The sequence below is a fragment of the Ictalurus punctatus genome, chromosome 13 (assembly GCF_001660625.3).
Source record: "Ictalurus punctatus breed USDA103 chromosome 13, Coco_2.0, whole genome shotgun sequence".
NCBI classification, from domain to species: Eukaryota; Metazoa; Chordata; class Actinopteri; order Siluriformes; family Ictaluridae; genus Ictalurus; species Ictalurus punctatus.
This window is the reverse complement of record NC_030428.2, coordinates 29,727,501-29,867,500: the sequence shown is the minus strand read 5'-3', so window position 1 is coordinate 29,867,500 and position 140,000 is coordinate 29,727,501. Positions and strand designations below refer to the sequence as shown.

Sequence of the window (140,000 nt, the reverse complement as noted above, 5' to 3'; positions counted from 1 at the left end):
TAACCCTAACCCTAACCCCCTAACCCTAACCCTAACCCCCTAACCCTAACCCTAACCGCTAACCCTAACCCCAACCCTAACCCCCTAACCCTAACCCTAAAACCCTAACCCTAACCTTAACCCTAACCCTAACCCCCTAACCCTAACCCTAACCCCCTAACCCTAACCGCTAACCCTAACCCCAACCCTAATCAGCCCGTGCCTCATGTTCGCAATTCGCTCTACTGTTCTTTTCCCTTCTGGTCGGCCTGTTCATAAGAATCATCATTTGATTAATCACAACTCCCAATAAGGACAAACACGGGCAAAGGCATACCTATGCCACCCCAGAATGCCTTGAAAGAAAAAGAAAAAAGAATTAAAAAAGAGATTAAAACAATTCAAACCTAAATGGAGAAATAAATAAATACATAAATAATGGAAAACCCACAGTACACAAGTGGGAAACAGTAATTTAATAAATAAATAATACCATTAGTTTAAAATCAAAATAAAACAATGAAAAAAGCCCCACTACAGATGATTAAAACAACCACAAAAACATGGGAGAGCCTCCTATTGGCCCATTCAAACAGAGAGCCTCCTATTGGCCCATTCAAACAGAGTCCCGCCCCCTATACTATAAAAAGGGACAGTTGAGGAGGCAAAAGCTCACTCACTGCTTCCAGCTCTTTGAGAGAAAGCCTTTAAACACTAATCATACCCTTCTGATGCTTAATCTATTTTAGTAAATCTGCTTCCAGCTCTTTGAGAGAAAGCCTTTAAACACTACTCGTACTCTATTGATACTTAATCTATTTTAGTAAATCTGCTTACAGCTCTTTGAGAGAAAGCCTTTAAACACTAATCATATTCTTTTGATGCTTAATCCATTTTAGTAAATCTGCTTCCAGCTCTTTGAGAGAAAGCCTTTAAACACTAATCATATTCTTTTGATGCTTAATCTATTTTAGTAGCTTCCAGCTCTTTGAGAGAAAGCCTTTAAACAATACTCATATTTTTTTTGGATCCTCAAACTTATTCAACTAATTTCAAATCATAACAAGCCTGCCTGAAGAAGGTTCCAGGAGAACCGAAACGTTGCAACGGCTTGTTAATTTATCCTCACTCCAGAATTCAAGGAAAGTGATTCCACTGATTCAGAATAAAAATTCCTCTAAATACAATCGATAACAAAGCATATAATACAAATTAAGCCCTATTAACCGGGAGAATAACAGAGATCTAATACAAATTAAGCCCTACTTCTCTGAAAATTAAAAAGCAAATAATACAAATTAATCCCTATTGACCTGAAATAAAAATTCCTCAAAATACACTTGATAATATAGCATATAATACATAATTCCACAATTACTTAAAAAGCACCTAACACAAATCGAGCCCCATTTTCCTGAAAATAAAAAAGTACATGATACTAATTAAGATCCTACTTACCTGAGAACACAAAAAAAACATAAAAAAATAATAAATAAGCCTACTTACCTGGTTCCAATCTCCCCAAGAGTCCTCTCACACCTAAAAAACATAGAAAAAAGGTCCAATTCGATCAATTCAGATCCACAACAAATCTACTAACACACGTACACATATATATTAAAAAGGAGAAGACACTTAAACCATGGTTTGGCCAGAGAGAGACGGTTGGACTATGGTCACACGCGGACGCAAACGTGCCGTCCAGAGCATGGCTCGGCCTACGCCCCGTTACCACCGCGACATAGAGCGCCGCGCACAGGCGGAAAGAGTGCTCTCCTACGCGGAGATGGTCAAATACGGAGGCCGTAGGAGCACGGCCCCTACTCACTATCGTGACTTTGATCGTCGGCCCGACAGGCCGCAATCTTTTGAACCCCGGGCCCGTTCGAGGCCCTGTACCTCGGGGCCTCAGTATATGGTGCGCTCGCACCCCAAGAACAAAAAATCACATCACCGGCAGAACCAAAAGCCGAAACGGTCTACGGACCCTCACATCGACTCGGTCCGCACGTCGTTCAAGATCATAAAATTGAAACATCACATGAACAATATATGCCAAGGGCAGCCTCCTGCGATCGGCGAGATTGTAAAATACCTATCGGAGGTAATCAAACCGGCTTTGCCAAACGCCGCCACGCAAGCCCTCATTGAGGACAATGCAAAAAAGTGGGCTCAGAACACCATCGATATTCTGAATAGCCACTACACGAAAGCGTTGTCCGAAGAGGGGAACAAGCTCGAACGCATCGGATGCGAAGGGTTTGACCGTTCCTTCGACAAAGCCGCCCAGTGGGCCGAACGTACCTTCGGTACAAAACTCAAGCGCCAGACGGTCGACGAGGCCAAAGAGTACGCGGAGATGACGGTAGCTCCGCTGAACCTCGAGACTCTGTTCGAAAGCTCAGAGGCCGAACAGGAGTTTGAAACATCCGCCCCGCAGAGAAAACAAATGAGGTCCACGATGACTGACCCGCAGAGCGATGTGTCCTCCGTCGACCACGAGGACGCGGGCAGCCTTCCGGACATTTCTCTTAACTGCCCGGCCTCCCCGCGAGTACGACACGCTCCCAGCGTCCGCCCAAACTCCTGTACCAGACAGGAAAATCATCCTATCCCTATCAGGGACCGCGAACGGGCCAGTTCCGACGCACGAAGGGGAATCCGGGTCACTCCACTACAGCCCGACAGGCTCAACAAAGACTCAATCCCACCGGGAGGCACAAGAAAAAAGACACACGGCATGCTCACACGACATGACCCCAAAAATATACTCACTGAGTCCGAGGGAACTGGAGAAAAAAACAAAAGAGAAAAAGAATGGTGGGAATGGACCGGCTGACATGGGGGTGAAACCCAGTGGAGTGAGCGACATTAGATGGACAGTGCATACAGGTTAGCGCCTACCCTGGCCCCTAACCCTAACCCTAAAACCCTAACCCTAACCTTAACCCTAACCCTAACCTTAACCCTAACCCTAACCCCCTAACCCTAAAACCCTAACCCTAACCCTAACCCCCTAACCCTAACCCTAACCCCCTAACCCTAACCCTAACCCCCTAACCCTAACCCTAACCGCTAACCCTAACCCCAACCCTAACCCCCTAACCCTAACCCTAAAACCCTAACCCTAACCTTAACCCTAACCCTAACCCCCTAACCCTAACCCTAACCCCCTAACCCTAACCGCTAACCCTAACCCCAACCCTAATCAGCCCGTGCCTCATGTTCGCAATTCGCTCTACTGTTCTTTTCCCTTCTGGTCGGCCTGTTCATAAGAATCATCATTTGATTAATCACAACTCCCAATAAGGACAAACACGGGCAAAGGCATACCTATGCCACCCCAGAATGCCTTGAAAGAAAAAGAAAAAAGAATTAAAAAAGAGATTAAAACAATTCAAACCTAAATGGAGAAATAAATAAATACATAAATAATGGAAAACCCACAGTACACAAGTGGGAAACAGTAATTTAATAAATAAATAATACCATTAGTTTAAAATCAAAATAAAACAATGAAAAAAGCCCCACTACAGATGATTAAAACAACCACAAAAACATGGGAGAGCCTCCTATTGGCCCATTCAAACAGAGAGCCTCCTATTGGCCCATTCAAACAGAGTCCCGCCCCCTATACTATAAAAAGGGACAGTTGAGGAGGCAAAAGCTCACTCACTGCTTCCAGCTCTTTGAGAGAAAGCCTTTAAACACTAATCATACCCTTCTGATGCTTAATCTATTTTAGTAAATCTGCTTCCAGCTCTTTGAGAGAAAGCCTTTAAACACTACTCGTACTCTATTGATACTTAATCTATTTTAGTAAATCTGCTTACAGCTCTTTGAGAGAAAGCCTTTAAACACTAATCATATTCTTTTGATGCTTAATCCATTTTAGTAAATCTGCTTCCAGCTCTTTGAGAGAAAGCCTTTAAACACTAATCATATTCTTTTGATGCTTAATCTATTTTAGTAGCTTCCAGCTCTTTGAGAGAAAGCCTTTAAACAATACTCATATTTTTTTTGGATCCTCAAACTTATTCAACTAATTTCAAATCATAACAAGCCTGCCTGAAGAAGGTTCCAGGAGAACCGAAACGTTGCAACGGCTTGTTAATTTATCCTCACTCCAGAATTCAAGGAAAGTGATTCCACTGATTCAGAATAAAAATTCCTCTAAATACAATCGATAACAAAGCATATAATACAAATTAAGCCCTATTAACCGGGAGAATAACAGAGATCTAATACAAATTAAGCCCTACTTCTCTGAAAATTAAAAAGCAAATAATACAAATTAATCCCTATTGACCTGAAATAAAAATTCCTCAAAATACACTTGATAATATAGCATATAATACATAATTCCACAATTACTTAAAAAGCACCTAACACAAATCGAGCCCCATTTTCCTGAAAATAAAAAAGTACATGATACTAATTAAGATCCTACTTACCTGAGAACACAAAAAAAACATAAAAAAATAATAAATAAGCCTACTTACCTGGTTCCAATCTCCCCAAGAGTCCTCTCACACCTAAAAAACATAGAAAAAAGGTCCAATTCGATCAATTCAGATCCACAACAAATCTACTAACACACGTACACATATATATTAAAAAGGAGAAGACACTTAAACCATGGTTTGGCCAGAGAGAGACGGTTGGACTATGGTCACACGCGGACGCAAACGTGCCGTCCAGAGCATGGCTCGGCCTACGCCCCGTTACCACCGCGACATAGAGCGCCGCGCACAGGCGGAAAGAGTGCTCTCCTACGCGGAGATGGTCAAATACGGAGGCCGTAGGAGCACGGCCCCTACTCACTATCGTGACTTTGATCGTCGGCCCGACAGGCCGCAATCTTTTGAACCCCGGGCCCGTTCGAGGCCCTGTACCTCGGGGCCTCAGTATATGGTGCGCTCGCACCCCAAGAACAAAAAATCACATCACCGGCAGAACCAAAAGCCGAAACGGTCTACGGACCCTCACATCGACTCGGTCCGCACGTCGTTCAAGATCATAAAATTGAAACATCACATGAACAATATATGCCAAGGGCAGCCTCCTGCGATCGGCGAGATTGTAAAATACCTATCGGAGGTAATCAAACCGGCTTTGCCAAACGCCGCCACGCAAGCCCTCATTGAGGACAATGCAAAAAAGTGGGCTCAGAACACCATCGATATTCTGAATAGCCACTACACGAAAGCGTTGTCCGAAGAGGGGAACAAGCTCGAACGCATCGGATGCGAAGGGTTTGACCGTTCCTTCGACAAAGCCGCCCAGTGGGCCGAACGTACCTTCGGTACAAAACTCAAGCGCCAGACGGTCGACGAGGCCAAAGAGTACGCGGAGATGACGGTAGCTCCGCTGAACCTCGAGACTCTGTTCGAAAGCTCAGAGGCCGAACAGGAGTTTGAAACATCCGCCCCGCAGAGAAAACAAATGAGGTCCACGATGACTGACCCGCAGAGCGATGTGTCCTCCGTCGACCACGAGGACGCGGGCAGCCTTCCGGACATTTCTCTTAACTGCCCGGCCTCCCCGCGAGTACGACACGCTCCCAGCGTCCGCCCAAACTCCTGTACCAGACAGGAAAATCATCCTATCCCTATCAGGGACCGCGAACGGGCCAGTTCCGACGCACGAAGGGGAATCCGGGTCACTCCACTACAGCCCGACAGGCTCAACAAAGACTCAATCCCACCGGGAGGCACAAGAAAAAAGACACACGGCATGCTCACACGACATGACCCCAAAAATATACTCACTGAGTCCGAGGGAACTGGAGAAAAAAACAAAAGAGAAAAAGAATGGTGGGAATGGACCGGCTGACATGGGGGTGAAACCCAGTGGAGTGAGCGACATTAGATGGACAGTGCATACAGGTTAGCGCCTACCCTGGCCCCTAACCCTAACCCTAAAACCCTAACCCTAACCTTAACCCTAACCCTAACCTTAACCCTAACCCTAACCCCCTAACCCTAAAACCCTAACCCTAACCCTAACCCCCTAACCCTAACCCTAACCCCCTAACCCTAACCCTAACCCCCTAACCCTAACCCTAACCGCTAACCCTAACCCCAACCCTAACCCCCTAACCCTAACCCTAAAACCCTAACCCTAACCTTAACCCTAACCCTAACCCCCTAACCCTAACCCTAACCCCCTAACCCTAACCGCTAACCCTAACCCCAACCCTAATCAGCCCGTGCCTCATGTTCGCAATTCGCTCTACTGTTCTTTTCCCTTCTGGTCGGCCTGTTCATAAGAATCATCATTTGATTAATCACAACTCCCAATAAGGACAAACACGGGCAAAGGCATACCTATGCCACCCCAGAATGCCTTGAAAGAAAAAGAAAAAAGAATTAAAAAAGAGATTAAAACAATTCAAACCTAAATGGAGAAATAAATAAATACATAAATAATGGAAAACCCACAGTACACAAGTGGGAAACAGTAATTTAATAAATAAATAATACCATTAGTTTAAAATCAAAATAAAACAATGAAAAAAGCCCCACTACAGATGATTAAAACAACCACAAAAACATGGGAGAGCCTCCTATTGGCCCATTCAAACAGAGAGCCTCCTATTGGCCCATTCAAACAGAGTCCCGCCCCCTATACTATAAAAAGGGACAGTTGAGGAGGCAAAAGCTCACTCACTGCTTCCAGCTCTTTGAGAGAAAGCCTTTAAACACTAATCATACCCTTCTGATGCTTAATCTATTTTAGTAAATCTGCTTCCAGCTCTTTGAGAGAAAGCCTTTAAACACTACTCGTACTCTATTGATACTTAATCTATTTTAGTAAATCTGCTTACAGCTCTTTGAGAGAAAGCCTTTAAACACTAATCATATTCTTTTGATGCTTAATCCATTTTAGTAAATCTGCTTCCAGCTCTTTGAGAGAAAGCCTTTAAACACTAATCATATTCTTTTGATGCTTAATCTATTTTAGTAGCTTCCAGCTCTTTGAGAGAAAGCCTTTAAACAATACTCATATTTTTTTTGGATCCTCAAACTTATTCAACTAATTTCAAATCATAACAAGCCTGCCTGAAGAAGGTTCCAGGAGAACCGAAACGTTGCAACGGCTTGTTAATTTATCCTCACTCCAGAATTCAAGGAAAGTGATTCCACTGATTCAGAATAAAAATTCCTCTAAATACAATCGATAACAAAGCATATAATACAAATTAAGCCCTATTAACCGGGAGAATAACAGAGATCTAATACAAATTAAGCCCTACTTCTCTGAAAATTAAAAAGCAAATAATACAAATTAATCCCTATTGACCTGAAATAAAAATTCCTCAAAATACACTTGATAATATAGCATATAATACATAATTCCACAATTACTTAAAAAGCACCTAACACAAATCGAGCCCCATTTTCCTGAAAATAAAAAAGTACATGATACTAATTAAGATCCTACTTACCTGAGAACACAAAAAAAACATAAAAAAATAATAAATAAGCCTACTTACCTGGTTCCAATCTCCCCAAGAGTCCTCTCACACCTAAAAAACATAGAAAAAAGGTCCAATTCGATCAATTCAGATCCACAACAAATCTACTAACACACGTACACATATATATTAAAAAGGAGAAGACACTTAAACCATGGTTTGGCCAGAGAGAGACGGTTGGACTATGGTCACACGCGGACGCAAACGTGCCGTCCAGAGCATGGCTCGGCCTACGCCCCGTTACCACCGCGACATAGAGCGCCGCGCACAGGCGGAAAGAGTGCTCTCCTACGCGGAGATGGTCAAATACGGAGGCCGTAGGAGCACGGCCCCTACTCACTATCGTGACTTTGATCGTCGGCCCGACAGGCCGCAATCTTTTGAACCCCGGGCCCGTTCGAGGCCCTGTACCTCGGGGCCTCAGTATATGGTGCGCTCGCACCCCAAGAACAAAAAATCACATCACCGGCAGAACCAAAAGCCGAAACGGTCTACGGACCCTCACATCGACTCGGTCCGCACGTCGTTCAAGATCATAAAATTGAAACATCACATGAACAATATATGCCAAGGGCAGCCTCCTGCGATCGGCGAGATTGTAAAATACCTATCGGAGGTAATCAAACCGGCTTTGCCAAACGCCGCCACGCAAGCCCTCATTGAGGACAATGCAAAAAAGTGGGCTCAGAACACCATCGATATTCTGAATAGCCACTACACGAAAGCGTTGTCCGAAGAGGGGAACAAGCTCGAACGCATCGGATGCGAAGGGTTTGACCGTTCCTTCGACAAAGCCGCCCAGTGGGCCGAACGTACCTTCGGTACAAAACTCAAGCGCCAGACGGTCGACGAGGCCAAAGAGTACGCGGAGATGACGGTAGCTCCGCTGAACCTCGAGACTCTGTTCGAAAGCTCAGAGGCCGAACAGGAGTTTGAAACATCCGCCCCGCAGAGAAAACAAATGAGGTCCACGATGACTGACCCGCAGAGCGATGTGTCCTCCGTCGACCACGAGGACGCGGGCAGCCTTCCGGACATTTCTCTTAACTGCCCGGCCTCCCCGCGAGTACGACACGCTCCCAGCGTCCGCCCAAACTCCTGTACCAGACAGGAAAATCATCCTATCCCTATCAGGGACCGCGAACGGGCCAGTTCCGACGCACGAAGGGGAATCCGGGTCACTCCACTACAGCCCGACAGGCTCAACAAAGACTCAATCCCACCGGGAGGCACAAGAAAAAAGACACACGGCATGCTCACACGACATGACCCCAAAAATATACTCACTGAGTCCGAGGGAACTGGAGAAAAAAACAAAAGAGAAAAAGAATGGTGGGAATGGACCGGCTGACATGGGGGTGAAACCCAGTGGAGTGAGCGACATTAGATGGACAGTGCATACAGGTTAGCGCCTACCCTGGCCCCTAACCCTAACCCTAAAACCCTAACCCTAACCTTAACCCTAACCCTAACCTTAACCCTAACCCTAACCCCCTAACCCTAAAACCCTAACCCTAACCCTAACCCCCTAACCCTAACCCTAACCCCCTAACCCTAACCCTAACCCCCTAACCCTAACCCTAACCGCTAACCCTAACCCCAACCCTAACCCCCTAACCCTAACCCTAAAACCCTAACCCTAACCTTAACCCTAACCCTAACCCCCTAACCCTAACCCTAACCCCCTAACCCTAACCGCTAACCCTAACCCCAACCCTAATCAGCCCGTGCCTCATGTTCGCAATTCGCTCTACTGTTCTTTTCCCTTCTGGTCGGCCTGTTCATAAGAATCATCATTTGATTAATCACAACTCCCAATAAGGACAAACACGGGCAAAGGCATACCTATGCCACCCCAGAATGCCTTGAAAGAAAAAGAAAAAAGAATTAAAAAAGAGATTAAAACAATTCAAACCTAAATGGAGAAATAAATAAATACATAAATAATGGAAAACCCACAGTACACAAGTGGGAAACAGTAATTTAATAAATAAATAATACCATTAGTTTAAAATCAAAATAAAACAATGAAAAAAGCCCCACTACAGATGATTAAAACAACCACAAAAACATGGGAGAGCCTCCTATTGGCCCATTCAAACAGAGAGCCTCCTATTGGCCCATTCAAACAGAGTCCCGCCCCCTATACTATAAAAAGGGACAGTTGAGGAGGCAAAAGCTCACTCACTGCTTCCAGCTCTTTGAGAGAAAGCCTTTAAACACTAATCATACCCTTCTGATGCTTAATCTATTTTAGTAAATCTGCTTCCAGCTCTTTGAGAGAAAGCCTTTAAACACTACTCGTACTCTATTGATACTTAATCTATTTTAGTAAATCTGCTTACAGCTCTTTGAGAGAAAGCCTTTAAACACTAATCATATTCTTTTGATGCTTAATCCATTTTAGTAAATCTGCTTCCAGCTCTTTGAGAGAAAGCCTTTAAACACTAATCATATTCTTTTGATGCTTAATCTATTTTAGTAGCTTCCAGCTCTTTGAGAGAAAGCCTTTAAACAATACTCATATTTTTTTTGGATCCTCAAACTTATTCAACTAATTTCAAATCATAACAAGCCTGCCTGAAGAAGGTTCCAGGAGAACCGAAACGTTGCAACGGCTTGTTAATTTATCCTCACTCCAGAATTCAAGGAAAGTGATTCCACTGATTCAGAATAAAAATTCCTCTAAATACAATCGATAACAAAGCATATAATACAAATTAAGCCCTATTAACCGGGAGAATAACAGAGATCTAATACAAATTAAGCCCTACTTCTCTGAAAATTAAAAAGCAAATAATACAAATTAATCCCTATTGACCTGAAATAAAAATTCCTCAAAATACACTTGATAATATAGCATATAATACATAATTCCACAATTACTTAAAAAGCACCTAACACAAATCGAGCCCCATTTTCCTGAAAATAAAAAAGTACATGATACTAATTAAGATCCTACTTACCTGAGAACACAAAAAAAACATAAAAAAATAATAAATAAGCCTACTTACCTGGTTCCAATCTCCCCAAGAGTCCTCTCACACCTAAAAAACATAGAAAAAAGGTCCAATTCGATCAATTCAGATCCACAACAAATCTACTAACACACGTACACATATATATTAAAAAGGAGAAGACACTTAAACCATGGTTTGGCCAGAGAGAGACGGTTGGACTATGGTCACACGCGGACGCAAACGTGCCGTCCAGAGCATGGCTCGGCCTACGCCCCGTTACCACCGCGACATAGAGCGCCGCGCACAGGCGGAAAGAGTGCTCTCCTACGCGGAGATGGTCAAATACGGAGGCCGTAGGAGCACGGCCCCTACTCACTATCGTGACTTTGATCGTCGGCCCGACAGGCCGCAATCTTTTGAACCCCGGGCCCGTTCGAGGCCCTGTACCTCGGGGCCTCAGTATATGGTGCGCTCGCACCCCAAGAACAAAAAATCACATCACCGGCAGAACCAAAAGCCGAAACGGTCTACGGACCCTCACATCGACTCGGTCCGCACGTCGTTCAAGATCATAAAATTGAAACATCACATGAACAATATATGCCAAGGGCAGCCTCCTGCGATCGGCGAGATTGTAAAATACCTATCGGAGGTAATCAAACCGGCTTTGCCAAACGCCGCCACGCAAGCCCTCATTGAGGACAATGCAAAAAAGTGGGCTCAGAACACCATCGATATTCTGAATAGCCACTACACGAAAGCGTTGTCCGAAGAGGGGAACAAGCTCGAACGCATCGGATGCGAAGGGTTTGACCGTTCCTTCGACAAAGCCGCCCAGTGGGCCGAACGTACCTTCGGTACAAAACTCAAGCGCCAGACGGTCGACGAGGCCAAAGAGTACGCGGAGATGACGGTAGCTCCGCTGAACCTCGAGACTCTGTTCGAAAGCTCAGAGGCCGAACAGGAGTTTGAAACATCCGCCCCGCAGAGAAAACAAATGAGGTCCACGATGACTGACCCGCAGAGCGATGTGTCCTCCGTCGACCACGAGGACGCGGGCAGCCTTCCGGACATTTCTCTTAACTGCCCGGCCTCCCCGCGAGTACGACACGCTCCCAGCGTCCGCCCAAACTCCTGTACCAGACAGGAAAATCATCCTATCCCTATCAGGGACCGCGAACGGGCCAGTTCCGACGCACGAAGGGGAATCCGGGTCACTCCACTACAGCCCGACAGGCTCAACAAAGACTCAATCCCACCGGGAGGCACAAGAAAAAAGACACACGGCATGCTCACACGACATGACCCCAAAAATATACTCACTGAGTCCGAGGGAACTCTTTCCGGGTCGCCGTTCCGTAGGCCGACCCGTGCCAGTATAGTTCCTGTAGAAAAAAACAAAAGAGAAAAAGAATGGTGGGAATGGACCGACTGACATGGGGGTGAAACCCAGTGGAGTGAGCGACATTAGATGGACAGTGCATACAGGTTAGCGCCTACCCTGACCCCTAACCCTAAAACCCTAACCCTAACCCTAACCTTAACCCTAACCCCAACCCTAAAACCCTAACCCTAACCCTAACCTTAACCCTAACCCTAACCCCCAAACCCTAACCCTAACCCCCTAACCCTAACCCTAACCGCTAACCCTAACCCCCACCCCTAACCCTAACCCTAAAACCCTAACCCTAACCTTAACCCTAACCCTAACCCTAACCCCCTAACCCTAACCCCCTAACCCTAACCCTAACCCCCTAACCCTAACCCTAACCGCTAACCCTAACCCCAACCCTAATCAGCCCGTGCCTCATGTTTGCAATTCGCTCTACTGTTCGTTTCCCTTCTGGTCGGCCTGTTCATAAGAATCATCATTTGATTAATCACAACTCCCAATAAGGACAAACACGGGCAAAGGCATACCTATGCCACCCCAGCATGCCTTGAAAGAAAAAGAAAAAAGAATTAAAAAAGAGATTAAAACAATTCAAACCTAAATGGAGAAATAAATAAATAAATAAATAAATAAATAAATAAATAAATAAATAATTTTAAACCCACAGTACACAAGTGGGAAACAGTAATTTAATAAATAAATAATACCATTAGTTTAAAATCAAAATAAAACAATGAAAAAAGCCCCACTACAGATGATTAAAACAACCACAAAAACATGGGAGAGCCTCCTATTGGCCCATTCAAACAGAGAGCCTCCTATTGGCCCATTCAAACAGAGTCCCGCCCCCTATACTATAAAAAGGGACAGTTGAGGAGGCAAAAGCTCACTCACTGCTTCCAGCTCTTTGAGAGAAAGCCTTTAAACACTAATCATACTCTTCTGATGCTTAATCTATTTTAGTAAATCTGCTTACAGCTCTTTGAGAGAAAGCCTTTAAACACTAATCATATTCTTTTGATGCTTAATCCATTTTAGTAAATCTGCTTCCAGCTCTTTGAGAGAAAGCCTTTAAACACTAATTATATTCTTTTGATGCTTAATCTATTTTAGTAAATCTGCTTCCAGCTCTTTGAGAGAAAGCCTTTAAACAATACTCATATATTTTTTTTGGATCCTCAAACTTATTCAACTAATTTCAAATCATAACAAGCCTGCCTGAAGAAGGTTCCAGGAGAACCGAAACGTTGCAACGGCTTGTTAATTTATCCTCACTCCAGAATTCAAGGAAAGTGATTCCACTGATTCAGAATAAAAATTCCTCTAAATACAATCTATAACAAAGCATATAATACAAATTAAGCCCTATTAATCGGGAGAATAACAGAGATCTAATACAAATTAAGCCCTACTTCTCTGAAAATTAAAAAGCACATAATACAAATTAATCCCTATTGACCTGAAATAAAAATTCCTCAAAATACACTTGATAATATAGCATATAATACATAATTCCACAATTACTTAAAAAGCACCTAACACAAATCGAGCCCCATTTTCCTGAAAATAAAAAAGTACATGATACTGATTAAGATCCTACTTACCTGAGAACACAAAAAAACATAAAAAAATAATAAATAAGCCTACTTACCTGGTATCAATCTCCCCAAGAGTCCTCTCACACCTAAAAAACATAGAAAAAAGGTCCAATTCGATCAATTCAGATCCACAACAAATCTACTAACACACGTACACATATATATATTAAAAAGGAGAAGACACTTAAACCATGGTTTGGCCAGAGAGAGACGGTTGGACTATGGTCACACGCGGACGCAAACGTGCCGTCCAGAGCATGGCTCGGCCTACGCCCCGTTACCACCGCGACATAGAGCGCCGCGCACAGGCGGAAAGAGTGCTCTCCTACGCGGAGATGGTCAAATACGGAGGCCGTAGGAGCACGGCCCCTACTCACTATCGTGACTTTGATCGTCGGCCCGACAGGCCGCAATCTTTTGAACCCCGGGCCCGTTCGAGGCCCTGTACCTCGGGGCCTCAGTATATGGTGCGCTCGCACCCCAAAAACAAAAAATCACATCACCGGCAGAACCAAAAGCCGAAACAGTCTACGGACCCTCATATCGACTCGGTCCGCACGTCGTTCAAGATCATAAAATTGAAACATCACATGAACAATATATGCCAAGGGCAGCCTCCTGCGATCGGCGAGATTGTAAAATACCTATCGGAGGTAATCAAACCGGCTTTGCCAAACGCCGCCACGCAAGCCCTCATTGAGGACAATGCAAAAAAGTGGGCTCAGAACACCATCGATATTCTGAATAGCCACTACACGAAAGCGTTGTCCGAAGAGGGGAACAAGCTCGAACGCATCGGATGCGAAGGGTTTGACCGCTCCTTCGACAAAGCCGCCCAGTGGGCCGAACGTACCTTCGGTACAAAACTCAAGCGCCAGACGGTCGACGAGGCCAAAGAGTACGCGGAGATGACGGTAGCGCCGCTGAACCTCGAGACTCTGTTCGAAAGCTCAGAGGCCGAACAGGAGTCTGAAACATCCGCCCCGCGGAGAAAACAAACGAGGTCCACGATGACTGACCCGCAGAGCGATGTGTCCTCCGTCGACCACGAGGACGCGGGCAGCCTTCCGGACATTTCTCTTAACTGCCCGGCCTCCCCGCGAGTACGACACGCTCCCAGCGTCCGCCCAAACTCCTGTACCAGACAGGAAAATCATCCTATCCCTATCAGGGACCGCGAACGGGCCAGTTCCGACGCACGAAGGGGAATCCGGGTCACTCCACTACAGCCCGACAGGCTCAACAAAGACTCAATCCCACCGGGAGGCACAAGAAAAAAGACACACGGCATGCTCACACGACATGACCCCAAAAATATACTCACTGAGTCCGAGGGAACTCTTTCCGGGTCGCCGTTCCGTAGGCCGACCCGTGCCAGTATAGTTCCTGTAGAAAAAAACAAAAGAGAAAAAGAATGGTGGGAATGGACCGACTGACATGGGGGTGAAACCCAGTGGAGTGAGCGACATTAGATGGACAGTGCATACAGGTTAGCGCCTACCCTGACCCCTAACCCTAAAACCCTAACCCTAACCCTAACCTTAACCCTAACCCCAACCCTAAAACCCTAACCCTAACCCTAACCTTAACCCTAACCCTAACCCCCAAACCCTAACCCTAACCCCCTAACCCTAACCCTAACCGCTAACCCTAACCCCCACCCCTAACCCTAACCCTAAAACCCTAACCCTAACCTTAACCCTAACCCTAACCCTAACCCCCTAACCCTAACCCCCTAACCCTAACCCTAACCCCCTAACCCTAACCCTAACCGCTAACCCTAACCCCAACCCTAATCAGCCCGTGCCTCATGTTTGCAATTCGCTCTACTGTTCGTTTCCCTTCTGGTCGGCCTGTTCATAAGAATCATCATTTGATTAATCACAACTCCCAATAAGGACAAACACGGGCAAAGGCATACCTATGCCACCCCAGCATGCCTTGAAAGAAAAAGAAAAAAGAATTAAAAAAGAGATTAAAACAATTCAAACCTAAATGGAGAAATAAATAAATAAATAAATAAATAAATAAATAAATAAATAAATAATTTTAAACCCACAGTACACAAGTGGGAAACAGTAATTTAATAAATAAATAATACCATTAGTTTAAAATCAAAATAAAACAATGAAAAAAGCCCCACTACAGATGATTAAAACAACCACAAAAACATGGGAGAGCCTCCTATTGGCCCATTCAAACAGAGAGCCTCCTATTGGCCCATTCAAACAGAGTCCCGCCCCCTATACTATAAAAAGGGACAGTTGAGGAGGCAAAAGCTCACTCACTGCTTCCAGCTCTTTGAGAGAAAGCCTTTAAACACTAATCATACTCTTCTGATGCTTAATCTATTTTAGTAAATCTGCTTACAGCTCTTTGAGAGAAAGCCTTTAAACACTAATCATATTCTTTTGATGCTTAATCCATTTTAGTAAATCTGCTTCCAGCTCTTTGAGAGAAAGCCTTTAAACACTAATTATATTCTTTTGATGCTTAATCTATTTTAGTAAATCTGCTTCCAGCTCTTTGAGAGAAAGCCTTTAAACAATACTCATATATTTTTTTTGGATCCTCAAACTTATTCAACTAATTTCAAATCATAACAAGCCTGCCTGAAGAAGGTTCCAGGAGAACCGAAACGTTGCAACGGCTTGTTAATTTATCCTCACTCCAGAATTCAAGGAAAGTGATTCCACTGATTCAGAATAAAAATTCCTCTAAATACAATCTATAACAAAGCATATAATACAAATTAAGCCCTATTAATCGGGAGAATAACAGAGATCTAATACAAATTAAGCCCTACTTCTCTGAAAATTAAAAAGCACATAATACAAATTAATCCCTATTGACCTGAAATAAAAATTCCTCAAAATACACTTGATAATATAGCATATAATACATAATTCCACAATTACTTAAAAAGCACCTAACACAAATCGAGCCCCATTTTCCTGAAAATAAAAAAGTACATGATACTGATTAAGATCCTACTTACCTGAGAACACAAAAAAACATAAAAAAATAATAAATAAGCCTACTTACCTGGTATCAATCTCCCCAAGAGTCCTCTCACACCTAAAAAACATAGAAAAAAGGTCCAATTCGATCAATTCAGATCCACAACAAATCTACTAACACACGTACACATATATATATTAAAAAGGAGAAGACACTTAAACCATGGTTTGGCCAGAGAGAGACGGTTGGACTATGGTCACACGCGGACGCAAACGTGCCGTCCAGAGCATGGCTCGGCCTACGCCCCGTTACCACCGCGACATAGAGCGCCGCGCACAGGCGGAAAGAGTGCTCTCCTACGCGGAGATGGTCAAATACGGAGGCCGTAGGAGCACGGCCCCTACTCACTATCGTGACTTTGATCGTCGGCCCGACAGGCCGCAATCTTTTGAACCCCGGGCCCGTTCGAGGCCCTGTACCTCGGGGCCTCAGTATATGGTGCGCTCGCACCCCAAAAACAAAAAATCACATCACCGGCAGAACCAAAAGCCGAAACAGTCTACGGACCCTCATATCGACTCGGTCCGCACGTCGTTCAAGATCATAAAATTGAAACATCACATGAACAATATATGCCAAGGGCAGCCTCCTGCGATCGGCGAGATTGTAAAATACCTATCGGAGGTAATCAAACCGGCTTTGCCAAACGCCGCCACGCAAGCCCTCATTGAGGACAATGCAAAAAAGTGGGCTCAGAACACCATCGATATTCTGAATAGCCACTACACGAAAGCGTTGTCCGAAGAGGGGAACAAGCTCGAACGCATCGGATGCGAAGGGTTTGACCGCTCCTTCGACAAAGCCGCCCAGTGGGCCGAACGTACCTTCGGTACAAAACTCAAGCGCCAGACGGTCGACGAGGCCAAAGAGTACGCGGAGATGACGGTAGCGCCGCTGAACCTCGAGACTCTGTTCGAAAGCTCAGAGGCCGAACAGGAGTCTGAAACATCCGCCCCGCGGAGAAAACAAACGAGGTCCACGATGACTGACCCGCAGAGCGATGTGTCCTCCGTCGACCACGAGGACGCGGGCAGCCTTCCGGACATTTCTCTTAACTGCCCGGCCTCCCCGCGAGTACGACACGCTCCCAGCGTCCGCCCAAACTCCTGTACCAGACAGGAAAATCATCCTATCCCTATCAGGGACCGCGAACGGGCCAGTTCCGACGCACGAAGGGGAATCCGGGTCACTCCACTACAGCCCGACAGGCTCAACAAAGACTCAATCCCACCGGGAGGCACAAGAAAAAAGACACACGGCATGCTCACACGACATGACCCCAAAAATATACTCACTGAGTCCGAGGGAACTCTTTCCGGGTCGCCGTTCCGTAGGCCGACCCGTGCCAGTATAGTTCCTGTAGAAAAAAACAAAAGAGAAAAAGAATGGTGGGAATGGACCGACTGACATGGGGGTGAAACCCAGTGGAGTGAGCGACATTAGATGGACAGTGCATACAGGTTAGCGCCTACCCTGACCCCTAACCCTAAAACCCTAACCCTAACCCTAACCTTAACCCTAACCCCAACCCTAAAACCCTAACCCTAACCCTAACCTTAACCCTAACCCTAACCCCCAAACCCTAACCCTAACCCCCTAACCCTAACCCTAACCGCTAACCCTAACCCCCACCCCTAACCCTAACCCTAAAACCCTAACCCTAACCTTAACCCTAACCCTAACCCTAACCCCCTAACCCTAACCCCCTAACCCTAACCCTAACCCCCTAACCCTAACCCTAACCGCTAACCCTAACCCCAACCCTAATCAGCCCGTGCCTCATGTTTGCAATTCGCTCTACTGTTCGTTTCCCTTCTGGTCGGCCTGTTCATAAGAATCATCATTTGATTAATCACAACTCCCAATAAGGACAAACACGGGCAAAGGCATACCTATGCCACCCCAGCATGCCTTGAAAGAAAAAGAAAAAAGAATTAAAAAAGAGATTAAAACAATTCAAACCTAAATGGAGAAATAAATAAATAAATAAATAAATAAATAAATAAATAAATAAATAATTTTAAACCCACAGTACACAAGTGGGAAACAGTAATTTAATAAATAAATAATACCATTAGTTTAAAATCAAAATAAAACAATGAAAAAAGCCCCACTACAGATGATTAAAACAACCACAAAAACATGGGAGAGCCTCCTATTGGCCCATTCAAACAGAGAGCCTCCTATTGGCCCATTCAAACAGAGTCCCGCCCCCTATACTATAAAAAGGGACAGTTGAGGAGGCAAAAGCTCACTCACTGCTTCCAGCTCTTTGAGAGAAAGCCTTTAAACACTAATCATACTCTTCTGATGCTTAATCTATTTTAGTAAATCTGCTTACAGCTCTTTGAGAGAAAGCCTTTAAACACTAATCATATTCTTTTGATGCTTAATCCATTTTAGTAAATCTGCTTCCAGCTCTTTGAGAGAAAGCCTTTAAACACTAATTATATTCTTTTGATGCTTAATCTATTTTAGTAAATCTGCTTCCAGCTCTTTGAGAGAAAGCCTTTAAACAATACTCATATATTTTTTTTGGATCCTCAAACTTATTCAACTAATTTCAAATCATAACAAGCCTGCCTGAAGAAGGTTCCAGGAGAACCGAAACGTTGCAACGGCTTGTTAATTTATCCTCACTCCAGAATTCAAGGAAAGTGATTCCACTGATTCAGAATAAAAATTCCTCTAAATACAATCTATAACAAAGCATATAATACAAATTAAGCCCTATTAATCGGGAGAATAACAGAGATCTAATACAAATTAAGCCCTACTTCTCTGAAAATTAAAAAGCACATAATACAAATTAATCCCTATTGACCTGAAATAAAAATTCCTCAAAATACACTTGATAATATAGCATATAATACATAATTCCACAATTACTTAAAAAGCACCTAACACAAATCGAGCCCCATTTTCCTGAAAATAAAAAAGTACATGATACTGATTAAGATCCTACTTACCTGAGAACACAAAAAAACATAAAAAAATAATAAATAAGCCTACTTACCTGGTATCAATCTCCCCAAGAGTCCTCTCACACCTAAAAAACATAGAAAAAAGGTCCAATTCGATCAATTCAGATCCACAACAAATCTACTAACACACGTACACATATATATATTAAAAAGGAGAAGACACTTAAACCATGGTTTGGCCAGAGAGAGACGGTTGGACTATGGTCACACGCGGACGCAAACGTGCCGTCCAGAGCATGGCTCGGCCTACGCCCCGTTACCACCGCGACATAGAGCGCCGCGCACAGGCGGAAAGAGTGCTCTCCTACGCGGAGATGGTCAAATACGGAGGCCGTAGGAGCACGGCCCCTACTCACTATCGTGACTTTGATCGTCGGCCCGACAGGCCGCAATCTTTTGAACCCCGGGCCCGTTCGAGGCCCTGTACCTCGGGGCCTCAGTATATGGTGCGCTCGCACCCCAAAAACAAAAAATCACATCACCGGCAGAACCAAAAGCCGAAACAGTCTACGGACCCTCATATCGACTCGGTCCGCACGTCGTTCAAGATCATAAAATTGAAACATCACATGAACAATATATGCCAAGGGCAGCCTCCTGCGATCGGCGAGATTGTAAAATACCTATCGGAGGTAATCAAACCGGCTTTGCCAAACGCCGCCACGCAAGCCCTCATTGAGGACAATGCAAAAAAGTGGGCTCAGAACACCATCGATATTCTGAATAGCCACTACACGAAAGCGTTGTCCGAAGAGGGGAACAAGCTCGAACGCATCGGATGCGAAGGGTTTGACCGCTCCTTCGACAAAGCCGCCCAGTGGGCCGAACGTACCTTCGGTACAAAACTCAAGCGCCAGACGGTCGACGAGGCCAAAGAGTACGCGGAGATGACGGTAGCGCCGCTGAACCTCGAGACTCTGTTCGAAAGCTCAGAGGCCGAACAGGAGTCTGAAACATCCGCCCCGCGGAGAAAACAAACGAGGTCCACGATGACTGACCCGCAGAGCGATGTGTCCTCCGTCGACCACGAGGACGCGGGCAGCCTTCCGGACATTTCTCTTAACTGCCCGGCCTCCCCGCGAGTACGACACGCTCCCAGCGTCCGCCCAAACTCCTGTACCAGACAGGAAAATCATCCTATCCCTATCAGGGACCGCGAACGGGCCAGTTCCGACGCACGAAGGGGAATCCGGGTCACTCCACTACAGCCCGACAGGCTCAACAAAGACTCAATCCCACCGGGAGGCACAAGAAAAAAGACACACGGCATGCTCACACGACATGACCCCAAAAATATACTCACTGAGTCCGAGGGAACTCTTTCCGGGTCGCCGTTCCGTAGGCCGACCCGTGCCAGTATAGTTCCTGTAGAAAAAAACAAAAGAGAAAAAGAATGGTGGGAATGGACCGACTGACATGGGGGTGAAACCCAGTGGAGTGAGCGACATTAGATGGACAGTGCATACAGGTTAGCGCCTACCCTGACCCCTAACCCTAAAACCCTAACCCTAACCCTAACCTTAACCCTAACCCCAACCCTAAAACCCTAACCCTAACCCTAACCTTAACCCTAACCCTAACCCCCAAACCCTAACCCTAACCCCCTAACCCTAACCCTAACCGCTAACCCTAACCCCCACCCCTAACCCTAACCCTAAAACCCTAACCCTAACCTTAACCCTAACCCTAACCCTAACCCCCTAACCCTAACCCCCTAACCCTAACCCTAACCCCCTAACCCTAACCCTAACCGCTAACCCTAACCCCAACCCTAACCCCTAACCCTAACCCTTGCCCTAACCCTAACCCCCCTAACCCTAACCCTAACCCCCTAACCCTAACCCCAACCCTAACCCCTAACCCTAACCCCCTAACCCTAACCCTGACCCTGACCCTAACCCTAACCCTAACCCCCTAACCCTAACCCTAACCCTAACCCCCTAACCCTAACCCTAACCCCTAACCCTAACCCTTGCCCTAACCCTAACCCTAACCCCCTAACCCTAACCCCCTAACCCTAACCCCCTAACCCTAACCCTAACCCCTAACCCTAACCCCTAACCCCCTAACCCTAACCCTAACCCCTAACCCTAACCCCCTAACCCTAACCCTAACCCCCCTAACCCTAACCCTAACCCCCTAACCCTAACCCTAACCTTAACCCTAACCCCCTAACCCTAACCCTAACCCCTAACCCCTAACCCTAACCCCTAACCCCTAACCCTAACCCCCACACCTAACCCCCTAACCCTAAGCCCCTAACCCTAACCCCCTAACCCTAACCCCTAACCCCCCTAACACTAACCCTAACCCACCCTAACCCTAACCCTCCTAACCCTAACCCCCCCTAACCCTAACCCTAACCCCTAACCCTAACCCTAACCCCCAACCCTAACCCTAACCCCTAACCCTAACCCCCATAACCCTAACCCTAACCCTAACCCTAAAACCTAACCCTAACCTTGACCCTAAAACCTAACCCTAACCTTAACCCTAAAACCTAACCCTAACCCCTAACCCTAACCGCTAACCCCAACCCTAACCCCCCTAACCCTAACCCTAACACCCTAACCCTAACCTTAACCCTAAACCCTAACCGCTAACCATAACCCCAACCCTAACCTTTAGACCCCAACCCTCACCCTAATCCAAACCCCATCCATTAACTCTATCCCTTATCCTAAACCTTGTCCTAACCCTAACCTAAATCCCCATCCCGATCTGTGGCACAGACTTTAACTCTTATTTCATATCCTGTACCACAACCCAACATGAACCTCAATTAATACCTAACCATCGAATCCCTATCTCTCAATTCAACTTGGGGTCTCAAATCCCAAATTCCCGGCTTACACTAAGTAGTCCAATTTTTAACCAGAAAATGATGGACACACAGTTCATTCTAAAACTCCTAAAATGATCTCTCTACACATAAATACAGGATAAAATCCTGAAAGTATAAAACTTGAAAAAAAGAGAAGGAAGTTTTAGATGTGCCAGTGCACAATTAACCCGAATTTGGTATTTTATTTAAGAAACAAGCAGTTCAAAAACCTAAACCTAACCCTAACCCTAACCTGCTTGTAACATAAGCCTAACCTAAATCCCTAAACCTAACCATAACCTTTGATCCCAAGGTCTGGCCCTAAACCATAACCTATCCCAAACCATAACCTGACCGGCATAAAATAAATAAATAGTAAAATCACGGCCAACATCATCATCAAAGCCTGAATCAGGAGTAACAACTTAGGCCCAAATGACTTCTACACTCAACGCTCAACTGTGGATGAAGCAGAAAGCCCAACCTCGGGTAGAATTACAGCCACATATCATCAGCGAAGCCTCAATCATGGGGAATGTCTTAGCCACAGACAACTAAATACCACCTCCAACTGAATACCATCTCCACCGCCCATTGAGAACTAGCTCGTGACCCACCAACTGAAAAATCTAATCAAGTTACGCTCGATTAGACTTGTTAAATAAGCAGACCCGAAGCCGGGGCCTGCTGCATGAACAATAGCTGTGCAATAACAAGCGCCGGCCCGCACACTTCCTTGGTCCCCTATTCAACCATGCAATGGATTATTGTGATGGAGGATCATTGTATTCTTACTACAACCTAACTCTAACCCCCTAACCCTAATCCTAAACCCTAATCCTAACCTAATGGTGACTAAAGTAATTACAAAGTACTAGCAATAAAAATTAAGAACAGGATCGCAACTTAACTTCAAACAAACTGTCACAACCAACAGGATATTAGCTACATTCCGTTATCTCGACATGAAACAGGAGTAGCAACTTAAAACCCACCAAACAATCCCCAAAGAACGGATATAACTATGATCAAAATACGATCCACAATTGAATGAATAAATAAATGTAACAACTCCTGACCCACCAACTAAAAACACTAACGGAGTTAGAATCTATTAGATTTGTTAAAACCAGCAGACGCCAAGCCGGGGTTTGCTATAGGAACAATAGTTGTGCTAAACAAGCGCCGGCCCGCACACCTTCCTTGGTTCCTCACTCAACCACGTGATGGATTATTGTGATGGGGGGGAACTATTGTATCCTTACAAAACCTAACTCCTAACCCTAACCTAAACTTTGAGCAATTAAGTAGTGCCAATTAAATTGTTACAGCGATGTGTAATGTCCAAAAAGCTCAAAAAGAATCGGATTCCTCGCACACTATATTCGTACTTGGCCAATCAAAGATAATTATGAACTGGAATTCTGATAATTGTGCACCTTTAACTCACTGTGTAGGAAAATGAGGTCAACTATATAGACAACACCTTTCATGATGTATTTAATTACTACGATTGAGGTCATTATTAGCATTAGTAGTAGTAGTAGTAAAATACCTAGAACCCATCTTCTGTTTTAGGCAGCATTGTGTGTTGTGCTGGATGGAACATGACTGCCCTCGTCTGGCAAAACACGGGAACGGCAATTTCCCAGAAGCAGTATTCTGTTATTAAGCTTTTAAGGGCGGTGTTTAGAAGTCTATATTTGTAATAGTTATCCAAAAGTGGGGTATGCTGTATTAGATGCTATGAAAATTCATGTCTCTCTCTCTCTCACACATCTCTCACCCCATATAGACTTATACATATTTTAATTCTAAAAACAGCTACTAAACTAAAAATAATGTGCAGATGTAAAGTCTGCAAAAAATCTTAAATACATTCTCTATTTGTTTGTGTGTGTGTATGTGTGTGTTTTTTGTACTGTATATGTATTTCATCAGAGTTGCTATGAGCTTATTTCTCGTAGCAGTATCTGAACTTCAAATTCTATATTTCCTTCTCTAATGTAGTGGGTTCATAATGAAACTGCCAGATTTGTTCATGAGCACCAACGTTCATGGTCATTCTCATCACTGCTCCTATGCAACTTCATGTGTTCCCTAGGTGGCCTCATCTATTACAAAGATCTAGATTACAAAGATGAAGGTAACGTATACAATTATTACATGACAACAATAATTATCATGAGCGGGACAAAAAGGGAGAGAGAGATTAATAGTAATATCATATCATAGTTCTTACCACACTCTTGGCTAACTACTACAAATGTAAACTTGGAACAGAATACTGCTTCTGGGAAATTGCCGTTCCAGAGTTTGGACACATGAGGGCAGTCAAGCTCCATCCTGCACAACGCCGCCTGAAACAGAAGGTGGGTTTGGGCTATTTTACACAGACACAGCTCATCAGCGTTATTACTGTGCATTGCATAGTTTTCACATATCAAGGACAATACATGGACAATAGACTGTTTAACAGCATTATTATTATTATTATTATTATTATTATTATTACTACTATCTTTTTAAAGAACATATCCTTGTGTCTTGACATGGAAATGGTTTTTATTTTTTATTTTAAAAAGTTTACATTGAAATAATATATCCAGATATCTGTACAGCTGCTTTGTGACAATGTCTATTCTTAAATATGGTGGATAAACAAACAAAATGAAAAGGTTAGATAGACCAGTGATTAAATTGAACCCCGTTCAAATGAATACAGAGGCATGCTCAGACACCACAACGTTTAAAAACTAGAAATTTGCGGCGTCATAAAGGGAACAACCGTCAAGCATACCATCAAGATAGGTCTACAACTCTGAATGTGACGTCATAACAGATCTTATGGCTCACTGCTCCGATTTCACTATATATGTCTGTGTGTGCGCCGGGGAGACCGACAGAAAGAGAAATGGTATACATCTTTCATTCCATTAACATTCTACCTTGTACATAGCAGTATATTTATCAGCATAATAATAAAGTACACACATTCTTTTCTAATATAATATTAACACTGAAATCTTCACTATTTCTGGATATTCTCAAGTGAAATAGATGAGGCCACCTACGGAACGCATTAAGTTACATAGGAGCAGCGATGAAAATATAAATATATTTCTGATGTTATTAGAAATTTCAAAGATAAAGGTAATGTAATAATAATAACTTTATTTTATAAAGCACCTTTAAAAGCAGCTTCTCAAAGCACTGTACACAAAATAAGCAGTACACAGAAAAATGAAACATAAAAGTTAATAAGAACAACAACGTTAATAATAATAATTATTATAAAATAATAATAATTAAAAAAGACATCAGCAGTCAAATGCAAGTTTTAAAAAGTGTGTCTTGAGTAGAGCTTTAAAAATGCCAAAAGTCTGAGCTTCCCTGAGTTCAGGAGGAAGACAGTTCCAAAATGAAGGAGCAGAGACAGAAAAAGCCCTGTCACCCATAGATTTTAGGCATGTTTGTGGAACAGTTAACAGATTACACTGTGAGGAGCGCAGTCTGAGATGTGGGGTGTAAGGGATTAGTAAACCAGATAAGTAATGCGGAGCCAAGCCATGTAATGCCTTGTATATCAACATCATGATCTTAAAATAGACATGGAACCGAACACGAGTAATATGTTCATATTTCCTGGTCCCAGTCAGGATCCTGGCGGCAGAGTTTTGAATATATTGCAATTTGTTAATTGTGGATTTAGAAACTCCGGCTAAAACGGCGTTGCAGTAATCCAGCCGAGTGACAACAAATGAGTTAATCAGCTTTTCAGCCACAGAAAATTTTAGCATTGGGTGCAGTCTAGCTATATTTCTGAGGTGAAAAAAGGATGCCTTCACAGTGCTCTGAACAAAAAAATCAAATGTGAGGCTGGTATCGAAAATTACTCCAAGGTTCCTCATTTTACTTTGGGTCTCTAGAACAGAGCCATCAACAAACAGACAGTGGACCAGCTTTGCGAATTTGATAACGGGAACCTATAAGCATAACTTCGGTTTTCCCGCTGTTCAGGCACAGAAAGTTATTGTTCATCCATGTTTTTATCTCAGAAATACATTCAGAAAGAAAACAAATAACAAGGTTTTCACCAGATTTTGAATGAATGTAGATGTATAGCATACATTATTACATTACAACAATAATTATCATGAACGGGTCAAAAAAGGAGAGAGGGATTAATAGTAATATCGTGTCATATTTCTTACCCAGAATACCACTACTGGGAAATTGCCATTCCCGAGGGTGGACACATGAGGGCAGTCAAGCTCCATCCAGCACAACGCCGCCTGAAACAGAAGGTACACTGTAAAAAAAATCCAGTAAAATTTTCCGGTAAAAAAAACTGGCAGCTGTGGTTGCCAGAAAAAAGTACTTATGTAAAATAAATTTTGTAAATACAACAAGAACACCCAGAACTGGTATGAAAAGCAAATGCACTTTTTATTTAAATTCCACAAACATAGTAAATATATATGTTGGACAACCATATTCTTCTCCTTAAAACAGCAGTACAAGAATGTACTCCATGATGGCTTCAACGTGAACAAATATTTTGAATAATTACAATCTTTAGCAGAAAGCAACGCATTCAATAACCTGAATAAGACAGTACACCATTCTATTAACAGAATAGATTACTCATCAACCAAATGCTTGGAAAGCATAAACATACAACTTTTTACAATATAAGATGCTCAAAACAAAACTTCCTTGCTATTGCATGCTTGCTCTGTTATTTGTCTTTGCGTTGAGAGTAGTATTTTGCTTTCAGAAGGTTGCTAACTGACTCTCTTTAGTCTCATTGAGCAGGTAATGATGCTTTGGTTTTAGTTATAGATTTTTACATGTGTAGCTCATACAATCAGTTATTGCATTTTTATTATTTTTCTCTTTTACAAAATAAAAAATAATAAAAATGTAGTTTTTATTTTAAAATGATAATAAAAAGAGAAATTATTAAAGACTGAGATTTCAAATTCTATTTGCTGTACTTGATAGCAATAATAATCTGTATCATAGTACATTTGGTTTTACATGTGTAACTCCTATAAGCAATGACTACGTTTACATGGACAGCATTAATCTAATTATTTACCTTACTCTGATTAAGATAATAATGTGATTAAGGTGTTTACATGAGTCACTTTTAGAATACTCCTGTCATATACCTGTTTTACATGTTTTAGAACATAATTAGATTAACAGCCCGCGTCATTACGTCACCGCGCCACGCCGTCGACGTCCCTCCAGAATTTCACGTATCAACATACAGTTCGTCTACGTTATGGGACCGTATACAGTTTTGGGTGTTTTTATTTTATTTTTACGAACGCTTTAAGTGCAGTTAATTATTTGTCATGCTATACGTGCAAATAGACAACTGCTTGAGGCCGTGGGATATGTCCCAAATCGCGTAATTACCGTCTATATAGTAGCCGAGATACATGTATTTTTCCCCACTGCAGGCCTATAGTAGGCAAGTATACGATTTGGGACGCGGCCGAACTCTCTTGTTCGCCGTAAAACTGCCGTGTGTGATCGTGTCCTGTCGCAAAATGCGGTGAAAACTCCCACACGACGTCATAATGTGATTAAGGTGTTTACATGTCACTACTACACGTCCATAATGCGACTAAAACAGGAGTACTCCACCTGTCTTAATTAGATTATTGCTTACTTCGATTATGACCTTAATTAGATTAAGGTAAGTAAAAATGGCTGTTTACATGGTAGTTTCTTAATTAGAGTATGGTCTTAATCGGATTAAGAGTGGATTATTGTTGTCCATGTAAACGCAGCTAATGTTATTGCATTTTAATTATTATTTTTTTTATTTTTTAACCCCTTTCGCCCCGACACTAGCGTTCATTCCGCCGGCGGAATGGAAAACGACTTATAGGATATTTTCAATTAGTATAAACAAATGAATTATTGTATCAACGGAGTTGTAGTACAAGATTAGTCAGGACACTTGTGGCTTTCTGTGTGTACAGTTTTATGTCTGTGTGCTTATCTGCTAGTGAGCAGGGGGATGGGAAAGGGGCGGAGTTTGAGCTCCCTGCTGGGCAAACAATTCACAGCTCTCCACGAAAACATTGAGACAGAGATAAATTGGAGAGCAGGAGTAAAGCTTTTTTGATAGTAAAACACCGTATACAACTGCCACAATAAAATTATAACATTTAAACCAAAGATCGGACTTGTATAAACGTTTACTACCTTACATTACCTACACAGACGAAAATCCAGTTCGCTCGCGGTTTTATAAATCATGCACATTTCCATCGGTATAAAGTCCATCAGCTTTATTGAAGAAAGCAAATGCAAACTTCCATATTTAGTCATAAATGTCCTCTTCAAAATGCATTAAGTGTTTTGGTATCCCACTCAACTGGAATTTAGTAATTAGCAATAAACGGAACTGAGACGTCATCTAAAAAAAACAACTAATCTGCTTTGGCGATGTTGAAATTATAATCGGGCAGTCTAACTTGATTGACACCCACTTGGACCAATTGTAGATATTCTAGCTTTCAAACAAGCCCAAACTCGACATGATTGACCACTCATAGGCTGAGAAAATCAAACGCGTAATCAGCACAACCAAACCTTTTACGCGTGCGTCTTGAGTTGTGTGTCAGCGGTACAGGCCAATCAGCACAATGCTACAGGGCCGTGCAGAGAAACTATCAGGAAATGGCAGCTCCACTCTAGCGGGCTTCCTGCAAAACTTAATACAGCAGGTTTTTGCATGTTTGGCAGTTTTTTCTGATCTACCAGTTTTCGCTCAGCGTGCGATTTATCGGCGTTTTATAGCGGCGGCGTGCTCTCGAAAAAGCCTGAATGCGTCACAGCTTCTGGAGGAGTTATTTCCGAGTGGTACTTTTATTATTATTATTTTTTCTCTCGGAGAAAGACTATGTGGATTGAGTTGAGGGGCTCTATCTACCAACCCCCCTCCCCCCAGAGAAGTCAGAGAAGAGGGGTCACTCGTGTGTCTATCATTTGAGCCATTCGGAGAGCAAGTGCTCCTTCACCTGGGGCTCTTGCACTATTTTTATAAACATTATATTTTATAAATATATTTAAGACTTTTTTTGTCTGTGTGAAATTACACATTGCGTAACAGAGTTCATGCTACTGCCATTTGTTTTCATTTGGTGCCATTTGGAGAGGTTATTTTGTGCTTTGAGACCAGGAATGGGGTTGATATCAACATTTGCTGTGAAGATATAACATTTGTGTTAAAAGTAAATAAATTATATATATATATATATAAAAAAATTCTGAATATATTGTCCCAGGTAGGCTAGGTCAAAGAAGAAATACTTGAAATAACTGCTAATTCTTGAAGTCTTACGTGTCTACTTTCATATGAGCCATTAACCACTACTGTGGTCTCTGAGATCACAAAACAAATCAATGCTGAACACAGGTACCCCCAAAACAGACAAAAATGTCATTTTTTTGGCTACTAGTAAAAGAGGCTAAACAAAAAGAAACAGAATTGCCAAAACAGAATTGTTGATAAGAAGAATGGCCTATAATATAGTGTGAATGATAAAAAAAAAAAAAATTCTATTTATTTACAGAAATTCTTTAAGTAATAAAAACAGCATTTTGCAGTAGTTGCTAAGACTAACCCTGGGTTTTACATGGCACAATAAGTTTATATGTGTAATAAAAAGGTATATAATAATATATATCCTCTAAAAAAAAAAAAAAAAAAACTATCCACACTGTATCCTAACACTGCAATAAGTTAGATATCCTGGGAAGTAGACGACTATACACTTAGTAGAATCTTATACAGTTGCCCAGGTCATGCACTTTTTAAGACTGGACTTTAAAACATGTCACACATTGCATTTTACATCAATTTAATAATAATTCCATAACACTGTATTAGTTTTTATTTGTAAAGAATTTGGAGTCATCACTTATAATAACAAATCATTACTTATAATCATGAACACTCTTCAAGTTAAGTCCTGTCTGACTCTAAAGGAGTCATTGAAATCTAAATGATCATGTAATTAATGGGAGAGACCAGGGCAGGCCTAAAATGGTTTATTTTCATAGAGGTACACACATATTCTTGTTGACCATATCGTTGAGATTTATTGTTCAAAGAACACAAGGAGAAAAAAAACTGTTCAAAGAGCATGCATCTGTAGTAAACACAGTGATTTACTGTTTAGTGTACTTTACTGTTGTTTTAAGGGTTTTTATGGTAAAATAATGCAGTTTTTACAAAACAATACTGCAAAACGTATCAAATTTCTTGTATTTACATTAATAGTATTTAACTGTTAATTAAATGGTAATTTCATGTTTTATAGTTTACAGTTTTTTACCTTCACTATTTTAGTCTTTCAGCATTAAAACTACAGACATTTTTAGTGTAATTCTTAAAGAGCATACCCTCATCTCATGACAGAATTTTTTTTTAAAGTTTACATTGAAATAATATATCCAGATATCTTTCCAGCTGCTTTGTGACAATGTCCATTCTTAAACACGATAAACAAAGTAACTAACCAAATGAAAAGGTTAGATAGACCAATGATCACCAAGTCTCATCACTGCTCCTATGCAACTTCATGTGTTCCCTACACAGCAAATTTTAAAGTGTTATTTTCACACTCACAGTGTTAAAATTAACACCCAGAGTTTATATAGGTCCACACTAAATAGATTTACATTTACACTAATGAGTGTTAATTTTTCTACACTTTCATAGTGTTGAAAAAGCACTGGAAGTGTTCACTGTTAAGACCATTGGTGTAGTTTTTTACTCCTCACAGGCTCCATTTACACTAAGCAAGTGTTGAATCTACATTAAATGTGTGAATAGCTCAACACTAAGGGAGTCATTTTCACCACTAAATAGTGTTCATATCCAGATTGAGGTAATTAAATGTCATTGACACCCTGTATGCCTAAAAATGTATGCCTATAAAATGTGTGTACTTGTCAATAAAAGAACAGCTAACAAGTTGTATCAAGTTGAACTTTTAATTTCAACACAGTATATTATGTAACAAACCAGCATGAATTGAGGTACAATATATTCACCATCACCAACATCTCTGTAGATCAAAAGGCCTGTAGAACTTCAAACGCCAGGCTTTTACAAGTTCACCCAAGTCACATCTGTGTACTTTAAATGTATGGTGATGCTCTGAGAAACATTCTGTGAAAAGTTTGTCCACAAAATTGTCGGCTACAGCCACTCTGCGCACATAACTTGAACTTTAACGAAGGATAGAAACTTACAAAACAGGACTCAAACAGGAAGTAAGCGCAGGAGTAAAGTCTTTATTTACACTTAAGGCACTGTACAAGGAGGCAGGAAACAAGGTCTAAACAAACTTACAGTAGGAACAAGAAACCTGAACTTAAACATTTGTCCTTTAACTAGAAATGAGGCATGCAACTATCATTTAACCATGACACAAAAAGCTCATGTAACTAGGACATGAAACTCTCGTTTAACAAAGACATAAAACACTCATTTAACTAAGGCCTGACACACTCATTTAACTATGGCATAAACACTCGTTTAGCTCTAGCATGAAACACTCATTTAACTAAGGCATGAAACACTAGTTTAACTCTGGCATGAAACACTCATTTAACTATGGCATGAACTAAGGAACAGGATACTAGACAGTGCATGGTAACATTACCGCCTGGCACCATTATTCATTCCATCTTTTCTCTATTCCATCTTTTCTCTATTCCATCTTTTCTCTATTCCATCTTTTCTCTATTCCATCTTTTCTCTATTCCATCTTTTCTCTATTCCATCTTTTCTCTATTCCATCTTTTCTCTATTCCATCTTTTCTCTATTCCATCTTTTCTCTATTCCATCTTTTCTCTATTCCATCTTTTCTCTATTCCATCTTTTCTCTAATACTACCCGTTGTGCATAGCACCACGAGGGGTTTAAATAACCAGTCCCAATTACCTTAATTGCTGACAGCTGGTAACATTTCAAAGCACACCCTCGCACCTCCGCCAATAACTGAACAGGGCGGGGACAGAACAGAAACCAAAATAAGTGCACATGTCCATTGTGAACAAAGTCTTAGCGTCCATGCACACTTCAAGCACGTGCACGCGCTCTGTAAAATGAAATCCCTGAAATGTGGTCCTTAACATATTCAGACTTTGTGATGAAAAATGTGCTATAATCATAACCAGGAAACATATCAAACATTCTTAATTCAATTTGTGCAAAATAAAACCAGTTTATATCATTCTTTATGTATTACTGCAACAGGACAACTTCATAAAAGGAATATTTCAAACAAAAAAAGAAAATATGCTGATACACCCTTAGGCCAACCAAGATTTATATGACTTTCTTTCTTCATCCGAACACAAAGAATTTTCAAAGGAAATCGAGTTCTGTAAATCAATAGAATGCATGTGAATGGGTGCCATCTTTACTTATCTTTTTATTAATCCCTTACACCCTAAATCACAGACTGGTTTGTTAGCTAGATGCCCACATCATTACTGTCAGCTTTTTAATGATCACTAAGTTGACAAATGTCCTTGGATTTACACCAAAACACATCCCCCACCACTAGAGAGCCCCGCAGACCATGTCCATGAAGGACATGGGTGCCATCTTTTTGAGATTCCAAAATGTACATTTAGACAACATCACAGTAATAAAAGAACAGGTCTTCAAAGAGCTGACAAACGGTACGGATTTAAAATTAAAAGCATTTTGATTAGCAATTTGTTTTTCACAAAAACTTATTGATTCATGTCAGAAGACATTACTTGATTGACTGGAGTCGTGTGGATTACTGTGACGCTGTCTAACTGGACTCTCAAAGTGATGGCACCCAATCACTTGCATTCTATTGTTCTGCAGAGGTCGAATTTAGAAAGAATGTCACATACATCATGGTTGACTTGAGAATGAGTAAATTATCAGAACATTTACATTTTTGGGTGATTGATTCCTTCAATTATCTAACCATGATAATAATAATCATTATAATAATAATAATAATAATAATAATAATAATAATAATAATAATAATAAAAAAATTCACAAAGACTTCACAACAGTATTGTGAGTTTTACCTTATGGAAATCCACAAGCCTATCAACAGCCTCCTTTGGACTGATCATAGTCTTCTTCCTCCCTGAAGAAGGTGGCAGGAGATGCAACAGTAGCAGGACAGATGAAATGTCACTGTCCCAATCTGAAGGAGTGATTGTATATGTATCTTACATTTACATTACATTTATTCATTTAGCAGACACTTTTATCCAAAGCGACTTACAAATGAGAAAATACAAGCAAAGCGATATATCAACAGAGAACAATACAAGTAGTGCTACCATACAAGATCCATTAATTGAGTTCCAGAAGAAGCAAAGTGTGCAGAGTAGAGGTGTAAGTGCAATTTAAAAAAAAAAATTTTTTATAATGAGTTGGTTAGATGTTCACAGAAGAGGTGGGTCTTTAGCTATTTTTTGAAGATGGTAAGAGATTCTGTGGTCCGGATTGAGGTTGGAAGTTCATTCCACCACTGAGGAACAGTTAGTTTGAAGGTTCTTGAAAGGGACCTTGAGCCACGCTGAGTAGGAACTACTAAGCTTCGGTCGCTAATCGATTGCAGATTGCGTAAGGGAATGTAAGCCTTCAGGAGAGAGTTGAGGTAGGAGGGTGCTGTTCCAGACAAGGTCTTGTAGGTGAGCATCAAGGCCTTGAATTTGATGCAGGCGACTACAGGAAGCCAGTGGAGGGAGATGAAGAGGGGTGTGACATGGGTTCTCTTGGGCTGGTTGAAGACAAGGCGTGCTGCAGTATTCTGAATCATCTGAAGGGGTTTTATGGAGCTGGCTGGGAGGCCTGAGAGTAGTGAGTTGCAGTAGTCCAGTTTTGAGATAACAAGAGCCTGGACTAGTATCTGTGTAGCCTGTTCAGTGACGTAGGGTCTGATTTTCTTGATGTTGTATAGGATGAACCTACAGGACCATGCAGTTTTTGAGATATGGTCTGTAAAGGTCAAGCTATCATTAAGAATCACCTTAAGGTTCCTGGCTGTCCTGGTTGGCTTGAGTGTGGTTGAGCTGAGCTGTACAGTGAGGTTGTGGTTGATTGAGGGACAGGCTGGCATGATGAAAAGCTCAGATTTTGCCAGGTTGAGCTTAAGATGGTGTTCCCTCATCCAGACCGAGATGTCCGACAGGCAAGCAGAGATGCATGCAGAGACAGATGGATCATCAGGCTGGAAGGACAAATAGAGCTGGGTGTCGTCAGCATAGCAATGATACGTGAAGCCATGAGACTCAATCACCTGCCCTAGAGATGTAGTGTAGATAGAAGAGAGGAGTGGACCCAGAACTGACCCCTGTGGAATGCCAGTTCCATATATATATATATATATATATATATATATATATATATATATATATATATATATATATATATATATATATATATGTATACACACACACACAATAAAATACAAAAATACATAGAAGCCAGAGCAAATCTGAAACTATGACATCACAAATCATGCCTACCGTTTTCAGATCCTTGTCCCCCAGCTGCACTGAGAAGACACTGAATTTGTTGAAGGTCCCTCTCAAGAACATTCAAACTATCTGTTCCTCAGTGGTGGAATGAACTTCCAACCTCAATCCTGACCGCAGAATCTCTTACCATCTTCAAAAAACAGCTAAAGACCCACCACTTCCATGAACACCTAACCAACTCATAAAAAATAAATAAATAAATAAATGAAAAATTGCACTTACACCTCTACTCTGCGCACTTTGCTTCTTCTGGAACTCAATTAATGGATCTTGTATGGTAGCACTACTTGTATTGTTCTCTGCTTGATATATTGCTTTGCTTGTATTTTCTCATTTGTAAGTCGCTTTGGATAAAAGTGTCCGCTAAATGAATAAACGTAAGAGACTTGGCTTCGTTGATGATCTTGTGCTTGAATGCAGTCTCCCACCTCTCAAGAATCTTGCTGGATGTTTGAGCATTGAAAGTCCTGATTTACCTAATGATTAAGCATATTTCAAGATATACAAAAGGCTACTTAGGACTTTATTAATATTTTACATCCAAAATGTATAGTGTGCATGCAAGAAGAAGACTAAGAAATCATGAATGTGTGAATGAAGTTGGATATTATTTGTAACAGAGTTCAAGTCTGATAATTACTATGACCACATGTGAGAGTTGTGAGCAAGAGTGATAAATCAATGAGTAAGTCTCAAGTAGTAATTATGACCCGAGTGTCCTTACAAGAAATTTTTTATTTTTTTTTAATGTACTGGGGGTTGTGGATGTTGTGGGTGAAAACTCTGACATAGAAAACAAAACATTATTGTCATGTTTCTGTAAAATTCAATCAGAACTACAGATACACCTTTTAGACAACCATCATACACCTATAAGTGTTCTTTGCTGCTGTAAGGCAAGGATTTTCCATTACAAATTAAAGTACAACAACAACAACAACAATAGTAAAACTAAGGATGCCCCACCAGTGTAACATTGGGTTTGTCTCTCTGTCCCAAAAACATTTTCTTTTGTCCCCAGAATATTGTTACACTGGAGCCCTTGAAAGAATGTCTGAAATTCTATAATTTATTTACCTTCAGGCAATCCAGCAAAAAGATTTTCTTCTGGACATCTTACAGTTAAGCATAAATGTGGGCTGCCTTCAATCAATTCATGCAAGATGTCTTCCTCTACATTGGTGTCTGTGTCATCGAAGACTTGAAGAGCTGCAGTTGTTGCAAGGCCGAATTTGTTTTTAACTGAAAAGTAATTTTATCAATGGCATGAACGTAGACATTTAAATTTATTTGTTAATATTTAAGTCAAACCTAAAAGGGGTCATGACATGAGAAATCTAAATCTAAAATAAAATTGTCCTTAATCTTTTAACATATCGTACCATTAAAACATCCTTCAGGTTTCATAGCTTAATACATTTTCAGTACAAAAAGAGCATTTATTTAACCAAGCTCCAAAAATGGCTCATTTGGATGTGGCAGGATTTGTGACATCACATGGGCAAATACATTTGTATATGACTGACCCCACAGCAAGACTTGGTGTAGCGACTACCAATGGGAGTGAAGACAGTAGAGTGCACATGATCCGTAGCTGTGGGTGGTTACATCGAAGTCTTAACAGTAAACGACAAAAAAATTGTCGTTTTAGTCAGAGTGTCAGAGACAGCGTAGAAAAAAGTTATAAATTAATACATTTTGTATGTTTTTTGTGCAAAAAAATTTACTAATATTATAATTACATCTCAGGGAAGATAAAAAAAAAATTATGTCATGATCCCTTTAATAATTTATGAAGTACAAACAGCACAGCTTTGAAACATGGAGACAAGTCATGTGGACTTATGATATCAGCTTATGTCTCAAGCACAGTTGATACATGACTATCTACAGCACATTTCTAAGCAGTAGCACAAGCTTACCTTCAGTGAGAAAGTCTTGGAATGTAAAATCGTTTATCAATTTTACAAATTTCTTCACACCTTCATATTGAACTTTCATCAACATGACTAACTTTCATCAACATGAGATGCTAGGGAAGAAAAATTCCAATTCGAACATTAGGCAATGTTAAAGAAAGTCCCACATTCCGAAGAAGACTTTGAGTTGGCAAAGTCGTTGCTTGGTCTTTACAAGGTCATTGCAGCTGCTCTTAGATACTCCATAAAAACAGCTGTAAAGTGGTTGGCGTCGTGAGATTTGCAATCAGCACTGCACATGCATGTTGGCCGAAACGAACGGAAATATACTACATTTCAGCTATATGAACATGTTAAACAATTATACCGTTCCTGTCATATTTTATTGCTGATTTTAAATGTTATCGACATGTGAGTTTGGCAGGCAGGTTTTCAGATTGCAGTTAGGATAAGATTAGATTAGTTTGGTTTCACTTAGGTCTAACCCTAACCTAGTAGATGCATTCAGTGCATTAACTAATGTTAAATATAACGTGATTTTTAAAAAATTTTTTTTTTTTTTTTTTTTTTACATTTTTCTAGTTTATGTTTATATTAACATTAACAGCATTTATTAATCCTAGTTAATGTATTTTTATTGTTAGTTCATGTTAACTTATGTAGTGTACTGAGTAATGTAGTTAAATAATACAACAAATTGAACCTTATTGTAAAGTGTTACCATTATTATTTTACTGCATATTATTATGCAATAGTAATAGAATTTGTGGTAACATTTACATTAAAGTCCATTTATAATGCATTTTAATTGCATTTTGTTGGTAGTGGTGTGTACAGCGCCCGTTGCCCTGACGAGTGGATCACGTGTTTTTTTCCTTCATCAACGAACAGCACTGGTTCAGTGCAGTGACAGAGTCATTATTGTTATTATCAACCTTTCTGTTGAAAAAAAAAAAAGGTGCTGCTTTTATAATACTTTTTATTCGCTCACGTGCTCCTAAAAACATTTCAAAGTTTGCACACATCTATTTTTAGTCGCAAATGCGAGTGAAATGCTCACACTTAAGGTGTTTACATGAGTCGCTTTTAGAATACTCCTGTCATGTATCCGTTTTACATGTTACAGAACATAATTAGATTAACAGCCCGCGTCATTACGTCACCGTGCCACGCTGTCTGACGTCCCTCCAGAATTTCACATATCAACATACAGTTCATCTTAGTTATGGTACCGTATACAGTTTGGGGTGTTTTTATTTAATTTTTTACGAACGCTTTAAGTGCAGTTAATTATTTGTCATGCTATACGTGCTAATAGACAACTGCTTGAAGCCGTGGGCTGCGTCCCAAACCGCATACATACCGTCTATATAGTAGCCAACATACATGTATTTTTCCCCACTACAGGCCTATAGTAGGCAAGTATGCGATTTGGGACGCGGCCGAACTCTCTTGTTCGCTCTAAAACGTAAAACTGCCGTGTGTGATCGTGTCCTGTCGCAAAATGCGGTGAAAACTCTCACACGACGTTCATAATGTGATTAAGGTGTTTAATGTCTGTAATACACGTTCATAATGCGACTAAAACAGGAGTACTCCACCTGTCTTAATTCGATTATTGCTTACTTTGGGTATGACCTTAATTAGATTAAGGTAATTAAAAATTGCTGTTTACATATTAGTTTCTTAATCACAGTATGGTCTTAATTGGGTTAAGAGTGGATTATTGTTGTTCATGTAAACGCACTGACAGTCACTCACATAACTCACGCTCGTTGTAGGCCTGTTCGTGGTATGACTGTGATGCGTCCCTGCTAGTCCAGCCACGTTGCTAACCCCCCCCATGAGCTTTTCCTGGTCACTCAAAGGTCTGCCTTTTTGTGCCATGATTGTGTGCCTGTTTCTGTAGTCGTTTTATTCCGAGTTAATTTTGCTTCCGTGTTTAATAGAAATCTAGGATTATTTTTGCTATCTTCTATTAAGGTGGAGAGATAGACTTTTCTAGCATCACTAAGAGATTTTCTATAGTTCAGGAGGCTCTCCTTCCAAGTTGTTTGAAATACTACCAATTACGTTCTAATTGTCGTGTGGTCTGTTTTAAGGTACGCGTTTGATCGTTACACCAGGGTGCTAGCTTTTTCTCTCTAATTAATTTTCTTTTGAGTGGAACCACTCTATCTAGTGTGGGAACGGAGTGTTGACTCTAAGCATTCAGTCGCCTGATCGAGTTCTATGGGATCAGACAGTGATCCAAATCTAATTGATGTCTCTGGGAGGTTATTTATGAAGCTCGGTGCAGTAGCTGACGTGAAAGTACGTTTTACGTGGTAGCGAGGTGAGGTGCAAATATTATGATCAATAGCCAATTTGAAAGAGATAAGATAATGGTCTGAGACAACTTCAGACTGTGGAAGTGTTACTATATTTTCTATATTTAATCTGTATATTAGTATCAGGTTGAGTATGAACACCATTATGTATACTGTCCTGCACCCACCACTCACCCATATTAACCTTTAAATACAAAAGTACAACACATCTGAAAACATGAACAAAAAAAAAAAAAATGAAAGTCTTAATGGCTCCCCAGAGTGTGTGTGTGTGTGTGTGTGTGTGTGTGTGTGTGTGTGTGTGTGTGTGTGTGTGTGTGTGTGTGTGTGTTTGTGGGGGTGGGGGGTGAAGCTTTCACAATCCACTATTCTGTATACTAACACAGAAATGAGCCACAAAGGTTCTGGAACCAAGATGAACCTCTACCAAAGTGATGGAAAGGGCAAAGTGTGGATAAAGAAAGGATCTGCTCATGATCCAGAACATACAAGCTCATCTGTGAAACATGGTGGAGGGAGTGTCACGGCTTGGGCTTGCATGGCTGCTTCTGGAACATTCTCACTCATCGTTATTGATGATGGAACTAATTATGTTAGCACCAGAATGGGTTACAGGAACATCCATCTGCAGATTTACAGAGAAATGTATCCAATCTAATCAGGAGGAACTTCATCATGCAGCAAGACAACGATCCAAAACAAACTTCCACCTCAACACAGGACTTCATCGGGGGAAAAGTGGAAGGTTTTAGACTGGACAAGTCCATCACCAGACCTTCACCCAACTGATCAGCATTTCACCTCCTGAAGAGGAGACTGAAGAGAGAACCTGTCGCAAACAAGTCTGTAAGTTTGAACATTTACTTGCGTCTTCCTCTAATGATATTCTGTTATTTAATCTAACCTTTTCTGCTCCCCCCTTTTTTGTTGCTGGATTGGGCTGCAGCCTCGAGCGTGGGCACAATCGCTGGGGGTCATTGGGTGGAGAGACATTACCCTGCCATCCGCTGGACATCATTCAGCGCCTCATCCAAGATATAAGAGTGGTGATGTACATTATGCTTCCCATTTTCAACTGAACACTGGTAAGCAAGTCATAGTGTTTTCTCCTAAGGGATAAAGACCAAATGATTGAGTTGGAAAAACTTTTATTCATGGAACCATGACCAGCGACTTTTCCTAAAAAGGATTCATATACTCTTCCTATGTGTTCATGAACATTCTGACACATGATTGGACTAAATAGCATCCTGTTGGATTTGGAGGTGACCTTTTGTTTCTATTTTGAGCTGAACTGACTCTCCTGAATTACTTCAGCGTGGTCAAAGAGGAATCCTGATCAATTGTTGTTTTGTTTGTTTACAGTTAAATTTAAATAGTCAAAGTTTATTTTAATTCTTCTTGTTTATTCAACATTACTTTGTTACACACTCACCCATAGTGAATAAACACATTTGTTAGTTAAACTGAAAATTGTCAATGCTAATTCTGTCACTTACTAAGGAGTGGGGGCGTCTCTCTATCCTGTTAGATCCGGGGAGGGTGGGTGCTTGTAGTTAACTATACTTACCTTGTTATCTATACACACACTTCAGGTGGCTGCTGTGCTACAGAGCAAATCCTGAAGCCCACCTCACCTCATCTTGAGCATCACTACATTGCAACACAATAAGTACCAACATACAACCACAAGTTGTACACAGACTAAAAGCATTGGGTAGGGGGACTAGAATCCTGTTGCTCACTCCTCTCCTCCTTAGTTAAGTGTTGAATAATTCCCCCACAAGGTGGTTGTACATCCCTTCTGCGAAATATCTATCAAAAACAGATTATAGATAAGGTTATATATAGATAGATTTTATATAGAATAGAAAATCATTATATATGTTTTCCTCCAATGTGCGTGTGTGTGTGTGTGTGTATGTGTGTGTGTGTGTGTGTGGGGGGGGGGGGTTGGGGGGTCTAAGGGGGTAGGAGCTACGAAAGTTTGAGAAATTCTGCTCTATTTAAACAAGGCTGCATATTACTGAGTGAACAGTAGGTGGCGCCAAAGCCATTTAAAAGTTATTTTAAAGGCAGAATCAGAAAAAAATGTATTGGTGAAGCCGATTTTTTTTACAAGGAATTTGAAGGAAACGGGGCAGGTATACAAGTACATTGGGTAAGTTTTCAAATAGGGTGCAAGGTAAAAAGAACATAATGTGTAGAAAGATATGGAAAGATGAATATATACATTTCTGTGTCTGCAATCTGAGAGTAATATGTACAGAACAGACAGTAGCATGAGCATGTCAGTATGTGGAAATATTCCTGTATGTGTAATACGAGTAGTGTATTGTGCAGTCTGAGAATTTTAAACCTCATTCAGTATATTGTGTATGTGGCCAATTTGCAACTCCTGGCAAAAATGATATAATCATCATATTTGGATGTTCACCCAACTTTTTTACTTCGTAGCAAATAAACAAATCACAGATATGACAAAACAATTTTTGTTTAAAAGCTGAACATTCTGGCTTCATGAAACATACCTCAAAGAAATTAAATTCAATTAAATTGTTTCAATTAATGGCCTGAATTCTCTGAAGCGTGGACTTCACCAATGAAAAACAATATTCTCCATCTAGTTGGTTCCAACTTTCTTGAATAGCAGGTGAGGTGTTTAGGTGTTACTGCAGGTTTCCTTTTGGCTTTTCTATACGCAACTCCTATTTCCTTCAGACAATTTACAGTTCTGTCACAAACATTGTTACGTTATCCAATGTATTTCTGTTTGCTCTATGTGCCTTTTGTGTGTCTATGTCAGTGGTGGGCTGGGTTTTCTTTTGTCTCCTCCCCCATCTCTAGGCTCCGCCTACTGCATGCATCATGTTCCAGCTTGCTACTGGACGATCATGTCTTGTTCGGCCTTGTGCGACAGGATTGGTTGCCTGCACACTTCCAGAAGTGTACTTAAGTCTCGCCAGTCTCCATCCCTGGGCAGATCATTGCCATTGCGTTTTGTGTAGAGAGAAATGCTTTTCGCCTGTGTATGACCTAATGCCTGTTTTGACTTTGTTTATGATCGGCAGACCATTACGATTCATGTGATACCCTTGTGTATATATGTATATATTACTTTTGTTAATTAAGACACTAATAGTCACTTTTGTAAATAGTGCACGGTTAAGAGTGGTTTGTAGGAAGTCGGCGTCATTTGTGTTGATTATTCTTTTCTCCTGTTTTTGGGTTAGCTAGGGAGTGAGGGAAGATGGTGTATTTTTGTTTTCTTTTCTTGTAGGTTAGTTAGTTTTCTTTGGTAAAGTTAGAGGGAACTTTTGTTTATTATTTTGGCCTGGCCGGCTTCTGAAGATTTAAACCACTGTGTATATAATGGTGCTCCGTTTGGAGAATAAACTAAACAATTTCAATCTTGGTCTCGCCAACCCTTTTCTTTTTTTTTGGCATGTTGTGGCCCGACCTAGATCGGGTTCGTAACAACATTTACTCCTGTTTCCGTCCATTTGTTTTTCATTTGTTTTTTGTGCATATTGCTTAGAGTTTTCTATCCTTACACTTTAATGTTTTCCTTTTATAACCTTCCCATTTTGTTTATACTTGTACCAAATTTTAGACACAGCTGACTGGAAACAACCGACATCTTTTACCACACTACATGTCGGATTTCTTTCTTCAAGGAGTTTTATAATTTCCATTCAATTGAAAATTCTCTTGTTGGGGCCATGTTTCCTTTCAATTAGCCAAGTCCAACAGCTTGTTAAGAACTATAAGCACTCTCTTGAGAGAGGGAGGGAAAGAGAGAGAGAGATAAACAGTAATAGTAATTCACCTGAAGTGGCTGAAATCAAGACACAGAGGTGGAGCTATGGCTGAAATTACTCCAAATATGGTGGGTATTTTTTCCGCTGTTTTATTTATTTTCCTTTTACTCAATACAAAATACAATCTGATATATTAACCATTAAATCCTGTTAAACAGTTTGACAAACACACTTCTACACTGCGCCATCATCTGAAAAAGGTTAATCTAGGATATATATCTATATATATTTATATATATATTTATAAAATGGGGGGGGGGGGGGGGGTACAGCATGTGGAGGTGTCAAACTAACACAACCACTTAATGGGTAAGGACTTCTAAAGGAGCAGATAAGAAAAAAAATTGATAGCAATAGTTTTATTTCTTTAATTGACTATTTATGCCAAATAAAAGTGTTTAACGCACTTCACACTTGATTGTTCACAGCAAATGTACTTACTTGAGATAAATAAGTGCACTGAAAAGTGAAAGGAATTAAATTAGTTGCGCTTTGTGTTATATATTATGAAGGACAATGAGCAGAATATTACAAGGCATTATTGATGTGGCTTTTTATTCAGCAGAAAAATTCAAGCATAAGTGTTGGCCAATCAGAAAACTGCCTTATTTTATTTTAAATTGAGAGCCAATAGGAACTAAGCAATTTGCATAAGGTTCATTTGAACAACACTGGTGCTTTAAACTGTATACCCTAATCCTCAATGTGTGAGCTCTTAATAAGGCTTCTGAAATAGCAACATACCTTCAGAATAAACATACAGCATGTTGAGAGACTGAAATCAGGGATAATTAAAACTATTTTACCACATTGGCAGATGAAACCATTGGTATATATGGCATCAAGCAATTGGGAGGCTCCATTTCATATAATTAGGGTATAATTATTTATGACTTGAAACAGCAGATGAAACACCAAAATAGTCACAAACAATTCTAGCTGAATGGTGCACCAGGTCAATATAAAAAGTGGTCATTTTTTGCTGTAATAGTTAGTCACGCCCATCCACCTGAAGATCGGCACCAGTCCCATGCGCTACAGCACGGTGCTTCAGTTAAAAAGCTTCCGGACTGAAGATAATCAAGTTCACATTAAAGAAAGCCAGACAATAAAGGAAACCTGGAACATTTCAGCTTTAACTTTATTACACACACACACGGAAGTAACACACAGAGGATAATGTCTTAAATCTCATAATGTTTAATAGGTTCTGACTGCTTCTCTGGATCTCCACCATGTTCCAGATACAGGTTGTTGTAGGGATACTGCTTTGGGGCCTGCACACAAAAACCACCACAATTTCATCCAATACACACCAACATACAAAACTATCAATCAATCACTCTCTCCCTCTCTCACACACCCCAAACATGCAATATAATCACACAAACACACACACACCAAAAACACACACACCCCTAACAAACAATTATTTACACACACAATCAACATATTCATACACACACGTAACAAAAAAATATTTTATACACCAGAATAATCTTACATACACCCCCCGCAAACAACGATCCAGAATTGTAATGATTCCCAATCATGCTGTTGATTGTTACTTGTGTGTAGTTATGTTGGGTATATTGAGGTTATATTTGCTATGTACTATTATACTGACTATTAGCTCCGTGTGTAAGATTATGTTAATTGTTAGGTGTTATACATGTATATTACATACACATACAGTGCATCGGGAAAGTATTCACAGCGCTTCACTTTTTCCACATTTTATGTTACAGCCTTATTCCAAAATGGATTAAATTCATTATTTTCCTCAAAATTCTACAAACAATACCCCATAATGACAACTTGAAAGAAGTTTGTTTGAAATCTTTGCAAATTTATTAAAAATAAATAACAAAAAAAAAAGCACATGTACATAAATATTCACATCCTTTGCTCAATACTTTGTTGAAGCTGTAATTGGTGCCAAAGGTGCTTCAAGTCTTTTTGAGTATGATGCTACGAGCTTGGCACACCTATCTTTGGGCAGTTTCTCCAGTTCTTTTTTGCAGGACCTCTCAAGCTCCATCAGGTTGGATGGGGAGTGTCAGTGCACAGCCATTTTCAGATCTCTCCAGAGAAGTTCAATCGGGTTCAAGTCTGGGCTCTGGCTGGGCCACTCAGGGACATTCACAGAGTTGTCCTGTAGCCATGCCTTTGTTATCTTGGCTGTGTGCTTAGGGTTGTTGTCCTGTTGGAAGATGAACCTTCGCCTCAGTCTGAGGTCCAGAGCGCTCTGGAGCAGGTTTTCATCAAGGATGTCTCTGTACATTGCTGCATTCATCTTTCCCTCGATCATGACTAGTCTCCCAGTTCCTGTGGCTGAAAAAACATCCCCACAGATTTGATGCTTCCGCTACCACCATGCTTCACTGTAGGGATGGTATTGGTCAGGTGATGAGTGGTGCCTGGTTTCCTCCAGACATGATGCTTGCCATTCATGCCAAAGAGTTCAATCTTTGTTTCTCATGGTCTGAGAGTCCTTCAGGTGCCTTTTGGCAAACTCCAGACAGGCTGTCATGTGCCTTTTACTGAGGAGTGGCTTCCATCTGGCCACTCTACCATTCAGGCCTGATTGGTGGAGTGCTGCAGAGATGGTTGTTCTTCTGGAAGGTTCTCCTCTCTCCACAGAGACACGCTGGAGCTCTGTCAGAGTGACCATTGGGTTTTTGCTCACCTCCCTGACGAAGGCCCTTCTTCTCCCCTCAGTTTGACCAGGCAGCCAGCTCTAGGAAGAGTCCCGGTGGTTCCAAACTTCTTCCATTTACGTATGATGGAGGCCACTGTGCTCATTGGGACCTTTATTGTTGCAGAAATGTTTCTGTACCCTTCCCCAGATCTGAGCCTCTATACAATCCTGTCTCGGAGGTCTACAGACAATTCCTTGGACTTCATGGCTTGGTTTGACATGCAGTGTTAACTGTGGGACCTTATATAGACAGGTGTGTGCCTTTCCAAATCATGTCCAATCAACTGAATTTACCACAGCTGGACTACAATCAAGTTGTAGAAACATCTCAAGGATGATCAGTGGAAACAGGATGCACCTGACCTCAATTTTGAGTGTCATGGCAGAGGCTGTGAATACTTATGTACATGTGCTTTTTTTGTTTTTGATAAATTTGCAAAGATTTCAAACAAACATTGTCATTATGGGGTATTGTTTGTAGAATTTTGAGGCAAATGATGAATTTAATCCATTTTGGAATAAGGCTGTAAAATAACAAAATGTGGATGAATACTTTCCAGATAGATATATATATACATACATACACACACACACACATCTTAAAGTTTAACTCCAAGTGTAGACTTCAGCAGCCTAGGACATGTCCAGAAGAGATTAGATGTCAGGTTTACAGCTGGTGCAGGTGCATAAGGAGAGATAATCGAACAGCAGAATACTGTTCAGTGTCACTGGCTCTGATACTTATATCCTCCATAATCCAGTCCAGTCCATGAACCTGCAGGATTATGTATTTTTCTGTATTCTTTACCTTTATTACACGTCCTGTATTACTACTTTGCTGAGTGAACATAAACTAACTGTTAAACTGTGTGTGTAAATCACTAAAGACTGTTAGGTGGGGAGTACCTCCCCAAGTACTGTAATGTGTATGTGAGAGAGAGAGAGAGAGAGAGAGAGAGAGAGAGAGAGAGAGAGAGAGACTTACGACAGGCTGGTAGGCAGGGAACATCTCCCCCAGGCCAAACATCACCATCATGAAAGTGAAGAAGCCGAAGAAGCGCTTGCACATGGTGGACCAGTCAACGGGGCTGGGGGACGTGTCCACTCTGTTCCTGATGTACATGTCAAAGTCATAGTGGATCTACACACACACACACACACACACACACACACACACACACACAGAGAGAGAGACTTAACCCACAGAAACACTGAGGCCACCAGTAATCACACACCTGTGCTGAAGATTAGATTAGATTTAGTTTCGTTTAATTAGGCCTGGTCTGAGGGTTTGAGGGTTAAGGGCCTTTCTCAGAGGCCCGGCCGTGGCAGATTGGTGGTACTGGAATTTGCAGTTCAGTGTGATTAAATTCAGTTTAATATGATTAGTTCCAGCTTTGTTCTGACTTGATTAGATCCAGATGAAGTGTGTGCGTGTGTACCGGCTCTCCCCAGTTCCTCCGCAGGTCTGGATGGTCCCACTGGTACCAGGGGTCTCGCTCATGCTGGGAGCGGTCCGGCAGAACTGGGTAATCGCCATAGCTACAGCAACAAGAAGCAATAAAATAAAGCAGTCTTACACTGACGGCTCCATGAGCTGTATTTAAATTTTTTTCTTTATTGAGGAAACCACAGAGCTGAACTACAGAAACACTGCTGGGACTTTACACTACAAACTACACTACAGCAAGGGGGCACTGATGAGCCACACTATAAATAAGAATGGGTTATACTCAAATTGGGTTAAGCGAGAATTTCATGTCATTTAGACATCAAAACCACTCTAGCAGCGCTTTACAGCAGAACATCCCTCTGCATGCACTTTCCACCACCACCAGATATCGATCACTTCCGTATGTATAACGTCATCCTGATGCCCCATGCTGATTTCTTCTGTTTTTGTGTAGCTCTCATACCAAATATATTTTAGATCTTCAAATGAAATACAACACAAAACAAAGGCAACCTGAGTAAACAGTACAGTTTTTACTTATTATTACTGAAGCAAAAAAAAAAAAAGAAAAAAAAGTTATCCAACATCCATCACCCATGTGAAAAACTAATTTTCCCCTTAAACTTAAAATCTGGTTTTGCCACCTTTAGCAGCAATAACTCCAACCAAACTCTTCCGATAACTGGAGATCAGTGTTTCACGTACTTCTAGGACTAGGATTTACTCCAACACTTTGGATTTTTGTCTTGTTGCATAATCCAGTTGCTCGAATTACAAATTACGGACTGAACACCAGACATTCTCCTTTAGGATTTTCTGGTAGAGAGCAGAATTCATGTTTCCCTCATTTACTGCAAGTTGCCCAGGTCCTGAAGCAGTAAAGCATCTCAACACCATCACACTTCCTCCACCATGCTTGACCGTAGGTATGATGTTCTATTTGTGGAATTATGTGTTTGGTTGACGACAGATGTAACGGGACCAGTCTTCCAAACAGTTCCACTTTCCACTCATCAGTCCACAGAACATTCTCCCAAAAGGTTTGAGGATCATCAAGGTGTGTTTTGGTGAAATTCAGATGAGCCTTAATGTTCTTCTGGGTTAGCAGTGGTCTTCACCTCACCACTCTTCTATGGAGCCATTTTTGCCCAGTGTCTTTCTGATTATGGAGTCAACAATGATATTTATTAATGTAGGAGAGGCCTGTAGTTCCTTTGCTGTTGCCCTTGGATCTTTTGTGACTTCCTGGATGAGTCCTAGGGTTAGGGTTGTTGTTAGGGTTGCTGTACTCTTGGAGGAATTTTGGAAGCTCATCCACTTCTGGGAAGGTTCACTACTGTGCTGAGTTTTTCCATTTGGAGATGATAATTAGATTTAGTTTTATTTATAATATAATTATTTTATTTATTTATTTATTTATTATAAATATATAATATTTATTTATTATTATGGAGCAAATACTATTTCACAGCACTATGAAGAATGGCTGAAAAATAAGCACAATCACGGCAGAGTCCATAAATGCATCAATAATTCATCCAAACATCCATACTTCAGCTTTCTCTCATTTCACACCAATGTGCTTGTGAGAAGGAAATGGCTTTGTGCTATTTGCAAGGATGCAGGTGAGCATTTTAAGATGTTAAAGAGCGGCATGTACATCTGTAGCATTTTTATTTAATCTGACTACTCAAAATCCACTGCCTGTAAATGACAAACATGGATCGACACCGTCTCAGTGTGGAATCTACGGAACTGTATGGCAATTTTTAAAAAAATACACAATCAGAAAAGTTGCGTGAGATGAGCTCCTGCTGCATACCCTGACTATAGCAGCTTTTTTCTTCCAGATAAATGAGAACATTTAGTGTACATTATAAACATTATCAAGTGACAATTTTCATTGCACCCTGCAGATGATTGCTGCCAAAACTAGCTAACTAGCTTATTGAAATGAACTAGCTAGCAAGCAAAGTGTAGCAGTCAAACGTAGCTAGTTTTTTTTTACTAGTTCACTTAATCCAGAATATACCATAATAGAAGGTTCGTATTCACAGCCTTCTCATGCAGTTCACTACCTAAACTATGTTCTAGTGGCAGTGGGAATGCTAGGGTTAAAAAGCTCTGGTTATACTGCTTCAACATGCCATTCAGTAACTGCACCTCAGCACATGGAGTACCAACATCAGTGTTTCTGTTTTATCACAATTTAGAACAGTTGCTATTTTCCTGAGCATTTGTGTCTTTTACACAGTCTTTCATTTTGTGTAGCATACAGTCATGAGGAAAAGAAAGTACAATTCTATGTTTTTATTGAAACCTGACCCACTCTTCTTTACAACATTGCTTCACTTCATTGACGTTCGAGGGCATTTGTTTATACACCGCTCTCTTAAGATCCCACCACAGCATCTCAGTGGGGTTGAGGTCTGGACTTTGAGATGGTCATTCCACGCCTTAATTTATTTCTTATTTGGCCATTCAGATGTCGAGTTGCTGGTGTGCTTGGGATCATTGTCCTGTCCTGCTGAAGCTAGCTCACATTTGTCTCAAGAATATGCTGGTATAAAGTAGACATCATCATTATCTCAATGACTGCAGGTTCCACAGGTCCTGTGCTGCAAAACAAGCTCAAATCATCACCCCTCCACCACCACGCTTCACAGTTGGTGTGAGGTTTGTGTGTTACAGTGTGTTTGGTTTTCTGTGCATGATGAGCAAACATCTCCAACTTGGTCTCATCAGTCCACAGGATTTTGTTCCTGAACATTTGTGCTTTGATCAAATTCAATTTTGCAAACCTGAGTTGTGCTCAATATTCTTTTTGGAGAGAAGGGTTTTTCCCCCTAATGACCCTTCCATGAAACTGTTCTGTCTTTTTCCTGATTGTGCTGTCGTGAACATAAACATTTAGATTAGATTAGATGCAACTTTATTGTCACTGTGCAGAGCCAGTGAAATGCAGTCAGCATCTGACCAGAAGTGCAAATAGCAATATCACATACACAACCCCCTTCCACCTCATTCCAACCATGGCCCATTTGAAGCTTTCTGGCAGAGGCAGTCAGGTTTTCATTTAATATCTGTTGATATTTGATATACACATCCAATTCCAGGTTGATTCATAACATTTCCAGTTGACTGGAATGTCTTAATTATTGTCCTGATGGTGGGGAAATGGGCATTTTCAATGCTTGTGCTATTTTCTTATAGCCACTTTCCATTTTGTGAAGCTCTTGTTCCTGAATCTGTGACTCCTGTAGCATTTCCCAGATGGTAGAGGAGAAAACAGATGGGGTGAGAGGTGACTTTGATTATGCTTCTCACTATTTAATGTGCTTACAAAGGCCTGTAGGTCACATGATATAATCTTTGACATTAGATGTTCTGACCTTGGACTGAATTAGCTGGGACGCTCACTCCTGAGAAGATTACCAACTGTCTTGAAGGCTCTCCGTTTGTAAACAATCCTTCTCACTGTAGAATGATGAATTTCAAATGGTTTGGAGATGGCCTTATAACCCTTCCCAGACTGATGAGCAGCAACAGTTGCTTCTCTGAGGTCATGGCTGATGTCCTTTCTTCTTCACATGATGTAGACACACACCTGAGTGCTCCAAAACATCAAGCTTGTGCATTTCTTTAGTAAAACTGGCTGCTAATTACTCTCTTAATGACTGCTGAAGTAGGAAGGACATATTTATTTTTCCCACCTGGTTTCTGAATGCTGGTTTAATTTTTGAGGGAAAAATGACTAGATATTGAAGTCTGTTGTGTTGTTTGTTGTCACCAAAACTTATTTATTTGTTTATAAACATTGGTGAGGAACACACAATTATTATTTATAGCCTGATAAATAAAAACATAGACTTGAAGGAGAGTCTACTATCTGTTCCCCATGGCTGTACATGCTGTACGTGATGTGCGTCTGTGTGTGTGTGTGTGTGTGTGTGTGTGTGTGTGTGTGTGTGTGTGTGACCAACCCATGTCCATCATCAGGGTGAGGTTGGTAGTCCTCCAGTCTCAAGTTATATTTCTTTGCTGCAGCGGCTCGTTCTTCTGCAGTGCGAGGATACGGTCCGGGGAGCACATCCTGTGGGACACCAGAGGCTACATACACACACAGAGAAAAAGACACTACAGACCTAAGCATTAATCATTTTATTAAATAATTTTAATAAATAAGCAGCATTTAAACATAATTGCATAGAGTAGAAAATAAAATGTATGCATATTGTACATATTTTATTATATTCAAAAATGTCTAAATACATTTAACTGTACATCCACATATAGAAAACTATACTGCAACAACCAGCAAAATAAAGATACATGTAGAGTTTTATATATTTTGCATTAAATAAACACATTTCTGCAGTATGGAAAGGTTCAGTATTGATCATTTCCCTCGCAGGGTTCTCGGCTCTTCATAATTAATCTCCTAAACAATCCAGATCTTTTCATCACTTTATAAATGCTGTTGTTTTCTTGCTCGTGTTTTAAGGTCATTAAATTTTAAACACTTTAAACTTGATAAAGCAAGGCTGATATATGATGTACATTAGAGAGCTCCACTGGAAAGGGAAAACAGAGTGAAAAGTTAGCTAGAGTTGGGGTTATATTGTGGTTAATAAATCCTTAATTAAATCTTCCACATCCAGCTGAGCAATAAGGTTATATTACAGCCGAGCGGCTTTTACTATAAACACGTCATTAAACATCACATTTTTATCAGTAATAAAATTATAATAACCTCAAACACAGAAACACCGACCTGCTCTTGCAGAAATTAATTTATAAATGATTTGCCCTCTGTTTTTGCGGATAATCCAGCGACCTCCTACCAGCGCCGCCATGTTCACGAACTTCAGCAACGCGCATGCGCACTACACAACCTACCTGCGGAAATACGTCGTCAATAAACGGAAGCAATTCTTCCACAGCGGTGTTTATAAAGTTTAAATTAGATTCGTAAAGCAGAAGCCTGTGTGTGTGTGTGTGTTTATGTGGTATTATTACAGTCAAATCTTATTCTAAAAAAAAAAAAAAAAAAAACACAATAAATTTTATAGTTTTATAGTGTAGCTCCTCAGCTTTGGGAGAAACAGGAAATCCATAGAAATAAACCACAGAATTGTATTTAATTATATAATCTGAATGACTAGATAAAGTTTCTGTTAGATGGCAAAGGATACCGTACATCCTGTACTGTACATGCAAATAAACATTTTAGAGTATTTAATATATATATATATATATATATATATATATATATATATATATATATATATATATATATATATATATATAATTACAATTAATCTTATAAATTATGTGTGCCCTTTTCTAAACATTAGCTTTTTGCTTTTTTTTTTTTTTTACAGATAAAATTATTTAATTAATTGATTTAATCATTTCTTTTAAAAAGATCAAGTAGTAAGCTGCATAAATGAATCTAGAGATACCTTCCAGGTCTGAAGCATTTTGGGCATGTCATGAATGCTTTTCAGAAAATGAGAAATATTGTCACCACAAACCACTGCAAAATATGGATCAATCTGGAACACAATTTCCTCCAAGTTTCTGTTATGTTGCACCTGCTTGCTAAATTATATATGTTTACAACCTTCAAAGATTTATGACTAAACTCCTATACGAAATTATTGATCTGACAACCATTCACTTTCTTTTTTTTCATCAATTTGTGGTCAAACAGCTTCCCTCGTCTTTAAGCATTTAGGTAATATATAGATAAATGATAACATTGTGGCACAAATGTCACGTGTGGGCGGGGCTTAACAGCACTTTAATCTCATTGGTTAGTGAGATTCAATACTTTTGGTATAAATGTAATTTCATATGAATCAGAGATAACAGACCTGGAGCTCATTACATGTAAAAAAAATTCTAAACTCAGCCTTCAGCCATGTTGCTCATTTAAATCATTCAGGACCTGCTCTGCTCCAGTTATTACTTCATTACTATTATTATTCATACCATCTCTAACCAGCACTGTGAGCTTTAAATAAGTTAATGTTTTTATAGTGACCCTGGATCTAATACACTGCCGAATCGCAGGCTGATCACAGAGTTTAAACACACTGCCTCCTCTGATAAAGCAGCTCCTGATTTATCTCACATCAGAGAGACTGGCCAGACTCGCTAGCGTTAGCATGTGTCTAATCGCTAACTAGCAAGCTAGCATGACTGTGTCTTATCGATATCCACAGCATTTCAGCAAAGATTTGAAGGCGGGAACTCAGACCACCGCCGCGCTGCCCTGGGGGAAATGTACAAATAAAACTGCAACGCCTCCATCGTACTTTAATAAATACTTGTAAAACAGGAGAAAGCGGTATGCAGGGCGATATGAAACATTCCGTTCTGCACCGGAAATCTGTTTGGTCCAGCACAGTCACGTGGGCACGTGCAGCGTCTGTGCGTTTCTGATTGGCTGCTTCTAATCAGGCGGGTGGACAGTTCGCTCGTGAACTTATCTGAGAGTTCATGACATGAAATAGCCTGATGGGGGGGGGGGTTGAAACGGAGGGAGAGAGAGAGAGAGAGAGAGAGAGAGAGAGAGAGAGAGAGAGAGAGAGAGAGAGAGAGAGAGACTTTTGAATTTTAAGACACGTTTAATGCATCAGTGTGGTATATTTACATTTTAAAAAAAGAACCCCATCAGACCTTCCACCCAGGAACCCCAAACCTCTTCAGTCTAACTCCATTACAGTCATAGATCTGTATGAAAGTCCACAGTCCTGTTTATAATAAAGTCTTTCTTGCAGCTGATGTCCATTTCCTCAATCTGACCTGTCTCCGTGTCCATTTCCTCAATCCTACCCATCTCCATGTCCATTTCCTCAATCTGACCCGTCTCCGTGGTGAGAGCACATTCAGGTTTTAATTTTTTGTTGTGTGTTGTGCAGATTTGATGAATTTTTCATTGTCTTCGAAGTAGTTTGTTAGTGAGATGTTCCGTCAATACTAAAACCTGGTTAATCTGTTCTGTGGTGTAAAGTTGTTCAGGTTGTTCTGAAAAGTCAGAAGTATTTGGCTGATCTGGGTTGACTTCTTCCTCCTCCATGTGTGGGTTTGCAATTAATGTTATCTTCAGTGTTCGTTTCAGTGTTAGCATCGGAACGGGTGTCTGCGTTATCACTGGGTGCTGTGTTTGTTTCATTTACATTTACATTCATTCATTTAGCAGAAGCTTTTATCCAAAGTGACTTACAAATGAGAAAATACAAGCAAAGCGATATATCAAGCAGAGAACAATGCAATTAGTGCATTGTAAATGATTTATAATTGAGTTCTAGAGAAATAAAGTGAACAGAGTAGAGGAGTAAGACCCAGTGTAAGGTTGTTGTTGTTGTTGTTTTAAATAAAGTGGGCTTGGCATGTTAGGGGTTAGTTACATGCTCACAGAAGAGGTGGATCTTTAGCTGTTTTTTGAGGATAGTAACAGATTCTGCGGTCTGGATTGAGGTTGGAAGTTCATTCCAATACTAAGGAACAGTTAGTTTGAAGGTTCTGGAAAGGGATCTTGAGCCACGCTGAGTAGACACTACTAAGCATCGGTCATTAATCGATCACAGATTGCATGAGGGAACGTAAGCCTTCAGGAGAGAGTTGAGGTAGGAGGTCTTGTACGTGAGCATCAAGGCCTTGAATTTTATACGGGCGGCTACAGGAAGCCAGTGAAGGGGGAGGTGAAGAGGGGTGTGACATGGGTTCTTTTGGGCTGGTTGAAGACGAGGCGCGCTGCTGCATTTTGAATCATCTGAAGGGGTTTGATGGAGCTGCTGGGAGGCCCGAGAGTGGTGCTTTGTAATAGTCTACTGTTGAGATAATGAGAGCCTGGACTAGTATCTGTGTGGCCTGTTCAGTGAGGTAGGGTCTGATTTTCTTAATGTTGTACAGAATTTACGTACAGCACCGTGCAGTTGTTGAAATGTGGTCAGTAAAGGTCAAGCTGTCATCAAAAGTCACCCCAACGTTCCTGGCCGTCCTGGTTGGCTTGACTGTGGTGGAGCCGAGCTGTATAGTGAGGTTGTGGTTGATTGAGGGACAGGCTGGGATGACGAGGAGCTCAGATTTTGCCAAGTTGAGCTTAAGGTCATGTTCCGTCATCCAGACCGAGATGTCCGACAGGCAAGCAGAGATTTGTGTAGAGACGGATGGATCGTCAGGCTGGAAGGACAAATAGAGCTGGGTGTCGTCAGCATAGCAATGATATGCGAAGCCATGAAACTTAATCACAGGCCCCAGAGATGTAGTATAAATAGAAAAGAGCAGTGGACCCAGAACTGACCCCTTGGGGAACACCAGTTGTGAGTTACTGAGTTTCAGTAAGTAAGTAAGTAAGTAAGTAAAATTTATTTATATAGCACGTTTCACACAGCAAAGCTGACCAAAGTGCTGCACAGAGTAAGGAAAATAACATAGAAACAGAATTAGACCAAATAAAAACAGACAATGGACAATAGAAAAAAATTGATTAAAAATTAGTTTAAACAATTAAAAATTTAAAAATTTTTAATTAAATTTAAAAAGCCTGGCAGAAGAGATAAGTTTTAAGCCTATTTTTAAAAGTGGTAATAGAAGGTGCAAGGCGGATGTCCAGTGGCAGTTGATTCCATAGACGGGGGGCAGCAACAGCAAAAGCTCTATCCCCCTTTGTTTTTAACCGGGAACGAGGGACATGCAAAAGAAACCTATCAGAAGATCTTAGACATCTGTTTGATGAATGTGGTTTAAGAAGATCCTCGAGATAGGAAGGAGCTTGATTATTAAGAGTTTTAAAAACAAACATCAGAATCTTAAATTGAATCCTAAAATGGACTGGGAGCCAGTGAAGCGTTGTTAAAATTGGGGTGAAAAAAACTTCTTTGCCCTGGTCAACAGCCTTGCAGCTGCATTCTGAACCATCTGAAGACGAGCCAGAGATGACTGAGGAAGACCCAAGTATAATGAATTACAGTAATCTAAGCGAGAAGTAATAAAAGCATGAATAACCTTCTCCAAATCCTGGAAAGACAAAAATGTTTTGAGTTTCGAAATAATCTGTAGTTGATAAAAATTAGTCTTAAGGACCGAATTTATCTGCTTGGTTAAGCATAATTCTGAGTCCAGAATGAAGCCAAGGTTCCGAACCTGGGAAGAAATTTAGGGAAAGTGATTATGGAGCTCGTTAATGAGACCATCTCTCAATCTCAGGGGGCCAAAAACAATTATTTCAGTTTTGTCTTCATTAAGTTGGAGGAAATTATTTGTCAACCATTTTTTAATGTCATCCAGACAGTCCAGCAATGGCTGAATGGAGTCACCAGCTTTCAAAGGAATGTACAACTGGGTATCATCAGCATATAAATGAAAAGAGACATTGTGAGCCCTAATAATATTCCCCAACGGCTGTATATATAAATTAAAAAGAAGTGGGCCCAGAATGGAGCCTTGAGGAACACCACTAATAATAGGACTAGAAGAAGAGCAGAAATTACCCAACGCTACTGAGAAAGACCTGTCCTCAAGATATGAGCTGAGCCTTTGTAGGGCAGTGCCCTTGATACCAAACAGATGCTCTAAGCACCAGAGAAGTATGTTATGGTCTACAGTATCAAAGGCAGCTGTAAGATCTAATAGCATCAACACAGTATTTTTTCCAGCATCCACTGTGAGTAAAATGTCATTGGACACTTTTAACAAAGCAGACTCCTTGCTATGAAAAGCAGTAAAACCAGATTGTAAAGGTTCAAATAACATAGCTGAGTTTAAAAACAGGAGCAATTGAGATTGTATACTTTCTCTAGCAGCTTTGACAGAAACGGTAGCTTAGAGACAGGCCGATAATTATTAAGGCAACCTTCATCCAAACCCTGTTTCTTAAGCAAAGGTTGAACAATAGCATGCTTAAAACAATTTGGGACCACCCCTGCATCCAAAGAAGAATTTATCATCACTTGGATACTGGGGCCAGTTTCAGAAAAGGTGCTTTCATAAGCACAGCGGGAACAACATCAAGTGGCATGGATGATATTTTCATCTGGTTAACCAGATCACACAGTTCCTTTAGAGAAACGTGTTCAAATTGATCAAATGAACCCGGTAAAGCCAGTGAATTTGGGGACAGGTCTGATAAATGCAAAGTGAAGGAAGAATGAATGGTAATTACTTTATCAGCAAAAATTTTTAAAAACTTCTCACAAAGTTCAACCGAAATACCTCCCCTCCACAATACCTTGAAGGATCTGTCTGAGCGATAGGATTCTGCCCAGCGCAGAGCCGTTCTGGTGATGCCTAGACCGGAGAGAGTTGACAGGATCTGATGGTTCACAGTGTCGAAAGCAACAGAGAACTCGAGTAGGATGAGGTCGCTCCTATCATCTGCCCCAGGCTCCTGTTCAAAGGTGTTCTCCTGCTGTTTGTCTCTGTGCTGCTGCTGTACCCCGACCGTGTCACCCCCAGAGCTCCCTGGCTGCACAGCTCTGCATGTGCAGCTCAGCCTTTAATGCCCGATTTCCCCAGACCTAAAACATCTCAGACATTCGGTGGTGGCAAATATGGTGTAGCTGCTGTCGCCATCTTTGCATCTGAAATTTACATCTAGTGTTTGGTCACGGTTGTTAATAAACATGTAAACTTGTCTACGGAAAGACAGGACATGTTTCACTTCAGAGTTTTTACAGCCGAGCGGAATTGCTGTCATAGGGATGGCGAACTTTCTGAAGCGGGCCAGCTCCTTCATGATCAGCTCATTTTTTATGAAGGGGGGCACGTTAGAAATGATGACCCGTGTTGCAGGGGCAGAAAGAGTGGTAACATATAGCATGACACCTTTTAACCATATTCCTATTTCAATCACTGTATTGAATCTTTCATTTTTTAGGAAAACAACTACAGCTTTGTTCATTCACGAGGCGGAGTAGATGTTCTTGCACCCGACCTACTGTCCCATCACTAGCAGAACCTCCTCCACCTGTTCCCCATTCTCTGGCACACACCTGACGCCATGGCGGAGAGACAGCGTCTCCCCTCCGGCCTCAGAGGCCATGGCGTCCCGCTCCCTCTCACCCACTCTCAAATTTTAACGAGAGAGTGAGTGTGTGTGAGAGAGAGAGTGTGTGTGTGAGAGAGAGAGAGTGTGTGTGAGAGAGTGAGTGAGAGAGTGTGTGTGTGAGAGAGAGAGAGTGGTGTATATGTACATAATTTTGTGGTGTATATGTACATAATTATTGGAAATTTTTATATTTTCTACACTGGCACCTTGCATTTAGTCACTTTATTTATTTATTTATTTATTATATTTTTTTAATACTCCTTTCTTATCTATACAGGGATTTCTGGAGGCCAACATGGAAGTTAGCATCACTGGTTCCCTCGACAAAATGTCAATAGGATTTTTCCATTAGCTTTTGGATTTCATTTTGTTCATTAAGATAATCTTCACAAACTAACACAACTCTTATTAATTTTGAAACCTAAATAGAATCATCAGAAATAAAAAGCTAAAGGTAGGCTATAAACGAACTACACCACGGTCACATGACTTCAACATCACCACCGCTAAACTTCCGTAACTCTTTCGGTCTTTATTTAAAAAACACTACAATTACTATAAACTATAAATACTATAAACTATAAATACTATAAACTCTTCATCTCTAAATTGGAATAGTTTGCAGAAGCGTGAGAATAAACACAACAAGTCTGATGAGTTCTTGTTTCCTGTTTGCAGTGCCGTTATTGTCCATAAAGAAACTTACTCTTAAACATTAAGGCCACAGACAGGTGAAGGTGCGTTACTGTTCCCACCCCAAAGTGGATTATTTTCCTGTAACAGCACATCCCTGTGTTTCATTTCTCTTATATCACTGCAATTCACCAAAGATTACATGTTTTTATTACATTTAAATTAATTTACATATGACTTATAGTTTAGTTACATTGAATGTTTTGTGAAACGAGGTACTTCCTGTTCTCACTTACATTATAGTAGCTATAAACACTCATTCCCTCAACATCCCTCTCTTTATACTCTTTCTATATTCTCTTTGTTCTCTCACTTTATTCCCTCTCTATTCTTTCTCTTTATTCTCTCTTTTACAATTAATAAGATGAAAAAAATGCAGCTTGTCGTGTTAGTGTGAAACCACTTACACATACCAAGAAGTGTAAACTCCTCTGTGATGAAGATGTGGGAAAACTTAAAGTTACAGCTTCATCTCTGACTGTTACACAGCGCTGACACTGGAGGCTCCATCCATATATTTTACATAAACATCTCCTTACAGAAAACTTTTTCTAATCCGTTTTTTGAGGAGCGTGCACTGTACACGTCCCTGTGAACAAGACGCTACTATGCAAATGATAACATACTAGAGCGAGTGCATTAATATAAACCTGCGCTACTGTCAGAGCTGCTGTTATAGAGAACTAATCAACTCCTTCTGACCAATCACAATAGATCTGTGAGATGAATAAATATCTCAGTGTTCAGTGGAGATGAAGGAGTTTCAATGCTGCAGTATTTTACTGTTTTATCAATTTTTATTGAGAAATTCCTCCCCCACCCCAAACACACACACACACACACACACACACACACACACACACACACACACACAGTTCAGCTACATTTAACATACAAAACATGTAATTCAGCATGTGGGAATTTGAAGCTCCTCAAGTGATCTAAACTCTTCTCCATTTGTGCATGTACGACGACACCCATCCGGCCATGATCAGAGACAAATCACTGCAGCTGAGACACACACGCACACATCTATAATTAAAGTAAGGCTTACAATGGGGGGGGGGGGGGGGGGGGGGGGGGGGTTAAGATTGAAATAGGAGTTTTACTAGGGGTGGGATTAAAATGAAGGTAGGTGGTTACAGCAGGGGTGGAGTCAATGTGAGGAGCGGGATTCATATATCACATGGTCTGTCTGTCTGTCGTTTTTAGGAAAAGTTATAACAGCATCAGGAGCTGAGTGAACTCATGCATAGTTAGTGATGTCATTTATTTAGTTGACATATTTACTGCATTATCCACTATACCACTATAGAAAATTTACAATAGTTGTTAAGTTTTTAGAAGTATTTACCGCATTATCCAGTCCTGTGGCTCCCGTCACCGGTGCGTTTGGCGCGAGCCCTGACGAGGTCAGTGGGAACACGGTGGCGGTCTTTAGCCAGTCCCAGGACACACATGAGGTCAATGAAGCAGGTGGTAAGGTTCAGCTTGCAGCCAAACTCACTGGTGGCGTAGTCATATGGAAAGGTGTGGTGGTAGTTATGGAATCCTTCACCTGAAAATGAATAACTGATAATTTATATTAATGAGAAAATTCAAAAAGAGAAATACAGTACACACTGAGCTACATGTTTAAAGAATAACAGCAGACTTAAACACTCAATCTGTCTCTGAAATGAAGTAGATATAGAGCGTATATGAACAGTAGATATAGAGCGTATATGAACAGTAGATAGAGTGTATATGAAGAGTAGATAGAGTGCATATGAACAGTAGATATAGAGTGTATATGAACAGTAGATATAGAGCGTATATGAACAGTAGATATAGTTCATGAACAGTGTATGTGAAAGTAAGTCCCACCGATGGCACTGAAGGTGACGAAGCGGTTCTCCCGCGGGTTGATGTTCATGTTGTATGGCCGGTTCCCCCACATGTGGGCGGCACTGTTCACTAACCAGGTGGCATTTAGCACCAGCGTGTACCTAAGGAGGACAGGTACAAAAAAGCCCACCCACAGAGACTCTGCCCACAGGAACCATGGCAACATTGCTGGGATCAGGAAGCACATCACTACTACAGAGGTCTTATAGAACCTGAAAAGACAGACAGACAGACAGACAAAAAGCAAGAGAGAAAAAAAAGAAAGTAAGAAAGAAACAAAGCATTACATTTTATCCCCTTCATCCCTCAGATCATCATTTTCTGACCCCTCCACTGCTCGCTCTTTCCATACAGACACACATTCCTTATCCGCCTCTCCATCCATCCCTCCCTATCTCCATTCCTCCACACATCCTTTTCATCATCCCTCCATATATCCGTCTGTCCTTCTTTCCATCCACCTTTCCATACTCCCTTGGTGCCCATTGTTATTCAAAACGCTAAAGTTTCACACACACACACGCACAGGTAGATTATAAAAACACAGGCTACAGAACACCAACCAAGTTCAGATGCTCGCTCGAATTATTTATGCTTTTGTGGATGCTGCATTCTCTCACCAGAAATTTTCAGATACTACTGACATTTCAAAATTTGTACACAGAACTGTGAAAACAGATCTATTAATAGACCAATCACCAATACAGGCGATATCAAGTGTTTTCATCACCAATACGAGACAGACCCTCTGCCCACACAGACGTATCTACTGCACGCTCTGGCTCTAAGGCTCTGACTCCATGTTTCTGCAAGATCACTCACATTTCAAACAAAAACCACACAGTGGCAGTAAAACGCATATATACAGTTGTTTTTCTCACCTTCTCTGGAACATGACAACTCTGTCATTCTTCAGATCACTGAGCTCCAGTTTCTGGCCATTCTCAATGACGTCGGGATGTTTCCTCACCAGCAGCCAGCCGATATGAGCAAAGAAGAATCCCCGAGAAGCATTATGGGGGTCTGCGTCCGTCTCTGAGTACTTGTGATGGACTCGATGGTCTCGAGACCACTCATAAATGTCATTCTGATAAATAGACAAAAAATAGACTATTCATTCTAATTTACATTTCTATCAAATGTCTTAATGAGTTATTAAACAGTGACATTGGTGAGGAAGTATTTAGCATGTAACCAAAATGGTCTGTATCTGTATTTATATTTAAACTGGAAGTGGCCATAGTCTAAGGGTTTTTCTATTTTCATAATTGGACTACTGTAGATGTGCTCAGGACTGTCTTTTAAAAAAAAACCACGTTTGCACAGTTATTTTTATTTATTTGTATCTGCCTGCAATGTTTTCAATTTAACTGGTTCTACTTCCCAAAATATAAACTAACTAGTAGCCTAATGTAAACCACCACAACTCTGACCAAGCAGTTAGTAAGGATAAATCCACGGTAAGTGGAACAAGCTTAGCCACTCATTCATATTGATGTACATGTAAACGTTCATGTTCTTTTTCATGGTTATGCAATGTTCAGTGTTAATAAAACCGGTCTTTATCTGTCTGTTTTGCCGCATGTAACAGCATGAAAGTAAACTTCACACACCAGTCCTGACACCTCTAGTGTCAACCAAATGCCTTTCATACAAAACAGTTTGTGGTTTAAAGCACGTGTTATTGTGTGTGCGTGTGTTAGTTACCTGGAAGGCCATGGAGTTAGCGACAGCAAGGAAGATTCGTAAAGGCAGTGAGGCTTTATATGATCTGTGACTCCACAGTCTGTGCGCTCCTGCAGTTATACCCAATGCACTGAACACAAAACAGACCACAGCTACACACACACACACACACACACACACACACACACACACATAAGGCACACAGCTAAGCAACATTTGTTTGTTACAAACAAGCTACAAAAAAGTCACAACTAACAAACAATATGGTCAAAAGTATGTGCACCCCATGACCATCACACCCATATGTTCTTGCTGAACGTCCCATTCCAGATTTATTGCCCCTGTGTTCGCAGTTATAATAACCTCCTCCTCTCTTCTGGGAAGGTGTTCCACTAGATTTTGGGGCGTGGCTGTGGGGATTTGTGTTCATTCAGCTACAAGAGCGTTAGTGAGGTTGAGGTCAGGCGCTGATGTTGATGTGAGGAGACTCCAGTCCCAAATCATCCGAAGGTGTTCAGTGGGGTTGAGGTCAGGGCTCTGTGCAGGACACTTGAGTTCTTCCACCTTCTTCCAACCTTCACACACCATGTCTTCATGGAGCTCTTTATTTGTGTACTGTGTGTCTCGCTGGAAAAGTGTTCGGGTCTCTTAGTTCCAGTGAAGGGAAACTGTAAAGCTACAGCGTACAGAGGCGTTCTATACAACTGTGTGCTTCAGACTTTGTGGTAACAGTTTGGGGAAGAAGCTCATATGGTGTGATGGTCAGGGTGCACATACTGTGCACATACAAGGGTGCACATAATGTTACAAATACAACATAATTTGCGTATGATAGCTAATAAGGAGCTGAGGAAATGTTAGGCCCCCAACCTGTTTGTTCATTGTGGTGAAGGAAGAGTTCATGTCTATGATAGCTAGCTAAAGTTCTTGCTCCTGCATGACATTACACACGTTTACAATTCTCACCATGGACAATGATGAGATAAACTTTTAAATTCCCCAGAAATGTTGTAATGGCCTTTCATTATTATTTATACTGGCCTATCATAGTGAGATTATTTTTATTATTATTATTATTATTAGTCTCACTGAGGTGGCTACCCTGTCCACGCTCTTAGGAGATCTGGGTGATAAGATGTGATAAGACTGCAATGCTATTGTAAAGTGTGATGTGATGTGGTAAAGATTATGGAACCGTGTAAACATAACTATATGAACTCACTCCACAGCAGTGTGTATGTTGAAGCTGAGGGGATGAGGACCAGGGCGTACACGGCTGCAGTGTGAAGAACACTCATCAGAACCACATTTCTCCACACCACCACCATTGGAGCTTCTCTATGCTGAGTGTGAGAGTGTGTGTGAGTATGTTTGAGATGACACTCATCCTCCAGCAGTGCAGAACCTCCAAGTGTTCCTGCACATCCATCATCCACCGCTGTCATTTCCACACGTCCAAACTGAAAAGATCACAAGGTTCTGGACATTATAACAATCAGGAACATACCACAGTATTAAAACATCTCAGTTCTAGCGTTTGGGACACACACACATACACATACACACAAACACACACACACACACACACACACATGCACACGCACACACGCACGCACGCACACACACACATGCACATGCACACACACACACACACACACACACAGAGTTTCACGTTTAAGTGTCCTACTTTACATTTTTTCCCACTTTAGCAATATATATCTCTGTATTAAAATATATTACCGACAACAACCGTGTATAAGTAAATAAATAAATAAGTAATTAAATAAATACGGTGTGTTTACTCACCTACCGAGGCGGTAAATAAAAAGTAGAGAATAAGTGAAGACCTAAAGGGACTGAATGAATGTGAGTCAGCGCGTGAGTGTGTGCGGAGTTTTACACATCACGCGCTCGCGCTGAAAACGCTCGCGCTCCTATTGGGCAGTCAGATTGATGCCACCTGGTTCGGTGGTTCTGATTGGCTGATAATCATCTGCTGTTCAGGCAGCTTCCTTCTTACTCATACCACTTTTATTCCTGCGTTCATGTTACAGCATGGAGAATTATATATAAATATATATAAAACAATAAAAACATACAAATAAACATAAAAAAGACCGCATTTACACTTAGAAATAAAATAATACAACACGTTGCTGCAGGAAAATAAAGAACAGATGCAAGAAAATATAATCTGATATTTAACCCTATTCTGCACATTATTGCCTCATGGCCACATTACATTTATCAGGACTTTATTAATAATAATAATAATAATAATAATAATAATAATAATAATAATAATAATAATTCATTTAAATTCCGTTTTATTTGTATAGCGCTTTTACCATTAGACATTGTCATAAATCAGCATTACAGAAATATATACATTCAGGATATAGATTATAAATGTAGGAATTTATCTCTAATGAGCAGCCAGAGGTGACGGTGGTGAAGAAAAACTCCCTGAGACGATATGAGGAAGAAACCTTGAGAGGAATCAGACTCAAAAGGGAACCGTCCTCATCTGGGTGACACTGGATAGTGCGATTATAAATAAATACACCCCTTCTATAAATGTGCTAATACTACATGCTCAAATAGTGCAGTTGTGTAAGCAGGAAATTCATTACAGTTTCTACATGAAGTCTGTTTTGTTGAACTTCTCCACTGATCACTGATGGAGACTCGAGTGCAAAACTGTTTGTGGTAATTGTAGTGCTAAAGCTATCACAGCATAACTGTTCATATGAACTGAGGTCCAAAGCATCTTTATGGTGTTTAAGTGGTACCATCCTCAGTAATCCCATTGATTGAAAACACCTGACTCTTATTTCACCTTCAAATTAACTGCTAATCCTAGACGATCACATACTTTTGCCACTCACATATGATATGTAATATTGAATCATTTTCCTCAATAAATGAATGTCCAAGTATAATATTTTTGTCTGATTTATTTAATTGGGTTCTCTTTATCTACTTTTAGGACTTCTATGAAAATCTGATGATGTTTTAGGTCATATTTATGCAGATATATAGAAAATTATGAAGAGTTCAAAAACTTTCAAGCACCACTGTAGAACAAACAAACAAATAGGCCTTGCAATTCCAATAGTTTCGGAGGGAATTGTGAAAACTTGAGTAAACAAATATGTTTTCAGCCTGGACTTAAACACTGAGACTGTGTCTGAGTCCTGAACAGTAATTGGAAGGCTGTTCCATAACTGTGGGGCTTTGTAAGAGAAAGCTCTTCCCCCTGCTGTAACCTTCACTATTCCAGGTACCAACAAATAGCCTTCACCTTTTGATCTAACTAGGCGTGACGGATCATAAAAGACCAAAAGTTCGCTCAGGTACTGTGGCACGAGACTGTTTAGTGCTTTATAGGTGTCACGATTTCCCCTTGAGACAGCGCTGCAGCTTGCAGCGTGCTCAGAAAGCCGGAGTGCGTGCACATGCACGAGCCACGACACTGAAAAAAACAGACAGAGGGTTTGTAGATGTCAAAAAGTAAACATTACGTAACACACATATTTTTTATACCTTTCTCCACAGCATACTCGCAGGGTTTTACCTTTTCTCATTAAAAACAGACCAATCTTCTTCATCACAGTTAACTATTCATGTCTATATGTTATATTAAATTTGTGGAGTATGCGCAGTTAGTTGTTTTTCTTGAAAAGGTTTTATGAGGACATGGTTTCTTTTTAAAAAAAGGTTTCACTCAGTCAGAGTCTTTGTTTTTTGTTTCTCTCTGACCAACACTCCCTTCTTATGTCTCAATGAGCTTCTGTCTATTTCTATCTGCTCTCCTAGCTGATATCTACCTCCCTATCCTAATTCCTTAACTGGTATCCAGCCTCAAGGTTATTTACTTTTGTGCAGAAAATGGCACGACAATACAGAAAACAATAATTATTCAATAAGGCACAGAATTCATCTAACTCTATACACTTAGAATATAACTTGATTAAACATTGTTCTATGGATTTAGATTATGCTTCTAAATATTGATTATACATACTGATTATGCGTAAGTAATAAATCCAAATATTAGTTATACATATTGATTACACTTCATAAATATTTTCTATAAAAGCTGCAGAAAGGTCAAGCAACAATTTAATTTTATCTGTAGTCTGTCCTAGTTCAGAAACATGTTGTTATGCCTCAAGTACTTTGATGCTTCTTCTAATTTCATATATTTTAATCAATTATTGAACTTGGCTACTATTTTAATATTACACAAAGCTATTCTAGAAGAACTATTCTATTAATAAGACTGATCATTTAAGTAGATGTATAGAGCAGCATTTACACGACTACACAGACATATATTCCTTGTGTTCTTGGTGCTTCCTGTATAAAATAAGATTATACTTTATTAATCCCCAGATGGAGAAATTAGGGTATAAATACACATACAAGGCCAACACATAGGTCTAAATTTTAAAACAGAGACAAATCCAAATCTCTTTATTAAATAATTACACTCTAAGGACATCTTAATAAACATCTCCTGTCCTTTCCCTTTTCTGTCCTACCCCACCCCATCTCATTTGGTTAAAAACAATTCTATGGAAAGTGGGGACGAAAGGACCTGGAGCTTTGCATAACTCAGTTTATTGGATATTGAATTGAATAATTGAAGGACACAGGTGTTAAACGCAGGGATGTTTCAGTACTGAATGCAATACTTTAGTTATATTACAAAGATAGGAAATTTAAACGACAGCTTGGCTTTAACTTATTATTTGTAATAATATTATAAGGTAGCACTTAGTAGATAATCCAAAGTAGAAACTGTCAAGAGCATATATAGACTCGCATGGAGACAGACTCCTGGAAACCAATGAATCCATGGAGAGAAAAGTACAGGTTTCAGAAAGTAGAAACCTTGCACAGCCAAATGGACCAGCCATGTGTCACCCTGAAATCACCCAGCCCAATCAGCAGCTCCCCACCACTCAAGAGTACCATGGAGGCTGATCAATAAGGATTGGTTTTGCATGTGGGAAGCTTTAGGACTGAAAACATTGCTCATATGTAAGTACAGTATATCAGACTAATGGATCCTGATGACAATATGGAAGGGGTACAAACGCCAGTTCTGCTGTCAGTCCCCCAGGTTGTTCAGAGCTCGGAGCTGTGTCAAATTCAGATACCATGAAGAGCCAAAAAACACTGCCATATATGGAGCAGGCCATCTGGGACACAGTACATGCCTTACTATACTATTTGACCAGACTATAGTGATTTAATAATCAGATAAACTGTCTCTCACAGGGGAAAGACATAGGGATTTCGCTTTTCGAAACAGAGACTGGCCCACCAGGTGGTGGACATCATCAGCTTAAACTGGCTGACACAAATCTGAGCGTGTGAAAAGAAGTGCATGTTTGTACGGGACTGCGGGTAATCTAATATTACCATCAAATCTTCATCAGTGGAAATTTAAAAAGAAAGATGTAGCAAATTATTCATCATTGTGCAACACGAATACCACACGCCCAAAGAACTCACTCTGATCGACTTAGTAAAAAAGGATTTAAAGTTTTTTAAAGAGTGAATGTTTTTGACATGCGTTGCAGAAAGATTCACTTCAGCTGGCTTTAACGGGAGAAATTGTAGTGTATCAAGAATTGTATTTGGTTCTCTGTCCACTCCAGAGTAAGAAAATACACATTTTGTCCTTTGTGTTTATTTCTTGAGAAATAGAAGAGAGAAGCTCAAATGTGCAGCAAATGTCCAATATAAAACCAACTTTACCACAGTCGCTTATAGCTCATTGCGACCTCTGAGCGATCAACACGGGTGTGGGTGTGAGCATGGGCCTGACACGTGACGTGAGTGACCAGTTGTCATGGTAACATCAGATCACATAAAGACTTATAGACACGTATATGTTTAGAAATCAAAGATACGAAAATTGTCCATGGCCAGTGAAAAAATGCGGGGGACGAACTTATATTTTATTAAAAGTGCAGTGGACATGTCCCACATGTCCCCTACGGATTCTACGCCCCTGATTTAGGTGTGCCACTGCAGAAATTCTACAATGCTGCCCCCTGGGTGTCACTCCAGGTTCTACAGGGTTAAAATTACTACAAGTGCAGCAGTCATCTCACACTTTCACACTTTTACTGTCAGTCTATCTACTCTGATTTGATTTAAGCAAATTTAGGGAAATTAGGGAATGAGAGACGTCATCAAACCTGAAAGAAGACAAATAGCAAGTCAGTTAATCAGATACTGCAGAAAGTCTCTGAAGGACACAAGCTGAAGGACAAAATTGTACAAAAGCTGCAGCTTTGAATGTTTACGTCCTTCAAATTTCAGGTATGTTTCATTACTCTAGTGCAATAATTCAGTTATTCCCTAACATTTAACAAGGCTGAACAGGTTTTACAGAGCTTGACATGTGGGGTAATGTTTATGATATTTGTATTCTTTATGGCTAAGCAGTGATCTTTGCAGTGGCAGGTGATTACAGTTCAAAAGAACCTCATGGATCAAAGGTTTAGGAACACTAACTTTAGCCAAAGAAACAGAAATGAAACATTTAAATGACGTAGTTTAAGCTTATGTTCAGGATATATTTTTTTCTTTGCCAGTCTCACATATTAGGGCTCAAAATCTACATCTTTGTGACAGTGTGTATTGTTAAAAGTGCTTTACAGATAAAATGCAGAATTGAATGCAATTGAATTGAATGCTTTCAAAATAACACACAACATACAAGCAGTTAATGAAGAGATGAGTCTAAATTTAGTTGTATACAAACAAGATGCAAGATTGATTTAAACACAATAAACTCACCATGTTCACATTGTGTTTCCTTTATATCACAAATGCAGCTTAAAAAACACTTGTATTTAGTGAAGTGAAGGGTATTTATGGTTTATTTTTACTTTGTCTACTACGACTACTAATTTATATAAAACCTTTCAATGTACTTATAATAGGCTTAATTTATCTTTCAGTAAAGTAGTGTGTAAATGTCTCCGTAAGCACAAAAAATGTCATGAGTAAAGGCAGAAGTGCAGGTTATTTGATGTAAATGCTGTAAATATATTAAAAATAAGCTAAATTAAATTTCTAACTTCACAGTATATTCCATATTTAAAAGCGCAGTAATCCATGCAAATTGTACTATTGGATGTCGTTAATAGAGCTTTATTATTAATGTAAGTTACACATGTAATATGTGTATATAATGCATATAGTCACACACACTCAGGAGCATGAGGAGGATATTCTGAATATCATGTGTAGGGATTTCCTGAATATCACTTTATTGTGTAAAAGCTTATATGAACGATTTATGAATAAATCTGTTTGTATCCAACTTGATAATGGAGGTCTGATGCGTGGAACATCTAAAAAGAAAGTTTTTTTTTACATGTACACTTTTAGAAGATCAGAACAATGTGTTTATGATTAAGCATATTTAATAATCAATGTAAATCACTCATGAATTAAGAGAACTTTTTTTTATCATGTTAAATATATTAAATCCAGTATAAACATGTATATGTTTCCTGAGCTGCTGTTACTCACTCACTCAAGCAGGAAATTCGTACACAAATTCAGAGCACCAGCTCTAATACATAGAATGTCACCATGCAAAAGATCTGACAAAACATCGGCCCTGAAAGAAAATACATTATATGGCCAAATCTATGTGGACAGCTGACCATGATCACATCTATATGTGAATATTGAACATCCCATTCCAGAACCATCCATATGTGGGTCTTCCCCACACTACTGCCACAAAGTTAGAAGCAAACAATTATCTAGAACAAGAACAATTGATCAACAAGTCAATGTCTATGAATGCTTTAACATTAAGATTTATACTTCATTGGAACTCCAAGTCCTAGCCTAAACATGTTCCAGCATGACAGTGCTCCCATGCACAAAGCAAGCTCCATAAAGACATGGTTTGCCAAGGTTGGTGTGCAAGAACTTGAGTGTCCGAACTTACGAATGCTTTTATATCTGAATGAGCACAAATCCCCACAGCCAAGTTCCAAAATCTACAGGAAAAACTTCACTGAAAAGTGGAGGCTGTTATAGCAGCAAAGAGGGGCTGGATGCCGTTGGTTCTGGAACAGGATGTTCAATAAGTACATATCGGTGTAATGGTCAGGTGTCCATATACTTTTGGCTATATAGTGTACATGGTGACTACCACAGCCAATCAGGATAGAGAGAGTGTGAGGGTGAGTGGCCCTTTTTTTTCAGGACTATTGAGTGGATATATTAATGACATGTTTTATTTCTTAGTGAATTTAACTATCCCCTAAAACACTAACCCCCACAATATAAGTAAATAAATAAATAAAAACTCTTACTTTACTTCTCTAGAACTCATAAATCGTGTATGGTAACACTACTTGTATTGTTCTCTGCTTGATATATCACTTTGCTTGTATTTCCTCATTTGTAAGTCGCTTTGGATAAACACGTCTGCTTAATGAATAAATGTAAATAATGCTAAATATCATTGTACAGAATGCACATTACAATGCAAGTTCATTTGATATGTGCTATACCCATTATGTACATGCCCTGACTTGGTGTGTGTGATATGTATGCTATTGGAGTGAATATGCTAGAACAGTCCAGGTCCTCGTATGTGCAGCTGGGTGTGTGAGATAAACGATATTATGAAACATTATGCCTGATTGGTGGTCCTATTCTGAATCCTAATTGCTTGTGGAATGTACAGTATCTCCTCCTGAAATGCTCTGTGTTGGTTCTCATGCTGTGGGAGCATTTGCCTGAGCACAGCAGTGAGAACAGGGTATGCTTTGGGTGATTAAAGTCCTGGATTGTCCTCACAGACTTCTCTCTGTATTGCCAGAAGTACATGTCCTCTAGAACTGGTCCTGGTAGAACTGGTATACTCATCAGTGGTATGCTTGGCTGACTGCACCACCCTTTTCAGACCTCTGCAGTCCCAGTCAGTGGTATTTCCATACCCATACACAGTGATGTTGCCTGTTAGTATGCTTTCGATAGTGCTCCTGTGATAGGAGAGAAGGAGGCAAGAGGGCAATCTGAGCTTAATCAGGAGATCGTAGAGATTCTGTTGTGCCTTCTTCACCACCATATTGGTGTGTGTAGACCAAGTTGAGTCCTCAAAGAGCTGAACTCAGAGATCTCTCTCCATTCGGGTCCCATTGATTGAAAGTATGTAACTTCTCCTGTGCTTCTTACCAATGTCGACCACCATCTCCTTTGTTTTGCCAACATTCAGCTAAAGATTGTTGACACTACTGTGTGAGGTTTTCACCCTCTTCCAGATAGGCCTGTTAGTTGTTCTTGGAGATCAGTCCTACCACAGGACTGGGTTAGGGTTAGGGTGTCATCAGTGAACTTGACATGATGGTAGAGCCCTGTGTGGCCACACATGTTTACATGTAGAGGGGATACAGAAGGTGGCTCAGCATAGATCCTTGAAGGGCCCAGTGTTAGGAGCTACTGGGTTACTGATCAGAAGGTCGGGGGTTCAATCCCCAGCACCAGCAAGCTGCCACTGTTGGGCCCTTGAGCAAGACCCTTAACTCTCTCTGCTCCAGGGGGTGCTGTATCATGCTGGGATATGTGAAGAAAAGAATTTCACTGTGCTGTAATGTGACAAATAAAGGTTTCTTCTTCTTCTTCTTAAAAAGAAACACAGTCTAGCAGGAGCAAGCTGGATGCTGTCTGGATGTGGCTGCAGCATCTGAATTAAAAATGTTTGTGTGTGTGTATATGCATGATTTATTTATATTTACATTAGCAGTTACTACGTTTGCAGAAATATTTGTTTAACTGCTGTAAAAACAGCAATAAAGTTAAGGGGACTTACGTAGCTGCCACAGATATAACATCGTTCTCTCCTTTACAGGAGTTGTCCACCGTGTTCTGTCTGTCTCTCGTAAGTACCATCTGGTCTAGCAGTGGAAAACATGGAGGAATACTGCCGGACCAATCACGGTGGCCTGGCTATCACCAAAAATAATAATGACATGGTCCAACTTCAGAATGAAGCACAGATTCAGCAATTCAGTTCCAAGGCTTGGGTTGGACTGTACGATGATATCAACAGCCGGTGTTGGTCCGTTGGAAATGAGATGCTACTTATAACTAAATGGGCTGCAGGGGAACCTAACAATTCAGGTGGACATCAAGAGTGTGGTGCAATACCTCCAAAATATTAAAGAATATATAAAATATTATAGAATAGGTACATCCACATACTGCTTTGTATGCTTTGATGGTAAGAAGCTGTGTTAATCACTTTCCTATTTTTTCAGTACAGAATGTTGTCTTTAACTGTATGTTTTTAGTGTTTACTAAACTTAAGTGTACTCTCATTTTCCAAAAATATGAAACAGAAAATTTTAGAAAATGTTTGAGCTCTCATGCAAAAACAAATTATGTTAATGAACTTTATTTTTATTGCACCTGAAAAATGGTTTACTGGTACACTTTCCCTAAGGCATAATATATGTACTGTGTTCTTAATATATTTCTATCTTTGCTTGTTTCTGGAAAACTTTTATTGTATTGATATAACTCATTTAACTTGTTTTGGAAACATTTACATTTCCTGAATATTCAAGTTTATGTATGTGATTAAATTCTCACCCAAATGAAAACTGGCACTGACAGGTACATTTTCATCTCTACTGTAGACAGTATTACACAGACCTGACCATCTCAAGAGAATACGCAATTATATATGATATGAGAACTCCTTTATTATTAAACGCTTGGATTGGTCTGTTCAGAGACTCCTGGAAGTGGATAGACCAAACCAAAATGTCTGTGATCAGCTGGATATCAGGAAAGGGAAAGAAAATTGTGGTCATTTAAATAACAGTCAGGCCGCTGATGCACAGTGCTCAGACATAATGCCTTTCTTCTGTTACTCAGGTGAATTAAAGTTTTATTCTTAAAAAAATGTTTTATTTTATTATCTTATATTCTGAGCAATTTAAACTACTCGTGTGTGTTCATGTTTGTGTTTGTATTTATCTTACAACAGGTTGTTGTTGTTGTTGTTGATGTTTTTACAGGAAAATAGTGCACCTATTCTGCATCATTTACTAATAAAGTCTCATTCTGTTTTTCAGATAAAATAGAACCTAAAGGAAAATGGAATGGCAGAGGACATCACTGAGAAATGGAGAGAGCGACCAGATGGAGTGGCATTTCAAAGGGAGAACGAAAAGAACACTACAGTAGGAAAAGATCTCTAAGTTTTTAGCCGAGTCTCAAATCATGTAATTATTCAGTTGTACGTGTCACATATCGGAGGCTGAGACGGATGCTAGTGCAGATAAGAGCTTTATTATAGTTGAGATAGGCAGACAAATCCAAATTGGGAAACACAGGTTGAAAAATTTCATTTTCAGTACCTTTAATTGTCTGATTCTGCAACTTATTTAAATCTAGGCTTTATTAACTCTCAAAACCATTTACTGTCATTAGATAAGCATCACGCAGGATTTAAATAAAGAAAATAGACAAAAACAGAAATTATGTGTCCTGTGTTTTTAAAAGAATTTATTACCCTCATGGGTAATTAACATGATAAAGAAGCTGCTTACAGTGTTTATTTATTTTATTTTATAAATAAAGGACAGCATGAAGGAAAGCTGGATAACAGTCAATACAATTTCACTAGAGAAGGGGTTTTGCATGTATCTCAGATTAAAGAGTAAAATTTTGCTCTTAAATGGCAAAGTGAGGGTGAGATAGTTTGTCATCTCATGTTAACTCTGTTAGGCCAAATAGATTTATAATGATATGAGTGCATATGAGCTTTAAAACTTTATACATCATTATACACTCATATCATTATAAAGCTCATATACAGGTGTTTCCAGAATTTGATTGCTCTTTTTTGTATTTTTATAATTAATGGATATCGGTCTAATTCAGCTGTCTCTGAAAAACTATAGATACAGTATATGCAAAATATACCAAACATTAACTGCAGAAAACTTCACTTATACCTTTTGGGTGATTTCATAGTTGTTGGGTAAAATACATACATACAGAGAACTGTGACCTTATAGTGATTACTTTTCTGAGAAAAAAATGAAAAATAATTATAATTAATTAAAAAAAATTAACCCCCGTTCTTATTTAATACAGTAGCAAAGTTAATTAACAAGACCATCAAAGAAGCATGAACACCATCTGTATGTAGTAATAGACATGAGGACTTTACAATTTTCAATGACAAAAGTTTAAATATTAGGCAAAAAATTCAGACTATTAACTTAAATGGTACATGGTAAATGGCGCACTTATATAGTGCTTGAAGCTCATTTGAAGCTCATGCAGATAATGCAGCAGCCAGCGTCCTTAATAGAACCAAAATATATGATCACATCACCTCTATTTTATCCACAATGCATTGGAGCCCAGTCAAATTTGGCATTATAAAATACTACTCATGACCTATAAAGCTCTGAATGATCTCATGCCAAGGTACCTGTGCAAACTTCTGGTCTTTTACACCATGCTTGCTTTGATCAAAATGTGCTAATACTACATGCTCAAATAGTGCAGTTGTGTAACCAGGAAATTCGTTAAGTTTTTACATGAAGTCTGTCTTGTTGAACTTCTCCACTGTTCATGTGAATTGAGGTCTAAAGCCATCTTCATGGTTTTTTAAAGGGTTTATCTTTAGGCTTTCCATGATTCATCTGCTTAGAACCTCAGCCCTAACCCTAGGCCATGGTAATTCTTTACAACCGTGATGTGCAGAAAAGCATCTCAGAATGCAAAACATGTCAAACTTTTAGGTGGATGGGCTACAACAGCAGCATACCATATTGGGTTCCACTCCTCTCAGCCAATAACAGGAATTTGAGGCAACATTGGACAAAGGCTTTCAAGAAACTGGAAATTGAAGACTGGACAAAATTTACCCAGTCTGAAGAATCTTTAATTAATTCAATAGTCAGCTTTATGAATTCATTGAACGAACCTGAATTGTGTCAACAGTTTAACATGGAGGCGTGGGGAATGTTTTCCTGGTACATTTGAATGCCATAGTCTGAGTATTTGTTGCCGACCAGGTTCATCCCTTTATGATTATTTAACTTAATCATCTTATAATGGGCACTTTCAGCATGATAAATCATCATGTCACAAAGTTGTTTCAAACTGGTTTCATGAACATAACAATGAGTTCATTGTACTTCAGTGGGCTCCCAGTCACCAGATCTGAATCTAATAAAGCACCTTTGAGATGTCATAAAGGTCATAAAGGATTGAAACTGCTCGGAGTGCTCCTATTAAAGTCACTGATTAGTGTATATCGCTTACACAAATGTCAAATGATCAAAATTGAGCCAAATACTAATCTTTATAATGACAATCTAAGGTCAAATTATATAAACATCTCCTGTCCTTCACTGTAGCGGTCATACCCCACCTCCAGTCAGATTTGGTTCAAGTAAATTCCATGTAAAGTAGGAAACCAAGGACACAGCAGTTTGCATGTGTCACCTCTAGTGACATTGGGTACAAGGTCACCTTGTCCTATGCAAACCAACAGAAGTCTCTGACAGAATGATAATCATAAACACAGTAGGTGAGATAAGCAAAAGTCACATTTATTGTTATAACAGCCACCATGAGATCGATTCATTGACACGTCTCAGAATGATCTGAACTGACGGAGCTCTCTTCCCCTGTTTATCTGGTATGTCTCCGGTACCCCTCCTATTTTCTTTTCCTGTTTCCCTGTCTGGAATTTCACATTATATTGTTTTTATGGCTGTTTGAATTCCCCTTAGATTCCATTCTTGACTTTTTGAGTTCCCATTATCTTTATTTGTCAGTTATTTGAATTCACCTTATGTTCTAATTTTGGCTCATCCAATTCCCCTTATCTTTGCCCCTCTTCATTCTGGCATATAAAAATTCCCTTTGGCCTTGGCTCAGCATTCCCCTGCAAGAGATCAAGCTGTGTGGATCTAAGCGCATTGTTTCTCTGGATATTTCTATTCACTCATTTTGCTATGGGTGAGTTTTTCCCTGATAGCTTCCATTTTTATTAAACATTATGGTTGTGCTTATGTTATAGTTTGGTGTTGAGCCTATTTGTGTATATGTTAGTGTGAGTTAAGTGTTTCTTAGTACTGTGTTTTTACTGTTTCTTTCCTATCAGCTGCCCAGCACTCTTCTTCCAACTTCTCCAGCCTGGAACAATACTTATGTCACCAGCTGATACATTCAGTGGTGGACTTAACTGCCCTACTCGAGCAACTCTGCTCTTCTTCTATCCCTCCAGGATTTCTCTCTCCTTTATCTTGTCGTATCCTGCCAGCTGTGACTGTATCACACACCTCCACTCAAACTGAGGCTAATTTTACCTCTCCCAATGAAGGCCCATTTATTATGGAGATTCATCCTCTGTTTCTGATCACAGCCATGACTATAGTCCTACCAGTCCTATTTAATAATCAATAAACTAGGTTTGTATTCCTCATCCTTGACGTTTGTTCATTTTTGACTTGTGTGTTCATTTTTGACTCGTGTGTTCATTTTTACACAAATTCTTTCCTACACATGAGTCATCAAGCCTGAATGAAAACAAACAACAATTCACTTGAATACACACAAACACTACACTAACACACACTAACACACACTAACATTGCATTAACACACAGTAACACTGCCCAGTATTAGGACAAACCTCACAACAGAACAATAATAATAACCAAATTATAACACTCCAAAAACAGATCTACATGAGGCATTATCTCTGTACAGACTCAGCACACAGAGAGAGGTCAGCAAAACAAGCTGGTTTAAGTAAAGACTCCGTACACACAGACTGGGCACAGAAATGTGCTGATATAAGTACAGTAATATTTAATCACAGTAGATTGTGTAAATGCAGATCTGTAATGCCCTGTGCAGCACTGTGATTAATAACCGGAATCGCTTTGAAGTCATGCTTCAGTGATTAAAGTAGTCTAATCTTGCAAATACATTTGTTCTTGTTTCCAATCCTGATGTCATCAGAGTGATTAGCTGAGAAGCAAAGGAAGGAAACTAAGAACACCTGCACATTCATGCAGATACTAATCGTATAAAAAAGCGTTAGTTAATGTTTTCAACTTAAGTTAATGTTCACATCAAACATGAGAATTGGGGATAAATGTGATCTCCTCGTATTTTTATAGAATAGTGCAAAAAAAAAAAAAAAAGCATCCAGCGCACAGCATTGTGGGCAGAAACACCCTGTTGATGAGGGAGGTCAGTGGAGAATGGGATGAGATTTCAGTGAGATCACTGCAGCTGGTACCACACCATAAAAATCACTGTGGATGTTCTTCCTTGTATAGCCTTAGGACTGCAATTTCTTCAAAGGATTTTGCACTCAATTCGCCATCATTTGATAACTTCAACAAAATAGCTTCAAGTTAAAACTACAATGAATTCAGAAATGACTCTGATGCTCATATTCCTAAGTTGCTCACAAGTTTCTGTTTACATAAATGCACTTTTTGACTATATAGTATACTGTTATAGAAGGGAAATTATTTTCCCTACATTGAAAACAAACAACTCTCTTTATCAGGTCCTGCTTCAAGTCTCTGAAGGACACTGCTGTAATATGTTTCTTCATATTTCAGGTAGGTTTCTGTACTCTACTGCAATACTTCATTTATTTCCTACATTGTGATAATTAAATGACATATAATTTGACTATAATTTCTTATTTTAATAATAATATAAGATATAGTTAATTGTGGACACACTACAAACTGACACTCATTTACAGACTATAATGAAAACAGACCCCACAAGCCAAAGTATCCCTGGGCCTAACATTGAAGGATGGGGCTGATTGGAAGCTTTACAGCTGAAAACCTTTATAGCACATAGTCTCAGAACAGGCCTAGTTAATTGTTGACAATCCAGAGCCAAGGCCAGGGAGCAGACAAGCAGGATAAACTGAGCGTCTGCTAGCTTCACTGAGTCCTCACGTAGGTTCCACAACATCGAGACTGTGTCTATTCCCTGAAATAAATAATAATGTAGAAATACTCAAAAAGTTTGTTTTAGTAACCTAATTAATATAAAATGACATCATACTGAATGCACAGCTGGCTTTGTTCTGAAGCTAGCACTGTTAAATATTAGATCACTTACATCTAAAGCACTTATTGTTAATGAAACCGTTACTGATCAGGAGCTTAATATAATGTGTTTAACAGAAATATGGATTAAACCTGATGAGTACACAGCACTGAATGAAGCCAGTCCTCCTGGATACGTGGCTGATACAAGGCTGATGTATAAACATCAGCCTTGTCTAACTGACAGAGGGGGAGGAGTCTCACTTATTTATAATGATAATCCAGACCTCACACACAAACCTAATCATAAATTAAACTCTTCTGAAGTTCTTTATACTAGTATAACATAAATAGCCACAAAACAGTCGATTCCGCTGATTATTATTTGCAGACTCCCAGGGCCATATTCTGAATTCCTTGGTGAATCTGCAGCTTTCATCTCAAACCTGGTTGTTTCTCTAGACAAAGCTTTAATTGTTGGAAAATCTTATATTCATTTTGATAACCCAGAAGTCCCTCTGTGAACAGCGGTCTATTTTAAATTCAGTAGGGGTTAATCAGAATGTAATAGGACCTACTGATAATGGTGGTCACACTCTTGCCCGCATACTAACATACGGATTAAATATAGAAGATATAGTCACACTTCCACATGCACATTGTTAAAAGTGCTATACAGATAAAACTGAATTGAATAGACACCTGAAGTCATGCTCCCAAGTCATGAGCCTTAGTATTAGCTTTGGCTTTGTGGTTATGCCACTGAGTCGTCACCCCTTCGCCGCACTGTGAGGGCACTAATGGCAGAGTTGGGGTATTGCTATCTCTGCCTAAGACATCCAGACTTTCCCCTAAAGAAACTACGCTGTTCTCACTCTCACTAATACTATTACTAAAGCTATTACCAACATCCTGCACTCAACACACTGAACAAGCTGAGTGTTTGCCTTGTTGAGTGTGTAATGTACCTTAGTCAAAGATTAGCTGATATTATTTTAGACAGATTCAAAGTTTATTGCCTCCGCTTCTAGACTTTACACAAAAAGGCTGAATCATTCTTCGAGAATTCAATGATGTGTAACCTGCTGAGCGTTCCCTGCTAGTCCCAGTAACCTACAGGGTTCTACAGGTTTAAATCACTCCTCCAGCTCAGGGGTAATATCTGGAGTATATTACACTACAAACTATCTATAGACTGTCATGATGACAGATACTTCTGAAGCCAAAGAAGCCCTTCAGAGAAGAGCACAGGTCTTAACCACCTGAAAACCCTTCATTTACCACATGAACTGATTCCTGTTTAGTTCCTGCATAGTTACCTCTGAGTTATTGAACAGTAAAGTGTTAACTTAATGTCTATTTATAAAAATTAATGAATACTCATTTCAAAAATTATACATTAAAACAACTAAAAACATCTCCAGGGTTTTCCCATTTCAACTGTACCCCACTCCCAAAGGCTCTGATTTTTCTCTGCTCTGATTTGATTTAGGTAAATTTCTAGGGAAAGTAAGAAAGGTGTCATCAAGCCTTAAAAAAGACAAACAGACAGCTCAGTCTAGCAGTTAATGCAGAAATTCTCTGAAGGACACTTGCATGTAAAAAAGCCACAACATTGATTGATCACTGCTTTCACATTTCAGGTATGTTTCAATGATCTACTGTAGTACGTCAGCTATTTCCTACCACTTTATAAGTGAAAAAGTTTTATATAGCTTGACATGTGGGACAATTTCTTATTTTTTTGTATATTTGTGTTCTTTAGAGCATGGCTGTGTTGAAATCTGTAAATAGACAGGTGATTCCAGTTAAAAAGAGGCTCTTAGATCACGTGTAAAATGTAAATTACAATGAGAAGCATTAATAAACAGACATTAGGTATTTTGTTGTGTTAATGTTGAGAAAGTTTTTCCTTCTCACTCATGTCTCTGACTTGCTCATTAAGGATCTAAATCTGCTTATTTGTGACAATATCTAATGTTCAATTCAATTCAATACAATTTTATTTATAATAGTGTTTTTAACAATGGACATTGTCACAAGGCACATTTACAGAAATCCAGATATGGATTTAACTTTATCCATACTGAGCGAGCCAGATGTGACAGTCCCCGAGACGATATGAGGAAGAAACATTGAGAGGAACCAGACTCTAGATAGTGCGATTATGAGTCATCACTCTTCTACAACTGTATACTATAGATTCAAGCAGTGCTAAGAGTGTTGGAAATATCTTCATTATAAGCATCAGGGTCATTTTGTGATATTAGTAGAGGTTTAAGTTTGAAGTCTAGGTGAAGTTATACACTATATAATCAATGAGCCTTGATCATAGTTTTTAGAAAGTGCGATGATCAGGCTATCAGTTTGCTACCATCCAAAGCAACCTCATGGCAAACTTTAGGCTATCCATGCGGTCCAACAAATGGCAGGAATGTGTAATGTCAATGGCAATGCCTCAACTTCAGGCATGAAGGGAGTCCAGCTTCATGGTTGCAGCCAATCATGACAGAGAGTGTGTGAGGCTGAATTTACTACAAAACTCATGATAGCCGTTAGGTGTTGGGAAGCTTCTGTGTCTTTGTTTATTTTGGGTAGTTAGATCAGTGAGAGTGAATCATTTGAGCTTTCTGTTCACCTGATGTTCGAGGGGGCCCATGTTACACAGTCGGTTCCAGTTCATCCCAGAGGTGTTCAGTGGGGTTGAGGTCAGGGTTCTGTGCAGGCCACTCGAGTTCTTCCACACCAACCCTAACACACCATGTCTTCATGGAGCTTGCTTTGTGCACAGGGGCACTGTCATGCTGGAACAGGTTTGGACCTCTTAGTTCCAGTGTACAGCACACAGAGACAGTCTATACTTATGTGCTTCCAACATTGTGCTAACAGTATGTGAGGAGAACCACATATGGGTGTAATGGTCCAGTGTCCACAAACATATAGTGGCCATACAGTGTAGTATATAGTTATTTCGGTAAGCTCAGAATTAAATGTGTAGTACTTTACACTAATGTTAAAACCAGTATTATTATGGCTTTTTTTTTTATCTGACTGATGAAGCTGATAGGAAAAGAACTTTCCAAAAAGGGCAATACAAATATCAAGAGGCAAAGGAGCAGATGTTCAGGAACCCACAGCTCCCCTTCAGTAGATATATTTATGTTTTTCTTGAACTTTTATTATGTTGAGGAAGCGAATCCATTAATGACTTGGTGAATTTGTGTTTACCTTCAAATATAACAATGTGTAGTGATGTGGAACTTGAATTTATCAGTTTTAACAGAGTCGTTGTTTTGAACAGGACTACGGTGCAATTTTAATCACATTTCCTATTTCATAGTGAGTTTCCCAACAACATCAGTCATGGAGCAGCATCTGTTCATACTCCTGTTCTTCACAGGTGAGAGAAAATATTCAATTCAGTTTTATATTTTAGTACGTCTGTCACGTACCAAGGTTGAGGCAGAAGCAATCGCAGACATATTAACAATTATTATACAATTAAACAATAAAACAAAAGACACGAAGACAACTTGGCATAACACCATGGCATGAAGCATAACACCATGGCATAGACAACAGCTGTCTAAGACAATGAAAGACAGAGAAACAGTGCAGAGAATGACTATATACACACAAGAGTGCGCATTAACTGAACGTGAATCAGGTGCAGGTGGTCATGTGACATGTAGTGCAGTGCAATGGCTGATGGGAACTGGAGTCCAGATTTTCCTGATACATTACACTTCCAACAATACAAATTGTCACAAAGCAGTTTTACAGAAATCCAGACATAGACTGAGTTCCCTAATAGTTACAGTTTAAATCAAAATTATTCCGCTTGAAGCATTCGTTGTGTCGAACTTTTTCAATTACTTTTGTTTGATTTGTTCATCGTTACAGCTGAAAGTCTGTACATTTTGATAATAAACCTGATTTGCAATGTGGGTTGAATCATTTTGATTACAACTGTATAGTCTCTACTATAATTAATTACTTAATACTATTTTCCCCACACATCACTGTTCTGTTGTCCTGTCTAGTTAACGTGCACTGTCTTGTGTCAGTCATCAACGTCAGTAGCCTAAATGAGCACTGCAATGTATTTATCTAAATAAATCTTATTTTACTGAGAGACATTTCAACATCACTGATAAAATAATAAAATAATAAATAAATGAATAAATAATAAAATAATAATAAATAATAAATAAGGAAAAATGTGCAAACTAGACTACGGCGCACTCTCCAGTGTTTTAACCACAGACACTTATGGGAATTCTGGGTGTAACATTTCTAATTTCTTAAAGAGACAAATATTAATTTGTCATGTCAATTACATAACATTTAACCTATGATTAATAAAGTCAGAACACAGTGTGTGGTGGTTTAAATTGATGACTAATTTATAAAAAAAGAGGCACATGGTAACCGTCATCTTCTGAACTGGTAGTCCTACTGTCTCATACAGGACATCTCTAGCAACAGGGACCGTAATATTTAGGACACGCAGCAGTAGAGGTAGATAGTTTCAGACTTATTGCGTTTAGGGACATATTTTTATTAAATATGTTTTGATCCCAAGGAAGAAAATAAGCGATTTCACACTGAAGATCTGAAGTTAAGGGAATATCTGCCACAGATCTCACACTGAATAAAGCTTTTAAACTCTCTTCCACAGGAATCGTCCCCCTCACCCTCTCTGTTCCCTGTAAATACTATCTGATCCAAGAGGGGAAACAATGGAGTGATGCACAGGCTTACTGCAAGACCAACTACACCGACCTGGCGATCATTGAAAGTAATGACAACATGATCCAGCTCCAGAATGAAGCACAGAGAGAACAGTTCAGTTCCAGCGCTTGGATTGGACTGTACAATGACGTAAATAGCTGGCGCTGGTCCTTTGGAAATGAGCCCCTGGGAAGTATTACAACATGGGCTATTGGTGATCCTAACAATGTACAAGGAAAACAAGAGTGTGTCGTGATGTGTAGTTCGGGTTGGATGGATAAAACATGTACAGACACATTTCCTTTTGTGTGCTTTGATGGTGAGAAGCTCCATATTTCACCATCATTTTTTCAAATTTGAAAGTTTTCTAAATAATTCTGAACAGTGTGTAAAGTGTATTCTCACATGCTAAAATGTTAAAAATCAAATTTTATAACTAATTTGAGCAAAATGTGCACAGTGTTTTCCCTTTATTTCCTCTTTGTCACGTATCGTGACGTAACGGAGATAAGGTTGGATGCAAGTGCAGTGTGAACAGTTTTATTGAGAGACACACAGGCAGGTAAATCCAGAACTTGATCCAAAAACGTAATCCAGTAACATGCGAAGTTCAGACGATCGGCAAACAGGCATAAACGAGGCAAGGCAGGAATCAAAGTCGTGGTCACGGGATACAGGGTCGATCTACCAAACATGAAACATAAACAACAGCGAGGGACTGGTAGCGGAGAAACCAGCGTGAACTTTAACAAACGAACCTAAACATGAAACATGACATGAACTATCACTATGAATCGAAAGATGAAACTATGGACTGACTGTGGTTATCTATCATAAGGCCTCTAAACTAATCCACCATAACTCATTCAATATTCCACGTCGTGTGCTGGGAGGCATGCGGTGTATATATGCGGACATAATCAGCGTTGTAATTGCTGACGGCTCAGGACAATTCAAACACACATGAAACAACAACCAATGACAGAACGGGGAGGAGACATAACAGAAACATAAACAAATGCATGTGACGAAATGTCACGATTGTCAACAAGGGAAAAGCAGGTGCACCTGCTCGTGCACGCGCGCTCACATGCTCCACAGCGCGCTGCTTAAAGGGGAACTCGTGACACTCTTTGCTTTTGTCAGAGAAATCTCCTTTAATTTTATGTTGTAGCCCATTTATCTCCACTTCTATGAGACAATACATTCACTGTAAAAATTCAGGATGTATTAATTGTGTGTTTTTCAATTCTCTCAGGCAGTAACACTGGAAACTACAACTATATATTTTTTTCTAATCCTAAATCTTGGTATGAAGCTCAGAGCTACTGCAGACAGTACCACACAGACCTGGCCAACACAAGGGATGCAACTGAATACTCAGCCGTATATGATTTGGTAACTCCATTGACAGCGAACACTTGGATTGGTCTGTTCAGAGACTCCTGGAAGTGGGTAGACAAAACCAACTTCTCTACCATCAGTTGGATGCCTGGAAAACCTGACAATGCCCTGGGGAATGAAAACTGTGGTTGTTTAACTAGTGGTCAGGCCGTTGATGCACAGTGCTCAGATGTAATGCCTTTCTTCTGTTACTCAGGTGAGTTACGGTTTTAATCAGTCTCATATTTAGACCAATTTTAACTGATTTTATTTAACTGTGAACTTGTTTGTATATATATATATATATTTGCATTCAGTAATCACAGGAAAAAAGCAAGTCATACGCATTAAGGTATGTTCCAGTGAAGAACCGAATGGCGCTGCAGTAATGGCAGTAACCCTACAGCAGGTGGGTCTCATCCTCCACAAGACCCCGTTTACAACCCTGTACATTCCCCTGCTCATTACTGCAACCAGAACTTGAGTCATCAACACGTACACGCTTTATTCGAATCAGTATCTGACTATTGTGTTTAGTTTCTGTAGCATTTTTAGTAAGAAATGATTTATTCTGTTCTTCAGATCAAGCAGAAACTGCAAGATCATGGGATAGCAGGGGACACCACAGTGAAATGGAGAGAACAGCCAGATGGACTGGTGTTTCATAAGAAGTAAAATACTACTAAAATATGACCAGGGACAGGAGTGACTCTTCAGTGAGTCTTTAGCTATGTCTGAAATTGCATAATTATGTAGTGTACTACTAATGGTAGTGGGAAAGTCATATTTACACTATTTCTTTTGGTTGATTTCTGATGTAATGTTTATATTTTTCACTTACTTGTACACAGTGTCTGTTTACATCAAACTGTGCATTTTATCCTGCTCTACCAGGATCCAAAAACATATAGGCTGAATTAGCATATATCCATAACCCCTCACAAAGCTGTACAAGAGTGGTCCTGTTCCTGTTGAAGCCCAGATTGCACACGTCAGAACATTGGCAGTGACTTTTCCTTGGAACTTGAGAAGTGTGATTCTCTTGTAATTGAGAACACACCTTCTGGTCCCCTTATTAATAGGGGTCACGATCCTTGTTTGCCAGTCCAAAGGCACTGTCCCAGATCTCCATGGAACATTTAATATATGTGTTAACTACACAACCCTAACCCTGTCCAGTGCCTCCAGTACCTCCAGTTGAATCTCCTCCACTCCAGCAGCTGTACAGTGTGAAGGTTTCTTTATCACCACTGTAACCTGTAAAAGATTTTTAGTTTAGGGGCAGTTAGTTTTTCACATGGGTGATAGGTTTTGGATAACTTCTTTTTGCTTCAATAAAAAGAATACATTTAAAAAAAAAACAAAAAAACAAAAAACGGTATTGTGTGTTTACTCAGGAAGTATTTGTTTTATGTTGTATTTCATTTGAAGATCTAAAACTAGTATGAGAGATACACAAAAACAGAATAAATCGGGAATCAGGCAAATACTTTTTCACAGCACTGCATCTTTCCTCTTAAGGCATTTGTCAATGTTTCTGTGGGTCTTGAGCCCCAATACTAATACTAATACTGGTCTGTGTTGATTTTAGAGGAAATAGTTGGACATGGGCTGCGGTGTCCATGTGGTACTGAACTTCACAGAACTATCAAATTATATTCTGCTCTCAGTTTATTTACCTGTGTGAGCAATGGGTTTAGGAATGTAGTTTGAATACTTTAGGACTTTTAGACATTATTCTCTCATCACAGATTGAACAGTTTATACAGGAGGAAAAAGTATAAAAAGTGAGTGAAATGCTTACAGCAGAGTTCCAGAATCAGTTAGTTAAAAGAATCAAAGTGTGTGTAATGTATAAAGTATAAATATGTTGATCATGTATTTCCACTGTATCTAATGCGTCAGGAATGTACAATTATAAAGTATATAACCAGTTGTGGATTCTGGCATAAAGGCAGCTGTTCAGGGGCGGTGATATGGGATGCTCCCCCCCCCCCCACAGCTTTTAGACACACTCTTCACTTCTATATAGTTAATTTGAGGCAGTTTCACACAGGATTGCCCCCACTCTCGGTTTCGCCCCACTCATTGAAAATTAATTGTTTAGTGTCTCCTTGTGGTACACCTCCCCTTCCGTTTATTGATCATGTATATATATATATATAACTATATAACAGCACAATGAAATTCTTTTCTTCGCATATCCCAGTATGTCAGGAAGTTAGGGTCAGAGTGCAAGGTCAACCATGATACAGCCTTGGAGCAGAGAGGGTTAAGGGTCTTGCTCAAGGGCCCAAACATGGCAGTGCTGGGGCTTGAACCAACAACCTTCCAATCAGTAACCCAGAGCCTTAACCACCAAGCCACCACTACCCACAGATGCCCCATTGGATGGGTGATGTATACAAGTGTGTGTGTATGACATGATGTAAATAGAAACTGTCAATGAGAATAAAAACATCTGACAATGATAAAAGATCAAAGCAATCAGGATTTTAGTTTGGGAAAAGAGAGAAGAGGACGATGAGAAACAGGACGAAGATTAAGGTATGCTATGTAATTCATCTCACATGACATTTTGCAGTAACTTTATTAATGTGTAATTTTGCAGTTAGTTTTTTTAATGCCACAATAGTCACCAATAAATATAAAACCAAATGACATGAAGGTTTGGATTACGCATTATAACAGTGTTATGCATTACAGCACAGAGATACTGTATGTGCATTGCAGTTTAATGTCTCTATGTCACTGGGATCTTCGTGCTACATGCAGCAGGGTTTTGTGGTAAAGAGTGGTGCAGTTCCCAAACTACCAAGTCTCGGGGGGTCAGCTTTTATCAGGTTGCCAGATGAACTAGTTGGTGTAATGCAGATGTAATGCAGACAGATGTGTGCTTCAGTGAACCACTGTGCTGTATCCTTAAAACAGCACATGAACACAACACTTTAAACGCTATAATTCATACAGTGCTGTTCAGCTTTATGTGATGAATATTGGCATGAAGGCCTTAAAAATGTAGTCTGTACTTTCTGAACTTCTCCTCAACTTACTTGTCTTTTCTTGCCAGTAATAAACTGCCTTATGTCTGTTCCCTTGCTCTTACTCATGACATCACCAGTGTGAAATGAAATCTTAGTGCAAAAAAGGCCTCTGTTATTTCTATGTGAAAAGGTCACTGCATTAAGTTTAAATTTATAACCAACCTAAACTACACGTATAAAACTGTCACTGAGTCGTGACTAAAGGGTTGTGTTTACACAATGCCAAGAACAGAAAGCTGAGGCTGCATTGAGCACAGGCTCACCAACACTGTACAGCTGAAGACAGAAACGTAGCCTGGTCTGATGAATCATGATTTGTGCTGAGGCACACAGATCTTCAGGACAGAATTTGACACCAACAGCATGAATCCATGGACCAACAATGTTTACAACATCTTGTGGAATCCATGCCATGAAGAATTGAGGCTGTTTTGAGAGCAAAGTGAAGATCTAACAGTATTAGTGTAGTGTTCCTAATAAAGAGGTTAGTGTATGTCTATATCTCTGTGTGCATGCAACCATGGGAGAGGATTTATTTGTACACTAATACTGCCGTAATTATAACACATAAGCATATGCTAAGAGAATATTTAAATTTTAATTATGATAATTATTATATAAATAAACGATTTTAGCTCTTGTTTTCGTTCATTAAAACGTACAATCGTTCGCATGATTTTGCATGAACAGAGAGAGACTCTGGCACTCGTTTGATTGGCTATAAATTAGCATATTTAAATGTGCGTTTTTAAATCTCGTGACAGCTGTACTGTAAAACATGTTAAACACATGATAAAAGTTCTCCAGCTTTTTACATTTTATTTAAAAAATAGAAGCATTAAAAGGTCAATCAAAAAAATTAGCATGAAAGGTTAGATCAGTGGATTCAATTACCGTATTATAATCATACAGAAACAGCAGGAAAAGATAAACATCATACACTGATCTAAAAGAGGAATGATAAATACATTAAAAACACAGCAGCACACTGACTGCAAACTTTCATTACAGTGCTCTTTAAATAGAAAATAATATTAATGTTTAAATATTCATTAATATAGTCAGGAATGTATTACACCCAGTGACACTAAATACCATCCCCAGACTGCTGCAAAAATAAAAATAAAACAACAAGAAACCCGCCCTTAAATTCCCAGAATTCTCCATAAAACATTCAGGTTACACTGACTAAAGTGTAGTGCATCAGCACCATGTTAACTCTATAACTTCTACATGAAAGTTGTTTCATGTTGTTTCATGTTGTTACATGTTTCCCAGAACAATTTAAACTGTCATGAATAAGAAAATTCCTACACACAGCTGCATGGATCTGCATGTATTATACTAATGATGTGCTGTAGGGATGTCACGAGAACCGATACTTCAGCACCAAGTCGGTACCGACATTCTTAAAACGTGACGGTACTTGTTTTTCTGCAGTACCGTTTGTACCGTGCGTAACGAAAGTACTGAGGTTGCGATTATGCCGGACCTGAAGGGGGCAGCAAATACGCGCAAGTGTTTTAGTCAGTCCACAAGTGGTGAAGAAGAAAAAGAACGCCTACAAGCACACGGGAAAAACTACAGAAGATTAGCTTAGCTTAACAAGTTTAGCTCCGCCCCGACTCGTTGAGAGGAAAAGAGAGGAAAGCCAGTATCGGTTTCCGGTGTGCAACCGATGCTATCGTACATTTCAGACAAAGTGAGTAAACACCTGGAATTTGGTGAAGCACCTGAGAGACGGTCCTATATTATGTTTGTTTGAGGCAGCTGCATTGTGGCGTGAAACCAGCTAACGTTATGCTCCATGTAATGTTAGCGATAGCCAGTTATTTGTTAAAGACGCTAATGCATTGCAGTGTTATAAACTACCTCCTAATGGGCCACCATGCATCACCATTCAGCCCGCGTCCTGTCATGTAGCCTAATACATGTAGCCTAATGTCACTAATAATTATTCAAATGTTCATGCTTTTAATAAATCTTTTTGGCCTGCCACCAAATCAGTGAATTTAAACTAATGCTTGCATTCAGAGTATAAGGGCGTGCGTGCACATCTATGTGCATGCGTGTGTGTGTGCGTGCGTGCGCACGCGTCTCTGTCTGTCTCTCTCTGTCTCTCTGTGTGTGTGTGTGTGTGTGTGTGTGTGTGTGTGTGTGTGTGTGTGTGTGTGTGTGTGTGTGTGTGTGTGTGTGTGTGTGTGTGTGTGTGTGTGTGTGTGTGTGCATTCACTGTCGGACAGTGTTTGATAACTAAAATAGCAAGTATCGAGTACTTTTGGTGGTATCGGTACCGACTACTAGATTTTTGGTATCGTGACATCCCTAAAATTCTGAAATATATTCTATTCTACATTTCCCATAATTCACAACTCTCCTAAACTAATGTACCTTTTCATAAGAACAAACACAATGTAAAGGAAGAAATCAGAACAAAGTGAGGAAACGGTTATGGTTCTATATAAAACCATTTTCCTCAAGCGTGCTGGACGTCTAAACAGGCCACTGCTAAGAGTATTATAAAAGACTTTCTAATCATCCTAGTTAATCACAAGCACACAGTTTTATATAACGTCTCTGTATGCTGTAGCATTACAATTTCCCCACACTTGTCAGCATGACGACACCCCTGTGCACAAAGCGAGCTCCATGAAGACATGGTTTGTGAAGGTTGGAAGAAGGTAGAAGAACTCGAGTGTCCTGCACAGAGTCCTTACCTCCACAGGGGTCAGTTCTGGGTCCACTGCTGTTTTCTATCTACACTACATCTCTAGGGCAGGTGATTGAGTCTCATAGCTTCTCATATCATTGCTATACTGATGACACCCAGCTCTATTTATTCTTCCAGGCTGACGATCCAGCTGTCTGTGCACGCATCTCTGCTTGCCTGTCGGACATCTCGGTCTGGATGAGGGAACACCACATTAAGCTCTATTTGGCAAAATCTGAGCTTTTCGTCATCCCAGCCTGCCCCTCTATCAACCACAACCTCACTGTACAGCTCAGCTCAACCAAACTCAAGCCAACTGGGAAGGCCAGGGACCTTGGGGTGATTCTTGAGGACAGCTTGACCTTTACAGACCACATCTCAACAACTGCATGGTCCTGTAGGTTCATCCTGTACAACATCAAGAAAATCAGACCCTACCTCACCGTACAGGATACACAACTACTAGTCCAGGCTCTTGTTATTTCAAAACTTCCAACCTCAATCCGGACCGCAGAATCTCTCACCATCTTCAAGAAACAACTAAAGATCCACCTCTTCCATGAACACCTAACTAACCCCTAAAACGCCAACCCTCACATTATATATATTTATTTTTAAAAATCATTCTGCACACCGGCTCTTACACCTCTACTCTGCTTCTCTAGTTCTCTGCTTGATACATCACTTTGCTTGTATTTCCTCATTATAGAGTCGATTTGGATAAAATAATCTGCTAAATGACTAAATGTAAACTACATTTAGAAAGGGATGTTCAACAAGCACATATTTCAATAAAAAACTCTGAAGTTTCTGATCATGTTGTGGAAATCTATATAAACATTACATTATTGTTTACAATCATTTGATTACCTAACCTAATTATAGGAATAACAATGTCTTCATCTATTGTTATCTTAAATGTTTTATCTAAATCTAATCAATATTATGAGTCCAACAGGCGCACATTTATGAAACGAGGCTATAACACGTGTCTGTGGTTATCCACGTGCTAACTTTTATACATGCACTGCAGAATCCGTCCTGTGTGTGTGCGTCCTGTCTGAAACAGACTCACACGAACAGCTCAAACTCTCAGAATTTCATTCCAGACCTGTGTTACTGAATTACTGCCAGTGGCTTGTTGTGTTGGCGTCAGTTTACTCAAAAAGATTTGGTTTTGAGGGGCTGTGAGCTGAGGGTGTGACGTCACAGCGGTGCTGGGTCCGAGGTTCTGGTGGGTTCAGAGCAGTGATACACCATATAGTGGTTTGTTTTTATGAATGTTTTAAATGTTTTTTTGACACTTACATAAAATAAAAATCTTAACACCAACAATTAACACTGCCAACATGTGTATGTGTGTGTGTAAGCATTTGAAGGTCTCATATACTTGACACTTCAGCTAATACACTTAATAAAAAGAATAAAGTCCACTTCGACTCAGACGTTACTGAGCTCCATCCCGATGTGTTAAATGTTGAGGAAACGGTGTTCATACTCCGATCTCGTCCTCGTCCTCGTCCATGAACAGGAAGTCTTTGTCGTTGATGTTAATGCTGTATGTAGTGCTACATGTCTCACTCTCGTGTGCTTTTTGAGATTTCTCCTGCTTTAATCCAGGGCTGGATGAGGACACACCCTTGAGTGGACACGGTCCCTTCCAGCCCTGCCTCTGATCTTCTGCGAGGTCCTGTTGGTCCCCCTCAGGCTTGTCCATGACACCAAGGACGTCTCCGAGCATGGAGGGCCCAAGGTCGATGTGGAGAGACAGCATTGACTCTGCAGGTTTCATTCCTCTCCCAGAGGGTGGTGTGAACATGGGGACTTCACTGGGCTCCCCAAAATGCTGCTCCTCCACCTCTAAGCTCCGCCCATTAATCACTACTGTTTTTCCGTTCGTTTCCGCAAAATTTAAGGAGGCGCTTTGCGGAAGGCGGAGTGTCATGTTCTGATCTTCACTTACATAAGGCAGGGAGACAGCGCTGTTAGCTGGTAGCGTGTAGCTCATAGCACTGGAGTTTCTCTCAGTCTGAGAGCGTTTGCTGCCTCTGAACCTGCGAGGCAGAAGGCCATTCTTATGCCCCAGATTGGCTGACTGATGTGGCACGCTGAGGAAGGACGTGTCTCCGAAGGCATCCCCGCCACGGCCGATGTGCACGGTGTGGCGGAAGTCAGCGAGCGGTGCGCTAATCATCTCCGCCGTCAGGTCAGAACGAGAACGGCGCTTTGACCCAGACGAACTCAAGGCCAGCTGCTTCAGGATCGGCATGGCAACAACACAACCACTTCCTTTATTGTGATTCAGCCAGAACGTGTATTCCTGTTAAAGGTGAGCGGTACTATACTGCTCCGGACAACTCTTATTATACCTTCAGTGCCAAGAACCTTCAGGAAGTGATGTCATGAAACATCACTGTCCATTTTGTAATGAAGGATTTTCACAAAAGTAAAAAAAAAGAAAAAAAAGCATATGACTATGACGAGGCTGAGCTGTGACACACACTGAGTGTGTAGGATCCAAAATGACCGGGAAGTGATGTCCTACAACTCCACCAGAGGACCTGAGGAGAGAGAGAGGAAATTATTCGGTACAGATAAAAAGAACAGACAGATTCAGATAAACACACACACAGAGAGAGAGAGAGAGAGAGAGAGAGAGAGAGAGAGAGAGAGAGAGAGAGAGAATGTTCCTTCGACCTGCTGGTATCAGCGTGAACAGAACTAGAAGCAAAGAATTAAAAACAAATAAAGAAAAGAAATGGATGAACAGAGAAAAATAAAAGTAAAAAAAACTCACAAGAAAAAGAAAATGGAGGAAATTGAAAAAGGAATAAAGAGGTGACACTTCAGCCTACAGACTGAAAGAATAAACTGAATGTATTAAGGAATTAAGCTGCTGGGGGTTGTTAACCCCACCCACTTTTTCATATTGACCAATAAGAGACTCTCTCTTAATATATGCTCCTGATTAAATCATGTGACGTCCATTAGTATGGACACAGCCTACATAGACTCTGTGTGTGTGTGTGTGTAGTCACACTGTGAAACATTCATATTATAACAAAAGAGCCACTGAGGAATGAATAGAATCCTAACAAGTGTACACAATGGCTGAGTGACTGCATACACACTCTATTCAGGACAAGAGACTCTGGGTGTGTGTGTGTGTGTGTCAGAGAGAGAGTGGAGGAGTATATAAAGGAGTGTACACTGTGGCTGAGTGACACACTCACTCAAACACACACACACACACACCATTCATAGAAAGAGAGAGAGATTGTGTTTAAGTGTGCAAGTGGAGGCAGGAGAGACGTTCTGTGTGTGTGTGTAAGCAGTGCCAGGATCATCCACTCATGCTGTCTCTCTCTCTTATCCTTCTGGCTGTCTTCTTCTGTGACGCGCACGCACACACACACACACACACACACACACACACACACACACACACACACACACTCAGTAGTATCACTTTTCCCGTCTGGAGTTTTATAGCGCAGAGAAAAGGAAGTATGTGTATGTACTCTGGGCTACACGGCTACAAACCGCAGTAGATTACACATACCATGAGTCTTTGGATGGAAACACCCTGTAACACACACACACACAGCTCTACATGGCTACTATGGTAACCTTAGCACATGATTTGGGACATGACCTCAGTCAGCTCACTGACACCACTAACTAAAGGGTGTGTAGTGTAGTGTAATGCAGTGTAGTGTAGTTTAATGTAGTGTAGTGTAGTGTAATGTAATGTAGTGTAATCAAGTGTAGTGCAGTGTAACGTAATGTAGTGTAATCAAGTGTAGTGTAGTGTAATGCAGTGTAGTGTAATGCAGTGCAGTGTAATGAAGTGTAGTGTATTATAGTGTAATGTAATGTAATAAAGTGTAGTGTAATGCAGTGTAGTGCTGTGTAGTGTAATGAAGTGTAGTGTAGTATAATGTAGCGTAGTATAATGCAGCGTAGTGTAGTGTACTGTAATGCAGTGTAGTGTATGAAGCGTTGTGTAGTATAATGCAATATAATGTAGTGTAATGCAGTGCAGTGTAGTGTAACGTAATGTAATGCAGTGTTGTGTAATATAATGCAATATAATGTAGTGTAATGCAGTGTAGTGTAATGCAGTGTAGTGTAGTGCATCGTAGTGTAATGCACTGTAGTGTAGTGTGATGCACTGTAGTGTAATGTAGTGCAATGCAGCGCAGTGCATTGTAATGCAGTGCAGTGTAATGCAATGCAGTGTAGTGTAATGCACTGTAGTGTAATGCAATGCAGTACAGTGTAGTGTAATGCAGTGTAGTGTAGTGTAATGCAGTGTAGTACAGTGTAGTGTAATGCAGTGTAGTGTAGTGTAATGTAGTGTAATGAAGTGTAGTGTACTGCAGCGTAGTGTAGTGTAATGTAGTGTAGTGCATTGTAGTGTAATGCACTATAGTGTAGTGCAGTGTACTGTAATGCAGTGTAGTATAATGTAGTGCAATGTAATGCAGTGTAGTGTAATGAAGCGTTGTGTTGTATAATGCAATATAATGTAGTGTAATGTAATGCAGTTTAGTACGTGTAGTGTAAAGCAGTGTAGTGTAATGCAATACAGTACAGTACAGTGTAGTGTAGTGAACTGAATAGTCCTCACTCACTATTCAGCAGAGTGTGATACGAGACACTACCAGTGTGTGCCGTTAGCCGGACCGCTGCACCTCTGCTCCATCTGCCCACCTCACACTGTCTACCCAACATTTACTTCATTTACTAGCATTTACTTCGTTTACCAGCTAACAAGTCTGGGTTTGATCTAAACTTGGTAAGCAAAGTTTATTATTTTTTAAATTTTTCTCTCATTTGCATTTCATTTACATTTATGGCATTTAGCAGACGCCCTTATCCAGAGCGACCTACATTGATCTCATTTATACAACTGAGCATTTGAGGGTTAAGGGCCTTGATCAAGGGCCCAACAGCGGCAGCTGGGTGGTGCTGGGATTTGAACTCATGAACTTCTGAGCAGAAGACCAACATCTTAACCACTGAGATACCATGGTAGATACCATTCCTCAACTTCCACATCCCCCAGAGTCTGAAGAGTTGCAGGTCTGTGACTTTTATAGCATATTCGACTGGTTCAGTTTGTGTATTTCTTGTGGCTAGCCAACAATTAGCTGATTTCCACTATACAGTTTTGACTGCAAGCGACATACAAAGCTTGGATAGACAGATAAAGATATCTAATACAGAATATATAACCTATATCTTACAGAAGCAGTGTCCTCTGTAGTACCCACCCTAACCCCAGTGCTAACCGTACTGAAAGTACTGATGGTGGCCACTTCCAGCCCATGCAGGATTCTGAATGGAAATTCATCTCCCTAAGGATTACTTTGTTATTAGCAACAACAGGAATGTTCTAGTTTCTTTAAAATGTTCTAGGGGTTCTCTTTGGGCCATCTCCTGCACTTTAGACTCTGATTCAATGTGGAATTAGCTGCAAGTATCTACCCCAAATGTACCCTGGATCCTAAAGTACTATGCCTCCTGCATGGACTTCCAGCCAGTGGAAAGTTCTATCTGCATCAAGGGTCTAAATGGCAGCCATTGCAGCATGGTGCTTCACTGGGACTTTGACACAACCTTTCAGAAGAGAAGGATTTGCCTTCATCCACCACACTGACCCCAAGAGCCCGGCATGGGGCATCCCGCTTGTGCTGCAGTACCACTTTCTGAGCTCATGCAGGAGACCAAACTGAAACGTGCCTGTCTAAAGACTGTCTTTTTGCTCTCAGAGTTCTCAGAAGAGATATGAGGCACGCACAGGGGTATGGCTTCTGTGTTTGTGTTATGTGCATGTGATTGAGAGAGTTTCTCCTGCAGGTGTGTGAGAGATACAGAACATTAATAGTGTTAACGTTTCTGGTATTTGTCTCACCCAGCAGATAATGATCTTACACACACAGCGCTGGAGTGTTATCATCCTGACAGTGTGCCAAACCGGTTTAGCATTTTCAACACATACACACCCACCCCCAAACACAACCAGTAATTACCATATCAAGCTGAAGAGGTCACACCGAGACCAGAGCCTTGTTCTTCAGACATCATTTAACAAATCTAACATCTGAATTTTTTTAACTAGATTTACTGATCATGATCTTTCCAAATTCATTGAAGCTTGAAGCTTTTTAAGTTCTTTTTTCAAGCATTCATGTATTTTCCTTCCACTTTTCCTGGTCTGTGTCGCAGTGGTTCAGACTTACCTATCCCCAACCACAGATTCCCCCCAGATGTTTCCAAGCTCACTATGAGACATAACCTCTCCAGCAGGTCCTGACTCTGTCCAGTGGGACGTGCCCACCAGTGGGCAAGGGTAAACTTCCCAAACCCTTTAAACGGTTTCCTCAACTAGAGCAGTGTCTCTACTCCAAGTTTTTCCAGGATTGCCAATCTCCTCACTCCATCAAGGAGAGTAAGCTCTGTTTAGGACCCTGTGGAGGAATCTCATTTCCACTGCCTGTATTTATGAACTTGTTCTTTCAGTCACCACTCGGAGTTTGTGAACCATATGTCAGAATCTGGACGTACTGTAGATTGACCGCCTAACAGAAAGCTTCATCTGAAACTGAACTTCTGCTTCACCACCAGACTGGTACACAGACCGTAACACTCTCCGATTCCATCACTTCTCAATAACATCCCAAGATACTTAAACTCCTCTGCCAGGGTCATGGACTCTCCCCTCACCTGAAGGGTCACCCACTCTCTTCTGGGAGAGAACCATGGCCTCAATATTGGAGGTGCTGATTTTCATCTCAGCTACTTCCTACTCAGCAGTGAAACATCTGAGTGCATGTCAGAGGTCCAGTTTGGACAGTCCCAAGAAAACAACATTATCTATTAATAACAGGGATGTCACCGCTGGTCTCCCAGACTGGACACCTCTCCAACCTCAGCTGTGTCATTATATCCTGTACATGATACCACAAACAGAGTGGAGACAACACACACCTTAAACCATTTCAACTTGATGGAAAGAACGTGCACACAACTCTCACTGAGCCAAGGCCGATAATTATTATAGACTGTTAATACTCCGGGGCTGATTCCCCATTCTTCTCAGTCAAAAAAAACTTTAAAAACGTACTTCTAAATAAACTGTCGTAGTGACAAACCGCTCCAAGTGGAGAAATATTCAGGGCTAAAGAAAACGGTCTCAGGGCTACAGCCCCTAATGCTCAGGCCAGGTCACGCCCCTGAACCGCACTAATACAGAGACTAGATCAGACAGTGCGACCCAGATACCCCGTACTCCTGCAGTACCTGCCATATCAAACACCGAGGCACACGATCATAGACCTTCTCTAAACCTATAAAATACACGTAGACTGGATTAGTTTACTCCCACGTCCTCTCACAAAGATACAAGACAATAAAGAGCTGCTGCACTGTTCCACGGCCTGATTCTACACACTATTACAGTGAAATTTAATGTGGATTATCTGGATAAACTGTTAGTTTCTCTCTCACCCACACCCACACCCCCACACACGAGGATGAGTGTATAACGAGATTACAGTAAGAGCTCCGGGCCACCTGAGTGACGCCACGCGCGTTTTCCATCTACTCACGTGAGTTATCTAAAAATACACACTGTCAGGATTTTACTTAATTACACACACACACACACACACACACACACACACACACACACAACAAGGGCAAAGCAGTAGAAAACACATACGCATAAAATCCAACCATACCGTGTTATTAGTGGAGTTAAAACACACACACACACACACACACACACACACACACACACACACACACACACATATATGTTTATATATACATATACATACTCCGTGTTGTGTGTGAAGTCACAAACTCCAGTCCGTGAGAAAATCCGCGATAAACGTTGAAACCTTCCAACTTCAAACTTTATAAAAACAAATAAAATATCTGGTTTAAAGTGTTTGAAATACGCGCGTGTGTGTGTGTGTGTGTGTGTGTGTGTGTGTGTACTCAGACTGTTCTACTTTATTCTGTGTATGTGTATGTGTATGTGTGTGTGTGAACGCGCGCGTGCGGTTGTCGGGATTTATGGCTCCGTAAATGCTTGACTCCTCACTGCGCATGCGCACCATTCCAAACGCTTAAGTTTTTGCGCATGCGTACTCTGAACCTTATCGTCTCAGACGCCCGTCCGTACATCGCATGCGCATAAAAGAAAACACCAGATACTCTCTCTCGCGCGCGCTCTCTCTCTCGCTCTCTCTCACACACACACAAACACACACACACACACACTGAAGTTTATCACTATCACTATTATATAACAGCACCTCCCCAAGAGTTTTTATTCCTCTTATACCACTTATCTCCCCCTCTCCCCTCCCTGTTTGTGATTATCGTCCCTCTCTAGATTTATTGTTTTCTGTGTGTCTGTCCAGCGTATTTATTATTATCTTTTTTACAACTAAATATTTTATCCCCAGGTTAGGATATGGACATGTAAATGTTAAGCAAAAGCACATCTGTGCGATGTCTTCGTTTTCATCTGGAACACATCTTATTCGCTCATCTTCATGGCGGATCTCAGCAGTGTCTACCAGATGCATCTGTGAAGTTCATGAGTTACGAATGATGTCTTTTAAAGATATTTATGAGATGTTTTTACACTGGCAATAAATCTAGATTTTGTAGGCCAGACGTCAACATTTTATTTATTTACTTTCCTCTCCTACGTCACTAAATATAGCTATTATTGTAATATCTTTACATTAACAAACGAATATAAACACATGCTGGAGTTCAGATGTCTGAGACCACACTGAAAATGTAGAGTTTTGAAAATAAACAGAAATAAACTTAAAAGGCAGAAAGTTTTAGAATTTTTTAAATTCTTGTAAAGTGCCTCCACGTTGCACATTAACATGGTGTAACACACACCTAGCTGTGGATTATCCCAATTACATCATCAACACTCGCCAACATTGACATGTTAAAGCTGTCACCGATGTTTGTAGAGCAAAACGGTGACCGCCATGATCCAGTGACAAGACTGAGTCAAGACGACTGAAGATGGCCCCCGGGTGTAGTGATTCATACACCCATTCACACCCCCATTCACAAACCCATTCATACACTTCGGACACTTTGGACGATGATGAGGATGATGATGACGATGACGATGACAATGATGAGGACGATGACGATGGTGATGATGATGATGATGATGGTGGTGATGACGATGACAAGGATGATGATGATGATGGTGATGATGATGATGATGATGATGATGATGGTGATGATGATGGTGATGGTGATGATGATGATGATGACAGTGATGATGATGAGGATGATCATGAGGATGATCATGAGGATGATCATGAGGATGATGGTGATGACAATGATGAGGTTGATGATGATGATGGTGATGACGACGATGATGATGACGGTGATGATGATGAGGATGACGGTGATGATGATGAGGATGATCATGAGGATGATGGTGATGACAATGATGAGGTTGATGATGATGATGGTGATGATGACGACGATGATGATGATGATGACGGTGACGATGATGATGATGACAGTGATGATGATGAGGATGATCATGAGGATGATCATGAGGATGATCATGAGGATGATGGTGATGACAATGATGAGGTTGATGATGATGATGGTGATGATGACGACGATGATGATGACGGTGACGATGATAATGATGACGGTGATGATGATGAGGATGACGGTGATGATAACGATGACGATGAGGATGATGATGGTGGTGATGATGATGGTGATGATGATGAGGATGATGATGGTGGTGATGATGATGATGACGATGATGATGATGGTGGTGATGATGATGATAACGATGATGAGGATGATGATGATGAGGATGATGATGATGGTGGTGATGGTGATGATGATGGTGATGATGATGGTGGTGATGGTGATGATGATTTTGATGATGGTGGTGGTGATGATGATGATGATAACGATGATGAGGATGATGATGATGGTGGTGATGGTGATGATGATGGTGGTGATGATGATGATGAGGATGACGATGATGAGGATGATGATGATGATGATGATGATGATGATGATGATTCACGCTCACAAGGACTCCGATCGGCAGAATGTCAACAAGTATGATAAACTCAACACTTCGCCAATCTTTAAGAATTGGTTCTAAAATAAAAAAGGGCAGGTCTGTCGTTACTGAGCAGGGATTGTTATTATCTTTCACAGCTTTGTAATCTTTTTGGCCTGTTTAAGTTTGTGATGTAGTTGATCAGGCCTTCGTTGATATCCAAGTTCCGCTAATTTTTCAGTAAGTTCCTTAAATACTCGGTTATTTCTGCAATCCAATTCGTCCCCTAACCCTAACCCTAAAAGCAGGGTTTAGAATGACGATAACCCGGGATTAAGTGTAGTGTGAAAAGCCCTACTGAGTACCTTCTCCATATTTTACAGGGTTAAATCCAGCCTGATATCTGCACACGCATCTCTCCTGTCTGTCTATGCTCTCTGATTTGATTTAAGTAAATTTCTTTTTTCACTTATATTTTTATATTTCAGCTCAAACAAACAATCTCCAGTTTCATTTCTATTGAACATTTCTACTGAAAATTCCTGCTGAACGTTCCTGCTGAACGTTTCTACTGAACATTTCTTCTGAACATTTCTACTGAACATTTCTGCTGAACATTTCTACTGAACGTTCCTGCTGAACATTTCTACTGAACATTTCTATTGAACATTTCTATTGAACATTCCTGCTGAACATATCTTCTGAACATATCTTCTGAACATATGTTCTGAACAATTCTGCTGAACATTTCTGCTGAACATTTCTACTGAACATTTCTGTTGAACATTTCTGTTGAACATTTCTGTTGAACATTTCTAGTGAACATTTCTAGTGAACATTTCTGCTGAACATTACTTTTTTCTCCCTTCCCTTTCCCAAATATTTCATTGAGAAGAAAAAACAAACCAAACAACACACAGCAGAAATCGTTCAGAGTTTTTTTTTTTTTTTTTTTACTAACAAAGGAAAATGAAATTAAAAGTACAAACACCAAACAAAAAAATAAAAACACCCCGCGCCCCCTCGGCTCATCATGGCTACCCAATAACTGTAGCTGGTTATATAGATATTGTAAAACCCAACAACAGGCACAAAAATTTAAGTGGGAAGTGTCTGTAACTCCATAAAGTATACGATAAAGGAATGCCATTTATAAAAAAAAAAACTTGTCTGTACAACCCCTCATCGTATACCTTATTTTCTCGAGTTTTAGAAAAAAACATCACATCCTTTAGCCACTGGGAGATAGATGGATATTCAGCAGACTTCCAATGCAACAGTAGGGAACGTCTTGCTATAAGGGATGTGAAAGCGATAACTTGTATCGAGTTCAGTGGAACTGAGGCGTCAGGAATCCCAAATACAGCAATCAATGGGCAAGGCTTTAAATCTACCCTGAGAATAGTGGACATGATAGTAAAAAAAAAAAACAGACCAAAAACCATGGAGATCAGGGCAGAAGAAAAACATATGGCCAAGATGGTAGGGAGAGCCATGGCATTTATCATACTTGTCCTCTACGTCCGGATATATCACAGAAAGTCTCGACTTGGACAGATGGACTCTGTGTAAAACTTTGAACTGGATAAGTCCAAGACGAGCACAGGAAGTGGTAGACTGTACCCTCCCTATAGCACGTTCCCAACACTCCTCACTTATCTGTACTCCTAACTCCGTTTCCCACGCATTCCTAATTTTGGTACTTGACTCTCTACCTAGCATCAGAATAAAATTGTGAATCCTAGAAATCATTCCTCTCTGATGCAGATTGTTTGAAAACAAGCTTTCCCAAGCCTGTTCAGGAGGCGCTGAGGGGAAATCAGGAAAACATCTAGAAACGAAATTCCGAATTTGAAAATACCGAAAGAAATGCGTCACAGGGAGGTCATAAGTAGATGACAGATTGGCAAAGTTATCAAAGACACCATCGGCATACAGATTTCTAACTTGTTTAATGCCCTTGTCATACCACACTGAAAATGTGGAGTCCAAACACGATGGAGGAAATAGATGGTTGTTGACTAAAGGACCCAAAGAGGATGCACCTACAAATTTAAAGCGCCGTCTAAATTGATACCAAGTCTTAAGTGTGTTGAGAATAACTAGATTATCAGCATATAGGGAGAGTTTTGTAGGTAGAGAGGAATAGAGTAAAGCAGGTAAAGAGGATTCCCTACAAGATGATAGTTCCAATTTACCCCAAGAAGATCCAGGAGATTTAACCCAGTAGCAGAGTTTATGGATGTGCGCTGCCCAGTAACAGAATTGAAAATTGGGTAATGCAAGTCCTCCACTAAGTCTACATCTCTGCAATAAAGATTTACAAACCCTTGTTGGCTTCCCTCCCCAAATATAAGTACTAATTTTCTTATCCAATGAGTCGAAGAATGATTTTGGCAGAGAAAGAGGAACTTGCTGAAACAAGAAAAGAAACTTCAGAAATATATTCATTTTGACAACATTGATCCTGCCAATTAGAGAAAGGGGGCGGTTACCCCAACTCTGAATGTTGGATTTAACCTTTGAGATAAGGGGAGTGAAATTAGCTGATAAAAGATTAGATAAAGAATGTGTCACGTTGATAAAAAACCTGACTGACTAAATTGAAACAGTAGATCTGACTGTTGGAGAGAAAATGCTGCAGTATTGATGGGAAAACAGTCGCTTTTGTCGAAGTTTACTTTATAACCAGAGACAACACAGAAGGACTCCAGAACACCCAAGACAGCTGGCCAAGAGGCAATAGGATCGGTTACATACAATAACAAATCATCAGCATGTAGCGACATACAATTTCTAAGGAAAGTAGGGAAATAAACATGTTAGCAAGCCAAAAAGAAGACAAATAGCAACTCAGTTAGTCAGTTAGTTACTCTGAAGGACACTGAAACTAAACAACAGTTAAAAATAGCTACAACATTGATCCTTTATCTCCTTCACAGGTGTGTTTATTACTCACAATTTACTCTTTCTATCTTATTTACTTACTGTTATTCATTTATTTCCCAACACTTAATAACGGGAAATGTTTTACATTTATGACATTTCTTGTTTTGCATATGTGTGTGTGTGTGTGTGTGTGTGTGTGTGTGTGTGTGTGTACAGTGCCCTCCACTAATATTGGCACCCTTGGTAAATATGAGCAAAGAAGGCTTTATATATTCAGCCAAAAATAAAAACGTCTTCTCACATTCAGCTGCTTTTATTTCCTGCAAATTTCTTAACATCTAAATATTTGTATTAATATAAAAAGATTCAATATGAGACATAAACTGAAGAAGTTTCACAGATGTTTGAGGAACTGAAATGGAATAATGAATCCCTGAATAAAGTGGAGGTGGATATCAGAAGGAACAGTCAGTATCTGGTGTTTTCCAGCTGCTTTAAGTACTACAGAGCATCTCATCCTCATGGACTGCACCAGATTGGTCAGTTCTTGCTATGAGATTTTCCTCCACTCTTCCACCAAGGCATCTGCAAGTTCTCCATCACGTCTGGGGGACACATGCTTACATGTAATTTTCCACTGCGAGGACGATCAGCTGTCCTTCCAGTCTCCCTGTAACACCGTCTCAGGCGTCTTACATTACAGACATTGCAGTTTATTGCTCTGAACACATCTGCAGTCCTCATGTCTCCCTGCAGCAGGCCTATGGCATGTTCACGCAGGTGAGCAGGAACCCTAGACATCTTTCTTCTGGTGTTTTTCACAGTCAGTAGAAAGGTCTCTTTAGTGTCCTAACTTATTGTACCTGTGACTTTAATCACCTTGCACCTGTAAACTGTTCATGTCTTAAAGACTGCTCCACAGGTGCATGTGCAATAACTGTTTACAGTTCACTGAACAAAAACATCGTTTAAACCCTTTCCAATAAAGATCTGTAAAGATTATTTGGATTTTACTAAATTAAAAAAATAGTCTCCTGAAAAAGGGACTTTTAGGAAATCATTCTTACCTTTTACCATAACACTGTACAACAGCTCATCTCTAATAGAGAACATACTACTGCACAAGATCTGTACATCTGTACACGACTATCTCATACCTTTATATATCATTCACTGGCATTTCTGCGGACCTGATTTTATTGCTCCTTTTTTCTTTTATTTATTAATATTTATTTTTTGATGTTGTACACGTCTTTACTTTATATTCAGTGTGTTCCATAACACTGCAATTCTGCATTTAATTTTATTGTTATTCTTTGTGCTGCTGTAACACAGTTTCCCTCACGGGATCAATTTAGTCTATCTATCTATCTATCTATAGATCTATCTATCCATCCATCCATCCATCCATTTATCTATCTATCGATCACACCTCAGTATAAAGTTAAGAAACTCAAACATCTGTGAGTGTCATAACGAGAGAGTCCAGGGAGACGGATGCAAAGTTTAGAACTTTAGGGACAAAAACAAGCAAGAAGGCTAACACCTGGAAACAAAAAAACAGCACACAGAGTAAAATAGTAACTAAAATTTAAGCAGAAACACATGAACATAATCTTAACACTCCAACAAACAAAGAGGGAAAACACAGAACTTAAACAAGGTGACAAATTGGAAAATACAAAACAGGTGTGCAATAATCAAAGAAGGAAATTAAGCAGACAACAAAATAAGAAGTTCAAAAGGTGTGCGAGGGCGTCCTCTGTAGGTTTCAGGAGGAACTGTCCCTGGTGGCCGTGACAGTGAGTTGAGCGTTAGATATCCATCTACCTGGATTTCTAATCATCATCTTCAGAGTTGTTCTCAACTCTTAATTCTGACTGATTCCACCTCAATCTCAGCCGAGTCTTCACTGGTGCAAGACACAGACACAGGAGAATTTCAGGAGAACAAACACAGGAGAACCCTGGAAGGCTGGATCTTCAGCACGAGTCCCGCTGAAATCTATTCGCACAGCATCGCAGGAATTCCCCCATGATCCCTGGAGAAGCAGAAGCGATGCTGAGGCTAGATGTTTAGCACAATTTCTGCTGGATTGTTCCATACTGAGGACTCTATGCGATTCTCGACTGATGCACCAGCTGACTATGCTGAAGTCGCTGCATGGATCATAACTACCAAAGAGTTTAGCTAGAAATAGACTTTGCCTTGTCCGTATTAAATGAGCTTTAGCCCAGAGAACATGGTGGCGTTTCTGGATCATGTTCACATATGGTTTCTTCTTTGCATGGTGGAGCTTTAACCAGCGTTTTTGGATGGCAGGGCAAACTGTGTTCATAGACAGTGAGTTCTGGAGGTGTTTCTGAGCCCATGCAGTGATTTCCATTACAGAATCATGTCTGTTTTTAATGCAGTGGCTCCTGAGGACCTGAAGATCACAGCCATGCAGTATTGATTTTCACCGTCATCCCAACCACAGAGATTTCTCCAGATTCTCTGAATCTTTTGATGATATTATGTACTGTAGATGATGAGAAATTCATAGTCTTCACAATTTTACATTGAGGAACATTATTCTGAAATTGTTCCACAATTTGTAGACGCAGTTTTTCCGCAGATTGGTGAACACTTACTTTTCCAGCCGTTTGTTGCCCTGTCCAACTTTTTTGAGACATGTTGCGGCCATCAAATTAAAATTACCTTATTATTTTCTTAAAACGGTACATTTCCTCAGTTTAAACATTTGCTGTGTTTTCTATGTTCTATTGTCAATAACATACGCGTTTATGAGATTTGAAAATCATTGCGTTCTGTTCTTATTTACATTTTACACAGCGTCCCAACATTTTTGGAATTGTGGTTGTACAATAAACAAACAAACAAATTACATCATAATCGTTTTCCTGATCTGTATAATTAATCATCTCACAGCAGCTCCTATACACTATAATGTGAATAAACAAAGGAATGCATTCATTAAAAAAACTTTTATTATAATCAGTATAATAAATGTTCAGATGCTTTACTCGTTTCTGTTACCTCTCGTTTTCTTAAGAAACTTTTCTAATCTCAGAGCCAAGGTTTTTGGTGTTAGTCAATAGAATCTTAAATAAAATATACAGTAGTATGTTAAACAGTCTATACAGCAGACAGACAGAGAGAGAATGAGAGAGACAGAGAAAGAGACACAGAGAGACTTTTTTTTTTTTTTACTTTTAAGACACCTTTAATGTATTCAATTTTGGTATATTTACATATCTACATTTTTTAAATAATTATTTTCATTTAAAAAAGAAAGGAAAAAGAACCCCCTCAGACCCCCCCACCCCCACCCTCAACACAGAAACCCCAACATTTCAGTTCTACTACAAGTCCACTGTAGTATCATATAGTGTGCATAAGTCCACAGTGCTGTTTATATTAAGGCTTTTCTTGCGGCTAATGTCCATTTTCTCAGTCTGCACCGTCTCCGTGGTGACAGCACGCCCAGGTTTTCACGTTTTATTGATCGTTGTACCGATTGAATGAATTTTTTTCTGTCCGAGAAGTAGTTAGTTAGCAAGACGTTACATTTTCCTTTTGTTAGATCTAGAAACTGGTTGAAGTGTTCTGTGGTGTACAGTTCTTCAGGTGGTTCTGAAAAATTTGAAGTAGGTGGGTTACCTGATCCTGCTTCACTCTCCTCCTCTCTCCTTGCTTCTGCTGCCCATATCCTCAGTCTGAAGCATCTCTTTGGTGACGGCACGTTCAGATTCTCACATGGTGTTGTGTGCTGTGCAGATTTTATGAATTTTTCCCAGTCTGGGAAGTAGTTTTTTAGTAGGACACCACTTTGTCCTCTAGTCTGCTCTAAGAACCAGTTTAGCTGTTCCGCGGTGTAAAATTGTTCTGGCTGTTCAACCTCTTCCTCCTCCATGTCTGTGAGCGGTTCTCCTCCTGTAGCTTCTGCGCTGCGCTCTGGGCCCTGGTTCTCCTGCATCACAACACTATGTTGTGGCTGCTTGGAAAAAATAAAAGTAGTTTGCTGATCTAGGGTGACCTCTTCCTCCTCCTCATCGTCTGTAAACTGTTCTTCTCTACTAGCTCCTGCGCTGCACTCTGGGCCCGAGTCCTCCTGCATCTCAACACTGTACGGTGGCTGCTTTTACGATTCCTCCACCTTGTCCATCTTCTCTCCTGTTGTTTTCAGCTCAGCTGCCGCATGGGCACGGGTGTCAGTGCTATCGCTGGGTGCTGTGTCTGATTCAGTGTTGTTTTGTTCTTTACGGACCTCTTCTAGCTGTGACCCCTGTGTGTCAATGCCCCCATCTGCCCCAGGCTCCTGTTCTCCGGTGTCCCCCCATCGGCTGTCTCCACGCTGCTGTACTCCGGCCGTGTCGCCCCCGGAGCTCCCCGGGTGCACTGCTCTGCGTGCGCTCTTCCCCACACCCAAAACAACTCAGGCGGTGGCAAAAACGGTGTAGCTGCTGTTGCCCTGTTTACACTTAAAGTTAACATCCAGTGTTTGGTCGCAGTTGTTAATAAACATATAAACCTGTCTGCGGAAAGACAGGACGTGTTTCACTGCAGAGTTCTTACAGCCAAGCGGAATATCAGTCATCGGGCTGGCGAACTTTCCGAAGCAGGCCAGCTCCTTCATTATCAGCTCGTCTTTAATGGAAATCATGGAAATCATGACCCGCATTGCAAGGGCAAAAGGGGGTCACATGTAGCATGACACCTTTTAGCCGTATTCCTTTTTCAATTAGCGTTTTGGCGGATCTTTCTTTTTTCAGGAAAACAACTACAGCTTTGTTCATTCAGGAGGCGGAGTAAATGTTCTCGCACCCGACCTACTCTTCCACCGCTAGCAGAACCTCCTCCACCTTTTCTCCATTCTCCGGTACACACCTGACGCCATGGCGGAGAGACAGCGTCTCCCCTCCGGCCTCAGAGGCGCAGATGGAGAGAATGACACGCTACACGCTAGATAGAGTGGCTCCACTCAAAAGGAAAATAATTAGAGAAAAAAAATTAGCACCCTGGTATAACGATCAAACGCGAACCTTAAAACAGACAACTCGGCAATTAGAACGTAAATGGCGTCAAACCAAACTGGTGATATTTCAAATAGCATGGAAGGAGAGCCTACTGAAATATAGGAAATCTCTTGGCGATGCTAGAAAAATCTATTTCTCCACCTTAATAGGAGACAACAAAAACAATTCTAGATTCCTTTTCAACACAGTAGCAAAATTAACTAGGAATAAAACCACTACAGAGAGAAACACTCAATCATTACATAGCAGTGAAGATTTCATGAAATTTTTCAATGATAAGGTTGAAAATATTAGACGTGAAATACAGGCCATTAAATTAAAACTGGACAGTACTGTAACAAACCCATTACATGACAGTGTAGCAATATCAGATCAATGTTTAGAGTGTTTTGCTCCGCTTAGAGAGACCGAACTATCTACATTAATCTCTTCATCCAATTCATCAACTTGCATACTAGATCCCGTACCTACATGTTTGTTTAAACAGATTGGTCCAGTAGTAATTGAGCCACTTCTAAATATAATCAATTCTTCCCTAAGCAGTGGCTATGTACCTAAATCACTTAAATTAGCAGTTATTAAACCCTTGATTAAAAAACCTGATCTTGACCCGTCTCAATTGTCCAGCTATAGACCAATATCAAATCTCCCCTTCATCTCTAAGATTTTAGAAAAGGTTGTAGCAAAGCAGTTATGCTCGTACTTAGATAGGAATAACATTCATGAAATGTATCAGTCAGGATTTAGACCTCATCATGGCACAGAGACAGCGTTAGTTAAAGTAGTAAATGACCTTCTACTGACTTACGATCAGGGTTGTGTCTCGCTGCTTGTGTTACTCGACCTTACTGCAGCTTTTGATACTATAGATCACACTATTCTCCTTGATAGATTAGAAAATGTTGTTGGTATTAAGGGAACAGTCCTCTCCTGGCTCAGGTCTTATCTGACCGATCGTTATCAGTTCGTAGATGTAAATGGTGAATTCTCCATGCGTACTGAGGTTACTTTTGGAGTTCCACAGGGTTCTGTTTTAGGCCCACTGCTCTTTACTTTATATATGCTACCCCTAGGTCAAATTATTCGTAAACATGGAATTAGCTTCCACTGTTATGCTGATGATACACAGTTGTATGTTTCAGCGAAGCCAGAGGACAGACATAAGCTTAGTAAAGTTGAGGATTGTGTAAAGGACATTAGACATTGGATGTTAATTAACTTCCTTCTGCTTAATTCTGATAAAACAGAAATACTTTTATTAGGCCCACGTGTAGCTAGAAGTATCCTTTCTGATCACATGGTTACTCTGGATGGTCTTTCTGTTTCATCATGTGCAGCAGTTAAAGACCTTGGAGTGATTATTGACTCCAGCCTATCATTTGATGCTCATGTAGATAATATTACTAGGATAGCCTTCTTTCATCTCAGAAATATTTCTAAAATAAGAAACATATTGTCACTACATGATGCGGAAATACTAGTTCATGCATTCGTCACCTCTAGATTAGATTACTGTAATGCCATACTGTCTGGATGTTCCAGTAGGAGCATAAACAAACTCCAGTTAGTCCAGAATGCAGCTGCTAGAGTCCTAACTAGAACTAGAAGATACGACCATATCACACCGATATTATCCACACTGCATTGGCTCCCAGTAAAATCTCGCATTAATTATAAAATACTCTTATTAACCTATAAAGCACTAAACGGTCTCGCGCCACAATATCTAAGCGACCTTTTGGTTTTATATGATCCGCCACGCCTACTTAGATCAAAAGATGCAGGCTATCTGACGGTACCTCGAATAGTGAAGGCTACAGCAGGGGGAAGAGCTTTCTCTTATAGAGCCCCACAGTTATGGAACAGTCTTCCTATTAGTGTTCGGGACTCAGACACAGTCTCAGTGTTTAAGTCTAAGCTTAAAACGTATTTGTTTACTCAAGCCTACCCTGACTAGATTCTGTTCTACTTTCTCCCTCTCTCCTTTCGCCGAGTCCCACACGAATTTATGGAGATACTAGAGATCCTGATCCTTTCAGCCTCTGGATGGAGCTCAAATCTTCTTTAATTCCAGACTGCTGGGACTACGGCTGCTCTTAACACCATACAGACTTCATATAAATCCATAATGAACTTTTTCACAATATCTGTTGTTACCCAGATGAGGATGGGTTCCCTTCTGAGTCGGGTTCCTCTCAAGGTTTCTTCCTCTTAAAACATCTTAGGGAGTTTTTCCTTGCCACCGTCGCCACTCAGTGGCTTGCTCAGTTGGGATAAATTCACACCTTTAATATCTGTATACCGTGTTGATATTTCTGTAAAGCTGCTTTGAGACAATGTCTATTGTAAAAAGCGCTATACAAATAAAATTGAATTGAATTGAATTGAATGAGAGAGAGAGAGAGAGAGACTGAGAGACAGAGAGAGAGAGAATGATAGACATAACTCACACCCATTATGCCTCAATTCTGCTTTATTTTATTTAGAAAATATTGTATCTTTTAGCTCAACATTCAAATTGGATCAGTGTGTCTGATCAGAGTGATTTTATACACTGTAATAAAGAATACAGATCTATACGGCATGAAGATGAAACACTGACTGATATACACTCAGCTTCACACAGAACCTGACTGTAATGAAGCGTGGGGTGGGACGATACGATACCTGTACGATAAGGTACACTTATCTGATAACCATCATCACACTGTACAATAAAACCAGTTCATATTTCATGATTATAGTACACTGGTATATATTATCCCTGCCCTGATCTCACTGTGTGTAGCATAATGCTAATGCTAATGTAGCATAACGCTAACTATAGCCATTATACGGATAAATCACCCCAGAACTTCAAAAAAATAAAAGATGGAGTTATGTCATTTCCTGATATAAAAAAGTGCAGAGCATTATTATTATTATTATTATTATTATTATTATTATTATTATTATTATTATTATTACTATCATGATTATTATTACAACCAAATGATAACTGATTTTTAACCAGAGATCACATAATGATGTGTGTGTGTCTGTGAGTGTGTCTGTGTGTGTCTGCATTTGTGTGTGTGTGTGTGTGCGTGCGTGTGTGTGCGTGCGTGTGTGTGTCTGCATGTGTGTGTCTGCATGTGTGTGTGTGCATGCGTGCGCGCGTGTGTGTGTGTGTGTGTGCGTGCATGTGTGTTTGTTGTAATAAAAATAATTCTTATTTGTTACATTTTAGTTACTTTGTAAATGATGACACATCAAAATCAGGAGTTTTACTGATATAACTGTGTCTCTGTCCACAGAGGACCGGTGATGGTGTTTCTGTGGCCGTTGTTAAATGCGCTACATAAATAAAATTGAACTGGCTTGAACTTTATTTTAAATTAACTTCTAAATGCTCCATCACAAATATAAGTCATTACATGGATTAAGACCAACGTACCTGTCAGATATATTCAAGCAATATGTTGTGTAAATATGTAAATACTACAGCATGGAGAAGCGGCTTTCAGCTTTTACATTAGTCTTAAGTGGAACTGGGCATCACAGAGCCTCAGGAGTGACACACACACACACACACACTCACTCACACACATACACACACACACACACACTCACTCACTCACTCACACACACACACACACTCACTCACTCAGCTTCGAAATGATTTAGAATAAAATAAACACAAACAGTAGCGATCAATAACGAAGCAGTTACAGATAACTAGTACTACAAAAAGATGACATCAGAGTAGTGATATCATTTCCTGTTTGCTGATGACATCAATATCAGAGGCAGAGGTGGGGACAATGTGACACCACACACATGCCTCCGTCCTCCATATTACTTCACCATAGTAAAAATAAACTTCTTTTTTGTATCTATTTTCCTAACAATCTGTGTGTTTGTGATGGAAATAATAAACAAACTTGTACAGTAATCACACACTGTGGAATACTACTACTATACTAACCCTCTGTCCATCACACCATCATCCCTTTACCTAAACCTTCATCCCTTTATCATCCCTCTCATTATCCATCTATCAGCCTATTACCCATCACTCCACTGATCCCACCATCTATCTATACCTTTATCCAGTGGTGTCCTTCCTGAGACAGAAAGAGAGCAAGAATCAGCCGAGCCCCTACATTGGAGAATTGTGTACACTAAGTAGTGCACTAACACAGAGCACACTACATCAGAGGGATGCTCACTCTGACCTGCAGGGTTCCAGACTGTAACAGAGTAGAATTACTGGCTAACAGCTGGAACATTCCAGACTAGCTGAGACATTACTGTATTATTAAACCGTTTTGTATTTGTAGGATTTAGTAATTGGTAAATAAAACTGTTGTGATTCTGACACACGCCCTACTCCCTACTCCAGAGTCCCCTAGATCCAGCATCTCTGTGTATCAGAAGCACAGACAGCTACCAAAAACCCTTAAAGATCTGTGCTTTAACACATTCACACAAGTAAAACATGAAAGAAAGGTAAACAAATCACATGACAGGACACGACTTGGGTGTCAGATTGTAGTGAGAATAAAGGAGAGAAGAAGAAATCCCTCCATCCATCATGTGTGTGCTGTTCAGTCCTTATAAAGTGTCTAGGGGTATTGAGCCACAGTGACTGGGCTGTGTTACAATCCTAAATTCACTTATTTACTCAGCATTTAACAAAAATATTCTCTATCAAATGATATTTCTGTAGGAATATTATGATTATCGATGAGGTGATGTAACAATGGGCCTGAGAACAGCAGACATAACAACTAAAAACAGCAAGTGCATACACACTTACTGTCCACTTTATTAGGAACACCTGTACACCTGCACATTCATGCAGTGATCTAATCAGCCAATCACTTGGCAGCAACACAGTGTATAAAATCATGCAGATACAGGTCATGAGCTTCAGTTCACATCAAACATCAGAATGAAGAAAAAGTCTGCTCTCTACAGTGTGACTTTAACCGTGGTGTGGATGTTAGTACCAGGCTGGTTTGAATATTTCAAAAACGGCTGATCTCCTTGAATTTTAACACACAGCAGTCTCTAGAGTTTACACAGGATGGTGTGAAAAACAAAAAAACATTGCGTGAGCGACAGTTCTGTGTGTGGAAATTCCATGTTAATGAGAGATAAGAGGAAAATGGCCATACTGCTCTGAACTGAAAGGAAGTCTATAGTAACTCAAATAATCACTCTTTACATCCGTGCTGAGCAGAAAAGCATCTCAATGCACAACACATCAAACCGTGAGGTGGATGAGCTACAACAGCAGAAGACCACATCAGGCTCCTCTCCTGTCAGATAAGTGGGCACAGACTCACACACACTGCACAGCTGAAGACTGGAAAAAGACCAGATGATTTTTTTTTCTAATCTTCAACCCCCAGGAGATCAGCAGTTTCTGAAATACTCAAACCAGCCCATCTGGTACCAACAACCACGCCACGGATAACGTCACAGAGATCAGACTTTTTCCCCATTCCGATGTTTGATGTGCTGCTGCCAGACGATTGGCTGATTGGATAACTGCCTACATGTACACTTGTTCTTATTAAAGTGGATGGTGAGTGTAAATTCTACTGTATGGGACAGAGCCTAAAATGTTCTTGCAAGAACACAAAAAAATTCTAGAATTTAGGATAAAGCCTCAAATATTACTGTTTGGGACAGAAGTATATAATGTCAGACATTTTAAATAAGAATACTAACTAGACCTTATGATTTATGATGAAGCCTTATAAGATTTCTAGCAAGAAAACTAAAAATATGTGGACTGTAGTGTCTGGGACTGAGCCTGAAAATGGCTGACCTTGTAGTAACACAACACTAGTCACTGTGACTCACCAATCAGACAAAGGAGGAAAATCCAGCTATTGGTGGGCGGGGTGTGGTGGGTGGGGCCAAGCTGCTTGGTGGGCGGGGTGTAGCTGTTGGGGTCAAGCTGCTGGGTGGGCGGGGTGTAGATGTTGGGGCCAAGCTACTTGGCGGGCGGTACAAAGTGGAGTGGGCGGTGCTTTGCTGTGACGGAGTGGGAGTCCGACTGCCTTTGGGTCTGAAGAGGCTCTGAGGCTCAGCATGGGCAGGGCTTGGGGGTGTGGCTGGAGTGGAGGCAGGACCAGTAGCGGGAGTGGGGTCAGTGAGTTCTGATTGGCTGTAAGCAAAGGGCGGAGCTCTGGAGATTCCTTTCTGTTGTCGACGCCACGAGTTGTAGTAAGTGGGATCACTGATGTAGTGATTAACGAATGAGTGCGTCTGATTCTGAAGGGTGGCGTCAACCTCACACTCACTATCACTGCCCTGAGAGACAGACAGGTGAGAGAGATAGAGAGAGAGAGACAGAGAGAGAGAGAGACAGAGAGAGAGACAGAGAGAGTGAAATGGTATTTTCATATAATGCCCTTCAAATAACAAACTGTGTGTGAGAGTGTGTGTGTGAGTGTGTGTGTGTGTGTGTGTGTGTCTGCGTGTGTGTGCATGTGTTCGTGTGTCAGTGTGCGTGTGTGTGTGTGCAATGGGTGTGTGAGTCTGTGTGTGTGAGTGTGTGTGAGTGAGTGTCTGTGTGTGTGAGTGTGTATGAGTGTGTGAGTGTGAGTGTGTGTCAGTGTGTGTCAGTGTGTGTCAGTGTGTGTGAGAGTGTGTGTGTGTGTGTGTGTGTGTGTGTGTGAGTGTGTGTGTGTGAGTGTGTGTGAGTGTGCGTGTGTGTGAGAGAGTGAGTGTGCGTGTGTGTGAGAGAGTGTGTGTGTGTGTGTGTGAGTGTGTGTGAGTGTGCGTGTGTGTGTGAGAGAGTGTGTGTGTGTGTGTGAGTGTGTGTGAGTGTGCGTGTGTGTGAGAGAGTGAGTGTGTGTGAGTGTGTGTGTGTGTGTGTGTGCGTGTGTGTGAGAGAGTGTGTGTGTGTGTGTGTGTGTGAGAGAGAGTGAGTGTGTGTGTGTGTGAGTGTGCATGAGAGAGTGTGTGTGTGTGTGTGTGCATGTGAGAGAGTGTGAGAGAGTGTGTGTTTGTGTGTGTGAGTGTGTGTGAGTGTGCGTGTGTGTGAGAGAGTGAGTGTGTGTGAGTGTGTGTGTGTGTGTGTGTGTGTGTGTGTGTGTGTGTGTGTGTGTGTGTTACCTGTGAATCAGACAGCTCTGATTTTTTCTCAGTTAAGCTGCTGCTCTCGGCTTTAATCAGGTCACTGTATCTAGTGTTTATATCTTCATCAGAGTAGTGCAGACTGCCGGGACTCGGCCTAGGAGGGGACCTGCGCGCACACACACACACACACACAGCAGATGACACATGAAGACAGATGTGTCTAATTGGTCAGGTAAAAATAAAAGAGGATATGATAAAAGTACGTGGTGGAGCCTGAAGATGTCACGAATCAGTGTATTAGTGTATTAACGGGTATGTATTAACGGGTATATATTAATAGGTATATATTAACAGGTATATATTAATAGGTATATATTAATAGGTATATATTAACAGGTATATATTAACAGGTATATATTAATAGGTATATATTAACAGGTATATACCAATAGGTATATATTAACAGGTATATATTAATAGGTATATATTAACAGGTATATATTAATAGGTCATTAATATGAGAGAGCAATGACATCACCACAGCTTTGTTGCAGGTGATTTTTAAATATAACTAAATGACATCACATGCAAAATAAGAGGAGGAAACAACATGTAAATAGTCAAGACAAGATACTGTTTCAAAGTAAAACTGAAATCGACCAGGTGTAGGTGCAATTACAAACCAAGGCTAACTTCAATTAATAAAAAAATACATTAAAGCAAACTAGATAAGTGTAGAGATGAGTGTGTGTCTTTATAATGTAAATGTGAAGATGCTGTCGGAGGATATCAAATAAAACAAAAACAATACCGCCGTTAAAATACGGCCCAATACTTTTATTTTGCTTCTGCAAATGTATTACCTGCCCTTCAGTTGTTTTCATTTACACAAATGTATTTTCCTGAAGCTTATTTCAAATTATTCTATTTGCAGCCCTTTATTTGATATTTTTAGCTAAAAATGCCCCAAGTTTACTCATAACCTCGACCGGTTTGGACATGTTGTTTTGCTCATGTGAAACACACAATCCACTGTAGAGTGTTAGTGAATAAGTACGCATGTTTGTGTGGTTTTTAGTAAGTTTTCGAGATAAACGGAGAGGCGGTGGAGAAGACTGGCCTGGTGTAGATGCCGTTCTTTCGGTTGAAGGAGGTTTTGACGGACAGGCGGCGGTTGTTCAGTTCCAGTGTAGGAAAGTGACTCTCATCCAGACCCACCATTTCTCCATGGTTCAGAGTGGTACAGTTAGGACTGTTACCTGTTCACACACACACACACACACACACACACACACACACACACACACACACACACACACACACACACACAGGTAAACCAATTTCGGAAGCAAAGAACTCTTAATCATTTAAACAATCTGTAAGGAACTGAGAGAGAGATAAATATCATAAACAGAGACTCAGGCAGAAGTAAAGATAATTTACCAATCTCTTTTTTGGCGTATTTCTTGCTCTGTCCTCTAATGATGAGGATGAAGACCAGCAGGAGGATAAAGATCAGACCAACCAATGCCATCACCACCAGGAACCACCACTCTTCATAAAACGGAGCCACTTTGTGAGCTGAAACCACAGATATTTACTCTTTAATAACATTCTTTATTTAAGGAAGTGATAAACACTGTGTTGTAGTAAAATAATCACACGTAACAGTGATGAAATTAGTGTCACCACTCTGAAGATACTTCACTTTATAAAAACAGTTTACTCTCAAGTCTCCATCATTTAACAGTCACAAACTTCACCATGACACTATAGACTTAAAGTTCAAACTCTACTGAAATCAGAAATTACTCTGATGGTCAAACTCAATTTCCTTCCAACACAGCACTGCTTGACTCTATAGTACACAGGTACAGAAGGGGTGTATTTATTTATAATCGCACTATCTGGTGTCTCCCAGATGAGGACGGTTCCCTTCTGAGTTTGGTTTCTCTCAAGGTTTCTTCCTCATATCGTCTCAGGGAGTTTTTCCTCACCACCGTCGCCTCTGGCTGCTCATTAGAGATAAATTTAAATCTATTGTATATCTGGAGTTCTGTAAAGTCCATTGTTAAAATTGAACGTTAGCAAGGAACAGCAGAGTGTAAACTCCTCTATCCTGAAGATGCCAGAAAACTTAAAGTTGCAGCTTTACTTCTGACTGTTACACAGCGCTGACACTGGAGACTCCTTCCATCAATGTTACATAAACGTCTCCTTACAGAAAACTTCAAAATATCAATTATTACACGTTTTTAATCCATTTATGTGCATCCCTGTGAATAAGCTGTTACTATAGAAACGATAAAATATGGCAATATTATCAAAATTAGAAAGCTGTGATGTGAAGCTGCACTACTGTAAGATCTACTGTTAAAGAAAATTCATCAACAGCTTCTGACCAATCAGAATCAAGAACTCAACAGAAACATGGGGTAACAATAACCTGATACAGAAGGAGAAGGTTGGCTCGGTGTTCCGTATCCGTAGTCGTTCACTCCGATGATTCGGAAGTCATAGCTCAGCCCCTGTCTCAGGATATCCATGTTGAACGTGTATGATGTCACTTCCTTAGGAATATCCTTAATCAGAATGTCCCACAGGCCTTCATCTGTAACACAAACACAGTAGATACGGGAACTGTGAGGAAAAACATATGGAACCTTTTACACTTCATCATTCACTGTTTCAAATCTTACACGGTGCGAATTGCCTCTGGGACGAGCTTTAACTAAACCCATATATAAATGAGTATGTTCAGAAAAAAGAGAGATCACAGGTTTAATGCTGTACTACAGTGCTTAAAACACCGAGGGGTGAGGTAATACACTCTTTTAACTTTATCACTGCAAATTAACCAGCATCACTGAGAGCTTTACATTAGATCAGAGAACCTCTGAAGCACAGTTTCTAAGAGGGAACTTCTATCAAGGAAAGCTGAGTTCATGTAATTGGGAAAGAGAGTTTTAGAACAGTAATAAAACTATGATTATATGTATTTGGGTTTAGTTCTATACCAAATAAAGCCAATGTGATTGGTTTGGGTGGGAATAAAAACTGGGAAAGTTACTAACCCTATTTTATTTCAGTGGTGTTTTACTCTTCATCACTGTATTCATTTCAATCAAATCTGCGCTGTAGGCTGATTGGCCTTTGAAAATTGTCTGAAGTGTGTGTGTGAGTGTGTGTGAGTGTGTGTACATGTGTGTGTGTGTGTATGTGTGTGTGTGTGTGTGTGTGTGTGTGTGTGTGTGTGTGTATACGTGTGTGTGTGTGTGTTTGTGTGGGAGTGTGTGTGTGAGTTTGTACGTGTGTGTGTGTGTGTGTGTGTGTGTGAGAGTGTGTGTGTGTGAGTGTGTGTGTGTGTGTGTGTGAGTGTGTATACGTGTGTGTGTGTGTGTGAGAGTGTGTGTGTGTGAGTGTGTGTGTGTGTGTGTGTGAGTGTGTATACGTGTGTGTGTGTGTGTGTGTGTGTGTGTGTGTATTCACACTTCTTCATATAAATCCATAATGAACTTCACACTTTCACACTATCCGTTGTTACCCAGATGAGGACGGGTTCCCTTCTGAGTCGGGTTCCTCTCAAGGTTTCTTCCTCTTTTTTATCTTAGGGAGTTTTTCCTCGCCACCATCACCACCGGCTCGCTCAGTTGGGATAAATTCACACCTTTAATATCTGTATACTGTGTTGATATTTCTGTAAAGCTGCTTTGAGACAATGTCTATTGTAAAAAGCGCTATACAAATAAAATTTAATTGAAAAAAAAAATTTAATTATGTGAGTGTGTGTGTGTGTGTGTTTGTGTGTGTGTGAGTGCGTGTGTGTGTGTCCCCTACCTCGTGCCCCGAGTCCTGAGTTTAGATTTGGAGCTAAAATATCACGAGTTTGAGCTGCTAGTGAAACTTGAATGTATAAATCTCCTCATATTCACTCACTATCATCTCCAACTGTCACTGGTATGTTGCCCTCCATGTTAATTCTTCTTATTTGGCCTGCAACTTGCCCCTGATTGTATAGGAGGTTAAAAAGTACTTTTTAAAGGTGTTTATGATGTGAAAGCACCTGTAATGCTGTAGAAACACTGGACTTCCGTGAGAACAGGGAACGGACAGGGTGATTACTGAATTGTTTGGAATGCGGAATGGAAATTGGTAAACATGAAAGTATTACAATTACTCCAAAACAGAGCCATATCTTGGAGGTTCTACCTGAGGGTCTGGCCTCTATGACGTATCGTGATATAGGGGCTCTTCCAGGATCTCCACTTGTCCAGTGTATAGTGAGGGCAGAGCCATAACGAGAGATGAATGGTTCACCAGGAGGCCCTGGGGCACCTGGACAAACATTCACAATTAGGCTTTTAAAAAAACTAAAATAATTAAGCAATGAAAGAGAGAGAGAGAGAGAGAGAGAGAGAGAGAGAGAGAGAGAGAGAGAGAGAGAGAGAGAGATACAGACCTTCTCCAGGGCCGGTGGTGATGTTAGCCTCCACCTCAGGCCCGTAGGTGAAAGTCTTGGCACGGATACGGAAGTTGTAGGTAACTCCATCAACCAGGTCCTTGATTTTCAGCCACAGTGGGGCATTTCCCTTCACATCCACAGTTACTATCTTACTCACACCTGAGGAGGAAGACAGAGACAAGAATGGAAGTAAGACAATAAACTTTTCCAACAAACATTGTTTTCTCCATGTTTTTGATATGGTTTCTCTGTATTGCTCTCTTTGCTCAGTTCTTTGACTTTCAGCTCATTCATCAACCTGCCTCAGAATTTGTAAGAATTTTCATAATGTTTTATAACAAGTAAAAAAATAAAGCTGACAAAACCATAGAGACTTAACAAGAATGTTCTAGAAACCTCTGACCAGTCACACACACAGGTACAACACACTGAAACAGTGTCTGGGTTTGTTGACCATTCTGGATTTGAGAATGATCAGTTTTACCCACAATACTGACCGTCAATGGGGGTGCAGGGTTCGTAGACGAGGCGGTAACCATCGATGATCCCATTGGGGAAAACTGGTTCTGCCCATGACACATTCACAGACGTGGTGGTGAGTTCACTGAAGTGGATAAAACTTGGAGCACTGGGTGCTGAGAGAGAGAGATAGAGAGAGAGACAGAGAGAGAGAGCGAGAGACAGAAACATCAAGTAGTCAGAGTTTCCATATTCCCGTTATATTCCTGACATCACATCCTTTAAGACTTACATTATGTCCGTGTTATTAATGTATAAATTCTGTATGACTCTTGTGTTTCATGCTATAGGAGTTGCAAGCAATCATCTCTACTACTTTCAGAACACACCATACTGGTCTGAGTAACCTGTGGTACCTGCTTGCTGAGTGCGCCCCCTGGTGGGTGGGCTGCGTGGTCCGTCTCCAGCAGCATTAAATGGAGCGACGCTGATCATGTAGGTGGTGAAACCAGTCAGATTCTTCAGCTTCACTCCTCCATCAGGCAGAAATAGTGTCTTCAACTTCTCAGTCTCGTTCTTACGTTCATACTCCCAGAAATATACCTGACATGGTAGCACACACAGAAAAGTTCAAAGGAAAGTACATTTAAAATAACTGTTGTGACAAGTTGGAATAAGTTCCCACCTTATAGCCCTGTATGTCTCCATTCTGCATGTCCAGAGGGGGCGGGTCCCATGTCACGTCCAGCTGTGTTGCAGTAGCTGATTGGATAACAACATTCTGTGGTGGTGCTGTGGGCACTGTGAAAAACCATTGGTCAAGATATTAACCTGCAGTGTGCAAAGCTCATCAAACAATTCCACAGCCTTTTGCATCTCCAATGGATGTTTGATAAATAAACATCTAGAATGATCTGGTTTAGAGAAAGGAAGTCTTTCTAACTAAATCTTTTATTATTATTATTATTATTATTATTATTATTATTATTATTATTATTATTACGACTCACCTGCTTCTCCAACAAACACTTCCTGTGGTTTGCTGACAGGCCCCTCCCCCACTGCATTAAACACACTCATTCTGATCTCATAACGCTTATGTTTGCTCAGATCTACACACACACACACACACACATTTTCAGAAACATGGAACACAGTGTGTAAATATGTATAAAAATAAGTTATTGACTCACTGTAAGAAAGCACATAATAAATTATAGACAGAGAGAGGACGTACTGTCCAGCTCATACTGGCTGAGGGATGGTTCACTGAGGTTCCTCATACTGTACAGATCTGAGACAAAGACAAAAAGGGAAAAGTTAATCTAAGAAAATAATCACAATTTAATATGAAATAAACAATTAACATACATGTCAGTTCGGTCCAGCTAGAGTGTTTTTGGATGTGAAAACTTCGCAATCTTTCGTAAAGTAGCTCTCGATAACGAATATGGAACCCAAGTAGAATCCCATTAATCTTCTCCTCCGATGGAGACTGAAACACAAACACACAGGTTTGAAATGCAATCAAACTTACACCTCTGGTCTGGAATAATGATTAGTTTACTAACCAGCAACATCATCATTCTACAAAACTTCATGAATTTTTTTAAAAAACTCACCAGAAATGACTTTATTCTCAAAAGTTTGAACATCAAATACTGCTCACCTGCCAGCGAATTAAAACAGATGTAGTGGTATGAGGAGTAACAGAGAGGATGATGGGAGCTTCATCAGGAACTGGAGAGGGAGATACAGAAGAAGTAAAATATTAACAACCCATACAACCAAGATTCAGGAGTCAGAGCTGTACAAACTAAGATGCTGATACAGAAAGACAGACAGACAGACAGAGAGACAGATCGACAGACAGAGAGACAGACACACAGACAGACAGATCAACAGACGGAGAGACAGATCGACAGACAGAGAGACAGACAGTGTTTATTCCATACCGTCCTGCAGAGTGGTGATCGCTTCACTCTCCTCGCTGTAATTGCTGTCTCCGATATCATTAGTGGCCTTTACGCGAAACTGATATGAGGTGAAGGGCTTCAGTCTGAAACACACACATTCTACTGTCACACACTCCCATTTAACTCAGTTCACTTAATGCGTGCACACTGGCTATCTCAGTGTATGTTAGCCCAGACTTCCAGACCTTTCTGTTGAGAGACAGAGTTTCAGGTCGAGAGACAGAGCTTTCTGTCAAGAGACAGAGTTTCAGGATGAGAGACAGAGCTTCCTGTCGAGAGACAGAGTTTCAGGTCGAGAGACAGAGCTTCAGGTCGAGAGACACAGTTTCAGAACGAGAGACAGAGTTTCAGGTCGAGAGACAGAGCTTCAGGTCGAGAGACAGAGTTTCAGGTCGAGAGACAGAGCTTCAGGATGAGAGGCAGAGTTTCAGGATGAGAGGCAGAGCTTTCTGTCGAGAGACATAGTTTCAGGACGAGAGACAGAGTTTCAGGTCGAGAGACAGAGCTTCCTGTCGAGAGACAGAGTTTCAGGTCGAGAGACAGAGTTTCAGGACGAGAGACAGAGCTTCAGGTCGAGAGACAGAGCTTCAGGTCGAGAGACAGAGCTGTCTGTCGAGAGACAGAGTTTCAGGTCAAGAGACAGAGCTTTCTGTCAAGAGACAGAGTTTCAAGTCGAGAGACAGAGCTTTCTGTCGAGAGACAGAGTTTCAGGACGAGAGACAGAGCTTCAGGTCGAGAGACACAGTTTCAGAACGAGAGACAGAGTTTCAGGTCGAGAGACAGAGCTTCAGGTCGAGAGACAGAGCTTTCTGTCGAGAGACAGCGTTTCAGGTCAAGAGACAGAGCTTTCTGTCAAGAGACAGAGTTTCAAGTCGAGAGACAGAGCTTTCTGTCGAGAGACAGAGCTTCAGGTCGAGAGACAGAGCTTTCTGTCAAGAGACAGAGTTTCAAGTCGAGAGACAGAGCTTTCTGTCGAGAGACAGAGCTTCAGGTCGAGAGACAGAGCTTTCTGTCGAGAGACAGAGCTTCAGGTCGAGAGACAGAGCTTTCTGTCGAGAGACAGAGTTTCAAGTCGAGAGACAGAGCTTTCTGTCAAGAGACAGAGTTTCAGGATGAGAGATAGAGCTTCAGGTCGAGAGACAGAGTTTCAGGTCGAGAGACAGGGCTTCAGGATGAGAGGCAGAGTTTCAGGATGAGAGGCAGAGCTTTCTGTCAAGAGACAGAGTTTCAGGACGAGAGACAGAGCTTTCTGTCGAGAGGCAGAGTTTCAGGACGAGAGACAGAGCTTCCTGTCGAGAGACAGAGTTTCAGGTCGAGAGACAGAGTTTCAGGACGAGAGACAGAGTTTCAGGACGAGAGGCAGAGTTTCAGGTCGAGAGACAGAGCTTCAGGTCGAGAGACAGAGTTTCAGGTCGAGAGACAGAGCTTTCTGTCGAGAGACAGAGTTTCAAGTCGAGAGACAGAGCTTTCTGTCGAGAGACAGAGTTTCAGGTCGAGAGACAGAGTTTCAGAACAAGAGACAGAGTTTCAGGTCGAGAGACAGGGCTTCAGGATGAGAGGCAGAGTTTCAGGATGAGAGGCAGAGCTTTCTGTCAAGAGACAGAGTTTCAGGACGAGAGACAGAGCTTTCTGTCGAGAGGCAGAGTTTCAGGACGAGAGACAGAGCTTCCTGTCGAGAGACAGAGTTTCAGGTCGAGAGACAGAGTTTCAGGACGAGAGACAGAGTTTCAGGACGAGAGGCAGAGTTTCAGGTCGAGAGACAGAGCTTCAGGTCGAGAGACAGAGTTTCAGGTCGAGAGACAGAGCTTTCTGTCGAGAGACAGAGTTTCAAGTCGAGAGACAGAGCTTTCTGTCGAGAGACAGAGTTTCAGGTCGAGAGACAGAGTTTCAGAACAAGAGACAGAGTTTCAGGTCGAGAGGCAGAGTTTCAGGTTGAGAGACAGAGCTTTCTGTCAAGAGACAGAGTTTCAGGTCGAGAGACAGAGCTTCAGGTCGAGAGACAGAGTTTCAGGTCGAGAGACAGAGCTTCAGGTCGAGAGACAGAGCTTTCTGTCAAGAGACAGAGTTTCAGGTCGAGAGACAGAGCTTCAGGTCGAGAGACAGAGTTTCAGGTCTCTCGGGTCGCTGTAGTTTGTTTCTTTTAGTAACTGCTACTGTTAACCCTTGTGGGTGTGCCTTGTCCAGCCCACTCATTATACACTTTTGTGTAAAGTGTATTTAAGCTCGATTTACATGTTAAATGCTTGGCTTCGTACTTGCTTCGTTTTCAGATTAGCAAAGCAAGATCATAGCACTAGCTACGTCCACTCACCAGAGGCACCAACGATCTCTGCTACTTCCTTCCAAGCTTTATGTCTCTATAATCTTTGAATGAGAGGATGTATATGTCCGGATAAGAACAAACAACTGTTATAAGATGTATTTCTTCCATTTGTTCCACATCAAACAGTAAATGGGAATTAATTGCAGGTAAGAACTAAGTTGTGAGCAGGGAATGGAAACATCAGACCCCATGTGCCATAGGACTGGTCTGAGGAATCATTCGAGCCAATAGTTTGTATTTACTGCTTTATCATGTCATACCCAATTTGCATAGAACTGAAACTCTCAATTCAAATGTCCCTTTGTCACTTGCATGTACGTAGAAAATGAGTGGCTGGTTGAGACTACCACATCTTGCTTAGACCTCATCCATGTAGGATATGTAAATGAGCTGAATCACAGTAAAGAATACAGAATTAAACTGAATTAAATAAATTCACACCTTTCCACAGTGTAGGGCACCACCTCGTGACTGACAGATGCTGACTGGACAGTCCAGTTCTGATCAGGAAGTTCTCTGATCTGAACTGTGTAATACCGAACTGGAGAAAGACCATCACTGCCTGGCTCCCATGACAACAATACGCTTCGTGCTCGCACACTCTCCTGAGGCACCATGAGATGGCGAGGGGGCTGGGGTCGTGCTAAAGATCAAAAGTTACATGTTAGAAAACAAACTTTTAAAAAGCTTTCTTTGAAGTGCTTTTCAGTTTTAGAAACCTGTCGATGTGGTTGCTGTAGTTACCTCTCTTTTCCGTGGTAACCACCAGGGCTTCAGCAGAGTCCCCCCAGCCTTTGCGTGTTTGAGCTGTGATGCTGAACATGTAAACAGATTCAGGTTTTAGCGAGTTCACTGTGTATTGCCGCGCACTCGGGTTCAGGACATCCACTGTCGCTGAGTTGCTATTGGATGAATTTAGACGATACGTAATCTGATAGGCTGAAGAGAGATCAGGAAACAGGAGGTCATACACTGGGTCTGTCTGTCTATTCAAGACAAAGGCAATTTACAGCACACACACTTACCAAGGATGATTCCATTGGGCTGAGCAGGAGATTGCCAAATCAGTCTGACAGAAGTGGTTCGTACTTCCGGAAACAAAATACCAACTGGAGGTCCAGGCACTGGAAAAACAGAATCCCTAATATAAATAATCTGTAGGTGTTTTAAACTTAAATTGTGTCTTCACACCTCACTTCTGAGGTGAGGGGCGGCTGTGGTTCAGGTGGTAGCGCGGGTTGCCCACTAATCGTAGGGTTGGCGGTTCGATTCCCGGCCCACATGACTCCACATGCCGAACTGTCCTTGGGCAAGTCACTGAACCCCAAGTTGCTCCCGATGGCAAGTTAATGCCTTGCATGGCATCTCCGGTACCATTGGTGTGTGTGTGAATGGGTGAATGAGACACAGTGTAAAGTGCTTTGGAACCACTAAGGTTAAAAAAGCTTTATATACGTCCAGACCGTTTACCATTCACTTATCTTCAAATTTACTTCTTGCTAAAGCTTGTTTGATTAGCTTGGTTTCTCCTTTTCTACCAGTGCTTGTTCCAGACATGTCCACTGGTTTGAGATGCTAACAATTACATCATCAGAGGTGGGCATGTCCTGACAAATAGCTCATGGTGTGCGTGTGTTTGAAGGTTTTTGTGTAAGACCTCCAATTTCCAATTATTTCACCTGGCTAATCTGTATTCATCACAGCATCTATCGACACTGCCATTTAACGTCTCCTTAATGTCAATAGTTATGGATTTGCTGAAAACTGGGATTGGGTGTGCAGTTAGGGGTTTCCGCAATAACTAGCACAAACAAAATGTTTTCTTAGCACGGTTGTGTTTTGACCATAAACTGTGCTCCAGAGCTGAAAGTGGATGTGAAACACCATAAGATTTCCATCTGTCTCCTAAACATGAAGTAGCTCTTCAGCTTTTGTTAAGATCTTTGAATCTAAAGAAACCACAGAAACATTCATATGTTTGCTCTTTTCACTTTGGAAAGAAGCCCTAGCGAGGAACATCTGTATTCAGACAAGTGTTTGGGCTACGATTCTCCAGTGAAAACTCCGAAGAAGCATCTTGTCAGGAGGATATCAACACATGAAGATATGTTAAACTGCATGTGACAGAGGGTTAGGGTTAGAGGTTAAATGTTACTGAGATTAGTGAGTTGTCAGTTCAGTGGTGTCCAGTGTCTCTAAACAGCAGCTGATTGTAGTGTCACCACTTGTTCTGTGGGTGGCACTAGTAGGTGTTGAGCATATCTGAGTGTACTGTAGGAGTAAGAGGAGTGAAGTCTGAGTAATCTAAGCATGTTCATGAGTTACCTGTGTGTTGCTTGTGTCTTTAAAAAGACATAACATATTGGCGAGGAGAATGCAGTGGAATTCATCTCAGACTACACCCTTTCTACAAAATGTGGGAGAGCTGTAGATACCATTTAAGGCATGGATTCGTGTTTATGTCATGGCCATGGATGAAGAGCTATTGGAAGCTCACAAACGCGCTCTACTGATTCACTGCCTGTGGGCAGAAGTCCAGAGACTATATTACAGATGATAAATACTAATATAAATATATAATCGGTTCTTCGAGCCGAAAGTGAATGTGGTAGCCGAATGGTACAGCTTTCGCCAGCGAGGGCAATGCCATGTTAAAACTATGGATCGATATGTCGTGGCGCTAAAGGAGCTAGCGGCTACATGCGAATTCGGAACCATGGAGGAAGAAATGATCTGGGATTAACATGTTGAAAAAACAAATTCAACCCGCATACGGGAACGTTTACTCCTAGAAGGGGATCTTACTTTGAAAAAAGCTTTTTTCATTATATATGCTACCTCTGGGTCAAATAATTAGTGAACATAGAATTATCTTCCACTGTGCTGATGATACACAGCTGTATGTTTCAGTAAAGCCAGATGATAGTTGATGAATGTGTAAAGGATATTAGACACTGGAAGTTGAGTAACTACTTCTACTAGGACCACGGGCAGCTAGAAGTCTACTTTCTCATTATGTAGCAACTCTTGATGGCCTTTCTGTTTCAGTTACAGTTCAGTGCCCTCATGTTAGTCCTGTCCGAGTCCCTGCTTCTACTCTTCTACACCTGTGGGCATCCTCTTAAACAACTGTAGGACACTCTCTCTACAGCTGCATGTTCCTTCACTTCCTGGTGAGATGCCAGTGATCCTGACTCTGCCCACCAGACCTGCCTACTCCATCCTGATGGTCTACTTCTGCTAGGAGAGTCCTTCACCTGAGAATCACTTGCTGCTGCTGAGAAGGACCCCACATGGATACCCTGAAAGATGGCTGTGGATGGTTTCATTGGATAACCTAAAGACTGCACTTATGAAAACAGTTTACACTCAAGTCTAATTCATTATTCTGTGGATAACTTCACTTGGACAATACAGATTTAACGATAAAAATTCTAATAACGTAAAAAAAGACAATGATGCTCATAATAAAGATCCTTTCAAAGCAGATTCAGCAGTACTGTTTGACTTTATATCATACATTTGTGTAAGAGCAATTCATTAGTAAGTAATTGCACTCTGCAATGTCACCCTGAACAGGATGGGCCCCTTTTCAGTCTGGTTCTGTTCAAGGTTTCTTCCTCATGTCATCTCAGGAAGTTTTCCTTGCCACCATAAATAAATAACCTCGCAGAAACATCAATTAGATTTGGATCACCGTCAGATCCCATAGAACTCGATCAGGCGACTGAAAGCTTGGAGTCAACACTCTGCTACACGCTAGATAGAGTGGCTCCACTCAAAAGAAAAATAATTAGAGAAAAAAAAATTGCACCCTGGTATAACGATCAAACGCGAACCTTAAAACAGACCACTCAACAATTAGAACGTCAAACCAAACTGGTGATATTTCAAACAGCATGGAAGGAGAGCCTACTGAAATATAGGAAATCTCTTGGCGATGCTAGAAAAATCTATTTCTCCACCTTAATAGGAGTCAACAAAAATAATTCTAGATTCCTTTTCAACACAGTAGCAAAATTAACTAGGAATAAAACCACTACAGAGAGAAACACTCAGTCATTACATAGCAGTGAAGATTTCATGACATTTTTCATTGATAAGGTTGAAAATATTAGACATGAAATACTTTCCCTTAAATTAAAACTGGACAGTACTGTAACAAACCCATTACATGACAATGTAGCAATATCAGATCAATGTTTAGAGTGTTTTGCTCCGCTTAGAGAGACCGAACTAGCTACATTAATCTCTTCAGCCAATTCATCAACTTGCATACTAGATCCCGTACCTACATGTTTGTTTAAACAGATTTGTCCAGGAGTAATTGAACCACTTCTAAATATAATCAATTCTTCCCTAAGCACTGGCTATGTACCTAAATCACTTAAATTAGCAGTTATTAAACCCTTGATTAAAAAACCTGATCTTGACCCGTCTCAATTGTCCAGCTATAGACCAATATCAAATCTCCCCTTCATCTCTAAGATTTTAGAAAAGGTTGTAGCAAAGCAGTTATGCTCGTGCTTAGATAGGAATAACATTCATGAAATGTATCAGTCAGGATTTAGACCTCATCATAGCACAGAGACAGCGTTAGTTAAAGTAGTAAATGACCTTCTACTGACCTCTGATCAGGGTTGTGTCTCGCTGCTTGTGTTACTCGACCTTAGTGCAGCTTTTGATGCTATAGATCACACTATTCTCCTTGATAGATTAGAAAATGTTGTTGGTATTAAGGGAACAGTCCTCTCCTGGCTCAGGTCTTATCTGACCGATCGTTATCAGTTCATAGATGTAAATGGTGAATTCTCCATGCGTACTGAGGTTACTTTTGGAGTTCCACAGGGTTCTGTTTTAGGCCCACTGCTCTTTACTTTATATATGCTACCCCTAGGTCAAATTATTCGTAAACATGGAATTAGCTTCCACTGTTATGCTGATGATACACAGTTGTATGTTTCAGCGAAGCCAGAGGACAGACAGAAGCTTAGTAAAGTTGAGGATTGTGTAAAGGACATTAGACGTTGGATGTTAACTAACTTCCTTCTACTTAATTCTGATAAAACAGAAATACTTTTTTTAGGCCACGTGTAGCTAGAAGTATCCTTTCTGATCACATGGTTACTCTGGATGGTCTTTCTGTTTCATCATGTGCAGCAGTTAAAGACCTTGGAGTGATTATTGACTCCAGCCTATCATTTGATGCTCATGTAGATAATATTACTAGGATAGCTTTCTTTCATCTCAAAAATATTTCTAAAATAAGAAACATATTGTCACTACATGATGCAGAAATATTAGTTCATGCATTCGTCACCTCTAGACTAGATTACTGTAATGCCTTACTGTCTGGATGTTCCAGTAGGAGCATAAACAAACTCCAGTTAGTCCAGAATGCAGCTGCTAGAGTCCTAACTAGAACTAGAAGATACGACCATATCACACTGATATTATCAATACTGCATTGCCTCCCAGTAAAATCTCGCATTAATTATAAAATACTTTTATTAACCTATAAAGCACTAAATGGTCTCGCGCCACAATATCTAAGCCACCTTTTGGTTTTATATGATCCGCCACGCCTACTTAGATCAAAAGATGCAGGCTATCTGACGGTACCTCGAATAGTGAAGGCTACAGCAGGGGGAAGAGCTTTCTCTTATAGAGCCCCACAGTTATGGAACAGTCTTCCAATTAGTGTTCGGGACTCAGACACAGTCTCAGTGTTTAAGTCTAGGCTTAAACGTATTTGTTTACTCAAGCCTACCATGACTAGATTCTGTTCTACTACTTCGCAGTCATAATTTTCTTTTTCTCCCTCTCTCCTTTCGCCGAGCCAAACACGAATTTATGGAGATACTAGAGATCCAGATCCTTTCTGCCTCTGGATGGAGCTCAAATCTTCTTTAATTCCACACTGCTGGGACTACGGCTGCTCCTAACGCCATACAGACTTCATATGAATCCATAATGAACTTTTTCACACTATCTGTTGTTACCCAGATGAGGATGGGTTCCCTTCTGAGTCGGGTTCCTCTCAAGGTTTCTTCCTCTTAAAACATCTTAGGGAGTTTTTCCTTGCCACCGTCGCCACTCAGTGGCTTGCTCAGTTGGGATAAATTCACGCCTTTAATATCTGTATACCGTGTTCATATTTCTGTAAAGCTGCTTTGAGACAATGTCTATTGTAAAAACCGCTATACAAATAAAATTGAATTGAATTGAACCATCACCTCTGGCCAGCTCATTAGGGATAAATTTAAATCTACTGCATATCTGGATTTCTTTAAAGCTGCTTTGTGATCATGTCCATTGTTAAAAGCACTATACAAATAAAACTGAACTGAATTGTTCGAGATTAGACACAAGCTCTTGCACTACTCTATCAAATTTCTGAACCTCATGTACACCGTAATTGATGTGACTGATGTGATCGTGATTGTCATGCCTACCATCATCAAGAGTGCGTTCCAGGATCGAAGGAGAGGATGGGAGTCCATCTCCGATACGTGTGAACGCTAAAACCTGTATCTGATAGAGGACATATTTCCCCAAACTTGTTAACTCAGCACTGTGAGTGGTGTTTCCTTCTACTGTCCAAAACCGAACAGGAGAGTCTGAATCCTTTTCCTTATACACCACCTGAAAGAAACAAACAGAGACAAACACTTTTTTGAGAATCTTGAAATTTATTATTACGAGTCAAAATTATTGGTATTATTATTATTTGATGATCATGACCTTATAGCCAAGGATGAGACCATTTCTGTCAGGCTCAGGAACCTCAGACCAGCGGACCAGAATACTGCTCGAGGATGTGGAGAAAGCTGAGACATTAGACGGACCACAGGAGGGCACTAGAGTGTAAAAGAGAGAAGAAAAAAAACAGAGAAATGATCATCAATAACACACATACGTGAGAGTCTATAGAATAAAATGAACTCGAAAATAGTTACACATGTTATCTCTTATCGGGGTTTGAGCAGAAATTTGCTTATCCAAACAACAACAACAACAATAACAACAACAACAATGCCTGGAATTTGCCAAGACAGGTACTTGTGTTATGAATTGTATTCACACACACACACACACACCGACACACACACACACACACACACACACACACACACACACACACACACACACACACACACACACACACACACACACACACAGAGAGAGCAAGAGAGAGAGGGCAAGACAGAGAGAAAGAGCTCAATGGAACAAATTGCCTGAACTCCATAACCACAGAGAGCAGACTTATCTACTCCTCATGTGATACTGAATTTTATTTCCGCACTAAAGCACATACAAGTAAAGAGTTATGTCAGAAATCAAAGAGGATTATAATAAAGGGAGACATGGTGTCAGGGACCTTATCTGTGGTTTAAAAGCACACAGAGGAGCTATGCGTACGCTTTTTTTTTACTGAAAAAATGAAAAACAAGGAGTAGCATGACCATACATAAACGAAGGAACTTATTAAAGATGTAATTATTAAAGAAAATTAATGCAGAGAGAGAATTAAATAGATGTTAAATAGTGTTGCTACCATAACTGATTTAACAGTACAAAACTGTCCCAAACTCCACCTTTTTCAGTTATCACTACAATAATACATCCCCTATACTTTCTACTCTCCTACACACGTACTGCACCTGAAGTAAAATAAACAAACTTTCTATAGGTACGAAACCTGAACAGACTCCAACTTCTACAGGTACCACATCTTCACTTTATCTGGCTACAATACATACTTATATACATACATACATACATATATACACATACATATATATATATATATATATATATATATATATATATATATATATATATATATATATATATATATATATATATACATACATACATACATGCATACATATATACATATACATACATACATATGTACATACATATATACAGGTATTTTACCACCAACTTTGGCTTGAACAGAATTGAACTGGATATTAAACAAACCACTGAGATGTTTATCGAGGACTAGTAATGAAAAAAACGAGCAATTTAATATCATACCAGATTCGCGGGTCCTCCCTCGAACAGGTTGACTCCATGGTCCAGCTCCAATGCCATTAATCGCTCGAACTTTGACCTCATATTCGGTCCATTCCTCCAAATCCTCAATGGTGAACTCCCTCTCCAAACGGTCGAGAATAATGTGGGTTAGAACTTTAGAATGAGGTCCAATCCGATTATAGTGCACTTTATAACCCACAGACTCTGGATTTCCATTATACTCCCACTCTGGCAGGGGCTGGAAAACAAATAAAACAACATTCAAATATTCTAGTCCAAAAAGTACTTTGTATTATCTGTGCGAAAATACGTGATAAATAAGAACCTAAATGAGGTACGTGATAATGAGATCTCAGGCAGTGAGTGTGTGTTTAAGACGTACCACCCATCGGAGCCAGAGGCTGGTTTCACTTGCTGTGCGCAGTGTGATGTTAAGTGGGGCCATGTCAGGTGGAGCCTGCAAGGTCTGGAACTTTCTAGAAGGTTGGCTGGGTGGGCTGGTGCCCACAATGTTCACCTGACGCATACGAAATCTGCAGGTGACACCAAAAAATCATCAAAAAACACAACAAGTAAGCTGACCATGATGGTGGCAATAATATATGAAGGCATCAATGATAAAACGATCAGAGTCACATTGTGCTTGAATTCCAGAATTTGAAAGTTCAGAACCTTCTTATGTCATAATAGTTGAAAACAGAGAAAATCATGAAGACACCAAAAGTTATCAGCCATTATTGTTTACATTGTGTTAATTGATGCATGAAAAAATGCTTGTGCGGACTCTAATCTTTCTTTCATGAGTATTCACAGTAATAGAGTGATGAACTTATACAAATTTATTCAACCAAGCATCATCAACATCACTTAAATACTGAAAACTCACAGAATATACATTATACATCAATCTCGACTTGAATATTATCCACACTTCTGTCATTAACAGGGAATTGATCAGGGAGTTCATTTTTCTGCCTTACTTCCATGTATCTGTCTCTTCTGTGGTTTATCTGTCTGTTGAGGATACTCGTCCATGTGGTTTGGTCTAGTACTGAAGTTTGCTGAGAGAAATTACTAATGAGATATGTTGAAGAAATTTGACAGTAAGTTAACAATGAAATTCACTCAGCTGGGTGTCCGCCATTACTCAAAGCGTATTGGCTGATTTCGGTCATGTGACTGGACTGTGATGATTTTGTCACAGTAGGCTATGGACTCTAATAATTTTTCCATAGCATGGCTTTATTTTAAATGTTTCTATCATCCCAGTACATTTATGAGATCATTCTTCAATGCTCAATCAACAGCCATGGATGCACAACTTCAAAAATACTGTTTTTTGACTCTGATCGTTTTTTCATTGTGGTCTTCATATATGTATATTTCTCTTTAAAGATATTTAAAGTGTACCATAAAATTTGATGCTAGTACTAAAAGTGTGATTTCTGCAGATGGTACAATAAATATATTACAGGTAGGTAAACTGTAGGTAACTGTAAAAGCTGGGGAGATGCAGTAAAGGTGAGGTATCTGTAGAAGAAGGGTGGGCTGCAGTAAAGGTGAGGTATCTGTAGAAGAAGGATGGGGTGAAGTAAAGGTGAGGTATCTGTAGAAGAAGGGTGGGGTGCAGTAAAGGTGAGGTATCTGTAGAAGAAGGGTGGGGTGCAGTAAAGGTGAGGTATCTGTAGAAGAAGGGTGGGGTGCAGTAAAGGTGAGGTATCTGTAGAAGAAGGATGGGGTGAAGTAAAGGTGAGGTATCTGTAGAAGAAGGGTGGGGTGCAGTAAAGGTGAGGTATCTGTAGAAGAAGGATGGGGTGCAGTAAAGGTGAGGTATCTGTAGAAGAAGGGTGGGGTGCAGTAAAGGTGAGGTATCTGTAGAAGAAGGGTGGGGTGCAGTAAAGGTGAGGTATCTGTAGAAGAAGGGTGGGGTGTAGTAAAGGTGAGGCATCTGTAGAAGGTGTGTGGGATGTGGTAAAATTGTGGTACCTTCAAAATGATTATGGTTTGTACAAAAGATTTGGTCCTTATAGAAGCTATATAAGTTACAATACAGGTGCAGTACCTGTAGAAGGTGTAGGGATTGAGAGCAGGTACTTCCATTGAGCGAGCATGAGGTTCATTTGTCAGCTGATGAACCATCACCCAGTCCTCGTTTTCTCCAATTACACTGATCTGAAAACAGAATATAGAACCAACAGCCACACCCATGAATGATGTAGTAAAGGGGTTGTGATTTAGGTCACAATCCAGAGTCTTATACCTGGAAAATAATAGTTACCTCCTAATAGCTTTGTTCCATCTACTCTGATGTAATCAGTAGCTCACCTGTGCTTCTACCTGCCAACGAGAGATGGAGGTCTTTCCATCATAACCTGGTTTGAACTGCAGTGTAACTGATCGAGGGCCAATATTGGAGATTGCCAGGTTAGTTGGAGGACCAGGAAGCTCTACAGAGGAACACAAACAGGACAATAAGTTCTAATTCTGACAGTTAATCAATAAATTACATAGTGAATGACACTGAAATGCTGCTTTATTACCATCATATTAGACTTTTAATATCCTTTAATGGAAACATGAATTTGGATATTTTAAACTACAGGTCTGCCTGACATGTAATTAATGAATTAATGAAATTAATGTTTTCTGAAGGCATGAACATGGAAATGTGCAGCATCACTGTGACATCTACAGGACATAAAGGGAACGGGCCATGTTACACTCCATCCAGTGTCGAGTACAGAGAGCCAGACTAATAACACATCAACTTTCCTTAAAGTTGTTTATATAGTTGGATTTCTCTTAAAGCTACGTTTGAGTGCACAAATGGATTGAACATGTATAAAAAAAACCCAAACAAATTTCCAAATGATGTTTTTACCATAAACACATTCACTCATTTGCATCTGATCTTAAGTGTATGTCCTGTATCTATACAAAATGTCCCATAATATTAAAGTGGAATATTTTCCACCTTCAATGTGAAATAACAACAAAAAAACCCCCCACAAATAGAAATGATTTTGGGGAAATAATAATAAAAAAACCTTACAATAACCTGGGTGCATAAGTATACATACCCCTTAACTCATACTATGTTAAAACGCCTTTTGTTTGTAATACAGAAGTCTTTTGGGGTAAGAGTCTACTGACTTAGCACATCTTGATTTGGACATTTATTGCACTCTTCCTTACAGAAATGCTCCAGACCTGTGAAATAGCGATCAGATCTCCTGTACACAACTCTCTTCAAGACTTCACTTCATTCCACAGGTTTTAGATAGGACTTAAATCTGAGCTCTGATAGTTCCATTCCAAGACACAGATCTTTTTTTCTGAAGCTGTTCCTTGTTGACGTTGTGCTTTGGATCGGTGTCGTGCTGATATTCTATCTTGACTAGAGCTCCAGTCCCAGCTGAAGAGAAGCATCCCAATAGTGTGACGCTTCCACCACCATGCTTCACTGTGAGTATAATGTTCTTTGGGTGATAAGCTGTCTTGTTTTTGCATGAAACATATCCTTTAGAATTATGCCCAAAAAGTTCTACCTGGATCTCAGCAGATCATAACAGATTTTATCACAGGTTTGGGGTGATTTAAACCGGCTGGGATGTTCCTTTTTTTGTTTTGTCTTCCGTCTAGCCGCCCTACTCCATAGCCCAGACATGTGAAGAATATGAGAGATTGTTGTCACATTCAGCGAGTGACAAGCACTTGCCAGATGTTCCTACAGCTGCTTTAATGCTGCTGTAATTCTCTTAGCAGCCTCACTGATAACTATTCTTCTGGTCCTTTCGTTAGTTTTGGAGAGACGTTCTGTTCTTGGTGATGTCACTGTGGTGCTCCATTTTTCCCACTTGTTAATGATGGCCTTTCACAGAACTTCATGGTACATCTAGTGTTTTGGAAATTCTTTTGTGCCCCTCTCCTACCTTTCAACTGTGAGATCCCATACATGCTTTCTAAGCTATTTGCAGACCATGGCTTCAGAAACTGAATGAAACCAAGAAGATGTGAAGAAACTCCTACAGAAACAACTGATCTTTATTCGAGGTTAATCAGAATAATTTAATTGATGACAGCTGTATGATAATTATTTTTGAACATGAGTTGCTCGAATGTGATTCTGAGCACAGTCACATGACCCATTATAACATGGGTCACACTTTGATTCGTCACTAAATTTTGGGGAACAAATCAGTACAGTGGTAAAAGGCAATTTATTTCATGTGAGATTGGTCTAGACTACTGTAATCCCCTATACTGTGGCCTGCTTCAAACTGCCATTTCTCTCCTGCAAACGGTCCAGAATGCAGCAGCGAGACTTCTTACTGGTACAAAAAAGAGGGATCATGTTTCTCCATTCCAGCGACTTTACATCGGCTTCCTGTGAAGCTTAGAATCTATTTTAAAATTGCTGTTTTTGTGTACAAGGCTTTATCACCAAAATACATTAGTGACCTTCTGATTCCTTACTCTCCCCAAAGAGCACCTCGGTCATGTAATCAGCTTCTCTTACATGTCCCACGTGGTCGTTGTAAATCTAAGGGTGGTCAGGCCTTCTCTGCTCCAGAACCTAAACCTTTGAACCGTCTGCCCTTAAATGTGAGGTCTGCTCCCCCAGAGCCAGTTCTATACTGTCTCTTAAATCTCATTTATTCTCTCTGGCTTTTATTAAGATCAGTTTAAGTGTTTAATGTTGAAGTTTTCTGATTGTATTCTGTTTAATGTGTTTATATTTTTTACGCTGCATGTTTTCTTTTTATATGCTCAATGTTTTATTGTACAGCACTTTGGTGCAACTCTGCTTTTAAATGTGCTCTAGACATAAATTTGAACTTTTTTTCTCTAAAATGTTTCTGTTTGTGTTTTATGTGTAGTTTGTTGATTTTCTATCACATTAAAAGAGGAAATTAAATGATTTATTTTGGGGGTTTTTTACATCACAAAAGTCTGCAGTTTTAACAGGGTTGTGCAGATTTTTATTTCCACAAAGTGTTTACAAATAAAAAGTGATTGCATAAGTATTCACCCCCATTGCTGTGAAATCACAAATTTAGTCCTTTTAAGAAGAGACATGGTTACAGTGTCAGACTTTATCGATTAAGTATCATTTAAACATAGCTGCCGCTGAATAAGTAAATAAAGTAAACATCTGTCTGAATTAAAATGGCTGCTAAGTGAAATAAATGCTTGTGGTCATTATTACATTGTGGATTTGGAAACCCTCACATGGTGGAAATGCGGGTCAAGTCTTAAACCAGTTCTCTGGAGAATTGGAGAACCAGACGAGTACCGGGTCTGTGTTGGTGGAAAAGGAGTTAGTATGTAAAATTACATTGTGGATTAGGGATTAAAGCCCTAACAAATCTCCTGGGAGCTACCATTAAAGATAATCTCAAATGAATACTCTCCTGAATGATTACATTTGGGGAAATGAAACACTACACCGTGTATTAGCTGTAGCTTATTAGCTTTAGTGTTCATTTATCTGGAGGGTTATTATTAGTGTGTGTGTGTGTGTGTGTGTGTGTGTGTGTGTGTGTGTGTGTGTGTGTGTGTACGTGTGTGTACCTGGTGGTACCCCTGATGAAATGGTGGATGATGACAGTTGTCCCTGTCCTTTAGACGTCATTGCCGCCACCTCGATGGTGTAGGTAGTTAAAGCAGTAAGTCCGGTGACGCGGTACTCCAGAGTGACGTTGGGCAGGTAGTGTGTGACACGCGTGTTCGTCCGGTTAAACTCCTCCCATGAGATACGGTATCCTGCACAGACACACAGAGTCAAATGTAGAATTATTGCCCCCCTCTGGGGTAACATGTAATAAGTCATATTTTTACACATACACATCTTTTTCTTAAGGAGTAAAACCCCTTCTCAAGAACACTGGTTTTTAGTGAATGCGCCTGTCGTATGGAGAGAATAACAGCACTGAGTCTCCATCCACACAGTTCTTACCCCTCAGAATCCGCCCAAATCATCGCTGACCCACCTCCGTATTTTACAGTGATTTTGAGGGCTTTAACTTGCATTCAGCGCACTTGTGTTAGCATGAACATTGCTGATGGAGTTCAGGACCAAAACATGAAATTTGGTCTTCCTCTGACTATAAACACACGTCTCCAGCTGTAGCACCAATCATGAGGATTAGTGAGGGTCCAGTTCCTCAGATATTTTCAACTTTTCCAGACTTCTGAACTGGTTTTATGTTAGAAAATGTTTTTAGGTGTTTAAATATTTGTTTGTACTTATTTATTTATTTATTTATTTATTTATGATCCCATTAGTGAAAAGGTAAGCAGTGTCTTTCATACATTCAGTGATTTTTCTTCAAAGGTATCTATCCATCTGTCTGTCTGTCTGTCTGTCTGAACGTGTGTATGTCTGTTTAAATAAAAACAGAGTATAAATAAAGGTGAAGCACCGGTGAGGACGCCGTTCTTCTCATGCGGTTCTCTCCAGCTGACTTTCAAAGACGTATCAAGAATTTCAGTGAAACTCAGATGACCAACAGCACCGGGAGCTGCAGAGAGAGAAATTCATATTAATGTTACGCCAATATATTTCCATTTATTTTGTGTGTGTGTGTGTGTGTGTGTGTGTGTGTGTGTGTAAGTATCTCACTGTCTTCGTGGGTGTGTACTCTCTGGGCGGGGCTGCGTGGTCCATCCCCTGGTGTGGTGAAACACAGCACTGATGTGAAATACTCTGTAAATTTCTTGAGGCCGCTGATGAAGCCAACGTGGACGCCATCCTGGAAATTCGGCCGAACTGTAACAAGTGTAAGCTCCTCCCCCTGCCCCGCCTGCCATGCTAAAAGCTGGAGAGAGGGAGAGAGAGCATTTTGTTATGGCAAAATACACAAATTTTGTGTGTGTGTGTGTGTGTGTGTGTGTGTGATCTGACCTTGTATCCTTGGTTGATGCCGTTGATGAACTGAGGGTTGGGTGCAGTCCAGGTGAAGCGTATGGTGGTGGAGTTTACAGCTTCTACCTGAACATCACCTGGAGCAACAGTTGGGACTAACAGACATACAGATAAAGAGTATAGAGAGAGAGAGAGAGAGAGAGAGAGAGAGAGAGAGAGAGAGAGAGAGAGAGAGAAACATTTGGAATAAACCTCTGTATTTGTAATATTCGAATGTCCTGGATCTAAAGGTTTTTGTCGGATCAGGCCCGTACCTCCCTGTAGTGTCCACTCCGTCACTCTGTGGCTGTAGACTCCCAGTCCAGCACCGTTATACGCTGCCACTTCTATCTCATAGTTGGTCCAGAT

General features: G+C 40.5%; 5 protein-coding genes across 6 annotated transcripts in view; 1 reads left to right on the top strand and 4 right to left on the bottom strand.

Annotated features, from left to right (window-relative positions):
* Positions 1 to 44,025: 44,025 nt before the first annotated feature.
* On the bottom strand, positions 44,026 to 51,906 carry ndufb8 (NADH:ubiquinone oxidoreductase subunit B8). The gene is given in 5 exon segments (NM_001200939.1): positions 44,026 to 44,169; positions 46,579 to 46,734; positions 47,036 to 47,135; positions 51,030 to 51,156; positions 51,821 to 51,906. Coding segments are annotated over 5 exon segments (558 nt in total). The 5' UTR covers positions 51,903 to 51,906; the 3' UTR covers positions 44,026 to 44,076.
* A 7,678-nt stretch (positions 51,907 to 59,584) lies between these two features.
* Positions 59,585 to 64,297, bottom strand: scd (stearoyl-CoA desaturase (delta-9-desaturase)). Its single transcript, XM_017482664.3, has 7 exons — positions 64,178 to 64,297; positions 63,594 to 63,831; positions 62,393 to 62,523; positions 61,567 to 61,772; positions 60,665 to 60,897; positions 60,153 to 60,356; positions 59,585 to 59,809 (listed from the first exon to the last, which is right to left on the bottom strand). Exons 2-6 carry the CDS (start codon positions 63,814 to 63,816, stop codon positions 60,157 to 60,159), a joined length of 993 nt encoding a protein of 330 aa, XP_017338153.1. The 5' UTR covers positions 63,817 to 63,831; positions 64,178 to 64,297; the 3' UTR covers positions 59,585 to 59,809; positions 60,153 to 60,156.
* Positions 64,298 to 68,267: 3,970 nt separating this feature from the next.
* LOC108274149 (macrophage mannose receptor 1) lies at positions 68,268 to 87,340 on the top strand. Of its 2 annotated transcripts, XM_053684862.1 has the most exons (12): positions 68,268 to 68,713; positions 72,276 to 72,647; positions 73,066 to 73,306; positions 73,507 to 73,614; positions 76,337 to 76,417; positions 76,563 to 76,869; positions 77,985 to 78,039; positions 81,827 to 81,886; positions 83,168 to 83,539; positions 84,479 to 84,820; positions 84,921 to 85,012; positions 85,186 to 87,340. In XM_053684862.1, the coding sequence occupies exons 7-12, from the start codon at positions 78,021 to 78,023 to the stop codon at positions 85,276 to 85,278; spliced, it is 978 nt and encodes a 325-aa protein (XP_053540837.1). In that variant the 5' UTR covers positions 68,268 to 68,713; positions 72,276 to 72,647; positions 73,066 to 73,306; positions 73,507 to 73,614; positions 76,337 to 76,417; positions 76,563 to 76,869; positions 77,985 to 78,020; the 3' UTR covers positions 85,279 to 87,340. The 2 variants fall into 2 exon arrangements, with proteins under 2 accessions (XP_053540837.1, XP_017339556.1); XM_017484067.3 differs by lacking the exons at positions 68,268 to 68,713; positions 72,276 to 72,647; positions 73,066 to 73,306; ... (2 more) ...; positions 76,563 to 76,869; positions 77,985 to 78,039 and adding an exon at positions 79,295 to 80,129.
* A 1,100-nt stretch (positions 87,341 to 88,440) lies between these two features.
* Positions 88,441 to 98,440, bottom strand: LOC108274151 (cdc42 effector protein 4). Its single transcript, XM_017484070.3, has 2 exons — positions 98,205 to 98,440; positions 88,441 to 92,918 (listed from the first exon to the last, which is right to left on the bottom strand). The coding sequence occupies exon 2, from the start codon at positions 92,624 to 92,626 to the stop codon at positions 91,850 to 91,852; it is 777 nt and encodes a 258-aa protein (XP_017339559.1). The 5' UTR covers positions 92,627 to 92,918; positions 98,205 to 98,440; the 3' UTR covers positions 88,441 to 91,849.
* Positions 98,441 to 110,833: 12,393 nt separating this feature from the next.
* sdk2b (sidekick cell adhesion molecule 2b) overlaps positions 110,834 to 140,000 on the bottom strand; it is a 160,235-nt gene continuing 131,068 nt past the window's right edge. Inside the window, exons 17-45 of the mRNA XM_053684861.1 lie at positions 139,907 to 140,000; positions 139,632 to 139,747; positions 139,350 to 139,545; positions 139,150 to 139,248; positions 138,299 to 138,490; positions 135,050 to 135,171; positions 134,787 to 134,896; positions 133,107 to 133,257; positions 132,725 to 132,962; positions 131,423 to 131,538; positions 131,134 to 131,323; positions 125,704 to 125,802; positions 125,423 to 125,617; positions 125,120 to 125,321; positions 122,335 to 122,438; positions 122,049 to 122,119; positions 121,751 to 121,874; positions 121,617 to 121,673; positions 121,390 to 121,491; positions 121,065 to 121,180; positions 120,796 to 120,982; positions 120,418 to 120,555; positions 119,918 to 120,079; positions 119,668 to 119,793; positions 117,905 to 118,069; positions 116,902 to 117,039; positions 116,579 to 116,717; positions 115,495 to 115,624; positions 110,834 to 114,687 (exon numbers count right to left, since the gene is read on the bottom strand). The exon at positions 139,907 to 140,000 is cut by the window's right edge and continues 88 nt beyond it. Of these exons, the coding sequence (XP_053540836.1) occupies positions 114,238 to 114,687; positions 115,495 to 115,624; positions 116,579 to 116,717; positions 116,902 to 117,039; positions 117,905 to 118,069; positions 119,668 to 119,793; positions 119,918 to 120,079; positions 120,418 to 120,555; positions 120,796 to 120,982; positions 121,065 to 121,180; positions 121,390 to 121,491; positions 121,617 to 121,673; positions 121,751 to 121,874; positions 122,049 to 122,119; positions 122,335 to 122,438; positions 125,120 to 125,321; positions 125,423 to 125,617; positions 125,704 to 125,802; positions 131,134 to 131,323; positions 131,423 to 131,538; positions 132,725 to 132,962; positions 133,107 to 133,257; positions 134,787 to 134,896; positions 135,050 to 135,171; positions 138,299 to 138,490; positions 139,150 to 139,248; positions 139,350 to 139,545; positions 139,632 to 139,747; positions 139,907 to 140,000 (4,329 nt within the window). The 3' untranslated portion in view covers positions 110,834 to 114,237. The remainder of the gene's footprint in view (positions 114,688 to 115,494; positions 115,625 to 116,578; positions 116,718 to 116,901; positions 117,040 to 117,904; positions 118,070 to 119,667; positions 119,794 to 119,917; positions 120,080 to 120,417; positions 120,556 to 120,795; positions 120,983 to 121,064; positions 121,181 to 121,389; positions 121,492 to 121,616; positions 121,674 to 121,750; positions 121,875 to 122,048; positions 122,120 to 122,334; positions 122,439 to 125,119; positions 125,322 to 125,422; positions 125,618 to 125,703; positions 125,803 to 131,133; positions 131,324 to 131,422; positions 131,539 to 132,724; positions 132,963 to 133,106; positions 133,258 to 134,786; positions 134,897 to 135,049; positions 135,172 to 138,298; positions 138,491 to 139,149; positions 139,249 to 139,349; positions 139,546 to 139,631; positions 139,748 to 139,906) is intronic.

What these genes read in the sequence shown, in the direction of transcription:
- scd (XM_017482664.3), bottom strand. Translation starts at nt 63,816, where the DNA reads ATGACAGCGGTGGATGATGGATGTGCAGGAACACTTGGAGGTTCTGCA. An exon ending in AACATACACACTGCTGTGGA is followed by an intron (nt 62,524 to 63,593) that starts GTGAGTTCATAT and finishes GTGTGTGTGTAG; the next exon opens with CTGTGGTCTGTTTTGTGTTC. An exon ending in CTAACTCCATGGCCTTCCAG is followed by an intron (nt 61,773 to 62,392) that starts GTAACTAACACA and finishes TCTATTTATCAG; the next exon opens with AATGACATTTATGAGTGGTC.
- LOC108274149 (XM_053684862.1), top strand. An exon ending in GCCTTTCTTCTGTTACTCAG is followed by an intron (nt 84,821 to 84,920) that starts GTGAGTTACGGT and finishes ATTTGCATTCAG; the next exon opens with TAATCACAGGAAAAAAGCAA. An exon ending in TGGCAGTAACCCTACAGCAG is followed by an intron (nt 85,013 to 85,185) that starts GTGGGTCTCATC and finishes TCTGTTCTTCAG; the next exon opens with ATCAAGCAGAAACTGCAAGA.
- LOC108274151 (XM_017484070.3), bottom strand. Translation starts at nt 92,626, where the DNA reads ATGCCGATCCTGAAGCAGCTGGCCTTGAGTTCGTCTGGGTCAAAGCGC.